The sequence below is a fragment of the Hevea brasiliensis genome, chromosome 5 (genome assembly GCF_030052815.1).
Source record: "Hevea brasiliensis isolate MT/VB/25A 57/8 chromosome 5, ASM3005281v1, whole genome shotgun sequence".
Taxonomy (NCBI): Eukaryota; Viridiplantae; Streptophyta; class Magnoliopsida; order Malpighiales; family Euphorbiaceae; genus Hevea; species Hevea brasiliensis.
This window is the reverse complement of record NC_079497.1, coordinates 4,286,312-4,430,490: the sequence shown is the minus strand read 5'-3', so window position 1 is coordinate 4,430,490 and position 144,179 is coordinate 4,286,312. Positions and strand designations below refer to the sequence as shown.

Here is a 144,179-nt window from a genome sequence, read left to right as displayed (position 1 = left end):
GTCATTTGACAGCTAGTATTGCCTTTTGACCTTAATTTTCATTAAAAATAAATGATATTACACTTTAGAAATGACATGAAAAATTAAATTATGATACATTATGTAAATTGTGAAAGAAAGGAGGTAAATGTGTAAATAAGGGAAACTTAATATAATTAAACATTAAACAAATCATTAGTGCTCCATTAACTACATTATAAACTACATAAAATAAACCTTAGTGGGCAGAATTGGGTCATCTTCAACCTTGAGAGAAGCTTGCCGAATTGATCCTCTCAAAGTCCTCCATGGCCGCCATGCATGAAGCTTTCTCTCTCCATCATCAAGCCTTCATTTTCACTTGCTTCCTTCATTAAAGCTTGCTTATTCACCTTGGGAAAGATATTGGCAACAAGAAAAACCAGATTTGGTGAAGTTTTGATAAGCATCAAAAGTTGTAAGTGTCCAAAACCTCTCCCTTGCTTTAGTAAAGCTTGTGTTTAGGTTGAGGTGAGTGTTTTGGTGAAGAGAAATGAAAGAAATAGTGAGAAATGGACTTGTCCATTTTCGGCAGCCATGAACCCTTGTTGAGCTTGAGTTATTTTTACTTCTAATTAATGAAAATGAAGGTTGATTAATTCAAATGAAAGTTGTAGTAAGTTTGTGCATAAGTATGTGCATGTAGTGTTTAGATTAAAGGTGTGAAATGGAACCTTGATGTCTTGAGCAAACTGCCATGTTTGGCAGCCCCTAATAGCATGAATTTGTGTGTGAACATGTGTTTATTAATGATATATGTTAATGTTAAATTGTGGGTAGCAAGTGTAAGTGATATTGAAGTATGAATATATTGAAGTATATGTGTAATATTAACATTGAAGTATGTTGAATTTTGGTGGAAGTGAATGTAGAACTTAATAATGAATTGTGTGCATTGAGCACTTGAACATTCTACCCAGAATTGTTGCTGAAATTGTGTACAATATATGTATGGAAGTGTTGTTGATTGAATATTGTAGTAATGAGGAGGAGAAGAAATATCTAATTGGGAGTGTATGTGCTTTGTGCAGGTTGTGTATTGAAGGCAGCACCTAAATTAGGCCATAAGTGCCAAACCGTGAACCCAATTGGTATGAGGCCAATATGGGGTGAAACTAGACACCAAATAGGCCAACTTTCATGTTAGAAATGTTGCCAAAATTCTGCCTAGAAACTGACCTTAAAAAGTGACCAAATCCAGATTAGTGCATTTAAGGCCTGAAAACTGACCATTTGGGCAGCAGTTAGTGTTTAGGCCATAACTCACTCAAAACAGGTCCAATTGACCTGAAATTTTGACCATGAATAGTTAAGACCTATATCTACAAGTCTTATGAAGACACCAAAGCCCATAAATGACCAGAAACAAGTCAAATGGCTTGCACAAGTTCGGGCACAAAAACTGCCGAACCAAAAGTGACATAAAAATTGACCAAATTGTGCACTAAAAGTGCAATAGGTCCAGCTTTAGCAAATTGACCATATCTTGGTCTACACAACTCGGAATGACCTGAAATTTTGCCTCGCGTGCAATAAGACATAGAGCTACAATTTTTCTTCTTTGACCAGAAGCTAAAAACCAAGGAAAATAGGACTTTAAGCTAGACCAATCTAGCACACAAAAATTGAGAATTTGACATTTTGCATACAGTGATGCTTGAAGCATTTTGGCAATGAATGCCAACTTGTAAAAATGGTAAATTGCACTATATTGGCAGCATATTGAGATATAAATTTTGATATATTGATGCTAGAAACAACTTATCCATATTACCTAAAAAGGTCAACATATGCATTGACTTGTGAATTATATAATAGTTAGTAAACTCCAAAGATTGAAGAATTAAATAATTAATTTATAATGTGCCCTAGTTTGCCTAGTTGACTAGTATGGATAGGTTGGCATGCCAATAGGATTCTGACAGCTATTTTGTAAATGGCTTTATGCTATACTGTGTTTTTACGGCTTATTATGCCGCACTGTGACTTTAATAGCCTACGGCTATACATATTGTGTATTTATTTTTGGCTTATCGCTAGATTGACTATATGGCTTTTTAGCCATGCTATTTGCACATCGAGAGACACTTTGTTACTGATGGTGTGACGGCCTGAGGTACTAGGTACCCAGTGCCAGTATATCCATTTATCTAGTCTGGTCAGTATATAGGCTACACGGGCAGTAATTCAAGTACTATTAAATTTAAATAACTAAATTCAGTCTTCTGACATACAACACTACCAAAATTAGCAGATATTAAAATGTTAGCAAATAAAGGTAGAATCAACAATTGTGAAGAACACCGATGCCATAAATTTATTTACTTGATTATATTTCTTTATATTTGGCACCACTAAGCAAAATTGCTTAGCGCGTTGCTTTTGTAACGCGTAGGTATTGGAGACACAGCTCGGGAGCCCAGCAGGCCTACCACCGGGTGAGACATCAGATCTGCACAGGAGTCCAGAGTCATCTGCACTGCATTGCATACATGGTAGGACTTAGGATATCTTGTATTTTGTACTTTTGTTGTATATTTGAAATTTGGCCCTGTATTTAGTAATGTTATAAAAGCTTTAAAGTTTGTAATATTTTGTACATATTAAATAACATGGAGATTTTCTGTATATATTTAAATTATTATAGACTGTATTATGGAACTGTTTAATGACTGTAAAAGTCTATAGACTTTATTGAGAAATAGAGACTGTGAAATATTTGAGAATTTGATATTATCATATTAAACTGTTTTCAACAGGTTTGGAAGGACAGTTTGTCCGAAATACAGATGGCACCTTGCCAAATTTTTATTACCATTTTAAAACACTGATTTTATTAAAGTGTGAAAATAGAACCAGTATGCTATGAATAGCACATAAAGACTTCTTAAAATCAAATTGAGTTTAGAAAATGTGATAATCACAGACTAAGTACTCCGGCACGCCGTGTAGCACGCCTTGCTCGGCTATTCTGTAGACGGGTAAGGGGTGTTACATTTAGTGGTATTAGAGCACGATTTAGGCATTTCTGGACCTAGATAGATTGCATATCATGCATTGCATTGTAAGTGTTAATATGACTCTAATGCAGATCTTTTGATTTGTTTTGTTATTTTAATCAGAATATGGTCTCCACATCGCAGAGAGTGGTCGATAAGGAAGTGGAAAGTCATGCTCCATCTATGACTGAACCAGGAGACAAGAGGGAACCTGCTCCACCAGTACCAAATGCATCAGCCACATTTCAGCAAATGGCTGAGTTCTTTAGACAGATGGCAGGAGTTATGCCACCACCACCACCTCCACATCAAAAATCTCATATGGAGAGACTCAGGAAGTTTGGAGCAGTGGACTTTACGGGAAAAAGGAAGATGATTACATCATAGCTGAAAGCGGTTTGTGAAGCTGGAAGAGTCTTGAAACAACTTCATTTTACTACAGAGCAGAATTTTGAAGCTGCCATATCAATACTACAAGATGATGCATACCAGTGGTGGGATACAGTAAATAGTGATGTGCCATCAGAACAGATAACTTGGGATTTCTTTCTCACGAGTTCGAAAGAAGTATGTGGGCGATGTATTCTTGAAAGAGAAGAGAAGGGAGTTTATTACCCTACGCGAGACGGTGACAGTGGCTGAATATGAAAGAGAATTTGTCGGTGAGCCGCTATGGGCGAAATAGTCCCTAATGAGGCGAGAGATGCAAGAGATTTGAGGAAGGACTCAATGATAACATTAAAGTAATGATTACTGACTTTGGGGATTATAGAGTTTGCCAAGTTAGTGGAAAATTGCTGAAGGTTGAAAAAGTTAGAATGAATGAGCGAGCAGAAGGAATGACGCAGTAGAAAAGAGGTCGAGGAGTCGACCGATACATCTTACGCCCCTAGCAAGAAATTGAGAGGTTCACCTACTCGAGTTTGATAGAGCACCAAGTCGAAGTCGATCACAAGGCCCAAATCTCAATTTGCACCAAGGAGAAGTCGATCGACCACTTCAATGGCTAGCTCTCCGGGGGCAGTGCAGGACCAGCCCCAACGATATCATTGCTTGCCCACATTGCCAAAAATGGCATAAGGGTGAATGTTGGAGGATGATAGGTGCTTGTTTACGGTGTGGATCTACATACCACCTAGTCCGAGATTGTCCACGCAGAACTGCTACATCCACTTCGGTATCAACTGATAGGCCTGCCCCTCCAGCTCCAAGGGGTAGAAGGCCGGGTAAGGCTGAGGCAGCCGGTACTTCACAGAAACACATGTCGAGTGCATGGAGAGAGCGGAAGCGAGAAAACCAGCCAAAGCCTATGCTATAAGGGCACGGGAGGAGCAGGATGCTCGGATGTTATCAAGTGCGTTCCTCCTTTATAATACTTCTGTGCATGTATTAGTGGATCCTGGATCTACTCATTCATATATTTGTATTAAGCTGCCCGTAGAAAAGGGAATACTAGTGGAGGAAAGTGACCAAGACATCATGGTCACAAATCCGCTAGGCCACAGTGTGGTAGTAAACAAGGTGTATAAGGGCTGTCCATTGAAGATTCAAGGGAAAGAGTTCTTAGCAGACTTAATCGAACTACCTATCCATGAGTTTGATGTGATTTTGGGAATGGGTGGTTATCCCATCATCAAGCAATAGTAGATTGTAAATTGAAGAGAATCTCTCTGAAGCTATGAAACGAAGAAATAATAGTTGTGGGTGAAAGGGAAGATTTCTTGTCCAATGTCATCTCATTCTGATTTGCAAGGAGATGGTGAGAAAAGGGTGTAAAGCCTATCGGCACACGTGGTTGACACTAGGCGGAGTAAACTTAACTGCGACATACCCACAGTAAAGGATTTCTCGAGGTATTTCTGAGGAATTGCACAGTTTACCACGAGAAAGGAAGTTGAATTTGCTATTGAGATTATGCAGTGCAGCTCAATTTCAATTGCTCAGTATAGGATGCTTTCTTGAATTGAAAGAGTTAAAAATCCAGCTACAAGAATTACTAGACAAGGAGTTCATACGCCCCAGTGTGTCACCATGGGGAGCTCCGGTACTGTTTGTAAAGAAGAAAGATGGGACATTGAGGTTATGTGTTGACTATCGGCGATTAAGCGAGTATGATGAAGAACAAGTATCCGTTGCCTAGAATTGATGATACATTCGATCGGTTGAAGGGAGCCGTGTGTTTTCTAAGATTGATCTCGGATCGAGGTATCATCGGCTAAGGGTTAAGGATGCGGATGTGCCTAAGGCGCATTTAGAACCGGTATGGGCATTATGAATTCTGGTGATGCCATTTGGGTTAACAAGCGCTCAAGGCATTCATGGACCTTATGAACCGTATCTTCCATCCATACTTAGATCAGTTCATAGTGGTCTTCATTGATGACATCCTGGTGTATTCCAAGGATAAAGCAGAACATGATGAGCATTTGAGAATTGTTCTGCATACTCTAAAAGAGAAAAAATTGTATGCTAAATTGTCCAAGTGTGAGTTCTGGTTGAATGAGATTGCATTCCTTGAACATGTAGTATCAGCTGAAGGGATTAGAGTGGATCCTAAGAAGATTGAAGCAGTGATGGAATGGAAGCCTCCCAGAAATACAACTGAGATCAGAAGTTTCTTGGGGTTAGCTGGATATTATAGAAGATTTGCTAAGGGATTTTCCCTGATAGCTACTCCAATGACCAAATTACTACACAAGAATATGAAATTTGACTGGAATGACAAGTGTCAAGCCAGTTTTGAGAGGCTGAAGGCTATGTTGACAGAGGCACCAGTGTTAACATAGCAATGTTTGGAAAAGACTTTGTATTCTACAATGATGCCTCACACAATAGTTTAGGATGTGTATTCATACAAGAAGGGAAAGTGGTCGCATATGCTTCCAGGCAGTTAAGGCCACATGAAAAGAATTACCCTACTCATGATTTAGAATTAGCAGCAATTATCTTTGCATTGAAGATATGGAGGCATTACCTGTATGGAGAAAAATGCTACATATACATAGACTATAAGAGTCTGAAGTATCTGCCAACCCAGAAGGAACTTAATTTGAGACAGAGGCGATGGATTGAATTCCTGAAAGATTATGATTGTGTGATTGACTACCACCCTGGGAAGGCAAATGTAGTCGCTGATGCTTTAAGCAGAAAATCTATTATAGCATTAAGATCTCTGAATGCCCAACTGTCCTTAACTCATGATGGAGTTATTTTGGCTGAGTTGCAAGTGAAGCCGAATCTATTCTGACAGAGATCTGAGGATGGGCGGAAGGCGGATGGGAAATTAATGGTTGTTTTGGGCAAAATCACTGAGGGGAAGGAAACTGAATATGAAGTGAAAGAAAATGGGTGCCTATACTATAAAGATAGAGTATGTGTACAGATGATAAAGAGTTGAAAACTAGTATTCTGAAAGAAGCACATAACATTGTGTATGCTATGCACCCAGGAAGCACAAAAATGTACCATGACCTGAAACTCCGATACTAGTGGCCAGGTATGAAGAAGGACATAGTTGACTATGTAACTAGATGCTTGACATGTCAACAAGTCAAAGCAGAACATCAAGTTCCATCAGGTTTGTTGCAGCCCATAAACATACATGAATGGAAATGGGACCGAGTCATTATGGACTTTGTCAGTGGTCTACCTCTCTCTCAGAAGAAGCATGATGCAGTATGGGTGATTGTGGATAGGTTAACCAAATCAGCACATTTTACGCTGATCGAGCCGACTACTCCTTTGGAAAAGCTAGCGAGTGTACATCAGTGAGATAGTTAGACTACATGGAATTCCACTTTCCATTATATCTGATAGAGACCCGAGGTTTACATCTAGATTTTGGAAGAAATTATAAGAATCCTTGGGCACACAACTCCATTTTAGTACAGCTTTTCATCCTAAGACGGATGGACAATCAGAAAGAATAATCCAGGTCCTCGAGGATATGCTGAGAAGTTGTGTTATTGAGTTAAGGGAAGTTGGAACAGATACCTTCCACTGGTAGAATTTGCATATAATAATAGCTATCAAGCTAGCATACAAATGGCACCCTATGAAGCACTGTATGGGAGAAAATGCAGAACACCTGTATGTTGGACTGAATTGGGTGAAGATAAGCTAGTGGGGCCAGACCTGATAAAACAGACAGAGGAAAAGGTGAAACTGATAAAGGCCAATTTGAAAGTTGCCTCAGACCGACAGAAATCTTATGCTGACTTGAGGAGAAAAGACATTGAGTATGAAGTTGGCGAGAAGGTATTTCTCAAAGTATCACCGTGGAAGAAAGTGTTGAGATTCAGGAAAAAGGGAAAATTAAGCCCTAGGTTTATTGGCCCATATGAAGTTATTAAACGTGTGAGACCAATAGCCTACCGATTAGCCTTACCACCTGAGCTGGACAAGATACATAATGTGTTCCATGTCTCGATGCTCAGAAGATACATATCAGATCCTTCACATGTCATCTCAGTAGAAGAAATTGTAGTACAACCTGACCTGACATATGAAGAAGAACAAATTAAAATCTTAGCACGAGAGGTAAAAGAGCTCAGAAATAAGACAATTCCACTAGTGAAAATCCTATGGAGACACCACAACACGGAAGAGGCAACATGGGAGAGCGAGGAGACAATGAGACAATAGTTCCCTCAGCTCTTCACATCAGGTAAATTTCGAGGATGAAATTTTTATTTAGAGGGGAAGAGTTGTAACATCCCCGCTGTACGTGTTCTGTACTTTCAATTGCTCCAGTAGTCAAATAACAGACCAGGCAAGTCAGTATGTCTGGAACTACACTTCGGTGATAGTGAACAGACATATAATGATGAAATAAATAAAAAGAAAATACAAGAAAAATCAAACAAAAATGAAAGAGAGAAAATGATGCTAAGTTAAGCAGTAAGCACATAGCGATGGGTGACCCTTGCAGGAAAGGCCGTTGTCGACCCCACGACCACAGGGAACCCTCAAAATTTAATTTTGAGACATAAATAAAGGTTTATTGAAATGTAATTGACACTAGATATATTAAAGAAAAATTAATAAATTAGTACAAAGAAAAATGAAAAATCGAGAAACAGACAAAAATTAGTGTTACTGAAAAATCGGGAATATAACCCAAAGTGGGGTATTTTGGTCATTTGACAGCTAGTATTGCCTTTTGACCTCAATGTCCATTAAAAATAAATGATATTACACTTTAGAAATGACATGAAAAATTAAATTATGATACATTCTGTAAATTGTGAAAGAAAGGAGGTAAATGTGTAAATAAGGGAAACTTAATATAATTAAACATTAAACAAATCATTAGTGCTCCATTAACTATATTATAAACTACATAAAATAAACCTTAGTGGGCAGAATTGGGTCATCTTCAACCTTGAGAGAAGCTTGCCGAATTGATCCTCTCAAAGTCCTCCATGGCCGCCATGCATGAAGCTTTCTCTCTCCATCATCAAGCCCTCATTTTCACTTGCTTCCTTCATTAAAGCTTGCCCATTCAACTTGGGGAAGATATTAGCAACAAGAAAAACCAGATTTGGTGAAGTTTTGATAAGCATCAAAAGTTGTAAGTGTCCAAAACCTCTCCCTTGCTTTAGTAAAGCTTGTGTTTAGGTTGAGGTGAGTGTTTTGGTGAAGAGAAATGAAAGAAATAGTGAGAAATGGACTTGTCCATTTTCGGCAGCCATGAACCCTTGTTGAGCTTGAGTTATTTTTACTTCTAATGAATGAAAATGAAGGTTGATTAATTCAAATGAAAGTTGTAGTAAGTTTGTGCATAAGTATGTTCATGTAGTGTTTAGATTAAAGGTGTGAAATGGAACCTTGATGTCTTGAGCAAACTGCCATGTTTGGCAGCCCCTAATAGCATGAATTTATGTGTAAACATGTGGTTATTAATGATATATGTTAATGTTAAATTGTGGGCAACAAGTGTAAGTGATATTGAAGTATGAATATATTGAAGTATATGTGTAATATTAACATTGAAGTATGTTGAATTTTGGTGGAAGTGAATGTTGAACTTAATGATGAATTGTGTGCATTGAGCACTTGAACATTCTGCCCAGAATTGTTGCTGAAATTGTGTACAATATATGTATGGAAGAGTTGTTGATTGAATATTGTAGTAATGAGGAGGAGAAGGAACATCAAATTGAGAGTGTATGTGCTTTGTGCAGGTTGTGTATTGAAGGCAGCACCTAAATTAGGCCATAAGTGCCAAACTGTGAACCCAATTGGTATGAGGCTAATATGGGGTGAAATTAGACACCAAATAGGCCAACTTTCATGTAGAAATGTTGCCAAAATTCTGCCTAGAAACTGACCTTAAAAAGTGACCAAATCCGGATTAGTGCATTTAAGGCCTGAAAATTGACCATTTGGGCAGCAGTTAGTGTTTAGGCCATAACTCACTCAAAACAGGTCCAATTGACCTGAAATTTTGACCATGAATAGTTAAGACCTATATCTACAAGTCTTATCAAGACACCAAAGCCCAGAAATGACCAGAACCAAGTCAAATGGCTTGGACAAGTTCGGGCGCAAAAACTGCCGAACCAAAAGTGACCTAAAAATTGACCAAATTTTGCACTAAAAGTGTAATCTGTCCAGCTTTAGCAAAATGACCATATCTTGGTCTACACAACTCAGAATGACCTGAAATTTTGCCCCGCGTGCAATAAGACATAGAGCTACAATTTTTCTTCTTTGACCAGAAGCTAAAAACCAAGGGAAATAGGACTTTAAGCTAGACCAATCTAGCACACAAAAATTGAGAATTTGACATTTTGCATACAGTGATGCTTGAAGCATTTTGGCAATGAATGCCAACTTGTAAAAATGGTAAATTGCACTATATTTGCAGCATATTGAGATATAAATTTTGACATATTGATGCTAGAAACAACTTATCCATATTACCTAAAAAGGTCAACATATGCATTGACTTGTGAGTTATATAATAGTTAGTAAACTCCAAAGATTGAAGAATTAAATAATTAATTTATAATGTGCCCTAGTTTGCCTATGTGACGCCCCTTACTCGTCTATTGTATAGCCGAGCAAGAAGTGCCACATTCGATGCCGGAGCACGCTATCTTGTCTTGTCATGTCTATTGTAAATTTTAATGTCCTTTAAAGCAGGTAATTTAAGTGTAGAAATTTTTTTTTTATATCTTATTTTTGTGGCGAGCCGAACAGATCCTCTTCTATTTTATTAGCATCTGGCGGGTTCCACTATCACCTGTTAACATATTCATAGTCATCTCACATATTTCCATATCATATTTTCTTTTATCATATCATTCACAACTATTTATGAGATCTCAAAATGAAGTGTCATCTATTGCATTCATATTGAAATTCATAGATAATAAATTATAAGTTTTCATTTCAAGTCCAAAATAAAATACATCATAAACTAGTCATGACTAGACATAATGAACTAAAATACTAGTCTACACATGGGCCCTACCAAAATACAAAAGACTGGTAAGGTGACTCTGATCAGTGGCAGATCTAGTCGGAACTTTGTCCAAATACTACTGTGGCGATTGCTGATCTTCAGTACCTACGCGATGGAAAACCAACGCGCTAAGCATAACGCTTAGTGGTGCATAATTTATAATAACAATAATTAAACAATTGAATTAATATTTACAAATCATAAATTCTGGGTCTTTTACATTTTTTTTATTACACTTTGGAAACAATTAAAATTATTGGGATCTTTCCTATTTACTTATTGTATATTCAGTATTAATTAATTATTATCAATCCCAAGAAACCTATAACAAATTATAAAAGCTGGATACACGGGAGTATATGGGCTAGACAGCCATATGTCTACCCTGTAAACATCTGTCAGGCACGAGGCCAACTGTCGGGCACGAGACCCGCTGTCAGGCTTGTAAAGCCAGAAATAAAGTAGGCACAATGGCCAGTAAGTAGGCATATAGCCTGTAGAATAATCATACCAGACATATATTGTCAGTTCATGATTTTCTCGGTGGCGATCTTGTTATCTATAGTCCCTAATTGGTATACCAATTTATCCAAACTAAATAAATAAGTCTAGGTATACTATGGGCAATTAAACATTTTTAATTAATTTAGCACTATTCACTGTTACTATTTTCTAGTACTGTTCATTAGTACCATTAATTTCATATTAGTAGGACATTAGTCCCAATTTACATATTCATATCATTTTTAATATTTAATTTTACTTATGAGTATTTTAATTATCATATATAGCATTTTTCCCATGAACCTTTCTTTAGGTTCATGTTGATGTATTATCTTTATCTAGGAATTCGACTAGGTTAGGATGCCTATTTAGTCACACTTTCTTCATAACAATTGCTCCTCTATGTTTAAACTTGAATTTCAGTTTTTGAATCACTGAATTTGGAGTTATAGAAGTCAAGTTATGGTCAAAATACCATAACTGGTCCCTTTGCCTCTAAGCTATCCAGAATTTACAATTCTTGGTCAATAAACTTTGACCAGTCATTTGATCATTTTATGGTCATTTTTAGACTTAGGTTCCTTCACAAGATATGTTCCTCTATGTCTTAGGGACTCTGAGGTACAATTTCATAATTTTTCAAGCTTGGTATAGTGAGTTATAGTCAGTGTATTAACCTGGACTCTTAGTCCTATAAGGGCAATAACCAAGTTTAGGGCAGTATGTTTGACCCTCTTTTTAGGGTCTTTACACTTAGAATTTGGCAAAGGTGTCTAAATCAATATTGTAGCCCTAAGTATCATGTTTCCAGATCATATTGGACATCTCAAATGGAATTTCCTAGTGGGAGTTATGGCCAAATGAACACACGGTATCAAATGGCATTATGGGTTCAACTTAACATTTTCTAGATTTCAATTCCTAACTTTGGCTAATAATTTCCCTAGGATGCAATGGTTTCTAGAGCTTGGTCAAAACATAAAAATTGTTGTGCTATGTCTTATAAAACTTTTGGCACTAGTTTCACTCAATTTGCAGCTTTGGAGACCAAGTTATGGCATTTTTGCCAAAACTGGTCAAGCATACCAAAGGAATAGTATTTTGGACAATTTCCGGGTTGGCAGTTTTAGTGACTCAACTTGTGCTAACAATTTGAATTGGTTAAAGGCAAAACCGGGTTAAGTGGTCTTCATGAAAAGTGTAGCCCTATGTCTAAACTTTCCATGGGTAAAAGTTTAGGTCATTTGGACTAGTATAGAGAGAGTTATGACCAAATGAACATGTACTGTTCATTTGGTCATTTTCTGGGTTGGCAGTTTCAGTGACCCAAATTGTGCTAACAATTTGAATTTGTTAAATGTAAAACTGGGTTTAGTGGTCTACATGAAAAGTGTAGCCCTATGTCTAAACTTTCCATGGGTAAACGTTTAGGTCATTTGGACTAGTATAGAGAGAGTTATGACCAAATGAACACGTACAATTCATTTGGTCATTTTCTGGGTTGGGTTGCAGGGAAATCCGAATTTGGGCAGTATTTAGGTCAAGTTTTGGACAGAATTTGGGAATGGTTTCTTCATGGAAAATGGGCTATTTTGGGTCTAGTTTCACCTCCAATTGGCTTCATACCAATTGGGGTCACACAATTTTATTTATGGCCTAAAATGTACACTGCCCTCAACAAACACAACCTGCAGAGAATTTGACACTTTCAAAACTCAATCTCCTCCAACTTTCTTACTTCAATTTGCATGCAATACACTTCTATAAGCAACAATCTCATCCCAATAGAACAATTTCAACATTTTACACAAAGTCCTCAATATTTACACAAACCCTAGTTTTCAAAGTTTCAAATTTACACAAACACTACACAATCAAACACCCAAACATTTCTACTAATTACACATTCTCATGGAACCATTTTTCATCACTCAAAAGCAATAAACTTCAAGTTCCATGGCTGCTAAAAATTCAAGGGTTCTTTCCTCTAGATTTTCTTTTTGTTTTAATGGTATTTATGCTTAACTAAACATGTTTTTCATGTTTAATAAAGAGAAGAAGAGGGATTAGTGCACTAACCTTACTTGAGCTTCCCAAACCTCAACTTTCTTGCTTCTTATGGGTATCTATGGCTTCCTTATGGAGTGGGGAGTATTTTTTGTGAAGGGTGCTAAAGGTTTTGATGGGTAGAAGCTTGGGAAATCAAGCTTGGAAGCTTGATAACAATGGTGGGGAGGGAGAGACCAAGGGAGACGGCAAGGAGAGAGAGGGAAGAGGAAGAAGAAGATGGTTGGTGGGGTTTTGTCTCTTGTGGTTATTTATACATATACATTTATGTGTACTTTATTATTTTTAAATTTCATAAATCTATTTCCTTTCTTTTCTTTTCTTTTCTTCTTCTTTCTCTTCTCATTTTTCAAATTCAAATTCATAAAATTAATTTATGTTAATTATTCTATTTCCAAATTTTAATTTGACATTTAAGTCAAAATTCACCTCTAGAGGTGAAATGACCAAAGTGCCTTTCATGGTGCTCATCAGATTATTTTTATTTTTTATACCAACTAATAAATTCTCTAAATTTTATTTTATTTCTCAAAAATTTTTCGATATTTTTTTAATATTTATTTCATTAATTTATGCCTCCTCACTATAGTTTAAGTGTAGTTCCAAACATCCTGACTGTCCGAATAGATATTAGTCATCGGAACAGTAAAATGTACGGACTACCTACGGTGAGGGCGTTACAATTCTTCCCCTCTAAATAAAATTCCGTCCTCAAAATTTACACACTGTAATTAATCGAGGGACCGCTATCTCCTTGTCTTTTCACCTTTTTGTGTTATAATACTTTACTTTTTTTTTTAGTCTGTCTTATTAATCCTTATTCTATAATCTTATCCTTATCTCGATTTACTATTGAAAATACGTAGCTCTACACAATAGTCTCATGTCGGTACTGTAATCTACAGCTTACAGCACAAACATCAAGAGCATTGCATAGTTACTACGGTATATCCCAATAAACTAACTCTTTTTTTTTTTTTCAACCAGTTCTGTACTCATCTTCTTTCATCTCATATACAGCCTCCTTCTCATTTCCATCTATTATCTTCAACACGATCCTTTTCGGTTGATAATCTACAATCACCTGGTGACCTAAAGGGTTGGTGACAAGTATGTCATCTTCTGACCCATCTATCGGTATCCTCTTTCAACAGGAGGTACAATGCATATATAGGGGTGAACATAGTTAGGGTCTATCAACACATACTTAAAGGTATTATAATTAGGAAATTTACCTCTGATAACATCTACCGGATTTGGCTCCTCTCGAGCCAAAGCGTACACGCGGGATGCTACTTCAGCCTCGAGGTGTTCTATAGTATTAGAAGCTCTCTATGATGTACCAGCTACCTCTGGTCTCATCGGTCTTCTACCACTCTATACTGTCGGTGCAGACTTCTGAGTCTGTGGTGGAGCTGTGGGAGCACTCCTCCATGGGCAATCTCTCAAAAAAAAAAAAAAGCTTTATGTACCCACATCTGAAACATCCACCCATTAGTAATCTACACTTTCCTCTGTGGTTCTTCCTATAATGTGTACAAACTGGCATCGGGATTGATCTTCGTGCTATAGGACCCACAGAATTGTCAATTGATACACTCATCTGACCTCCTCTCCTCGGGGCAAATCGGAACCTCTGCCTCTGTTCTCTACTCTGAATTTAACCCTGAGACCCCCTGGGTCTCTTGCTCTCTATGTGACTATCTTTGGTGGCAGTCAGACCCTCTCTTGCACTGCCTGTCTCTCCTAAACTGCTCATCATTTCTAACTCTCTCTACTGGGGTCCTATATACTAGCTGGGGAGGTGGTGGCATAGCTCCAGTGACCTGACGGAGCAATTGAGTCATTTGCTCTAGGAAGGCCTGTTGTGTCCTTACTAAAGTACCCAATGATGGTTTTGCTCTACTGCTACTGCGCCCCTGATTAAACGTAGGTGCAGGTGCGTGAATCTCTACTTCCTCCTCTATCGGTCTTGGAGGTCCGTGCTCTGAAGGATCAGATGTCATCGATCCTATAAAACAGACAAAGAACAGATCTGCAATAGTGCCACCTCGACTCTATCTAAAGGCCCATGCATGTGATGCAACTATTTCTTTCTATCTATCTAGGTCTAGGACCGCCTAAACCTCTGCTCTGATACCACTAAATGTGACGCCCCTTACCCGTCTATTGTATAGCCGAGCAAGAAGTGCCACATTCGGTGCCGGAGCACCCTATCTTGTCTTGTCATGTCTATTGTAAATTTTAATGTCCTTTAAATCAGGTAATTTAAGTGTAGAAAATTTTTTTTATATCTTTTTTTGTGGAGACCCGAACAGATCCTCTTCTGTTTTATTAGCATCTGGCGGGTTCCACTATCACCTGTTAACATATTCATAGTCATCTCACATATTTCCATATCATATTCGCTTTTATCATATCATTCACAACTATTTATGAGATCTCAAAATGAAGTGTCATCTATTGCATTCATATTGAAATTCATAGATAATAAATTATAAGTTTTCATTTCAAGTCCAAAACAAAATACATCATAAACTAGTAATTACATCATGACTAGACATAATGAACCAAAATACTAGTCTACACATGGGCCCTACCAAAATACAAAAGACTAGTGAGGTGACTCTGATCGGTAGCAGATCTGGTCGGAACTCTGTCCAAATACTACTGTGGCGACTGCTGATCTTCAGTACCTACGCGATGGAAAACCAACGCGCTAAGCATAACGCATAGTGGTGCATAATTTATAATAACAATAATTAAACAATTGAATTAATATTTATAAATCATAAATTCTGGGTCTTTTACATTTTTTTTATTAAACTTTGAAAACAATTAAAATTATTGGGATCTTTCCTATTTACTTGTTGTATATTCAGTATTAATTAATTATTATCAATGCCCAAGAAACCTATAACAAATTATTAAAGCTGGATACACGGGAGTATACGAGTTAGAAAGCCATATGTCTACCCTGTATACATCTGTCAGGCATGAGGCCAGCTGTCGGGCACGAGACCCGCAGTTAGGCTTGTAAAGCCAGAAATAAAGTAGGTACAATGGCCAGTAAGTAGGCATATAGCCTGTAGAACAATCATACCAGACATATATTATAAGTTCATGATTTTCTCGGTAGGCAGTACTGCTATCTATAGTCCCTAATCGGTATACCAATTTATCCAAACTAAATAAATAAGTCTAGGTATACTATGGGCAATTAAATATTTTTAATTAATTTAGCACTATTCACTATTACTATTTTCAAGTACTGTTCATTAGTGCCATTAATTTCATATTAATAGGACATTAGTCCCAATTTACATATTCATATCATTTTTAATTCCTTATGAGTATTTTAATTATCATATATAGCATTTTTCCCATGAACCTTTCTTTAGGTTCATGTTGATGTGTTATCTTTATCTAGGAATTTGACTAGGTTAGGATGTCTATTTAGTCACACTTTCTTCATAACAATTGCTCCTCTATGTTTAAACTTGAATTTCAGTTTTTGAATCACTGAATTTGGAGTTATAGAACTCAAATTCTGGTCAAAATACCATAACTGGTCCATTTGCCTCTAAGCTGTCCAGAATTTACAATTCCTGATCAATAAATTTTGACCAGTCATTTGATCATTTTATGGTCATTTTTAGACTTAGGTTCCTTCACAAGATATATTCTTCTATGTCTTAGGGACTCCGAGGTACAATTTCATAATTTTTCAAGCTTGGTATAGTGAGTTATAGTCAGTGTATTAACCTGGACTCTCAGTCCTATAAGGGCAATAACCAACTTCAGGGCAGTATGTTTGACCCTCTTTTTAGGGTCTTTACACTTAGAATTTGGCAAAGGTGTCTAAATCAATATTGTAGCCCTAAGTATCATGTTTCCAGATCATATTGGACATCTCAAATGGAATTTCCTAGTGGGAGTTATGGCCAAATGAACACACTGTATCAAATGGCATTATGGGTTCAACTTAACATTTTCTAGATTTCAATTCCTAACTTTGGCTAATATTTTCCCTAGGATGAAATGGTTTCTAGAGCTTGGTCAAAACATAAAAATTGTTGTGCTATGTCTTATAAAACTTTTGGCACTAGTTTCACTCAATTAGCAGCTTTGGAGACCAAGTTATGGTATTTTTGCCAAAACTGGTCAAGCATACCAAAGGAACAGTATTTTGGACAATTTCCGGGTTTGCAGTTTTAGTGACTCAAAGGCAAAACCGGGTTAAGTGGTCTTCATGAAAAGTGTATCCCTATGTCTAAACTTTCCATGGGTAAAAGTTTAGGTTATTTGGACCAGTATAGAGAGAGTTATGACCAAATGAACACGTACTGTTCATTTGGTCATTTTCTGGGTTGGCAGTTTCAGTGACCCAATTTGTGCTAATAATTTGAATTTGTTAAAGGTAAAACTGGGTTTAGTGGTCTCATGAAAAGTGTAGCCCTATGTCTAAACTTTCCATGGGTAAAATTTTAGGTCATTTGGACCAGTATAGAGAGAGTTATGACCAAATGAACACGTACTGTTCATTTGGTCATTTTCTGGGTTGGGTTGCAGGGAAATCCGAATTTGGGCAGTATTTAGATCGAGTTTTAGACAGAATTTGGGCATAGTTTCTTCATGGAAAATGGGCTATTTTGGGTCTAGTTTCACCTCCAATTGGCCTCATATCAATTGAGGTCACACAATTTTATTTATGGCCTAAAATGTACACTGCCCTCAACAAACACAACCTGCAGAAAATTTGACACTTCCAAAACTCAGTCTCCTCCAACTTCCTTACTTCAATTTGCATGCAATACACTTCTATAAGCAACAATCTCATCCCAATAGATCAATTTCAACATTTTACACAAAGTCCTCAATATTTACACAAACCCTAGTTTTCAAAGTTTCAAATTTACACAAACACTACACAATCAAACACCCAAACATTTCCACTAATTACACATTCTCATGGAACCATTTTTCATCACTTAAAAGCAATAAACTTCAAGTTCCATGGCTACCAAAAAGTCAAGGGTTCTTTCCTCTAGATTTTCTTTTTGTTTTAATGGTATTTATGCTTAACTAAACATGTTTTTCATGTTTAATAAAGAGAAGAAGAGGGATTAGTGCACTAACCTTACTTGAGCTTCCCAAACCTCAACTTTCTTGCTTCTTATGGGTATCTATGGCTTCCTTATGGAGTGGGGAGTATTTTTTGTGAAGGGTGCTAAAGGTTTTGATGGGTAGAAGCTTGGGAAATCAAGCTTGAAGCTTGATAACAATGGTGGGGAGAGAGAGGCCAAGGGAGACATTTATGGTTATTGGTGGGGTTATTGCAAGGAGAGAGAGGGAAGAGGAAGAAGAAGATGGTTGGTGGGGTTTTGTCTCTTGTGGTTATTTATATATACACATTTATGTGTGCTTTATTATTTTTAAATTTCATAAATCTATTTCCTTTCTTTTCTTTTCTTTCCTTTTCTTTCATTTTCTCTTCTCATTTTTCAAATTCAAATTCATAAAATTAATTTATGTTAATTATTCTATTTCCAAATTTTAATTTGACATTTAAGTCAAAATTCACCTCTAGAGGTGAAATGACCAAAATGCCTTTCATGGTGCTCATCAGATTATTTTTATTTTTTATACCAACTAATAAATTTTCTAAATTTTATTTTATTTCTCAAAAATTTTCCTATATTTTTTTAATATTTATTTCATTAACTTATGCTTCCTCACTATAGTTTAAGTGTAGTTCCAAACATCCTGACTGTCCGAATAGATATTAGTCATCAGAACAGTAAAATGTACGGACTACCTACGGTGAGGGCGTTACAATTCTTCCCCTCTAAATAAAATTTCGTCCTCGAAATTTACACACTGTAATTAATCGAGGGACCGCTATCTCCTTGTCTTTTCACCTTTTTGTGTTATAATACTTTACTTTCTTTTTTTAGTCTGTCTTATTAATCCTTATTCTACAATCTTATCCTTATCTCGATTTACTATTGAAAATACGTAGCTCTACACAATAGTCTCATATCGGTACTGTAATCTGCAGCTTATAGCATAAACACCAAGAGTATTGCATAGTTACTACGGTATATCCTAATAAACTAACTCTTTTTTTTTTTTTAACCAATTCTGTACTCATCTTCTTTCATCTCATATACAGCCTCCTTCTCATTTCCATCTATTATCTTTAACACGATCCTTTTCGGCTGATAATCTACAATCACCTGGTGACCGAAAGGGTTGGTGACAAGTATGTCATCTTCTGACCCATCTATCGGTATCCTCTTTCAACAGGAGGTACAATGCATATATAGGGGTGAACATAGTTAGGGTCTATCAATACATACTTAAAGGTATTATAATTAGGAAATGTACCTCTGATAACATCTACCGGATTTGGCTCCTCTCGAGCCATAGTGTACATGCAGGATGCTACTTCAGCCTCGGGGTGTTCTATAGTCTTAGAAGCTCTCTGTGATGTACCAACTACCTCTGGTCCCATCAGTCTTCTACCACTCTGTACTGTTGGGGCAGACTTCTGAGTCTGTGGTGGAGCTGTGGGAGCACTCCTCCGTGGGCAATCTCTCAAAAAAAAAAAATGCTTTATGTACCCACATCTAAAACATCCACCCGTTAGTAATCTATACTTTCCTCTGTGATTCTTCCTATAATGTGTACAAACTGGCATCGAGATTGATCTCCGTGCTATAGGACCCACAGAATTGTCAATTGATACACTCATCTGACCTCCTCTCCTCGGGGCAAATCAGAACTTCTGCCTCTATTCTCTACTCTGAATCTAACCCTGAGACCCCCTGGGTCTCTTGCTCTCTATGCGACTCTGTTGGGTGGCAGTCAGACCCTCTCTTGCACTGCCTGTCTCTCCTAAACTGCTCATCATTTCTAACTCTCTCTACTGGGGTCCTATATACTAGCTGGGGAGGTGGTGGCATAGCTCTAGTGACCTGACAGAGCAATTGAGTCATTTGCTCTAGGAAGGCCTGTTGTGTCCTTACTAAAGTACCCAACGATGGTTCTGCTCTACTACTACTGTGCCCCTAATTAAACGTAGGTGCAGGTGCCTGAATCTCTACTTCCTCCTCTATCGGTCTTGGAGGTCCGTGCTCTGAAGGATCAGATGTCATCGATCCTATAAAACAGACAAAGAACAGATCTGCAATAGTGTCACCTCGACTCTATCTAAAGGCCCATGCATGTGATGCAACTATTTCTTTCTATCTATCTAGGTCTAGGACGGCCTAAACCTCTGCTCTGATACCACAAAATGCAATGCCCCTTACCCGTCTATTGTATAGCCGAGCAAGAAGTGCCACATTCAGTGCCGGAGCACCCTATCTTGTCTTGTCATGTCTATTGTAAATTTTAATGTCCTTTAAATCAGGTAATTTAAGTATAGAAAATTTTTTTTATATCTTATTTTTGTGGAGACCCAAACATATCCTCTTATGTTTTATTAGCATCTGGCGAGTTCCACTATCACTTATTAACATATTCATAGTCATCTCACATATTTCCATATCATATTCTCTTTTATCATATCATTCACAACTATTTATGAGATCTCAAAATGAATTGTCATCTATTGCATTCATATTGAAATTCATAGATAATAAATTATAAGTTTTCATTTCAAGTCCAAAATAAAATACATCATAAACTAGTAATTACATCATGACTAGACATAATGAACCAAAATACTAGTCTACACATGGGCCCTACCAAAATAAAAAAGACTGGTGAGGTGACTCTGATCGGTGGCAGATCTGGTCGGAACTCTGTCCAAATACTACTGTGGTGACTGTTGATCTTCAGTACCTATGTCTAAACTTTCCATGGGTAAAAGTTTAGGTCATTTGGACCAGTATAGAGAGAGTTATGACCAAATGAACACGTACTGTTCATTTGGTCATTTTCTGGGTTGGCAGTTTTAGTGACCCAACTTGTGCTAAAAATTTGAACTTGTTAAAGGTAAAACTGGGTTTAGTGGTCTTCATGAAAAGTGTAGCCCTATGTCTAAACTTTCTATGGATAAAATTTTAGGTCATTTGGACCAGTATAGAGAGAGTTATGACCAAATGAACACATACTGTTCATTTGGTCATTTTCTGGGTTGGGTTCCAGGGAAATCCGAATTTGGGTAGTATTTAGGTCAAGTTTTGGACAGAATTTGGGCATGGTTTCTTCATGGAAAATGGGCTATTTTGGGTCTAGTTTCACCTCCAATTGGCCTCATACCAATTAGGGTCACACAATTTTATTTATGGCCTAAAATGTACACTGCCCTCAACAAACACAACTTGCAGAAAATTTGACACTTCCAAAACTCAGTCTCCTCCAACTTCCTTACTTCAATTTGCATGCAATACACTTCTATAAGCAACAATCTCATCCCAATAGATCAATTTCAACATTTTACACAAAGTCCTCAACATTTACACAAACCCTAGTTTTCAAAGTTTCAAATTTACACAAACACTACACAATCAAACACCTAAATATTTCCACTAATTACACATTCTCATGGAACCATTTTTCATCACTTAAAAGAAATAAACTTCAAGTTCCATGGCTGCCAAAAATTCAAGGGTTCTTTCCTCTAGATTTTCTTTTTGTTTTAATGGTATTTATGCTTAACTAAACATGCTTTTCATGTTTAATAAAGAGAAGAAGAGGGATTAGTGCACTAACCTTACTTGAGCTTCCCAAACCTCAACTTTCTTGCTTCTTATGGGTATCTATGGCTTTCTTATGGACTGGGGAGTATTTTTTGTCAAGGGTGCTAAAGGTTTTGATGGGTAGAAGCTTGGGAAATCAAGCTTGGAAGCTTGATAACAATGGTGGGGAGGGAGAGACCAAGGGAGAGGGCAAGGAGAGAGAGGGAAGAGGAAGAAGAAGATGGTTGGTGGGGTTTTGTCTCTTATGGTTATTTATATATATATACATTTATGTGTACTTTATTATTTTTAAATTTCATAAATCTATTTCCTTTCTTTTCTTTTCTTTCCTTTTCTTTCATTTTCTCTTCTCATTTTTCAAATTCAAATTCATAAAATTAATTTATGTTAATTATTCTATTTCCAAATTTTAATTTGACATTTAAGTCAAAATTCACCTCTAGATGTGAAATGACCAAAATGCCTTTCATGGTGCTCATCGGATTATTTTTATTTTTTATACCAACTAATAAATTCTCTAAATTTTATTTTATTTCTCAAAATTTTTCCCATATTTTTTTAATATTTATTTCATTAATTTATGTCTCCTCACTATAGTTTAAGTGTAGTTCCAAACATCCTGACTGTCCGAATAGATATTAGTCATCGGAACAGTAAAATGTACGGACTACCTACAGTGAGGGCATTACAGCCTAGTTGACTAATATGGATAGGTTGGCATGCCAATAGGATTCTGACAGCTGTTCTGTAAATGGCTTTATGCCATACTGTATTTTTACGGCTTATTATGCCGCACTGTGACTTTAATAGCCTACGGCTATACATATTGTGTATTTATTTTTGGCTTATTGCCAGATTGACTATATGGCTTTTTAGCCACTCTATTTGCACACCGAGAGACACTTTGTGACCGATGGTGTGACAGCCCGAGGTACTAGGTACCCAGTGCCAGTATATCCGTTTATCTGATGCGAGTCGTATATAGGCTACACGGGCAGTAATTCAAGTACTATTAAATTTAAATAACTAAATTCAGTCTTCTGACATACAACACTACCAAAATTAGCAGATATTAAAATGTTAGCAAATAAAGGTAGAATCAACAATTATGAAGAACACCGATGCCATAAATTTATTTACTTTATTTTAGTGTATATTTCTTTATATTGAGCACCACTAAGCAAAATTGCTTAACGCGTTGCTTTTGTAACGCGTGGGTATTAGAGACACAATGGGAGCCCAAAGAGCCTCTGACAGGGTGAGACATCAGATCTGCACAGGAGTCCAGAGTCATCTGCACTGCATTGCATACATGGTAGGACTTAGGATATCTTGTATTTTGTACTTTTATTGTATATTTGAAATTTGGTCATGTATTTAGTAATGTTATGAAAGCTCTAAAGTTTGTAATATTTTGTACATATTAAATAACATGGAGATTTTCTGTATATATTTAAATTATTATGGATTGTATTATGGAACTGTTTAATGACTGTAAAAGTCTATAGACTTTATTGAGAAATAGAGACTGTGAAATATTTGAGAATTTGATATTATCATATTAAACTGTTTTCAACAGGTTTGGAAGGACAGTTTGTCCGAAATACAGATGGCACCTTGCCAAATTTTTATTACCATTTTAAAACACTGATTTTATTAAAGTGTAAAAATAGAACCAGTATGCTATGAATAGCAAATAAAGACTTCTTAAAATCAAATTGAGTTTAGAAAATTTGATAATCACAGACTAACTGCTCCGGCACGCTGTGTAGCACGCCTTGCTCGGCTATTCTGTGGAAGGGTAAGGGGTGTTACAGTATTCGTAGTAGATAAATTCAGGTCCTATCTTGTGGGGACTAAGGTAATAGTGTACACAGACCATGCAGCTATCAAGTATCTCCTTCAGAAAAAAGAGGCCAAACCTAGGTTAATAAGGTGGGTACTGCTCCTTCAAGAGTTTGACTTGGAAATTAAGGACAAGAAAGGAGTAGAAAATGTAGTAGCAGATCATTTGTCTGGATTGAGGCAAGAACAAGGAGATCAATTTGGGGAGAGAGCTTCCAATAGATGATTATTTTCCTAATGAGCAGTTGTTGGTAATCATGAGTGCAAAAATCCCTTGGTATGCAGATTTCATGAACTATTTGGTTTGTGGAATCCTTCCACCTGATCTAACATGGTAGCAAAATAAGAAATTTCTTTTTGATGTGAGGGATTACGATTGGGAAGAACCATTTTTGTTCAAGAGATGTGGAGATGGGTTAATTAGAAGATGTTTATCTGATGTGGAGATAGGGAATGTTATTAAAGATTACCATTCTTCACTTTATGGGAGTCATATGAGTGTTACAAAGATTACAGAAAAAGTTCTTCAAGCAGGGTTCTTTTGGCCACATATATTTAGAGATGTGAGAAAGTTTGTAAATACATGTGATAGGTGTCAAAGGATGGGAAATATCTCAAAAAAAGATGAAATGCCCCTCCAAAACATATTGGAAGTAGAACTATTTGATGTGTGGGGCATTGATTTTATGGGACCCTTTCCATCATCCTTTGGACACAAGTACATTTTAGTTGAGGTAGATTATGTGAGCAAATGGGTTGAAGCTATACCATCTCCAACTAATGATGTTAGAGTTTTGATCAAATTCCTTAAGAAGTTCATTTTTACAAGATTTGGAACTCTACATGCCATTATAAGTGATGAAGGTTCTCATTTTTGCAACCATCAATTTGAGAGATTATTACAAAAATATGGAGTAAAGCATAAGGTTGCAACACCCTACCATCCACAAACTAGCATTCAAGTGGAAATCTCAAATAGAGAGTTGAAAAGAATTCTTGAGAAAACAATGAATAGTTCAAGGAAAGATTGGTCACTAAAGTTAGATAATGCTCTTTGGGCCTATAGGACAGCTTTTAAAACTCCCATTGGCACCACCGCTTTTAGATTGGTTTATGGGAAAGCTTGTCATTTACCTTTAGAATTGGAGCATAGAGCATATTGGGCCATAAGGACACTAAATTTTGACTTAAAGACTGCATGAGAAAAAAGAATGTTACAATTAAATGAACTTGAGGAACTTAGATTGGATGCTTATGAAAATACCAAGCTTTACAAGGAAAGAACTAAGAGATAGCATGATAAGCATATTAGGAGGAAAGAATTTCAAGAAGGGGATGTTGTTCTCTTATATAATTCTAGGTTAAGGTTATTTCCCAGAAAATTGAAGTCAAGATGGTCAGGGCCTTACACTGTTACAAAGGTATATCCATATGGAGCTATGGAGATAGGGAATGAAACGTTAGGTACTTTCAAAGTTAATGGGCAGAGATTAAAGCATTATATTATTAGAGAGCCCACACAAAAGGTTATAGAGGTTTTATGGCTTAGTTCCCCAACTGGGGATATTTAGGTGATTTGGAGTGGAAGGTCAAGCTTAAGACCTTAAACAAGCGCTTCTTGGGAGGCAACCCAAGTGTATCCTTTTATAGTTTATTAATTTTCCGTTTCATTTCATTTTTAGTTTTTGCCCTCATAAAACTCAAAAGTGACATTTGTTTATCTTTTATAGGTCATTCATGAAGATTGGGCAAATTGACACTTATAGCAAAAAGAAAGAATTGAAAGGGAGCAAGTATAGAGCAAATTTCTGCACTTTATCCATTCCCTATGAATAGTAACACTTTTAAACTTGTGCTAAACTATTGATATTGAAATCTACTTGATAACACATGTCTGACTTTGTGTCTTTTGTACATTTTTGTGAAATGCAACTTAAGGGAGGATCAATTTTGATGTTTAGGACTGATGTGAGCTTTATTGGAATGCAAAATTAGTATTTGTTGAGTTTTACCTTTTAGTGTATATATAGTTTTTGTGGTCTATTAGAATTTGCATGTTTTTGTTTGAGTTACTATTTACGTTACTGTTCATGCTACTGTTCATGCTACTTAAGAGGTCAATTTTTATATCTTTTCTGCAATTTTTGAATGCTTGGAATCTATCTCAAATGTTATGGAAAATGTGCTTTGGGTATAAGCTTAGGAATAAGACCATTTCATTAGGTTTGCAAAGGGTAATCACAATCCATGCCTAATTTGAGCTATTTGCCTTTCAATTCCCTTATGGTTGTATTATGTTTGATAAGTTTATGAGAGATGATGAGCTAAAATTCTTGAATTTTATGGTGTTTATGTGTATTTGATATTTGCTGAGGGTCATGATAGTATTCCATAGCATTTAGACTGTTTTTGATAAGTGAAGTCACAAATTTTCCCAATGTAACACCCCTCACCCGTCTATAGTGTAGCCAAGCAAAGTGTGCTACACGGCGTGCCGGAGCACCTAGTCTGTGATTATCTCATTTTCTGAAATCAATTTGATTTAAGAAGTCTTTTATGTAAAATTCATATCATACTGGTTCTATTTTCATACTTTAATAAAATCAGTGTTTTAAAAAAAATAGTAATAAAAATCCGGTAAGGTGTTGTCTGTATTTCAAATAAACTGTCCTTCTAAACCTGTTAAAAATAGTTCAATATGATAATCTCAACCTTCCAACTAATTTTTTAGTATCAAAATTTCATAATTTCAAAATACAATCCATCATAATTTACATTCATCCAAATACTCTCCATGGGAGTTTAATATGTACAAATTATTACAAACCTTAAAGTTTTATGATATACATATTACATAACAAAATGTCAAAATACAACTGATAGTCATTACACAAGATCCTAAGTCCTACCATGTATGCAGTGTAGTGCAAATGACTTTGGACTCCTGTACAAATCTGATGTCTCACTCGGTCGTAGGTCTGCTGGGCTCTCCAGCTGTGTCTCCAATACCTATGCGTAGCAAAAGCAACGCGCTAAGCAATTATGCTTAGTGGTGTCAAATATAAAGAAATATACACTAAAATAAAATAAATGAATTGTTTATGAATTTATGACATCGATATTCTTTGCAGTTACTATTTCTACTTTTATTTGCTAACCTTTCATTTTTGCTAATTTTGGTGGTGCTGTATGTCAATAAACTGAATTTAGCTATTTGAATTTAATAATGTTTAAATTAACTGCCCGTGTAGCCTATACACTGACTAGACTGGATAAATGATATACTGGCACTGGGTACCTAGTACCTCGGGCTGTCACACCATCGGTCACAAAGTGTCTCCCAGTGTGCAAACAGTGTGGCTAAAAAGCTATATGGTCAATCTGGTGATAAGCCAAGTATAATAACACAATCCGTATAGCCGTAGGCTATTAAAGTCACAGTGCGGCTTAATAAGCCATAAAAACACAGTATGGCGTAAAGCTATTTACAGAACAGTTGTCAGAATCCTATTGGCATGCCAACCTATCCAAACTAGTCAACTAGGCAAACTAGGGCACATTACAAATTAATTGTTTAATTCTTCATTTTTTTGAGTTTACTAGTTATCATGTAATTCACAAGTCAATGTAAATATTGACCTTTTTAGGTAATATGGATAAGTTGATTCTAGCATCAACATGTCACAATTTGTAATTCAATATGCTACCAATATAGTGCAATTTACCCTTTTCACAAGTTGGCATTCATTGCCAAATTACTTTAAGCTTCATTGTATGTAAATGTCAAATTTTCAATTTTAGTGTGCTAGATTGGTCTAGCTTAATGTCCTATTTCTCTTAGTTTTTAGCTTCTGGTCAAAGAAGCAAAATTGTAGCTCTATGTCTTATTGAACTTTTGGCACAAATTTTAGGTCATTCTGAATTATATAGACCAAGATATGGTTAATTTACTAAAGCTAGATAGATTGCATCTTTAGTGCAAAATTTGGTCAATTTTAGGTCAAATTCAGTTCTGGCAGTTTTGGTACCCAAATTTGGGCAAGTAATTTGACTTGTTTATGGCCATTTCAGGGCTTTAGTGTCTTCATAAGAATTGTAGCTCTATGTCTAAGCTTTTCATGGTAAAAATTTCAGGTCATTTGGACTTGTTTTGAGTGAGTTATGGTCATCTTAGTGACTACTGTTCATATGGTCAAAAATCTGAGCTCGCACTTACCAATTCCGGATTAAGTCATTTTTAAGGTCAGTTTTTAGATAGAATTTTGGCAACATTTCTACATGAAAGTTGGCCTATTTTGTGTCTAGTTTCACCTCCCATTGGCTTCATACCAATTGGGATCACCAATTGTCACTTATGATTCAATTTACCTACTGCCTTCACAACACAAAATCTGCACACAAAGAACACTTACAAATGACACTTCTCCTCCTCCCAAAACTACAAATATACATTCATAACACTTCTATACCATTCATCATATCTCAATCATGTCCATTTGGACAGAATATACAAGTGCTCCATGTACATTATACAACCCTAATTTGCAAAGTTAAATTCAACATAATATATACATGAAAACACTTGATTATAACATATACCTCCCAACCATTACTTCACATACACTACCCTCAATTCATCTTCACCATAATTCATCAAGAAAATTCATGAAACCAAACACTAATTCATGAATTTAAAGGCTGCCAAAATTGACAGTTTACTAAGATATACAAATTGCTTTCCAAACCTTCAAATTCAAGTACTCAATGTACATATACATAGAAACTAAATTGCTACAACTTTAAAATGACTAAATCAACATTATTTTCCATCCATTAGAGGAAAGAAAAACTCAAGTTACATAGGTTCTCATGGCTGCCAAAACTAAACAATACCATAACTCAATAAATTCTTCCATTCTCTTTACCATTCAACTCACCTCAAACTAAACATGAAGTTTACTAAAGCAAGGGAGGGGATTTGGTCACTTACTTCTTTTGGAGCTTGCTAAAAACTCACTAAACTTCCTTCTTTTTGCTCCAAGTATGCTGCCCAAGGTGTGTAGACAAGGTTTAGTGAAGAGAAGTGTGAGAACCATGGCTTGATGATCAGTTGATGAAGCTTGCAATGTGTGCGGCCATGGAGGTTTTGGTTGAGAGCTCTATTTCAGCAAGAAGAAGATTGTAGAAGAAGAAGATGAAATGAGTGGGATCTGCTGTCCCAATGTCCCATATGTGTCCCAAATTAGGAGTTAGTAGAGCACTTAGGTTAGTTTTATTGTTTAATTATTCAAAGTTTCATTATTTGCACATTTACCTCATTTCTTTCACTATTTATATAATGTATCACAATTTAATTTTTCATGACATTTTCAAAGTGTAATATCATTTACTTTTAATGGACATTTAGGTCAAAAGGCAACTCTAGGTGTCAAATGACCAAAATGCCCCGTTTCGGGTTGTATTCCCAATTTTTTGGTAACACCGATTTTTGTCTGTTTCTCGATTTTTTATTTTTTTATACTAATTTATTAATTTTTTTTTGATATTTATAGTGTAAATTACATTTCAATAAACCTTTAATTATGTTTCAAAATTTAATTCCGAGGGTTCCCCGCAGTCCTAGGGTCAGCAATTGCCTTCGCCGTAACTTTCCAGTGCGGTCACCCATCGCTACGGTGCCGGCTCGTTTAACCTAGTTTCATTTTCTCTCTTTCATTTTTCTTTAATTTTTCTTATATTTTCTTTTTATTTATTTCATCATTATATGTCTGTTCACTATCACCGAAGTGTAGTTCTAGACATCCTGATTTGCCCGGACTGACATTAGGTCACCGGAGCAACAGAACGTACAGAACACGTACAGGGAGGATGTTACACCCAGAACCTGCCGAAATTTGCTGAAGGTATTGGTTACCCTAAGCTGTACCCTATGCAACTCCTGCTTAACCCTAAGCAAATTTCTACTTAACCCTAAGCAACACCAGAATCTTTAGTAGATTAATAGATTTCTACTTAACCCTAAGCAAATTTCTACTTAACCCTAAGCAAACTTAGATCTAGAGATAGACTAAGGATTAAGAGGATTAATAGATTTATTAAGAAACCTAATGAGTTTTAGTTAATTTCAACTCCACGAAAGTAGGATTGAGTTAATTAAGACACTCCTTGTCTCACTCGAAAGAGTATTCAAAAGATTTAAGAATTAATCTCTTTGAAACCCATAATTTCCATGTGTTTGGATAACTGATTTAAAATTCCAAAATAGTTTGAATATTAATCCCTAAACTCCGAAATAACTTTATTATTATTGTTGATTGTTAGTTAATTTTAATTGATTAATAATTTAATTCTTGCCTTATTTCATTTGTTGAGTCTATTTCCTACGGTTTTAGTTAAATTTTCCATTTAGGTTATTTCTTAGTTGAATTTGCTATTATACCCCTTAATTCCTAATCTCTTGCTCTAATTACTTTTTAGCTCAAATTTAGCTAAAATTAGTTAATTTTATATCAAAAATTTAATCATTAACACAACTCTTCGAGCGAACGATATCTTATCTACATTACTTATGTGACCCGTGCACTTACGGTTGAGCCACATCATCAACCCATTAGTTAACCTGCAAATTTAAATCTCCTGTCAAAAGATTTGCACTGTACATAATATTCTTATTTGAAAAGACAAAATATTCTAATAACAAAAACACAATAATTTTATTGAATGAGAGAAAACACCACAAAAACTTAAAATCTACCAAGATAGATTTGAGGTTTATTCACTCAAAAGCTATTAATAATTATAAATATTAGTAAATATGTCTAAAATTTTCGAGCGGTCACATATCTGAAAGTTATTAGAAAAAATAAAATAAAATAAAGGGAGAAATTGCCATCGGTGAAAACACTCACTAGTAGCTATCCAAAAAAGAGATTAAAGGAAGGAAGGATGGAAGAAAGAAGGTAAGATAGGAAAAAATGAGATTTCTAGAAAGAGGGCAGAATCCCTCTCTCTGGAAGCTTAATTTCAACTTCATTTATTTTGTTTACTACATCTGATTATTTTCTTAATCAAATTGATTTTTTAAATAAATAAATATGTTATATTTGATCAATTGAAAAACAATTATTTAAAAATTTATAAACTTAAATGGAATATTTTATTATATCAGTTCTGTTAATTTCGACTTGAGAAAAACAAATTACAAACACGGCCTATTATCAAGGTTAGCTTAATATTTAGAGGTGGGCTCGGTTTAGGGTTTGAAAAATTCCGAAATTCAATTCAAACTCTTTTTTTTTCTATAAATTTGTGCAATTACTATTTTTCTAATTTTTTAAATTTCTAATTTTAAGAGAATTTTAATTTAAGTTAAATTTTTAAATAATATGTGGTTTAAAGTTATCAAATTGAATCAAAATAAAATGTCTATAAAATTTAAATTTTAAATGTTTAATAATGTTAATTATAAATTGGGAGGAAAATAAGAAAGGGATATACGACCATTCATCGTGTAAATAGACTAACTGATGTTACAGTAATGGGAGGGTGGGAAATCAACAGACAACAGTGACGTTGAGGCTGCCGGAGGAAGTCCATCACAAACAAATCGATTTTGTTTTTTGTACCGGATGTGCATGCTTCCATAAACCCAACATTGTGAAATATATCTAACATTATTTTTTGGTTTTTTATAACATAAAATATAAATTTATAAGAATTTTCTATCAATTCAAAAAATAATAATTTTTAAAATAAATATATAAATATTATAATTTAATCATATTTTTTAAGAAGAATATTATATAATTATGATTTTGATTATTATATAATTTTAGAATAATATAAATTCTATTATTTAAAAAATCACAATATCAATGTATTATACTAACTTCACGGACATAAAAGTAAAAAATAAATATAAACTATATAAAAAAAATTAGTTTAGATAACATGATAATACAAGAAATAAAAAATTATTATTGAACTAATAATTGGCCATTTATCTTATGGCGTAAGAAGTATCAAAAGAAATAATAAAATTTATTAGGCTTAGCTTGATGATGGTTGATGTGTCCCAACCGCAAGTGCACGGGTCGTTCAAGTAGTATAGAAAAAGATATCGTTTCCACGGAGAGTTGTTTTCAATTGAATTTTTGATATAAAATAAAATATGTTAAAATTGTATTTTAATCAAATAAATAAAAGAAATTGGAGAATTTGAAGCATAAGGTATGAAAATGCAAAACTAAATTCAAACAATGACTAATTTAATAATTCGCAAAATAAAAAAATTGATAATATTAATAATGAAAATTAATAAAATGATATTATACTAAACACTCAAAAGTAACAATAATTGATAAAAGATGATTCTAGAGTTAAGGGTTCATATTTAAGTCATTTTGGGATTTTCCCTAGTTAGCCCAATCCATGAAATTTATGGGTTTAAAGGAGATTAATTTTAAAATCTTTTGAAAACTCTTTCGAATGAGACAAAGAATGCCTTAATTAACTTAATCCTACTTTCGTTGAGTTAAAATTAACCAAGACGCATTAGGTTCTTTAATCAATCTATTAAAACCCTCTTAACCCTTAGTCTATTTCTAGATCAATTAAGTCCAATTTCTTGATTAACTATCACTTGGTTTTCTCATTCAGTGCTTCAACCAAGGATTAAGAACATAACTTAATGGGGCCCTTCATTAAGCATGTGAATAAGCACACAAGAAATGGATTAAATCTCATAAATTTCATTAAATTGGGACTAACCTAGTTTAAATCCACAAAAATAACTAAAATATTACATCCCTTACTCCAGAATCAAATAAAACTACTCACAATCCATGTTTAACACAAGAAATTCTAAGTAAAAGAGGAAATAAATCATGAAAATAAACTAAAACTAAAGAAACCCGGTTGAAGAAATGTAGAAAATGGTGAAGAAGAGAAGAAGAAGCTGGATTCTGCTCTCCAAGAATGAAAGTCGACTGTTCCTCTGTTTTTCTGCCCCTTTTTTTTTTGTCTTCCTCTCTTTCTTCTTATCGCCAAAAATAAGGTAAGGGCACTATTTATACTTTTTGACAAATAACCCTAAAAATGGTGTGTTTGAGAAAGGGATTCATATGTAAAAATTCTTCTGCCAGCTCATTATGAAGACTTGCACAAGTTGTGCAAGCTTCCTATGCAGATTCTGAGCAAATTTGATAATTCCAGGTGCTTCCCGTGAAGCTGCATAAGCAGGGCGTGAACCTGCATAAGTTATGCAGGTAAGTCATGCAAATTTCGGTAGGTTTAAGAATTTGCCTCTTATCTCTGTGCAGAACTGCATAACTTATGCAGCAGGTTATGCACATTTCGGTCACTTTGCATTTTTCAACTTTCAAGCTTTGTTTTTGATATCTTTAGCTATAGGAATCACTCTTCACTGGCACAATTACTTTTTAGTCCCTCAGAAACACCATTTTCACTTATAAAACAAAAGAAATTACAATTTAACCCATAAATTGACAATTATGAAAAATCATCTAAATAACTAATAAAATTAGCTAAAAGTGACTAACAAATAAATGAAATGGCCATGAAATTAAACCTAAATGACTATTCAAAATGCATGTAACAATGGTGTAATATTTGATTTGGAAAAATTAATTTGAGTTCATTCCCTTCCTTTCTAGTACAGCAAAGCCCAAATTGGTGTCCCCAATCTTCTTTATTACTAAACAAAAAGAAGCCATCTAAATGTCATAATTTATTGGTGAAACATAATGAGGGTCCTTGGATTGAAAAGTGAAGTTGATGTGTTATCGTGTATTTGATTAACTGGATTGGATGAGTCAGACTAATTAATAATTAATTAATTAATTGATTACAATTAAAATGTAATAGTGATGTATCCATTTCAAGTGTGACGCAAGCTTCTTTTTACCTTTTTTACTATCAAATTTGGATTACCTCACTTTTAAACATCACTTTGATTGAATCATATTTCGATTTATCATTTATATGGGTCAAAACACAAATGTATTTAAATTTTATTTTAAAAAATTTCTGGGTGAGGCCCATTACCATGGGATAATGTTACCTTACATTGGTTTGAGATAAATAATTTGTGATAAATATAAGACTCAATAAACTTCATTCCCTTTAGTTAGTTTTTGGAATAGAGTTAGGTCCGATCCATTTTTTTTATATGGTATCAAAACCTCATAGATGTTCATGCTTGCAAATGTTCATACTTGGATGTGAGACATGCATTGTCCATTTATGCTAAATATAAGAGTTAACTTTTGACGTGAAATTAGGCCCGATCTATTTCTCTAATAATCAGAATTGACAATTTAATTATCAGCCAACTTTCAATAGATATTGAAATTCTGGTCCACTGAGCTGCTGAAAAATAGCAGGAAAGCTTATATGACAAAATTCCAATATTTCACACTGCATCCAAAATGAACATACACAACAGCACGTGATAGGAAACCATTCCTTCGTTTTATTCTATTCATGGCATTACAACAAGGTATATTGAACAACATTATCAAGCAATTAATGTTACTGTTCTTTTTTTATTATTATTATTATTTTTTGCATGTCACCCTACTTGTCACCAAACTTCACCCGAAGATTTTTGACAACTTTCTTATCTAGCTGGAAGGCCTTAGCCAGAACATCAGTGTGACATCCCTAATTTTTAAATTACTTATTTTATGGGTAAATATAATATTTTATTTTATTAAAATTTTGAGAAATTATTTGAAATTATTTGAATTTTAGTAATCGGGTTTGATTTTTTCAAAATCAATAAACTTTGTTAATTTTTACAAATTAATTTCAAAACCACGTAGCAAAACTAAAAATATATTTTGACTTTACAAATTTTTCTGAGTTTTCTGAAATTTTTAGGCCTCATTTTTTGTCTCATGGTAGAGCAAAAATTTAATTTCCGTTATCCTGAATCAAACTGACTAAATCGAATTGAATCGAATCGAACCAGTCCCCTTCCTTCTTTTCTTCTCCTTTCTTCTCTCTCCCTGATGCCCCAATTCTCCCTCCCGTTTCTATCTCCTCCCTCTCCCTCCGCGCCGGCTGCCACCTCCCCTCTCCTCCCCTCCCCTCATCGCCGGTGACCTTCCCCACCCCTCCCCCACTGCCGGCTGGCCTTCAGGTCTCCGGAAAACTATGCCAAAAACCTCCCCGGCGTGAGCACGCCGGTTCAACTTCCCAAGCCGGTTTTGGCCGATCCGGCCACCAATTGGACTGGGTCTTATCCCAAAGCCCATTTACACCTCAAGAGCTTTCCATAGACACCAAGAACACAAAAATCCATCTAACAGTTTGTCCAATTTTTATTCGGAAAGTTTTAGCCCATTTCGACTTTTGGGCTAGATTTCTCGCAAACCGTGAACCCCATGAAAAATTCGAGAGTACTGGAGTGCTCCCCTAGATGAAAGTTTCACAGCAATATATATTTCAAAATTTTATGACATCATTTTTCGGTGGGTCCCATGAAACTTCACAGTGTTTTTTTTAGGCATTAAATGAGCTTAATAAATTTCGTAAAAATTATGTATTAACCCCCATGTTATGAGCTTCGCGTTGGTATGCTCATTTTCCGAAAATTCGACAGTTGCTCGGGTCTGCAATTTTAGGCCAAGCAAGCAAGCTACCAGAAAAGATTCAGAATTGGGTCAAGATTATAGGCTACCCCATCATTTTCACACGTCTCGGACGCGTCCTAAGGGTCGCAATTGGTATAGGTAAACCCAAACCCTCATTTTTCTTAATTATCTAGGCTTGATTTTGATTAAAAATCTATGAAATATTCGTAGTAGGTTAGAAAATTATAATTCCTTTTATATTAGCTTAATAATATTGCTAAGGACAGCGGGGCAAAATTTTAAAAGTTTTAGAGCTCATTTGGGTAGTTTTTACAAAAGGGTTAGTTGTAGGGACTAAATGGTAATTTTCTAAATTGTGGTTGTTGACTATTTAGATGGGCCCAGGAGGGGCCATGTGATATGATTGAGTTGTGGTTGTGAGACTTGTGGATATAAAAGTGTATTTTGAGCCCTTTTGCAGGTTGGGTAGGTCTTAGGTATAGTGAGAACTCTACGAGATTTTCAGCACGACTTAAGGTGTCTTTGATTTTTTTTAAGCTTGTATTGAGTCAATTATATTAAATAATTATAATGAAATTATCAGGAGAGCCGGAATAGCCTTCCTCCTCCGCCCAGCCATCACAGTGACCTCGGTTCAAGTCTGTGAATAAAATATTGATTTTAATTATAATTTCAATATTATTATATGTTCAAATATGCTCATGCATCACTTATGAATATATATTTATGTAGTTAAATACTAGGCATGTTTTATATTGTATCTTTATTTGATGAAATGCTATAAATGTTGTTTTATAGTAATTTAGAGCAGTGTGCATGTATTGGCGTGCACGTGGTGTGTGGTATTGGATATGGACAGGACGGGTAGATGCGGCTAAAGCTTGACTCGCTGGGACCCAATCCTTTTATGGATAAGTCGGGGTAGGCATGACTCGAGATGATCTCGTTGGCCCCCGCATTTGGTCTATTAAGCGAAAGTTCGACTTGAGATGTACTCGCTGGCAGAGGTTGGATTAAGAGAGCTGTATAGGGGATTAGCTCCCATATATGTACTGTTTGAATATTATATGGGTGTGTGAGTGCTCCAAATTACCCTTTTTATTGTTTATGATGTGATTTGTATGAAAACTATGAAGGTGTTGCATTCCACTCTTTAGGATGCATTAGCTTTAGATAGCTATAGAAATTGTACTTAAAATAGGTATTTTACTCTCTGAGTCAAACACTCACTCCTGTTCACCTTATTTTTCCATGATACAAGAGATTTGTTATTGAGTTCTAACCTACCTCTCTCCTTCGCAGGCAATCTATTAATACCTGTTATGTTTTGTATAATTTTACTAACTTTCAGAACTTCTCATGTGTTAGAAGTATTTTATTTAAATTGGGTCTGTACTATAATGTCGTGTTGGATTTGTAAATTTATTAGATGCATGTATGATTGGATTGGATGAGGGAGCTGAGCCCCCATTTGATTTTATGACATTATGAGTATGTGGAGGGTGAGCTGAGCTTCCCAAATTGTTATATATTGTGCTTACAGGTCGGGCGAGTCAAAAACTCTCCATTGTATGGTCCATGTTATGACCGGACTTTGTCCGGTTGAATTATTGAAAATGGGCTTAAAATGGGCCTTAGGATTGGGTTAAAGAATAATTAGGCTTTCTACGGGCCTCGGGGGCTGTAGGTCCGGCTCAGGTCCTAGTGTCGGTCCGGCTCATAGGTTGGGTCATGACAATCAGGATTAATAGGTGGATTATAAGATCCAAAGGCTACATTTGCTATAGTGATAAATCTAGGATTTTAGCTGTTTAAACTAGCAATGGCAACTCCATTGGTCTTTGCAATATTGAATTGAAAGTGAATCAGGCCGATTCGGAACACAAAAACATCTCCTGGGTTTAAGACTTCACTAATAAGGCGATTGGGTTTGGATGTGACAAAGCCAATGTAAAGAGTGCCCTCAAGGACTAAAAGGAAATATTTCTGTAGCACGAGGACGAATGTGGGGAGGATTTAAACCATCATTCTATACGAGCGAGGGACATACCAAGAGTGTTAACTTTTGGTATGTGCTCAACGTTTAAGATGGTTACATTTGATCCAACTTGATTTCCTGTAGTTCTAGGAATATTGAGTCCCGAAAAATTAAGAGAAATCATTGGCTACAGCGAGGTTGGGATTTTTGCAAAATTTTCCATTCACGAACTGCATGACATAAATGTTAACTATTACCATTCCATGTAAATCAAAATAAAGGACTGTTAAAAAAAACGTACGTATATGTAGGACAAAATTATGACACACAGAAGTCCTGGAGAGAGCTGGGGTCATAGGCAGGGGCATATGAGAAAGCCAAAATCCAAGAATGCGAAGGCTAGAAGGAAATGACACTCTTCATTTGATCAAACAGTCTCTAGCTTGATATAGCTTTAATTTTGATGAGAGAAATCTTGCGTGATTACATTTCTATTTGCAGATGAAGGTCTGGATAAACCATGTCTAAATTGTTTACTGGGAATTTTAATTGATAAACAACTTCAAAATTTTAAGTAACAGCTCGATTAATTTATAGTCTTGCAACAGAACTTTTTTTTTTTCTTTTGGATAAAATCTTGCAACTGAACTAGAAGACCATGCAAATTTTGGTGGCATAATTATAAGTTTGATGGCTGCTAAATCATTTTTTAATCTCTAATAATGATATGGTGTTAATATTAATTATGTACATATACAACAACGAAAAATAACGATTTTTCAAGGAGTGGTTTTGGTTGGCCATCTTCTTCAAGCTAGCTATGATCCAATCCAAGACGAGTTAAGCAGTACTCATTCAGCAGGACCATGGAGACAAAGGGAACAAATGACCTTATTCTGGTAATTCTATAACTAATTGGAAATCCTAGGTTGGGTATTTTGTGAAGGGCTTGTCCTGGGTTTAGCTGATTTTTTATAAGCATAAGATCCATTAAATATAAAAAAAAAACGAGGAGAAAAACTAATTAATTTGTCAATATATAGTTGTAGGTGTATAACGGAAAACAAACTTATTTTAAAATGCAACTTTCTATACATTTTCCAAGAAGTGGTTTGGGTTGGGTATCTGCTTCAAAGCAATCTCAGTTAAATTATAGTTCAACGCTCAATGATTGTGACCATGGAGACACAGTAGATAATGGTTGTCTAAGTGTGTCAAATATAAGACTTAGATAAATATTCTTGTTAAAGTTAACTTTTTGAATGAAATTAGGTTTGATCTATTCTCTCAATGTTAGACTACTCGTAGATGTGTTTACTTGCCAACTTTACATTTCAGATATTCAGGCTTGAACTTAAGGAGTGTATTGTCTCATATTAATCTGTATAAAGTATTTATATTAAATATAAGATATAGGCAAAATTCCTCCTTTATAATAAATTTTGGGGTGAAAATAATGCCCGTACATTTTCTTTGCAATAACTTTCTGTGCTTGTATCTAATTGAAAGCCCCATATAGTAAAATCACATCTAAAATTGTAAGTTTTTGGAGTTTGAATCTTAATTAAAAAACAGAATCTTGTCTGCTGTCTAATTTCATTTGGCAAGGAACATGCTACATGCGGGTGGTTGAGCAGTCATCGATTACCGAAAAATGGGTACATCATTTGTGAGCTAATAGCTGCTGAAAAATATTGTCTTATAATATTTATCCAAAAAATTTAATCGGAAGCTTTTTTTTTTTTTTTTTCTTTTCCGCAGATGTTGCTTTGGCGTACCTGTAAATATTTTTATATTTTGGGAAGTCAAGTCATCGAATTACGTTTCATATATTAGTGGTATTAATTAAACATTGAATTCTAACTAATTAAGAGCATATTCCAACAACTTTGAGCATCTATCTAAAACTTTATGTTATGTTAAACCAAAAAACAACAACAACAACAACTACTTGATGTTGAACACAGCGTTATCTCTTGGGACTGAACAAGAACACATCTCTTTATTTAATTAGAATAGGCACACCAAGAAATTACATCATTTTATTTGATTAGGATACGCTTGCTCAATTATTGGAGACACTGCATCGAACATAAGTAAACTTTATTCTTAAACAGTGAGCAGCACTGACTTAATTTAAATGGTTGTTTTATGCATTGGCAAACAGTTTCTGAAGTTTTACCACTTCATCGTTGTCCAATTGGAAGGCCTTAGCGAGAACATCAGGATTAATGGGTGGATTAGGCCCGAAGATTGCATTTGCTATCGTGATGACACCTGGGTTTTGGCTGCTTAGACCAGCGAAGGCAACTGCATTGGTCTTTGCAATATTAAACTGGAAGTGAATGAGACCAATTGGAAACACAAAAACATCTCCCGGGTATAAGACTTTAGTGAAAAGGCGATTAGGGTTGGATGTCACAAAGCCAACATAAAGGGTGCCTTCCACGACTACAAGGATCTCTGTGGCACGAGGATGGGTGTGAGGAGGAATTAAGCCACCATAGGGTGCAAAGTCTAACCGAGCGAGAGAAATACCAAGAGTATTAAGTCCAAATAGTTTATCAACATTCACGAGGGTGACATTGGATCCAACTCGATTTCCTGTATTTCCAGGAACATTCAGTCCCGGAAAAAAGAAATCTTCAGCTACAGTAAGGTTTGGGTTCTTGCAGAACTTCCCATTGACAAACACTGCATTAATATATCAAAGTTATTGTCAGTAACCATTGAACATGCATATAACAAAATGAGAAAAAGATTTCTATACAGGAAATACATATCTTTATAAGATAATGCTATGACAGAAACATGAAAGAAAGCCGAAAAACTGAAAGAGCCGAAAAACTGAAAGCAAGCTTATATATACCAGCATTCTTAGGTTCAGGTATGGCAACACAGAAGTCCTGGAGAGGGCTAGGGTCAAAGGCAGAGGCAAAAGAGAAAGCCAATGCCAGAGACAATAAGCCAAGGAAATGAAAGCTCTTCATTATATGTCTACTTTCTTTAGCCTTTAGTCGTTGAGGGGAAGATGTGAAAAATCTTGCATGAATAGATGAGTATCTATAGATGAAAGTTTCTCAAAATTCTCTGACGTGAAAGGTTGCCAGGTAGTCGTTAATGGTTGCCTTTTTTTTATTTCACCAATTACCAATTCTTCTACAATTGTATATGCATACATTTAATCATTAAATCATCCCTCCTTTTGAATTAATTTCCAATATCAACTTGGACTGATTCAACTCTTTCAAGCTTCTGTGAGTTGTGATGAAATTCTTCATTTTCACCTCCTAGAGTTAATTAATTTTCTTCTTTCACCCCTCTGTTTTTGCTTCAAGGGAGAGAGAGGGTATAAGGATTTGTACAACTTTTTCCATTATAAGATAAACACACGCGCGCGCGCGCGCACACACACACACACATATATATATATATATATATATTTTTTTTTTTTTTTTTTTTTTCTTTTTTGAACTGCACACACACACACATTTTCATATTTAAAAGATCAAAATTGTCCACATTATCCTTAATTACTATGCGTGAAAAATTAGTTAATAAAATGGGCAACTTAAATTCAATAAAACCTTGGTTAAAAAAATTGATATTATATTATACAACCACTCGATTAAAGTAAAGTAATTTAATTTTGGCACAAAAAATTAATCGTTGTAGCTTATGTATAGAAACGTATTTGGATTAAGGGTCCTTGAATTAATTAAAAAGAAAATTTCATATGCTATCGTGGATTTAATTAATTGGATTGGATGAGTCAAAGTAATTTACTATTAATTAATTGTGATACTTGGATTAAGATATCCTTAAGATTATAATCAAGCACATAAGTCGAATGGCAAGGACTTTGAAAGTCGATAAAAAATAAATTACTTAAAGTGATGTCCCTTGAATAATCAATGCCTTATTTCCAGGATTTGAATTGGTTTTTGTTGTCTTTGTATGTTGGTTTTCATCTTGAAAGCTATGGCCTCCAAACTGCACTTTCTATCTTCAGATAATTAGGAAACCCACCAACAGCGGGCATCGAGTCCCTGAGATTTTAAAAGTTTGCAGGAGTGTAGTGGTCATTTTTCAAAAATTATTTTTTTTTTCTAAAATAATCTATAATTTCATCTTTGATATTTGGTGAAATATATAATTTAGTTTCTATATTTTTAAAATCAAACAAGTTAATCCTATTTTTAATCCTTCAAGATAGTAGTCCTTGTTGTTAATATACTGTTAACCCAAATTTCAATTGAAACAATTTAGTTATTGTCATTTTGATGAAACCAATAATTTAATCCTTATATTTTTAAGATCAAACAAATTAATTCATTACTTTTAAAATTTTATATTTACATAGTTAATATATTTTATGTTTAAATAATTTTATATATATATATATATATATATATATATATATATGTATATATATATTTAAATATAAATATAATATATACATATATTATTTCGCAAATGTAATAAATATAATTTTTTATTAAAATATCATGTATGCATCGTATCCTAAATTATTACAATTAAATGTGCTAAAATATATGTATTCGTGTTTATAATTTATAGATAAATCCATTAGATATATGTAAGTGTAATAAAACACATTTACAATTAGGATGGTTATAATAATTTTTTAATATTTTTTTTGAAAAAAAAAAGTAGATTTTAAATAAATTGGACAAGGTTTTTTTTTAATTGTAAGTCATTAATATATATTTAAGTTCAATAATTTATAATATAAAATATTCATTTTATTTTTGAATTAATAACAAATCTATTTAATTTTTAACAAATTAATTTTGTTAAAAAAATTAAGATGTTTATTTTTATCACTATAATTTATTTATAACAGATTATTAACTTTTTCTGTGTTAACTTATATTTATTTTATTTATATTATTTTTACAAATTATAATTTAATTAGATTTTCCTAAATCAAATTTCTGTCTGTCACTACCTACCTAACACATATACATTTCATAGTCCAGCAATTCGAGCAATCTTAAAATATATATAATATTTTAATTAAATTTATCATTAATTAAATTTTATTTAATTATTTTAATTATATAATTGAAAAGGAGAATATACTCCTGCTTAGAATGTCCATTATCGATGTCAAATACATAAATGCTTATTTAAGGACTTGAAGAGCAGTTGGATTCCTGAAATGGATAGGATAACTTGAGCTGACTATTTTAACAAATATTAGTATTGAACTCACCCGCCCATTGCTTTCTATTTACATTACATGAATGATTAGGTACTCTTACTTTTATAAGATAATAATTTAATGATAATTATTCATAACTGAGATTTTCAAAATCAAGAGATCCTTCATATTTATATTAGCAGATTTCATTTTCTCTAATATCTGAATAATTTTTCACCAATAAGATATTTTTTTCGGGTGAAGTTTATTTTATCAAAAACAAATTTTGTTGGGTCTCTTAAGTTTATTTTATCACCCATTGTGACGCCCCTCACTCGTATACAGTGTAGCCGAGCGATGAGTGCCACATTCGGTGCCGGAGTACCCTATCTTGTCTTGTCATGTCTGTTGTAAATTTTAATGTCATTTAAATTAGGTAATTTATGTGTAGAATTTTTTTTTTTATATCTTATTTCTGTGGAGACCCGGACAGATCCTCCTCTGTTTTATTAGCATCTAGCGGGTTCCACTATCACCTGTTAACATATTCATAGTCATCTCACATATTTCCATATCATATTCTCTTTTATCATATCATTCACAACTATTTATGAGATCTCAAAATGAAGTATCATCTATTGCATTCATATAGAAATTCATAAATAATAAATTACAAGTTTTCATTTCAATCTCAAGTTTAATTTCAAGTCCAAAATGAAATACATCATAAACTAGTAATTACATCATGACTAAACATAATGAACCAAAATACTAGTCTATACATGGGCCCTACCAAAATACAAAAGACTGGTGAAGTGACCCTGGACAATGGCAGATCTGGTCAGAGCTCTGTCAGTGCACTACTGGTGCTGCTACTGCGGCTGTTGGGACTGATCTCCAGTACCTACGCGATGGAAAACCAACGTGCTAAGCATAACGCTTAGTGTTGCATAATTTATAATAACAATAATTTAACAATTGAAATAATATCTGCAAATCATAATTTCTTGGTCTTTTACATTTTTATTGCTCTTTGGAAGCAATTAACATTATCGGGATCTTTTATGATTACTTATTGTATTTTAAGTCTTAATTAATTTTTATCAGTACCCAAAAAACTTATAATAAATTATAAAAGCTGGATGCACGGGTGTATACTGGTTAGACAACCATGTGTCTATCTAGTATACGTCTGTCAGGCACGAGGCCAGCTATCGGGCACGAGACCCGCTGTCAGGCTTGTAAAGCCAGAAATAAAGTAAGCACAATGGCCAGTAAGTAGGCATATAGCCTGTAGAATAATCATACCAGACATATATTGTCAGTTCATGATTTTCTCGGTAGGCAGTACTGCTATCTGTAGTCCCTAATTGGTATACCAATTTATCCAAACTAAATAAATAAGTCTAGGTATACTATGAGCAATTAAACATTTTTAATTATTTTAGCAAAACTGTTACTATTTTCTGGTACTGTTTATTGGTACCATTAATTTCATATTAATAGGACATTAGTCCCAATTTACATATTCATATCATTTTTAATATTTAATTATCCTTATGAGTATTTTAATTATCATATATAGTATTTTTTCCCATGAACCTTTCTTTATGTTCATTTTGATGTGTTATATTTATCTAGGAATTTGACTAGGTTAGGATGTCTATTTGGTCACACTTCCTACATAACAAATACTCCTCTATGTTTAAACTTGAATTTCAGTTTTTGAATCACTGAATTTGGGATTATAGAACTCAAGTTATGGTTAAAATACCATAACTGGTCCCTTTGCCTCTAAGCTGTCCAGAATTTATAATTTCTGGTCAATAAATATTGACCAGTCATTTGATCATTTTATTGTCATTTTTAAACTTAGGTTCCTTCACAAGATATGTTCCTCTATGACTTAAGGACTCCCAGGTACAATTTCATAATTTTCCAAGCTTGGTGTAGGGAGTTATAGTCAATTTACTAACCTGGACTCTCAGTCCTATAAGTGCAATAACCAACTTCAGGGCAGTATGTTTGACCCTCTTTTTAGGGTCTTTACACTTAGAATTTGGCAAAGGGGTCTAAATCAATGTTGTAGCCCTAAGTATCATGTTTCCAGATCATATTGGCAGATCTCAAATGGAATTTCCTAGTGGGAGTTATGGCCAAATGAACACATGGGTATCAAATGGCATTCTGAGTTCAACTTAACATTTTCCAGATTTCAATTCCTAACTTTGGCTAATATTTTCCCTAGGATGCAATGGTTTCTAGAGCTTGGTCAAAACATAAAAATTGTTGTGCTATGTCTTATAAAACTTTTGGCACTAGTTTCACTCAATTTTCAGCTTTGGAGACCAAGTTATGGCATTTTTGCCAAAACTGGTCAAGCATACCAAAGGAACAGTATTTTGGACAATTTCTGGGTTGGCAGTTTTAGTGACTCAACTTGTGATAACAATTTGATTTGGTTAAAAGGAAAACTGGGTCAAGTGGTCTTCATGAAAAGTGTAGCCCTATGTCTAAGCTTTCCATTGATGTAATTTAGGTCATTTGGACTAGTATAAAGAGAGCTATGACCAAATAAACACGTACTGTTCATTTGGTCATTTTCTGAGTTGGCAGTTTTAGTGACCCAATTTATGCTAACAATTTGAATTGGTTAAAGGCAAAACTGGTTCAAGTGGTCTTCATAAAAAGTGTAGCCCTATGTCTAACCTTTCCATTGATGTAATTTTAGGTCCTTTGGACCAGTATAGAGAGAGTTATTACCAAATGAACACGTACTGTTCATTTGGTCATTTTTTGGGTTGGCAGTTTTAGTGACCCAATTTGTGCTAACAATTTGAATTGGTTAAAGGCAAAACTAGGTCAAGTGGCACTCATGAAAAGTGTAGCCCTATATCTAAGCTTTCCATTAATGTAATTTTAGGTCCTTTGGACTAATATAGAGAGAGTTATGACTAAATGAACACGTACTGTTCATTTGGTCATTTTCTGAGTTTCAATGTTTGGTCATCCAGGTTTGGGCAGAGAATTGGTCATGATTTTGGCAAAATTTGGGCATGGTGTCTACATGAAAAATGGGCTATTTTGAGTTTATTTTCACCTCCAATTGGCCTCATACCAATTGGAGTCACACATTTTCAGTTATGGATCAATAAACCCATTGGACTCATTGAGTCCAAACCTGCAAAAAATTGAACACTCCCAATATCTCAATTCCTTCAACTTCCTTACTTCAATTTGCATATAATACACTTCTATAAGCAACAATTTCAATTCAATAGGTCAATTTCAACATTTATACCAAGTCCTCAAGCATTTACACAAACCCTAATTTTCAAAGTTTAAATTTTCATAAATACTACACAATCAAACACCCAAACATTTCAACTCATTACACATTCTCATGAAACCATTTTTCATCACTTAAAAGCAATAAACTTCAAGTTCCATGGCTGCCAAAAATTCAAGGGTTCTTTCCTCTAAATTTTCTTTTTGTTTTAATGATATTTATGCTTGGCTAAATAAGCTTTTCATGTTTAATAAAGAGAAGAAGAGGGATTAGTGCACTAACCTTACTTGAGCTTCCCTAACTTCAAATTTCTTGCTTCCAATGGGTGTCTATAGCTTCCTTAGGTTGTGGGGAGTATTTTTTGTGAAGTGGGCTATGGGTTTTGGTATGTAGAAGCTTGGGAAATCAAGCTTGGAAGCTTGACAACAATGGAGGAAATGAGGGAAAGAGAGAGAGAAGAAATGGAGGAAGAAGATGGAAGTAGGTGGAAGTTTGTCCTCTAGTGCCTATTTATAATTTTTTTTTTGAATTTTCCTAAGCTTTTTCTTTTCTTTTCTTTTCTTTTCTTTTCCTTTCTTTTTCTTTTCTTTTCTCTTCTCATTTTCCTAATCTATTTCATAAATTTTAATTAATGTTAATTATTTTCTTCTCTTTTTTTTTTTGACATTTAGGTTAAAATTCACCTTTGGGGTGAAATGACAAAAATGCCCTTAGTAGTACATATTGGGTTATTTTTATTATTTTTGTATCAATATATAAATTCTCTAAACTTTAATTTATTTTTTTCTCTATATTTTTCCTATATTTTCTTAATATTTATTTCTTCAATTTATGCCTCCTCATTATGGTCTAGGTGTAGTTCCAGATATTTTAACTGTCCGAACAGACATTAGTCGTCAGAACAGTAAAATGTACGGACTACCTATGGTGAGGGAGTTACACCCATTGTTGCATTTTATTTTTGGTGATTTTTGTCTTATCAATAATTCAAGGTCCCTGAATTATATTGAAAACTGATCACAATGTTGACAGTTCAACAGAAGATTAAAAAAATGTTTGCATATTTGTAACAAAACACATATAATTGCACCTAATCCAGAAGAACCTGGGACATATTATATATAGTCTTACTTGGTCCTCTTTACTTATTCAATCCATGATAACAGGTATGTCTCTTTACTTATTTAAACCATAAAGAACATACAGAATTATATATACAGAAGAACCTTCGACATATTATATATAGTCTTACTTGGTCCTCTTTGCTTATTCAATCCATGATAACAGGTATGTCTCTTTACTTAATCCATAAAGCATATGACATTAGGTAGCTACCTTAATTAGTCTTTGGTAATTTCCTCCTTAATTAAAGTTCACCACATTTTTTTTCATGGAAATAAAAAATATTTTATTAATTAGACATAAAGTTAATATATATATATATATATATATATATATATATATATATATATATATATATATAATATTCAATATATTATTATTTTGCATAAATGAAATTAATCATTTATATAAAAAATAATATAAAGAATTTGAAAAATCTGATAGTGTTGATAGAGCATATAGATTGGCCAATAAGCGGACTGTGTACTCCGCTCTTCGACTTTATAATCTTGTTATAACCTGTTAGAAAACCTCCAAATTTAAATCTCTTTTCAAATGAAGCCTTTGCACCTTATATGGTACTCTTATCTAAAAAAACAGAATATTCTTATTACAAAAACACATAATAGCTTTATTGAATGAGAGAAAACACCACAATGATAGATTTAAGGTTTATTCACTCAAAAGTTATTAATAATGATAAATATGAGTAAATATGCCTAAAATTTTTAAACGGGCACTTATCTGGATTTATTAAAAAAAAAAAAAAGAAAATAAAGGGAGAAGTTGCCAGAGGTGAAAACGCCATATCCTCCCAAAGAGGAGATTAAAGGGAGGAAGGAGAGAAGAAAGAAAGAAAAAATATAAAGAAATTGAGGAGAAAAAGAGATTTCTAAAAAAAAAAAAAGAGACAAAGTCCCTCTCTCTAGAAGCTTAATTTCAACTTCATTTTTTTTTTTACTACGTCTGCTTATTTTCTTAATCAAATTGATTTTTTAAATAAATAAATATGTCATATTTGATCAACTGAAAAACAATTATTTAAAAAATTATAAAATTAAATGGAATATTTTATTATATCAGTTCTGTTAATTTCGACTTCAGAAAAACAAATTACAAACATGACCTATTATCAAGGTTAGCTTAATCTTTGGAGGTGGGCTCGGTTTGGGGTTTGAAAAACTCCGAAATTGAATTCAAACTCCTTGTTTTTTTCTATAAATTTGTGCAATTACTATTTTTCTAGTCTTTTTAAATTTCTAATTTTAAGAGAATTTTAATTTAATCTAAATTTTTAAATAATATGTTGATTAAAGTTATCAAATTAAATCAAAATAAAAAGTCTATAAAATTTAAATTTAAAATGTTTAATAATGTTAAATATAAATTGAGTGGAAAATAAGAAAGGGATATACGACCATTAATGATGTAAATAGACTAACTAATGTTAATAATTATATGGCATCATTTTGATTAAAAAAAAATCACATCCTTTGAATAAACTTTTTTTTTTATATGAAATCTTTTCTGATATGAAATCTTTTCTGTATTATAATTTAATAGATAATTTAAATCCATTCACAAAAAAAAAAAAAAAAAAAAAAAAAAAACCCAATTCAAATTTGAATAAATAAATAACTTGCAAGTTAAACAATCTAAATCTTTTAATCTGAATCATTTTACATCCCTAATTATTATTTGTGAATAAGTTAATGAGAATATTATTACAATAATTTTCAATTTAAATCTTAATGTATGAAAAAATGATAATTTAATCCATCTATTTTAATGGAAAATTAAGTAATTATTGAGATATATCTATGTTAATATAGTCATTAATTATAGTAAAAAAAATTATTATTCAATCACAAATGATAGTTAATCTAAATATAAAAATTAAATTGTTATAAATATTAGGAATATAGGATTAAATTATTGTAAATATTACAAATAAAAAGTAAATATTAAAGTTATATACATTAAACTGTGATAAAAAAAAAAAAAAATTGTAGTTTTCAATCCTAAAGCCGCAAGGAAACGACTACAAATTGTCACATATTTAATTATCACTGTTTGTCAATTGAAGTTTCAATTCCATTTTATTAGACTGGTTCAAGTTTTAACATGTAGTTGGTATATAACGGAAAATATTTTATTTTCTGGTTCTTATAAATTTGAAAGAAGTGATTTTAGTGGTTTACCTGCTTCAAGACGATCCAAATCAAACCTAATATGAATTTGGTAGTTCAACCCTTCAATGTGGTGTTGGACCAGACAATGACAATTTTTTGTGATTAATTAATATTGTAGATTATATATAAAATAAATTATATATACCTTTGAATATTTCCATTTTTAGTTTATCTTAATGTTTTTAATTAAGCTGGATGCACGGATAAACACCAAACATGTATATTTTTTTTTTATTAAATTTAAACTGCGAATACATCATTTCACCTTAATTTTTATTAAAAAAGAATTATTTAACATTTCACCTTTAGTTACAACCCATTTAATAACTAAACTTTATAAAAATGTAAATAATTTAACCCTTAATATTTACACAATTAAGTCATTTGACATTTGATTTTATAAAATATTAGTTATTTAATCTTTATAATTGGTAACTTACATGCATTTTGTCGTAGATAGTAATGATGACTTTACTAAGTTCATTGAAAAACATGGACAAATTAGGCTTAGTTAAATAATTAAAAAAAATTAAAAATTAAAAAAAAAAAAAAAACGAACCTGGACACAAGTGTCTAGGTTCATCCCCTTGCACCTTTTGTTTTTAGCTTGCGAGAATTTCTTCACAAGAGATTATTTAGTGCATCTGGTGTACATGCATTCTTTCTCTAAATATATAGGTTTCACTTCTCTAAAATAAAAAAAAAATATATATATATTTTTTTCTCCAAAGGAGTACTATCTTTTAGTACTCTAAGTGTATATAATAATTCTCGCTTCCTTTACACCTTGATTCCATTTCTTTTTTATCTTTTTTTCTCTTCCTCTGGTAGCACCCACTAGCGCCTGTCACTCTAAAAACTAACCCCCTTTCCTTTGGGAAGCCGATGATGGTAGAGAAATGCTCAAACGGCATAAGCAATGACACAATGGACATTTTTCCTTCTCAGTGATGTGCAATGGACAGGATCTTCAGGTAGCTATATCAGTTGTTTTCGGTGATCAGCACAGGTGAAATATGCACCAATTAACTCCCCTCAACCCTAACTTCTTTTCCAATCAACTGTACTTAATTTGGTGGAGTTTTCCAACAATAAGAAGAGAGGATAAAGAATTAGAGTAGCTATTATAATTTAATTAGTTTCATAATTAAAGCACATTTGTAATTTATTTATTTTTATTAGTTAATTAGATATTATTTTAATTCAGTAGTCTAAATAACAATATAATCACATAGGCTTTTGGTACTTAATATCCAATCTTTGTTGGATCGATAATTCTCTTATCAATGTATTATTTAAGACGACACCATGCACTTGTGGATTTGGTCTATTACAGTTATAACACCCTTATCCACACTGAAAGTCATTCTTCCCTTGCTTTACAGGACCATGGAGTCTAGCCAGTCGAAGCATCTAAAACCATTAAACTGATACTCAACATCCATCTTATATCACCTGCAAAACTGGTGAGTTGGGAGGGGTGAGCTTCTAGGGAAAGACTTAGTGAGTTAGCATTTACAATACACATCATGCAATAGAAAGAACTAGGGAATAAGAAGCCAAACGAATAAGTTTGATAATAAAATTTTTGGAACAAGTTGAATAAAATAGATAATAAATTTCAACATTATGTTATGCAAGTTCTAAGATCTCCATATTAATCTCAAAATAAATTCTTCCTAGTCTCCAATCATTCCTCACATATGTAAAAATATCAATAATTTGGCTCTTGACATCCAAGGATATGCTAAGGTATCAAAATAGATATCAAAATCATATCCATACTGTGTTAATCTCGCAGTGGTGGCTCCACCTCTTTATGGATAGCCCTTTCCTAGTGCAATAATTAAACTAGAGACATCTCTCTATCAAGAGCAAATATGCTAAATATAATTCAGTATCTCATAGTGATACTAAGGCATATCATAGTTGTTAAAACTATAGACCATTAAACTCATAACCTCAATAACATAATTATGCTAAATAAAAATGCATTGCTAACCAAAGTAGCTAAATAATCAATCAATCATCATGCTAATCTACAATCTCATAATATTTCTTATAATTCTAAAATATTAAATCATATTTGCTAAATTTTGTTGCTATCGCTCCATAATGTACTACTAATCTCATTACCACCTCCATTCTCATAATCTCTTAACTCTCTTTCTAGACTTGCTAATATGTATGAAATAAGATTTGAATAATAATGAAGAATTATATAATAGAGTCAAATTGAATCAAAATAAGAAATCAATTTATGAGAATATAGTAAATGATATCAGAAGCAAATAACAACTTTTGAAGGAACAAGAATCAATCAAGAAGCAAATTCATGCTATATATTGTAAAATATCACTCACCTGTATTGCAAGATACCAACTCACATATGTCACTTTTTCATCCATATAAATCATAATCCTAAAGCTCCTCCTAAACCATAACAATTTAACAATCAAAATCAACTATAAGCTTCACTTTCCATATTAAATACCTAATGAAAATTCGATAGCATTTCCTCTTAAAATTAAACTAAACTCCATGTCACAAACTCAAATCCACAATTCAAAAATTATATCAACACATCCATATTCCAAAATCATATCTCCATATCAATATTTTTCCCAACACTTCCTACTCAAATCTCAATAAAAAATGTTCTATAATGTATCCATAACACCAAAAATCTATCTAAACATATATAATTCTTTCTCAAAAATATTCCACAATCACATAAAAATTCACAACTTCATATTCTATCTCAAAATAGTTTTAGTTCCATCAAAATCACTTATTCAATTTAACCCAACCATTAATACCTGATCTAGCAGCTTGTACATTCAAATTTATATATAATGATCCATTAGTTAGATAAATCCCAAATTTTAACCATATATTCAAGACATCTATATACAACATCAATAAAAATTTTATCATCAAATTAGCTCTATATCGTGAGATATCAACATATTCATCCAACCCTTCAAAATCTGAATTTTTCAGAAATTATTCTTAATCAGACAACTCATACAAAATAATTTATATCTCATAAACCACATATCTAAAATTCACAAAATTTTAACACAACAGGCTCAACATCCTAAAGATCATCTGTACTAAATTTCATAATTTTCTAAGAATTTTAACTATTTATTTTCCTCAAATTTCAGTGGCTAAAATTCAGAATTCCAATTGCAGACAGCCTGTGTTGAACAATTTATTTCTCTAAATCCAACTGTTGAAAAATTACCAAATTTTAACCATAACTTCTACACATATAGAGCTTAAACATATCCGAAAATAAATGGTAAAAGTTAAATGAAACTTACCTAAACGGAAGATAAAGCTACTGCCCTTGCTCAACTCTTGTTTCTGCTACTATTCACCTTCTTTCACCCTTTTCTCTTTTTAATTTTTGGTATCCTAGACCAAAATCCTTCTTTTTTCCTTGTTGGTGTTCTTTCTTTCTAGAGAACCTCAAAAAAAAAATCCGGCACCATCTCCCTCTTCCCTTCTCTTCTTCTCCTTCTTCCTTTCTTTATTTCTTTTCCTTTCTTCCCCCTTTTTTCTTCCTCTTTCCCGATTCTTCTTCTTTATCCTTTTTTTTTTTTGTTTCCCACTGGAGAGTTGCGCCAGCTGTTCCCTTTTTAAACAAATTTCATTTTAGTCCTTCAACTTTTCAAAAATCCTATTTTCACCCCAAAACTTCTAAAACTTTTTTTTCAAGTCCAAGTTCAAATTAAATTTTTCTCCCCAAAACTTTATAAATTATATTACCATTCAAATAATAACCATATTTAATATTTCTTCAAAAATTAGGGTGTTACAATTCTCTCCTGCTAAAAATGAATTTTGTCCTCAAAATTTCACAGTTTAAGGAACTAGAAATTCCAATCCAAAACCACCATACTTCTGCTGAAATTAAATTCTTTTTCTCCATATGATCAAAGTAACTATCATACACCCATCACTTCAGAACTCAGTAAAACAAGACAAAACCTAATGCTCTGATTACTAGAGTCCACTTTAGAACCTATGCTCCCATTTCAGTTCTAGATACTTCTTTTATAATATCTCTCTTTATATTATTATATTGTGCATAGTTAGTCCTTAAACCCATAATCAAATATTTATTCTTGATCTTAGTAGAGCTAGCTACAACTTATCTTATAAACTTGACTATTTATACCTAATAGAATTGTGTTCTCCATAACCTTTATAAATTAAAAACACACCTACCTTAATCTTCAAATAATTAACCACCGATTTATCTAAAACTCTTAAACTGTAGTCTACTTTATGCTATGAAAACAACTAACTAATTATTATCCCTTTATAACATCTATTACTATTTCACCATAAGTATAAGATATTTATAGCATGCTATTTTTATAATCTTATGCTCTTCACTTTATACAACTACCACAATTGAGTCATTCCGATAACTGATTGTACATCGTTGTCATCAAACATCAAAATTCATTATTCAAGTCAACATTTGCTATACAAAGCTATACAATAGTCCCATAATCCCCAAAGGATGCAAATTCCTCTTTAATACAGATACCATTATCTCCATAATACTTGTCAAACTATGATTGATACCCCATTTGAAAATTCTATCCATATCATTATTTCTCTGTAACACCCTAGGCAAATCCCACATCGACAAAACACGGGAGAGATGCTGGGTTTATAAGTTGGTGGTTTGTAACTCCTAGCGACGCGTTTTAAAACCGTGAGGGCTTCGGCCCAGAGCGGACAATTTCACTAGTGGGCCGGGCCATTACATTTGTGGTATCAGAGCCGCTCCGCGTGCAACCTTGAACGATGGTGGGGCAAACCTCGGCAGACGCCGAGTCCCATATGGGGTGTTGACTGTAACACCCTAGGCAAATCCCACATCGACAAAACACGGGAGAGATGCTGGGTTTATAAGTTGGTGGTTCGTAACTCCTAGCGACGCGTTTTAAAACCGTGAGGGCTTCGGCCCAGAGCGGACAATTTCACTAGTGGGCCGGGCCGTTACATTTGCACGCGGAGCGGCTCTGATACCACAAATGTAATGGCCCGGCCCACTAGTGATATTGTCCGCTCTAGGCTGAAACCCTCACGGTTTTAAAACGCGTCACTATGAGTTACGAACTGTCAACTTATGAACCTAGCATCTCTCCCGTGTTTTGTCAATGTGGGATTTGCCTAGGGTGTTACAATCCACCCCCCTTATGGGACTCAACGTCCTCGCTGAGGTTTGCCCCACCATCTTTCAAGGTTGCACGCGGAGTGGCTCTGATACCACAAATGTAACGGCCCGGCCCACTAGTGAAATTGTCCGTTCTGGGCCGAAGCCCTCACGGTTTTAAAACGCGTCAATAGGGGTTATAAACTATCAACTTATGAACCCAGCATCTCTCCCGTGTTTTGTCGATGTGGGATTTGCCTAGGGTGTTACAATATCAAATGTAATGGCCCGACCCACTAGTGATATTGTCCGCTCTGAGCCGAAGCCCTCACGATTTTAAAACGCGTCAATAGGGGTTAGGAACTATCAACTTATGAATCCAACATCTCTCCCGTGTTTTGCCAATGTGGGATTTGCCTAGGGTGTTATAATCCACCCCCCTTATGGGACTCAGCGTCCTCGCTGAGGTTTGCCCCACCATCGTTCAAGGTTGCACGCGGAGCGGCTCTGATACCACAAATGTAACGGCCCGGCCCACTAGTGATATTGTCCGCTCTGGGCCGAAGCCCTCACGGTTTTAAAACGCGTCACTATGAGTTACGAACTGTCAACTTATGAACCCAGCATCTCTCCCGTGTTTTGTCGATGTGGGATTTGCCTAGGGTGTTACAATCCACCCCCCTTATGGGACTCAGCGTCCTCGCTGAGGTTTGCCCCACCATCGTTCAAGGTTGCACGCGGAGCGGCTCTGATACCACAAATGTAATGGCCCGGCCCACTAGTGATATTGTCCGCTCTAGGCTGAAGCCCTCACGGTTTTAAAACGCGTCACTATGAGTTACGAACTGTCAACTTATGAACCCAGCATCTCTCCCGTGTTTTGTCGATGTGGGATTTGCCTAGGGTGTTACAATCCACCCCCCTTATGGGACTCAGCGTCCTCGCTGAGGTTTGCCCCACCATCGTTCAAGGTTGCACGCGGAGCGGCTCTGATACCACAAATGTAATGGCCCGACCCACTAGTGATATTGTCCGCTCTGAGCTGAAGCCCTCACGGTTTTAAAACGCGTCAATAGGGGTTAGGAACTATCAACTTATGAATCCAACATCTCTCCCGTGTTTTGCCAATGTGGGATTTGCCTAGGGTGTTACATTCTCACTCTAAAATTTATTACTGATTAAGACTCCAAATTAATTTCCAAGGCATAGATCCCATTACACTCAGATATGTATCCTGCTAGATCTGCTAGCATCTCAGCTGTATATAACAAACTTTGACAGCCTGAGAGCAATGCTGACATCTTGGGCTCTATGATGACACTGTTGAAGGCCCAAAAGCAATAAAAATACTAGTCATACATAATGGGCAAAGCGGTCCCCAAAGGGCAAATAAGCTGGCATCCACCTAGAAGAGCAAATGCTGACTCCATGAAAATAACTATCCAGTGATGTTGATGCTGATGCTGATGCTAATGCAGAGACAAATGCAAATGCTGCTGGCATCACTCTAGGGAAGCAATTAAAAATAAACTGGTCATACGCATGTGCAGAGCTAACCCCAAAGGGAGAACCACTTTATATATGCCCCAAAGGCTATGTGTATATCAAGCGCTATCCCAAAGATAGTATAATGCTAAAATATAAACCCCATCATCAAAGGGCGATCTAACAAGTACATATAAGAATGTAACAAGGCTCTTAATTCACCTTAATCATTCATAATCCTCATTAGAACCAACAATTCTTTCTCATCGTGTAAGCGTAGGACTCCCAATAAAATTCAATGATCACACATTATAACCTCTTCTTATTGCTAACACTCTTATATTCACATATCATATTTGATACCTTCAGAAGACTCGTAGTTCTCTTATAGCACTCCATCAAGATATATGTTCTATAATATAATATTTAAATAAAAATTTCCAGTTACTGATATATCTCATTCTCCTTAATATTTTGAATTTACTAGCATCAACAACCACCATAATTGTCATTTACAATCATAATAACAACATAGTCACGTTGAGCCAATTCCTTCAATAAAATCATTGCCATCAAGTATATCATGATCACATAACTTATATAACTATATCTTAAAAATAAATCATCACCAGACTAATTTAATTTTTCCAACTCGTATTTACTTTCTAGTTCACTCTATCACATATTCACATTTTTACTGTCCATATTATACTTGCCAAGTTTCCACTTTCAAATTTTCTTTCCTTATAATATCCTTCACAAATATATTTTAAAGTCTAATCCTCTCAACTAGGATTCCAAACTCATTCCTTAATTAAAAACAATTTCATAACTAACACACTTCTAATTCAATATAGAGCTTCTAGCTCATAATATCACCTTACTAGACAAAATTCTAGCTCTTTAACTATTATCAAAAATTAAAATCCCAATGCTCTGTTCATCAACAAGTTCAAAACTAATCTTTTACTTATATCCATATTAACCTAAACATTCTAGCACTTGCCACTCTAAAAACTGATCCCTTTTCCTTTGGGAAGCCAATGATGGTAGAGAAATGCTCAAATAGCATAAGCAATGACACAAAGGACATTTTTCCTTCTCAGTGATGTGTGATAGACAGGATCTTCAGGTAGCTATATCAGTTGTTTCCGGCGATCAGCACAGGTGAAGTATGCACCAATTAACTCCCCTCAACCTAGCTTCTTTCCAATCGATGGTACTTAATTTGGTGGAGTTTTCCAACAATAAGAAGAGAGGATAAAGAATTAGAGTAGCTATTATAATTTAATTAGTTTCATAATTAGAGCACACTTGTAATTTATTTTTTTTGTCATTAGTTAATTTGATATTATTTTAATTCAATAGTCTAAATAACAATATAAACATAGGTTTTTGGTACTTAATATCCAATCTTCGTTGGATAGACAATTCTCTTATCAATGTATTATTTGAGACAACACCGTGCACTTGGGAACTCAGTCTATTAAAGTCTTCAATATAAAGGTTCAAACAATCCTCCCCTTAAGATAACTTTTAGAATTGAATTAGTCGAATCTATTTTCTCTGCAGTCATATATTTCAAATAGAAAATAAATATTTGCATTATACCTTATTAATTAAGCTAAGTCTCATAAATAATAATCCATATCTTGAAACCGAAAGGTAATTTAGAATATAAATATAGTGATTGACTAATTATATTGATATTCAGGTCTTGAAAAAACATAAAATTTTTATTTGCTATCAATTAATTTTAATCTAAACGTTTTATATTTATACCATTTTTAACAATTATTATTTATATTATCCTTTCGTACTATTCATTACCGGAATTATATTGGATTATTTGAGATATGAAGGTTGGAAAAGAAGGGGGAGAGACGAGGTATTAGAACTCTGAGAAGGAAAAATAGAAAGATTAAAATTAAAATATATTTAATTAATTAATAATAAAATACTATTTTATTAATTTAAGTCGATTGTTAAAATTTATGCAAATATAAAATTTTAAAAAGTACATAGATAGAATTTGAAAAACTGTTAAAATTAATAATAATATTAGAAAAAAAAAATGTCTCCCCAATTTAAGTAGAAGCTATTTTAGCTTTGCCACGTTGGAAGCGAGGTGAATGTAGTAATTTTATAACTTTATACATTGAATTCAAGCAAGTAATAGCATGCCCCATTCTCCACAATTTTTTAGCATCTAACTTAAAAGTTATTATAAATTAAGATTTAATTTGTTTTGTAGAAAATAATTTTTATATAAAAAATATTTTTTGTTATTTATTTACAATATCAGACTAATAATTGTATATATCATGTATATATAAATATTTTCACATTTTAATAAAATTATCAAAGTTTAAAAAATAAAAAATAATTTAGTTTTCTTTATTAAGAAAATATTCTTTTATCAATCTATTCTTTTAAGAAAACGTTAGAAAATATATAAAATATTTTTCGTGAAACAAATGAAACCTAATTTATTAACGCTAGTTCACCGAACAACAATTATAACGAAGAAAGACTTTATCCCATTAAAATATATTTCTCTCACTGTTCACATCGATTATAATTTATTATGAGATAAAACTATACTTGATGAAATAATATATTATTTATAAATTTTATTTTTATGAAACCTGGGAGTATTTTCAAATTGACCGTTGTAAAAGAAATATGGATATTGAAATTGAAATATTGGTGCATACAAAATGTGCAATGCAGGAAAGGGGTCGGGCTAATTGACAAACTGCGGCCACTATATTTCATATAAATCATATATACCGTCTTCAAAAACATATGCATATAAAAATTAATTAAAAGCATCTCCTTATTTAATTAATACTTGCTTGTGGCAATACAGAGAATGTTGAACACCATTATAATTAAATGGTTTTATGGTTGTTTTATGCATGTATGTCTCTCTGATTAATTGCTTTCCCAGGATAACTTCTGAAGATAGTTGACAACACTCTTGTCTAATTGGAAAGCCTTAACTAGAACATCAGGATTAATGGGTGGATTTGACGCAAACAATGCGTTTGCAGTAGTGATAACACCAAGGTTTTGGCTTCTTAGATCTGCAAGGGCAACTGCAAGGAATGTTGAGTCCCCAAAATGAGAAATTATTAGCTACAGTGAGGTTTGGGTTCTTGCAGAACTTCCCGTTGACAAACACTGCATAAAAGAAACGTTATGCATATATCAAAACGGGAAATTAAGGATTTCAGAATAATGGCCTTTATATATAGGAAATACTAAAGCAGAAATTATAACTAAAAACAAGGTTATATGTACCAGTGGTTCATGGGCTTACGGAAACTATATGGGATATACGTATAACTTAGACCTTATTCCTAGATAGCTTGGGTTATTCATTTTGAATCATATGGTTTAAGGGCCTAAAACTTATTTGAGTTAATTGGGCTTAAGTTGTTACATATAAATAACCATGTTCGAACAGCCCAAGATAGGCATTCATTGTTTAATTAAAGTTTAATTCGCCCATCCTATTTAATTGAGTTGATTATATCAGCCAAGGCATTATAGAATGAGATAAGCTGATTATATATATCGGTTACTTGCCCATTACAAACCTATATGTACAGAAGAAATTAACACTATGTCAAGAAGTGGTATTCTGCCTATGTAATTAATCAGAGTTGTTATAAAAATTGGTAGGTGCTGTGTATGAAAATGTGATAAATTTGATGAAAAAAATAGGGAAAAAAAGAAAAAGACTTAAAATGATATGAAAGAAAGTAATTTAAAAAAGATTTTTAATTTTTAAATATTAATATAGAATTTATCTCAAATGAAGTATATATATGTATCTCAAATGAAGTATATATATGTATTAATATAGAATGGGCTGCTTGTTTCTGATTTCCATGTGGCATAATTGTATTCATGCTAGGTCATTACATTATTTATAGCTAGAACCAACATTTAGTAATCTCATGCCTCATAATGTAAAGATTAAGAGATATTAGTTAAATCTTTACGACTTAACAAATAAATATTGACTTAATCTTGGGAAAAAGTCCAAGTTATAAATTAAAATTCGCTTGCTTTTACTTAATCATCAGAACAGGGAACAGGTTATAGTTAAAACTTGGGAAGTTGTTGAAATTAGAAGGATGCACCTAAGCCATCCGATTAAGCCATGCAAGTGCAGAAATTTCTTACATATATATATGTATGTGAAATTAATGAAGCGATCATGAACAATTTACGCTACGCGAAATGTCCTCTTTTTTATTACTAGAATCATCCACAATCCCACTTTTATTTTTTTAATTATAAGTAAAATTTTTTATTAAAGATATGAAAATTAGGAAAAACTTAATATGATTATCGCCAATTAAACCAAGTTAATAGGCCTCTTTAATATACTCAATTTAAACAAAAGTATTCTAAGTATAAAAAAAAAAAAAGAAAAAAGAATCTAAAGGATACGGTATAAAACTAAGCCAAACAAGATAAACTAAGCTAATTGGCACAAATCTACAAAGCCCGCTTGCCCATGAACTCGCAAAACATAACGTGTGTGATAAATATATGTACAGAGAATTCTGTCCCTTTGTATGTAGAGAAAGTCATTCAAATTTATTTATTTTTATTCTATATATGTATATATAAAACAGACTCCATATCACTAATAAAGTATAATATTTAGTTTATTCCAGACATATCATTCACTTAATAAATAATTTAAGTTCTTACTCTCCTAATGTAATGACTCAAGTTAGGAGCCGTTACTTGCGCTAGGGATCGTGTCAGTTTAAGGCTGCCGAAACCAGTAACAAGTCTAAAACCTATAAATGTACCGTTAACACTTGTACTATTATTACTTGAAAGTATAACAAACCATCACACTTTAGTCTCCTCATCTATACATAAACATCTTTAACATAAAAGTAGTTTACAATTTGAACCTCAGCATATATAAAACTCTAAAGCATAATGGTCTAACATGTATTGTGACGCCCCTTACCCGTCTACTGTATAGCCGAGCAAGAAGTACAACATTCGATGCCGGAGCACCCTATCTTGTTTTATCATATTTATTGTAAACTTTTGATGTCATTTAAAGGTAGTAATCCATGTGTAGAATTTTTTTTTTTTTTTTTTTTTTTATAACTTAATTCTGTGGAGACCCGAACAGAGCCTCCTTTATTTTATTAACATCTTGTGGGTTCCACTAATCACCTGTTAACATGTTCATATTCATTTCACACATTTTCATATCATATTTTCTTTTATCATTTCATTCACAATTATTTATAAGATCTTAAAAATATTATCTATTGCATTCATATAGAAATTCATAGATAATAAATTACAAGTTTACATTACAATCTCAAAATTTAATTATAAGTCCAAAATGAAATATATTATGACTAGACATAATGAACCAAAATACTAGTCTATACATGAGCCCTACCAAAATACAAAAGACTGGTGAGGTAACTCTGGTCGGTGGCAGATCTGGTCAGAGCTCTGTCAGAGCACTACTAGTGCTGCTGCTGCTGCGGCTGCTGGGACTGATCTCCAGTACCTACGCGATGGAAAACCAACGTGCTAAGTATAACACTTAGTGGTGCATAATTTATAATAACAATAATTTAACAATTGAAATAATAATTGCAATTTGTAATTTTTGGGTCTTTTATATTTTTATTACACTTTGGAAATAATTAAAATTATTAGGATCTTTTCTGTTTACTTATTGTATATTCAGTATTAATTAATCATTATTAATGCCCAAGAAACTTATAACAAATTATAAAAGCTGGATGCATGGATGTATACTAGTTAGACAGCCATATGCCTATCCAGTATACGTCTATCAGACACGAGGCCAGCTGTCGGGCACGAGACCCGCTGTCAGGCTTGTAAAGCCAAAAATAAAGTAGGCACAATGGCCAGTAAGTAGGTATATAGCTTGTAGAACAATCATACCAGACATATATTATCAGTTCATGATTTTCTCGGTAGGCAGTACTGCTATCTGTAGTCCCTAATTGGTATATCAATTTATCTAAACTAAATAAATAAGTCTAGGTATACTATGGGTAATTAAACATTTTTAATTATTTTAGTACTATTCACTATTACTATTTTCTGGTACTGTTCAGTGGTACCATTAATTTCATATTAATAGGACATTAGTCCCAATTTACATATTCATATCATTTTTAATATTTAATTAGCCTTATGAGTATTTTAATTACCATGTATAGTATTTTTCCCATGAACCTTTCTTTAGGTTCTTTTGATGTATTATCTTTATCTAAGAATTTGGTTAGGTTAGGATGTCTATTTGATCACACTTCCTTCATAACACTTGCTCCTCTATATTTAAACTTAAATTTCAGTTTTTGAATCACTCAATTTGGGGTTATAGAACTCAAGTTATGATTAAAATACCATAACTGGTCCATTTGCCTCTAAGCTGTCCAAAATTGGCAATTCCTGGTCAATAAACTTTGACTAATCATTTGATCATTTTATGTTCATTTTTAGACTTAGGTTCCTTCACAAGATATGTTCCTCTATGTCTCAGAGACTTCCAGGTACAATTTCATAATTTTTCAAGTTTGGTATAGAGAGTTATGGTCAATGTATTGACCTAGACTCTTAATCCTATAAAGGCAATAGTCAAACCTCAAGGCAGTATATTTGACCCTCTTTTTAGGGTCTTTACACTTAAAATTTGGCAAAGGTGTCTAAATCAATGTTGTAGCCCTAAGTATCATGTTTTCATATCATATTGACACATCTTAAATGGAATTTCCTAGTGGGAGTTATGGCGAAACGAACACATAGATATCAAATGGCATTATGGGTTTAATTTAACATTTCCATATTTCAATTCCTAACTTTGGCTAATATTTAGGATCCAATGGTTTCTGGAGCTTGGTCAAAACATAAAAATTGTTGAGCTACGCCTTATAAAACTTTTAGCACTAGTTTCACTCAATTTGCAACTTTGGAGACCAAGCATATTTTTATGTTTTGGCATTTTTTCCAAAACTGGTCAAGCATACCAAAGGAACAGTGTTTTGGTCAATTTCTGGGTTGGCAGTTTTAGTGACCCAACTTGTGCTAACAATTTGACCTGGTTAAAGGCAAAACTGGGTCAAGTGGTCTTCATGAAAAGTGTAGCCCTATGTTTAAGCTTTCCATTGATGTAAATTTTAAGTCATTTGGACCAGTATAGAGAGAGTTATGACCAAATGAACACGTGCTGTTCATTTGGTCATTTTCTGGGTTTCAGTGTTTGGTCATCCGGGTTTGGGCAGAGAATTGGTCATGATTTTGATAAAATTTGGGCAGGGTTCCTTCTTGAAAAATGAAGGTTTGGATGCCCCAAAACACCTACAATTGGCCTCATACCAATTGGGTCAACCCAATGGGAGATATGGCAATAAAAAGCTACTGGATTCAATAACAACACAACCTGCAGAAAATTCACACGCCCAATTTCAATCTCCTCCTTCTTCCAAACTCCAAATAAGCATATATGGCACTTCTATAAGCATCAATCTCAACTCAATTAGTCAAATTCATGCATTTACACAAGATTCTCAATCATTTACACAAACCCTAGTTTATAAAGTTTCAAATTTACACAAACCCTACACAATCAACTCCCAACATTCAACTCATCACACATTCTCATGAAACCATTTTTTCATTACTTAAAGGCAGCAAACTTCAAGTTCCATGGCTGCCAAAAATCAAGGGTTCTTTCTTTCAAATTTTCTTTTCAATTTCATACAAATTTTCACTTGATTTAGCATGATATTCATGCTTTAAGAGGAGATTAAAAGTTTAAAGCACTAAACTTTTTGGGTGTCTTGTTAAACTTCAATTTTCTTATTTCTTTTTGGTATCTATAGCTTCCTTAGGGTGTGGGGAGTATTTTTTGTAAAGTGGGCTATGAGTTTTGGGTAGATTAAGCTTAAGAAATCAAGCTTGGAAGCTTGATAACAATGGAGGAAAATGGGAGCAAAGGTGCCAGCCAAGAAAGAGAAGAGGGAGGGAGGAAGAAGATGGAAGTGGTTGGGTTTTGTCTTGTAATGTCTTATATATTTTTATTTTTGTACTTTAATTAATTTTTTTTTTAAATTTCCATAAGCTTTTCTTTTCTTTTCTTTTCTTTTCTCATTTTTCCTAATTTATATTCATAAATTTAATTTATGTTAATTATTTTATTATCTAAATTTTAATTTTGACATTTAGGTCAAAATTCACCTCTGGGAGTGAAAGGACCAAAATGCCATTCATAATACATATCTTGTCATTTTTATTATTTTTTTACTAATTTATAATTTCTCTAAATTTTAAATTTATTTTTCTCTAATTTTTTCCTATATTTTCTTAACATTAATTTATTTCTTCAATTTATGCCTTCTCACTATAGTTTAGGTGTAGTTTCAGGCATTCTGACTATCCGAACAGAAATTAGTTATCGGAATAGTAAAATATATAGACTATCTATGGTGAGGGCATTACATTTCTTCCCCTCTAATAGAAATTTCGTCCTTGAAATTTACCTGATGTGAAGAGCTGAGGGAACTACTGCCTCATCATCTCCTCGCTCTCCCATATCTCTTCTTCTGTGTTGTGGTGTCTCCACAAGACTTTTGTTACACTCATTTCATATAGGCATTTTATGGTAGTTTTGCATCCATTTTGCCCTTATATTTTAGTATATTTTATATTTTTAGCTTTATTTTAGCTTATTTGTTAACTTTAGATACTTTATATTTGATTTTTATAATTTTGTTGTTTTTGATAGGTTTTTGTGGCAAATTAAAGATCAATGAGTGCATTAGGAAGTAATTTAAAGAAATTTAGAGTTCTTTAAGCATGGAGGAAAGTTGAAGAAATCAAGCCTTGAAAGAGCAAGTTAGCCGAAATTTGCTTGAGACTTTGCTTATGATGTTGCTTAGGGTATGTCATATAAGCTTAACCTTAAGCCTGCTCAAGCTGAAAGTCAAGCATGGCTTAAATCCTACATATTCAAGCTTTTACTCCAAAACCTACTGAGAATTGCTTAAGATCCTGCATAGGGTAAGCGGCAGTGCCTAAGGTCAAGCTGAAAGTCAAGGTAAAAGTCAAACATGAGCAGAAAAGTCCATTTTACTCCAAGTCTGCCGAGATTTGCTGAGGTTCTGCTTAACCCTAAGTAGACAATGCAACCACAGGCTGAAATTTGCTGAAGAAGCTGCTTATGGTAAGCAGTACCCTAAGCAAACTGCCCAAAACGTGAATAACTTTGCTGACTTGGATATTTCTACACCAAATTTCCTATCCACTCCTTAGCTCTTATTCACTGTTAGGGCAACTTTTTGGGACCATATAAAATCATCATTTTCTAGTTTTTGCCACAAGAGGAAACAGGAAGAAACAAAGAAAAGAAAAAAAATTATAAATAGAGAGAGGAGGAGGATTCCATTTTTCTGAGGGAGGAGCTACTGCAACTATCTTTGGGAGCTTTAGAAATTAGAGTTTTGGGTTCTTCTGCCTGAGTTTTTTTATTTTTAGTTCTCTTATCATGTTTTTCTTTACTTTTCCATCAATCTTTCTTGTAAATACCAATATGAGTGAGTAAACTCTTTGGATTTCAGAGTTGGGGAAATATGTTTTAGATTAATTTGTGGATTTGTACTGGTTATTTCCATATTTTATATAAATATAAGTTTTGATTCCTTCCTTGTGTGCTTGATTTACTTGCCTAATGTTGGTACCCATTGGGTATTGTGTTAATCTTTGATTGAAGGACCGAAAGGTGAAAGTCATTGATAGATAATCAAGAATTGGAACTTAAAATTACCTAGATTTAGAAATAAACTAGGATTTTAAGAGGAATTAATGATTGCTTACAAAACTTAATGGGTTATAAAGTAATCAAATAACATACGAAAGTAGGTTTGGTTATTTTAGAACACACTTTGATTTGCTTGAAAAAGATATCAAAGGAATTTAGAATCAATCACCTTCAAACTCTATTTTTCCCTAAAAATTTTATTGAGAAAATGCCACCCCCGACATCTGTGAAAGGAGTGAGGAGTTTCCTGGGCCATGTTGTATTTTACAGGAGATTCATCAAGGATTTTTCTAAGATTTCTAAACCTCTTACCAATTTATTGAGTAAAGATGTGGAATTTCATTTTGATACTGATTGTATGAATGCTTTTTGCAGGATAAAGGAAGCTTTGATATATGCTCCTATTATGCAGCCACCTGATTGGTCATTACCTTTTGAGTTGATGTGCGATGCTAGCGATTATGCCATTGGGGCTGTTTTGGGACAAAGGAAAGATAAGAAGGTTTATACAATATATTATGCAAGTAGGACCTTAGATGATGCTCAAATAAATTACTCTACTACAGAGAAAGAGTTTTTGGCAGTGGTATTTATAGTAGATAAATTCAGGTCCTATCTTGTGGGGTCTAAGGTAATAGTGTACACAGACCATGTAGCTATCAAGTATCTCCTTCAGAAAAAAGAGGCCAAACCTAGGTTGATAAGGTGGGTACTGCTCCTTCAAGAGTTTGACTTGGAAATTAAGGACAAGAAAGGAGTAGAAAATGTAGTAGCAAATCATATGTCTAGATTGAGGCAAGAACAAGGAGATAATTTGGGGAGAGAGCTTCCAATAGATGACTATTTTCCTAATGAGCAGCTGTTGGTAATCATGAGTGCAAAAATCCCTTGGTATGCAGATTTCATGAACTATTTGGTGTGTGGAATCCTTCCACCTGATCTAACATGGCAGCAAAATAAGAAATTTCTTTTTGATGTGAGGGATTACGATTGGGAAGAACCATATTTGTTTAAGAGATGTGGAGATGGGTTGATTAGAAGATGTTTAGCTGATGTGGAGATAAGGAATGTCATTAAAGATTGCCATTCTTCACTTTATGGGAATCATATGAGTGTTACAAAGACTACAAAAAAAGTTTTTCAAGCAGGGTTCTTTTGGCCACATATGTTTAGAGATGTGAGAAAGTTTGTAAATGCATGTGATAGGTGTCAAAGGATGGGAAATATCTCAAAAAGAGATGAAATGCCCCTCCAAAACATATTGGAAGTGGAACTATTTGATGTGTGGGGCATTGATTTTATGGGACCCTTTCCATCATCCTTTGGACACAATTACATTTTAGTTGGGGTAGATTATGTGAGCAAATGGGTTGAAGCTATACCATCTCCAACTAATGATGTTAGAGTTATGATCAAATTCCTTGAGAAGTTCAATTTTACAAGATTTGGAACTCTACATGCCATTATAAGTGATGGAGGTTCTCATTTTTGTAACCATCAATTTGAGAGATTATTACAAAAATATGGAGTAAAGCATAAGGTTGCAACACCCTACCATCCACAAACTAGCGGTCAAGTGGAAATCTCAAATAGAGAGTTGAAAAGAATTCTTGAGAAAACAATGAATAGTTCAAGGAAAGATTGGTCACTAAAGTTAGATGATGCTCTTTGGGCCTATAGGACAACTTTTAAAATTCCCATTGGCACCACCCCTTTTAGATTGGTTTATGGGAAAGCTTGTCATTTACCTTTAGAGTTGGAGCATAGAGCATATTGGGCCATAAGGACACTGAATTTTGACTTAAAGATTGCAGGAGAAAAAAGAATGTTGCAATAAAATGAACTTGAGGAACTTAGATTGGATGCTTATGAAAATACCAAGCTTTACAAGGAAAGAACTAAGAGATGGCATGATAAGCATATTAGGAGGAAAGAATTTCAAGAAGGGGATGTTGTTCTCTTATATAATTCTAGGTTAAAGTTATTTCCCAAAAAATTGAAGTCAAGATGGTCAGGGCCTTACACTGTTACAAAGGTATATCCATATGGAGCTATGGAGATAGGGAATGAAACCTCAGGTACTTTCAAAGTTAATGGGCAGAGATTAAAACATTATATTGTTGGAGAGCCCACACAAAAGGTTGTAAAGGTTTCATGGCTTAGTTCCCCAACTGGGGATATTTAGGTGATTTGGAGTGGAAGGTCAAGCTTAAGACCTTAAACAAGCGCTTCTTGGGAGGCAACCCAAGCGTATCCTTTTATAGTTTACTAATTTTTCATTTCATTTCATTTTTAGTTTTTACCCTCATAAAACTCAAAAGCGACATTTGTTTATCTTTTGTAGGTCATTCATGAAGATTGGGCAAATTGACACTTGTAGCAAAAAGAAAGAATTGAAAGGGAGCAAGTATAAAGCAATTTCTGCACTTTATCCAGTCCCTAAAAATAGTAACACTTTTAAACTTGTGCTAAACTACTGATATTGAAATCTACTTGATAACACATGTCTGACTTTGTGTCTTTTGTATATTTTTGTGAAATGCAACTTAAGGGAGGATCAATTTTGATTTTTAGGACTGATGTGAGCTTTATTGGAATGCAAAATTAGTATTTGTTGAGTTTTACCTTTTAGTGTATACATAGTTTTTGTAGAATATTAGAATTTGCATGTTTTTGTTTGAGTTACTGTTCACGCTACTGTTCATGCTACTTAAGAGGTCAATTTTTATATCTTTTCTGCAACTTTTGAATGCTTGGAATTTGTCTCAAATGTTATGGAGAATGTGCTTTGGGTATAAGCTTAGGAATAAGACCATTTCATTAGGTTTGCAAAAGGTAATCACAATCCATGCCTAATTTGAGCTATTTGCCTTTCAATTCCCTTATGGTTGTATTATGTTTGATAAGTTTATGAGAGATGATGAGCTAAAATTCTTCAATTTTATGGTGTTTGTGTATTTGAGATTTGCTGAGGGTCATGATAGTATTCCATAGCATTTAGACTATTTTTGATAATTGAAGTCACAAATTTTTCCAGTGTAACACCCCTCACCCGTTTACAATGTAGCCGAGCAAGGCGTGCTACACGGCGTGCCGAAGCACCTAGTCTGTGATTATCTCATTTTCTGAACTCAAATTGATTTAAGAAGTCTTTTATGTAAAATTCATATCATAATAGTTTTATTTTCATAGTTTAATAAAATCAGTGTTTTAAAAAAAATGATAATAAAAATCCAGCAAGGTGCCGTCTGTATTTCAGACAAACTGCCCTTCTAAACCTGTTAAAAATAGTTCAATATGATAATCTCAACCTTCCAACTAATTTTTCAGTCTCAAAATTTCATAATTTCAAAATACAATCCATCATAATTTACATTCATCCAAATACTCCCCATAGGGGTTTAATATGTACAAATTATTACAAACCTTAAAGTTTTATGATATACATATTACATAACAAAATGTCAAAATACAACTGATAGTCATTATATAAGATCCTAAGTCCTACCATGTATGCAGTGTAGTGCAGATGACTCTGGACTCCTGTGCAGATCTGATGTCTCACCCGGTCATAGGTCTGCTGGGCTCCCCAACTGTGTCTCCAATACCTACGCGTAGCAAAAGCAACGCGCTAAGCAATTCTGCTTAATGGTGCAAATATAAAGAAATATACACTAAAATAAAATAATTGAATTGTTTATGAATTTATGACATCGATATTCTTTGCAGTTGCTGTTTCTACTTTTATTTGTTAACCTTTCATTTTTGCTAATTTTGGTGGTGCTGTATGTCAATAAATTGAAATTAGCTATTTGAATTTAATAATGTTTAAATTAACTGCCCGTGTAGCCTATACACTGACTAGACTGGATAAATGGATATACTGACACTGGGTAACTAGTACCTCGAGCCGTCACACCATCGATCACAAAGTGTCTCCTGGTGTGCAAACAGTGTGGCTAAAAAGCCATATAGTCAATCCAGCGATAAGCCAAGTATAATAACACAATCCGTATAGCCGTAGGCTATTAAAGTCACAGTGCTGCTTAATAAACCATAAAAACACAGTATGGCGTAAAGCCATTTACAGAACAGTTGTTAGAATCCTATTGGCATGCCAACCTATCCAAACTAGTCAGCTAGGCAAACTAGGGTAAATTACAAATTAATTGTTTAATTCTTCATTTTTTTAAGTTTACTAGTTATCATGTAATTCACAAGTTAATGTAAATGTTGACCTTTTTTGGTAAAATGGATAACTTGATTCTAGCATCAACATGTCACAATTTGTAATTCAATATGCTATCAATATAATGCAATTTACCCTTTTCACAAGTTGGCATTCATTGCCAAATTACTTCAAGCTTCATTGTATGTAAATGTCAAATTTTCAGTTTTAGTGTGCTAGATTGGTCTAGCTTAATGTCCTATTTCTCTTGATTTTTAGCTTCTAGTCAAAGAAGCAAAATTGTAGCACTATGTCTTATTGAATTTTTGGCACAAATTTCAGAACATTCTGAATTGTATAGACCAAGATATGGTCAATTTACTAAAGCTGGATAGAATGCATCTTTAATGCAAAATTTGGTCAATTTTAGGTCAAATTTAGTTCTGGCAGTTTTGGTACCTAAATTTGGGCAAGTAATTTGACTTGGTTCTGGCCATTTCTGGGCTTTAGTGTCTTCATAAGAATTGTAGCTCTATGTCTAAGATTCCCATGGTAAAAATTTCAGGTCATGTGGACCTGTTTTGAGTGAGTTATGGTTATCTTAGTGACTACTGTTCATATGGTCAAAAATCTGAGCATGCACTTACCAATTCCAGATTAAGTCATTTTTAAGGTCAGTTTCTAGGCAGAATTTTAGCAACATTTCTACATGAAAGTTGGCCTATTTTATGTCTAGTTTCACCTCCCATTGGCCTCATACCAATTGGGATCACCAATTGTCACTTATGGTTCAATTTACCTACTGCCTTCACAACACAAAATCTACACACAAAGAACACTTCCAAATGACACTTCTCCTCCTCCCAAAACTACAAATATACATTCATAACACTTATATACCATTCATCATATCTCAATCATGTCCATTTGGACAGAATATACAAGTGCTCCATGTACATTATACAACCCTAATTTGCAAAGTTAAATTCAACATAATATATACATGAAAACACTTGATTATAACATATACCTCCCAACCATTACTTCACATACACTGCCCTCAATTCATCTTCACCATAATTTATCAAGAAAATTCATGAAACTAAACACTAATTCATAAATTTAAAGGCTGCCAAAAGTGACAGTTTACCAAGATATACAAATTGTTTTCCAAACCTTCAAATTTAAGTACTCAATGTACATATACATGGAAACTAAATTGCTACAACTTTAAAATGACTAAATCAACATTATTTTCCATCCATTAGAGGTAAGAAAAACTCAAGCAACATAGGTTCTCATGGCTGCCAAAATTGAACAATACACCATTAGAATTATATAAAATGCACCAGGTAATGCCCAGGAAAGATGGTGGAGTCACAATGGTCTCACTTAAATACCACCTCCTTAGACAACATTTCCTAGACATGCACTTCATACAATCCTAATAGAATCAAACCATTGGTAAGTACCGTCTTCCCATAACACTACCACGGTACTAAGGATTTATGCCAAGAAGGCATAGATAGACAAGAGTCACCACCCGGGTAATAACTGGGACATATTCAGTGTTTCTTCCGAGGGTCATGGATGGCAACTTACTCCTTGCAGAGTTTCCACAACCATCATTACCATAGCCCAATGTCTAGGTTCGGATAGTGGGTACGTAAGGGGAAGGTGTTAGGCACCCCTTACGCCTGGTCTAACCTCATTAATTCGAGTGTCAGTCCTCTACTAATGTTTCTAGAAGTCTTGTTTATTATTCCTTTATTAAACTTTATCCTAAAAAAAATACAATTCTAATCCTACACACGCAAGTAATTCACAAAAGGGTTATTGTTTACACACAATTTTCATGCACAAGTAATTCCTATCTATGGGGTTGCTAATTATTTAAATGATATTTACCATATGACTAAAATTAATTTATTATTGAGAATTTAATTTACAAATAAATTCAATTTCAAATAACCCTATGTTTCTATTTAATCTAATTAATTAATTTTCACCAAGTTACCCTAAGGATAATTGAACTAAGTTAATTATGTACATGTGTAATTTATTCTAATATCACATAAGGCCCAAACAATCACAACCTAATAAAGATTTCTAACATGCAAATTTATTTTACAATTACAAAATATTAAATAAAATTTATTTACATGCCAATGTTAGTTTAATTTACAAATAAGATTAATTTTAATTTACAAAATATTTATTTAAATTAATTACATGCAAAAGTCAGTTAAATTAAAAACAAGGTTAATTTTAATTTACCAAATAAAAGTTCTATTATTACTACAATTTCATGCCAATGGTTATTCGATAAGTTTAGAGTTACTTACCTGTTGGTAAATGCAGTTGCCATTGGGGCAAGCTACCCTTAAAAAAGGGTCTTCTCTTCTAGTATGGCAATGATATCCCTGGCTTACTCCCGTTTAGCTCCATATAAGCTCCGCGCAAATGCCCTCTTTGGTACTTACCTTAGGGCTACTTACCAATTTTGTTTGTAAATAAAAAATAAAGAAAATAAAGAAAAATAATAAAAGTACGAGAGACAGAAACTAAACATGTGCAGGGTTGTGTATCTCCTCAAATTAAATATGATTACATGATCTATATGAACATATAAAATAAATTGAAGACAAAGAGCATAGAATTAAAATATTGTATGGCATAGATCTTGAAAAGAAAACAATAAAAACTGACATTCCAGAAATCTTGTATGAAAATCTTCTTGAAGAAAAGAAAAAAAAAAGGAAGAACTCAAAGAGTCTTGAATATCTCTAAATTTCTTATAGCTCTGAATTTTCTCTTCCCCTTTCCTCCCATCATCCCCTTCTTCCCTTCTCTAGTAGGGTATTTATAGGGTTTTGGGAGAGAGATGTGATAGGGTTTGGAGTCTTAGGATGATAAAGTTTAGATGACTTAAACAACTACAATTGCAGAATTCGAATAAGACTGGGATATGGGTGAGGTGTTTCAACCAATAGGAAGACAGAAAAAAATGGAAGGCACCAATAGGGAATGAGGAAGAGGTGTGGTAGGATTTGGAGTCTTAGGGTGATAAAGTTTAGATGACTTAAACAATTACGATTGCAGAATTCAAATAAGACTGGGATATGGGTGAGGTGTTTCAACCAATAGGAAGACAGGAAAAAATGGAAGGCACCAATAGGGAGTGAGGAAGAGAGTGGGGCCAAGGAGGAGAGAGATATTTTGTTATTTTAATTTTTAGAAAATAATTAAATGGGTCCTATTTAAAATTCATAATTAGGCTTTCTTAGGCCCATAGAGCCCAATTAAACTTAATTAGATCCATTTAAGAACTACCCATATTAAATTTAAACAAAATAAAATTTTATTTAAATTTAATTAAATTAATTTCCCCAAAACTTTATTATTATTTTTATTTTTTCAAGATCATGCCACGGAATTAATAATTCAGCTCCATGCCTCCAATTACATCTTACAGTCATATAATTTTTCATCATCGGGTTTCCCACAACCTCAATGCACATGTTCATCATAAAATAAGGGTCTACAGTTTGCCCCCCACTTTGGCAAAAGTTGAAATCAATGCGAAAGCATTGCTCAAGTTTCGTCAAAGTGAAACTCAAATTTCTAATAACTATGAAACATTGGCTATGAGGATCAAGTATATCTTGCTCGGTCGACATACTCTATGTTATGAGACTAGCTACGGTCTCATAACAGTAATAACTGTGTCATGTGAAAAATGAGTGTATCTTGCTCTGTCGATACACTCTGCGTCATGAGACTAGCTACGGTCTCATAACAGTGATAACTGTGTCATGTGAAAATTGAGTGCATCTTGCTCTGTCGATACACTCTGTGTCATGAGACTAGCTACGGTCTCATGACAATGGCAACTGTGTGATTTGAAATGTTGTGGATTCGTATTTAGGACCGCAGTCCTAAACTACCTACGTATCCCCCTCATTATCCTGAGGAAGAATCAGACCCACTCGTAGTTCGACACTTGAAACTGTGGTGATGCATGTTCTTCTACGCCTTACACACCTACAGGTGACATGTTGATGCGTGTTCTTCTACGCCTTACACAACTATGCCATATGCCCTAAACAACGTCTAAGGACTTACCAAAAAATATCTATCATGAAATGTTGTGGGTTCGTATTTAGGACCACGATCCTAAACTACCTACGTATCCCCATCGCTATCCTGAGGAAGAATCAGACCCCCTCGTAGTTCGACAATTGAAACTGTGGTGATGCATATTATTCTACGCCTTACACACCCACAGGTGACATGTTGATGCATGTTCTTCTATGCCTTACACAACTATGTCATGCGCCCTAAACAACATCTAAGGACTTATCAAAAAATATCTAATTCATGATTTGAAAAAAAAAAATTAGGATGACTGGGTCTCAAAATTCTCTCTGATTTTTATGCTTCCTGTATGCTACTTCCTATCATGGGCATGCTGATTTTGCTAGAGATTCTAAAAAAACTTAGTCCTTTGGGGGACCTATTTTTGCAAAAACTTTCTTATAACCTCAAAATTTTTAAGAAGAACTGTTCACCAAAAAAGACTTCCTCAAGGTCACAATACAATTTCCCTCTAATTTTTCTTTTTCTTCTCTCCCCCATGCTTCATTATTCTACAGCTATTTCAAAACTTTTTCTACCTTGGCTCCTTTATCTTCCATGAACTCAATTCTTTGTGCTCTAACTTTTGCCTGAAATGCTCTTTCGAGTTTTCATTTCAGCGAGCTTGCTCTAACTTTTGCCTAAGCGGCCCTTTCAGGTTTTCCACTTAGCGAGCTCTTTTTTTTCTTTTCAAGTTCTTTTTCATTTTCCCTCTCTTTTTTTTTTTTATTAGACAATCACCAGGATATTCATATCAAGCACCTATTCTAACATGCTCATAAGGCAATAGGTTAAATCAAAATAATGTAGTTCACTTACTTAATCTTTTGATGTATCCCTCAAGACACAAACATTCACAATCATAATTAAATAAAACCTATTCCTGATTAATGCAATAAAAACTTCTTTATTTATTCAGGTACACCATTACTCCCTCTTACATTTAGTTTTGCCAAATTTCTAACCTTTCAAAGTTATAAATAAGCTTTATAACCTGCCGAATGGCCTTTTCAGGTTTTCCATCCAGATCTTCTCTCATCTTTCCTTTTGCCTAGACTGCCTTTTGTAGCTTTTCAATCTAGCATTTTTCTTTTCTTTTCTTTTCTTTTTTTCTTTGACTCTTACTTTTGCCTAGACCGCCTTTTATAGGATTTCAGCCTAGCGGGCCTGTCTCACACAAAGTACCATTTAAGCCTGTCTAAATTGACTGGTTCTTGAAATTCATTCCCATCCAGGTCTGATATTCTTACAGTAGCAAGATCTTTTTAACTATGTGTGGACCATCCTAGTTTGGCTTAAACTTTCCTCTTGGATAAAAAAGGACGGGCCGAGCTTGTTTCAAAACCATGTCTCCCTCTTTGATCTTTCTTGGCTTCACCTTCCTCTGATAAGCCTACATATGATACAAGGCTCACATCCTCTTTTCATCAATCAAAACTAGTTCTTCATATCTCTTCTAGGCCCACTCATTTGCTAAGATCATAGCTTTTAGCATCACTCTTAAGGACCTGACTTCTTACTTAATGAATAGCATTGCTTTAGTTCCATACACTAAAGAGAATAGAGTTGGCCTCGTGGATGTCCTTGCAGTACTACGATAACCTTAAAGAACATAAAGGAGTTTTTTAGGCCAATCCTTCTATGTTTCGAACATTTTTTTTTTCAACTAGAACCTTTCCATTTATATGGAGACCACACATTCCTGCATGTACTTCTTTCATTATTTGCTCAGCCTATTTTTCTATCACACATAAGAGTTTGTAGAATTGCCCCCCAACTAAAGTAAATTGAGTGGCTAATCTATGAATTATTGCTCTATCTCTTTTATAGGCTTATTGAGAGTATTCTCTCACTTCCAGAGACCTCCTTATGTCTTCATATCATTTTCCTTCTCTCTCTAGGTCCACATGTGCTACTATTAATCCTTCATAGCATGAAATTTTACTCCTCATTAGGATAACTAGCTAAGTCAACTTTTGATCACTCTTTTCCTATAGGGACACCAGCGTGGCTTGGGAATCGGCCATCTGATTTTAAGCTCGAGGCATATGCTTCTTGGTACTTTGTTAACAAGGCTATAAATTTATCTCTTTCTTCTTGGGTTAAATCTTTAGCTAACTTAATGTCTTTAGGATTATTTGGTGTACCCAAATTAATAGAGATTGATTTTGATGCATTAATAGAAATAAATTCTAAGTGATTATGAATGCCATGCATATGCCTATTAGAATAAATATCAAACAAGTAAGCAAAAGGACTGGTCATGTTATTGATCTTTGCCTCAAAATCTTTATCAAGTACATCAGAATTGGAAACATCAGTATCACTACTGTGAGCATTACAAAAGACAGACTCAAACTTAGGGGTGTAGCTTTAGGTGGTTGGCTTTCCATGCAGTCCTTAGATTAATGGTGCTGATTTTCTACTTTAGCTCTTTCACATGTGGTAACCCTTAATTATATGTTCAGGTAATTGCCCCCTCTTTCAGGGACTTAAGAGGCTTTGGTTCTTCTTTCTCTTCAGTTGGCTCATAGCCCAAACCATAACTCGTCATCTGCCCCTTCATCTCAAGAAAAGTCACCAGGCCATCTATACTTTTTCCTAGGCCCATGCTAGAAAAAAACTTCATCCCTTTCTTCATAGTAGCCACTTTTAGATCCATCTAATTTTCATAGATCCTAATAACTTGAAAATCAGACACTAGTGGAACTGAACCATCTAGTTGTAATGCAACTATCTCCTCATCAGAATCAGTCCAGACATTCAAAGGACCCTCATCATAGCTAGAATTATCACAAATGCCAACAACCATTATAGACTGAGGTTCATTGGGCTTTTGGATGGGTTGGACAAAGTCAATAATTCTGTTAGGGTTATTTGGGATGATGGAGATCATGTAGAGACCTGGTGTAGGTGGAAATTTTAGCTAGGCATGGGGCTTTTAGGTTAATTTTCTAGGTCAATTATCCTTTTGGCATCAATTAGGTCTTAGATATCATACTTAAGTTGAAAGCATCAGTCGGTGTCATGACTGTGGGCTTGGTAGAACCAGAAACATTGGTTGATATCATAGCTAGGTGAGAGTGGATTTGGTAGTGGTCTGGGTGCTAAGAGCTATAGGAGGTCTTGAACTTTGGGACACTCCAAAACTTCCGATAAGGGTTGGTTGAATTGGAAAAAATCTCCTTGGGGTGTGAGACACAGTTTGAACCTCAATAATTTTAATGCCACTTAATTGGCCTACCTCGAGGCATCTTTCTAAAGTTGACCACAATTGTCTCTTCTAGCTCAAACATCTTGGTGTTCAATATTTCATCAAGCACGGCCATAGTTTCTTTTATCTTAAGTAGTGCAGGTGAAATCCTTACTAGTCTCTTCCCTTTCCTAACCCAAGTGACCTAATTGGAAGTCTCTTTAGTGTGTTTTGAGGCTATGTTTGCTAAAAAAAAAAAAAAAAGGATTTAAGGGTTAACCTAAGCATGCTATGTACATGAATGCAATGCATGAATGAACTATTTTTTTTCTTTTTTTTTTCTTTTTTTTTTTTGCCTTTACTTTTACAAAACCAAAACCAAACCATATCAATAGAACCAAAAATGAACCAAAACCATACCATATAAACTGAACTAAAATCAGACCAAAGACTGACTCAAAACCGAAAAAAAATCTCCAGAACTGAATCTTCGCCCACTTATACCTTCAACTCTCACGTGCAAGGTAATAAAAAAATTCTATCCTAGGCTATGGTACACTGGACACACCAATAGGGGGTGGTCCAGGACGATCCTTCCCTCACAAACAAAGGATTTATATCCTTAAAGTGTAACCATAAGTAAGCATCCTCTTGCTTAACACGGGTTTTGAAATGGACTTGGGCCTATACACACATTGGGTTTATGCATAGGCCTAGGTTCATCTCAACTATCACTAGAACTTATGGTTTAACAGTAAGGATACGAATCCAGCACAACAAAAATCTACAGGGTACCTAGGGTTGAAATCTATGGCTCATGGGCTTTATTGGGTAGGAAAAGGGTCACCCATGCGAGAGCTTGTCCATTAAGCACAATGGCCGGAGCTGTGGCTCTTTTATATACTCGAAGGAACGAGCATGGGGTGCTAACATTCACCAATTCGTCATAGCTCGAGTAGAACCATGGTCTCCTTGGCAAGTACTAATGAGGCTAAAAGGGTAAGGGTGATCCGTGTGATAGTGTAGTGCAATGCAAAAAGTTTAACAAAGGAATAATATTAGACTAATAGAAACATGTTGGAGTAACTATCCATTTAGTCCCCAGTGGAGTTGCCAAATTGTAGGGGTGGGGGGCCGTGAGGTGAAATATCATCCATTAGAATTATATAAAATGCACTAGGTAATGCCCAGGAAAGATGGTGGAGTCACAATGGTCTCACTTAAGTACCACTTCCTTAGACAACATTTCTTAGACATGCACTTCATACAATCCTAATAGAATCAAACCACTGGTAAGTACCGTCTTCCCATAACACTACCACGGTACTAAGGATTTATGCCACGAAGGCATAGATAGACAGGAGTCGCCACCCGGGTAATAACTGGGACATATTCAGTGTTTCTTCCGAGGGTCATGGATGGCAACTTACTCCTTGCAGAGTTTCCACAACCATCATTACCATAGCCCAATTGATGCATACATTTTGCATAGTCATTTAGGTCTAATTTTATAGCCATTTTATTCTATTATTAGTTATTTTTAGCTAATTTCATTAGTAAATTAGTTAGTTTTTCATAATTGTCGATTTTGGATTAATTTGTAATTTTTACTTTGTTTTGTAGGAAAAATGGTGTTTTTGAAGGACTGAAGAGAATTTTGCCATTGAGGAGTGTCTTCTACAGCCAAAGATGTCAAAAACAAGTTTTCAAGCTGAAATATGCATTGACCAAACTGTGCATAACTTGCCGCATAAGCTATGTAGATCTGCATAAGGAGAAAGATCACTGTTCCAGAACCAACCAAAATGTGCATAAGGAGACTGCATAGCTTATGCACATTCTCGCCTCCCTTATGCACCTTCACGGAATTGTGCATAACCTATCCACCAAGTCATGCAATTTCACATAAGTGACTCAGAACTGAAATCAGCGCATAAGGGACTGCATAACTTATGCAGTCCACTTATGCAGTCCCATAAAGAGTTCATTAATGAGCTGGCAGGAGATTCCCTCAAATAATTCCTCCTAGAACATACCATTTTAGGGCTCCATGTCAGAAAAATGCTATAAATAGTCTCATTATCCCATTTTAGAGGGGAGACAAGGAGCAGAAAAGGAAAGGAGAAGAGAGGCAGAATTTGAGGAGTCACTTTCACCTTCCACACCATTTTCAACCAAGATTTGCAGATTTCTTTCTTCCCTTACATTTTTCTACATTTGTAGTGTTTAATTTCTTACTTCTTATCTTAGATTAAAGCTTTATTTCCATTTAAACTCATCATATCTTGTAAGCATTATGGATAGTGAGTAGTTTACTTTTGATTCTGGAGTAAGGGTTGTAATATTTGAGATATTTTGTGGATTTTGATTGGGTAATCCATATTTTGTGGTCTTAATGAGTTTTATTCATTTCTTGTATGCTTAATGACATGCTTAGTGTAGGATCCCATTAAGTGATGTTCTTAATCCATGGTTGAAGCACCGAAAGGAGAAGACCTTGTGATAGATAATCAAGAAATTGGACTTAATTAACTTAGACCTAGAAATAGGCTAAGGATTAAGAGGATTCACAGATTAATTAAAGAACTTAATGGGTCTTAATTAATTCTAACTCCACGAAAGTAGGATTAGTTTGATTAAGGCACTCTTTGTCTCACTCGAAAGGGAATTCAAAGGATTTAAGAATTAATCTCCTTAAAACCCATAAGTTTCATAAAATTGGATAACCGATTTAAATCCCAAAATAGCTCGAATATGAAATCCCGAACTCCGGAATCGCCTTTTTACCATTGTTAATTTTCAATTGAATTTAATTGATTGCCATTTTCAATATTGCCATATTTGAACTTGCCTATTTCAATTTGATGCAATTTTAGTTTAATGCAATACATTGTTAAATAGAATATTGATTTTGCACATATAGATTTTACGCTCCATTACTCATCAATTCACTTCTTTAATTTCATAGATACTTCGATTTAGTCAACTTTTATATCAAAAATTCAATCATTAACACGACTCCTCGTGGGATCGATATTTTTCTATACTACTTGTACGACCCGTGCACTTGCGGTAGGGACGCATCAAGTTTTTGGCGCCGTTGCCGGGGAGTTGTTTGTTTAATATTGAATTTTTGATTATTTTAGTTGTTTATAGTTTTATCTTTGTTATCTTTTCATTTTGTGTTTGTTTGTTCTTTTTTAGGTACTTTTAATCTTTTATGAGAAGAGCTAGAAGCTCAAGTAACACATCCTTATTGTTCAATCCTGAAATTGAAAAGTTTTGTAAAGCCAACAAGAAAGAAACCAGAAAAAGGAAGGAAGCTTTGAGAGAGATTGAAATTGAAGCAGACATGGCTGATGAAAGAATTAGAATTGGTGTTGGTAATGCTGGAAATGGTCAAAACAATGAAAATGAAGCCCACGGAGAAGAAGTTGTTAATGCAAACGTGCCTAGGGGAAGTATGATGGATCATGCTTTTCCACGTTTTGATGACTTGAGAGAGAGCATAGCAAGACTAAGGATTGATGCAAATAGTTACAAGATGGATTTTGGAGTTCTTCAAATGATTTAAAATTCTCAATTTGGAGGTCATCCTTCTGAAAATCCACACACACACTTGAAGAAGTTTGCTATGATTTGCGACATGCAAAAACAACCTGGAGTGTCTGATGATGCAGCAAGATTGAAGCTATTCCCATTCTCTTTGAAAGATAGAGCATTGGATTGGCTTGATTCTTTACCTCACAACTCCATTACAAATTGGGAGCAACTCACTGATGCATTTCTTGCACAATATTTTCCACCTGGAAAAACTCAAGAGCTGAGGAATCAAATGACAGCTTTCAGACCAAGAGAAGATGAAACTCTCTATGAGTCATGGATGAGATGGAAGGAATTAGAGAGATTATGCCCACATCATGCCATTCCGAAATGGATGATAAACCAGAATTTTTACACAAATGTCACTCCTGTAATTAGAGGGATTATTGATGCTCAAACAGGAGGAGAATTTATTATAAAGCATGAAGATGAAGCTTATGAGCTATTGGAGAAAATTGCAAAGAATACTCATCTTTGGAGTAGTCCAAGAGGACCAGCTCCAACTCAAAAGAGGCAAGCTGCTGGAATGTATGATCTTGACCCATTCAACATGATTAATGCAAAGTTTGATGCACTTACAAATGTCCTTGCTAAGAAGATGGAAGACTTGAGTATGTTGGTTAGTTCAACATCATCAGCTGGAAGTTCACAACAAGTGGCCTATGCAGAAGAAACTACCAGCTGTGGAGTAGATTATGGAGAACAAGCAGCATATGTTGGTAATTATGGAAACAAGCAAATGGGGAATCCTTACTCTCAAACTTACAATCCAAATTGGAGGAATCATCCCAACTTTTCATGGGGAAATCAGCAAAGTCAAGTTCAAAATCAGAATTTTCAACCACAACAGCAAAGTCAAGTTCCATATCAGCAAAATAGGCAACCATTGCCTAATTTTCAGCAGAAAAACATGAACCCTCCACCAAAACAGCAAGAACGAAATTCCACCACTGAAGCTTTATTGCAACAGATTCTTGCCAACCAAAACAAGCATGATGAGGAGATGAGAGAGATGAAAGCAAGGCTGGAACAGATGCAGACACATAACAGAATGCTGGAAAACCAGATTGCACAACAAGCATCCTCCTCAAGTGCCAAATCTTTTGGAAAGCTTCCAAGTCAACCAGAAAATCCAAGAGAGCAGTGTCAAGCTATTACTTTAAGAAGTGGAAAAGTTATAAATGATGAGAAGAGTGAAAATGATGAGAAGAGAGAAAATGAGAAAAATACTGATGAGAGTGAAAAACAAGAGAGTGCAGAAAAATGTAAAGAGGAAATTGAAGAGAAGGAAGAGAAATATATACCTCCTGAACCCTACAAGCCACAACTTCCCTTTCCACAAAGATTTCACAAAGCCAAGCTTGATAGGCAATTTGGGAAGTTCTTAGAGGTTTTGAAGAAACTTTACATAAATGTGCCTTTTGTTGATGCTCTTTCACAAATGCCCTCTTATGCAAAATTCTTGAAAGAAATTCTCTCAAACAAGAGGAAACTTGAAGATGATGAAACTGTAGCTTTGACTGAAGAATGTAGTGCTATCCTCCAAAGGAAACTTCCTCCAAAGCTCAAGGATCCAGGGAGTTTTTCAATTCCATGCCACATTGGGGAATCATGTTCTACAAAAGCTTTATGTGATTTAGGGGCTAGTGTTAGCCTTATGCCCCTTTCCATTTATGAGAAGCTCAACATGGGAGATCTTAAACCAACCCACATTTCTCTTCAGTTAGCTGACAGGTCAATTAAGTATCCTGAAGGGATTTTGGAGAATGTGCCTCTGAAGGTTGGGAAGTTCTACATACCTATTGACTTTGTCATCTTGGACATGGAGGAAGATTTTAATATTCCAATTATCTTGGGAAGGCCTTTTCAGCTACAGGAGCATTGATTGATGTCAAGGGAGAAAAATTAACTCTTAGGGTTGGTGAAGAGCAATTGGTTTTCAATATTAATAACACTATGAAAAAGCATCATTCTGAAGCTGATACTTGCTTGAGAGTTGATATCATTGATGAGCTGGTTGAAGAACACTTCAGAAAGAAATATCCAGAAGATCCACTTGAAAATTGTTTGGTTCATGGAGGAGGCATAGACTATGACAACCCTCATGTAGCTGCAAATGCTCAACACTTAGAGGGTAGTCCACCATTCATTTCTGCTCCAGTTTTTCAACTTACACAAAAGGAAAAAGTTGAATTTAAGCAACCATCATTCAAGGAAGAAGATGCACCTAAGGTAGAACTTAAGCAACTTCCTTCTCAGCTCAGGTATGAATTTCTTGGCACTAATAACACTTATCCAGTAATTGTAAATGCAAACTTGAGTACCTTAGAGGCTGATAAGTTGTTAAGAGTGTTGAGACAATTTAGGAAAGTCTTAGGATACACCATAGATGACATTAAGGGAATAAGCCCACACTTTTGCATGCATAGAATCATCTTGGAAGAAAATTGTAACCCATCTATCGAATATCAGAGGAGGTTGAACCCAAATATGAAAGAAGTTGTCAAAAAGGAAATTTTGAAGTTGCTTGATGCAGGGATCATATATCCCATCTCAGACAGTACTTGGGTGAGCCCAGTACATGTTGTCCCAAAAAAGGGTGGAATGACAGTGGTCAAAAATGAAAATAATGAATTAATTCCCATTAGAACGGTGACTAGTTGGCGAATGTGCATAGATTACAGAAAATTAAATGTTGCCACTAGAAAAGATCATTTTCCACTTCCCTTCATTGATCAGATGTTGGAAAGACTAGCTAGGCATTCTTACTTTTGCTATTTAGATGGATATTCAGGTTTTTTTCAAATCCCTATCCATCCAAATGATCAAGAGAAAACCACTTTTACTTGTCCATATGGAACCTTTGCTTATAGGAGGATGCCATTTGGGTTGTGTAATGCACCGGCCACTTTTCAAAGGTGCATGATGGCAATCTTCTCAGATTTCATCGAAGACATAATGGAGGTTTTTATGGACGATTTTTCTGTTTATGGATCTTCATTTGATATATGCTTGGCTAACCTTTCTAAAGTTTTGCAATGATGTGCGAATCTCGACCTTGTGTTAAACTGGGAAAAGTGTCATTTCATGGTTCAGGAAGGGATAGTGCTTGGACATTTGATGTCTAACAGAGGAATAGAGGTTGATAAAGCCAAAGTCGAAGTGATAGAGAAGATGGCTCCTCCTACCAATGTCAAGGGAATTCGAAGTTTCCTAGGACACGTCGGGTTCTACAGATGCTTTATCAAGGATTTTTCTAAAATAACTAAACCTTTATCTAATTTGTTAAGTAATGACACACCATTTGTATTTGACCAAGAGTGTTTGGATGCCTTTTGCAGGTTGAAGCAAGCTCTTATCACTGCACCTATCATGCAACCACCTGATTGGAGCCTACCTTTTGAAATTATGTGTGATGCTAGCAACTATGCAATTGGGGTTGTTTTTGGTCAAAGAAAGGACAAAAAGGCTTATGCTATTTATTATGCTAGTAGAACACTGGATGAGGCTCAAACAAATTATGCAACAACTGAAAAAAAAATTTTGGCAATTGTCTTTGCATTGGAAAAGTTCAGACCTTACATTATTGACTCAAAGGTGGTTATATTTTCAGATCATGCAGCCATCAGGTATTTGCTCCGTAAAAAGGAGGCCAAACCTAGGCTCATTAGGTGGATTCTGATGTTAAAAGAATTTGATTTGGAGATTAGAGATAAGAAGGGAGCTGAAAATGTAGTTGCTGATAACCTTAGTAGGCTGAAATTGGATGATGAAGAATTGGATGAAATCCCTATTGATGAGTTTTTCTTGGATGAACAACTTTTCTCTCTTGTTGCTAAACTACCTTGGTATGCAGACTTTGTGAATTATCTATCTTGTGGAGTTTTACCTCTAGGTATGACATGGCAACAAAAGAAAAAGTTTTTGCATGAGGTAAAATTTTATAGGTGGGATGACCCTTTACTCTTTAGGAGATGTTGTGATGGTCTAATTAGAAGATGTATTCCTGAAGAGGAGGTACAGAGTATTATGCATCATTGCCATGCTTCTGATTATGGAGGACATTTTGGAATCTCTAAAACAGCTAGTAAAATTTTGCAAGCTAATTTCTTTTGGCCAAATCTTTTTAAGGATGTGAGGAAATTTGTGTTGGATTGTGATAAATGTCAAAGGAGTGAAAATTTGTCAAAAAGAGATCAAATGCCCCTAAATAATATTCTTGAAGTGGAATTATTTGATGTTTGGGGAATAGATTTTATGGGGCCATTCCCTCCTTCATATGGTAATAGATACATCTTAGTTGGGGTTGACTATGTGTCAAAGTGGGTGGAAGCTATTGCAACTCCAACTAATGATGCTAGAGTGGTAGTGAAATTTTTGAAGAAATTTGTCTTGAGCAGATTTGGAGCTCCTAGAGCTATAATTAGTGATGGGGGTTCCCATTTTTGTAATAAGCAATTTGAGAGCCTAATGAGGAAGTATGGTGTAGTGCACAAGATAGCTACCCCATACCACCCTCAAACTTCAGGACAATTTGAAATTTCTAACAGAGAGCTCAAGCATATTTTGGAGAAAACAGTGAACAATTCTTGGAAAGATTGGTCTATCAAATTAGATGATGCTTTATGGGCATATAGGACTGCCTACAAAACCCCTATAGGAACTACTCCCTTTAGGTTGGTGTATGGTAAGTCTTGTCATTTACCTGTGGAGCTAGAACATAGAGCATATTGGGCCATTCAAACCTTGAATTTTGATCTTAAGCAAGCTGGTGAGAAAAGGTTGTTACAACTTAATGAGCTTGAGGAATTGAGGATGGATGCTTATGAAAGTGCCCGTATTTACAAAGAAAGAACTAAAGTTTGGCATGATAAACATCTGAGGAAAAAAGAATTCAAAGAAGGTGATTTAGTTTTGTTGTTCAACTCAAGATTGAAATTGTTCCCTGGAAAACTTAAGTCAAGGTGGACTGGTCCATATAGAGTTTCTAAGGTTTTCCCTTATGGAGCAATTGAAATTTGGAGTGAAAAATCTAGGAATTTTAAGGTCAATGGGCATAGATTGAAACATTACATAACTGGAGACCCAATAAAGGGAGCAAGCTGTTACAAGCTCTCCAATCCCTCACCTCTTTTCAGTGAAATTCATGAAGAGTCCAGCTAAGGACTATAAATTAGCCCTCTTGGGAGGCATCCCAAGTCCTTTTATTTTGCTTTTGCTAATTTACTTTCATTTTCATTGATTTTGTTTTATCTTAAATCTCCCCAAATTCAATTTTTGACATTGTTAAATATCGTCCCTTGTAGATGTAATTCAATGAAGAAAGGCTGGTGAACTGTTGGGGAAGTAATTCTTAACTTGAAAATTTTGTCCTTCAAATTTTCCCAAAAAGTGATTGGTTTTTGCTGCATAACCTGTGCAGGAGCTGCAATCTGGTTTATGCAGAGGAAATGTACATTCTGCAGCAAAAAGGGTGTCTGCAGCAAATGGCTCATGTTTTTGATGAGGTTGGATGTATTTAAATAGAGGAAGGTTGGTGAACTGCTGAAGCTGCTATCTGGTTCATGCAGAGCAAAAAAAATGGAATCTGCAGCAAAAAGGATGTCTGCAGCAAATGACTTGTGTTTTGATGAGGTTGGGTGTGTAACTTTTTAATACTTGTGCTTATAATGTTAATATGGTGGTAAGTGAGTTATTTTTGCAGTTTTGTGCTTCTTTGGGTTGTAGAATTCAAAGTAGAAATGCTGCATTTTCTTGGCAAAACTTGGAGAGTTCATTTCTCATTTTTGGTTAGATGCAACTTTATGCAGATTTTATGGAGTTTTATGTGCTAAATGTTGATTTGCAGAATTTGAGTTAAAATGGCATAGTTCTCAAAAGTCTTTTATGTAGGATCAATGTCTACATGCTTGTGTGATGCCTTTTTGATACACTTTGTATATATTGATGTGTTTTTAGTGAAAATTTCTCATGGTTTATGCTTCATGGAATTATATTTCTTCATTTTAGGGTATTTTTCACACTTGCAAATCATGTTCCATTGCAATCTTAATTTTGTTGAATTGTGCATAAGCAACTGCATAGCTTATGCAATCCTGCATAACCACAATTCTTGCCATTTTCCACCATTATTGCAAGTGCATAAGGAGAGTGCATAGCTTATGCAACTCTGCATAATCTCATTTTGTCAAATTTCATATCTGTCAAAACTTGCATAAGGTGAGTGCATGACCTATGCACATTTGCATAACTTCAAATTCTTCATTTTCTCTCTCTGCCGAAGTTTGCATAAAGGGAGTGCATAACTTATGCACTCCCGCATGACCAAAAACCCAAAAATTCCAAAGTTGCTGAGGGGTGCATAAGCGGAGTGCATAACTTATGCACTCCCGCATGACCAAAAACCCAAAAATTCCAAACTTGCTGAGGGGTGCATAAGCAGAGTGCATAACTTATGCACTTCTGCATAACCTCATTCTCTGAAACTCAAAACCCACCGAAGAGTGCATAAGCAGAGTGCATGACTTATGCACTTCTGCATGACCAGAAACCCAAAAATTCCAAACTTGCCGAGGGGTGCATAAGCAGAGTGCATAACTTATGCACTTCTGCATGACCTCATTCTCTGAAACTCAAAACCCACCGAAGAGTGCATAAGTAGAGTGCATGACTTATGCACTTCTGCATGACCAGAAACCCAGAAAAACCAAAGTTGCCGAGACCTGCATAAGCAGAGTGCATAGCTTATGCACTTCTGCATGACCTCATACTCTGAATCTCAAAACCCACCGAAGAGTGCATAAGCAGAGTGCATAGCTTATGCACATCTGCATGACCACCAACCCAAGTTCCAAAAATTGCCGAAGAGTGCATAAGCAACATGCATGACTTATGCACTCTCGCATGACTTCACTTCCCAATTTTCAAAAGTTGCCGAGACCTGCATAAGCAACGTGCATGGCTTATGCACTCCCGCATGACTTCACTTCCCAATTTTCAAAAGTTGCCGAGACCTGTATAAGCAACGTGCATGGCCTATGCACTTCTGCATGACATATTTTTCTGCACTTCAAAACAAGGCAACACTTGCATAAGCTGGTGCATAAGCTATGCACATGCATTTTCCCCTTATGCAGTCTTTCACAAAACCCATTTAAATCAAATTTTTTTCCTTTTTCTTTCCCACCTTCACCCCGATAAACCTATTCACTGCCCTTCTTCTCTCACAATCCTCATTCCGGCATAACTCCTCCTCACGCCTTCTTCTCCATTTCGATTCTCACTACATTTGCCCTAATTGTCATTCCTCTTCGATTTTCTTCTTTCACCCTTATCTCTTCCATCTTCTCCATCGGCAATGGAGTCCCCTCCAAATTCCCGCCCCGCTTCCCCTCTCCAAGTTTCACCATTGTCATCGATACCCCCCACTCCTAATTCCCCTCCACAAGCGACGCCCCCACCACCTCCCCCAACCACATACAAACGCAAAATCCGGTCAAAATCCGTGCGACCCATGTCCTCGTCCCCTCCTCTGTCCAAATGCAAAGACCCACCCACCCCATTGTCGGAACCGCCACCCAAAAAGCCAAAAGCTCCAGCCTCTACACCCTCTTCCAGTAAAAAGACAATTTCGGCAACCTCATTTGTATCAAAGCTACCCTGGCCTCTCCCTGATACGATTCAAAAAGCAGCTTTTAAGCGACTTAAGGATAGGAAGGTACAACCCACTAGGTATATATCTGCTGATGCTTTACAATCTCTTGGTTTATTTGACAATGTAGTTGCATATCTTGATGGTATGGGTTGGACAGAATTTGTGCATAAGCAAGAGATAGTTTATCCAATTCTAGTTTTGGAGTTTATTTCTTCATTCTCTGCTACCCTCAACTTGCATGATGTAGACCATAAGCCAATTATGAAATTTAGATGCTTGGGGCAAAATAGAGAGTTGTCATTAGACCAATTTCATAGCATTTTCGGTTTTGCAATTGATGGGTTATTTAGAGTACCACATACTGGAGTAGAGGTAGCCAACAAGGGCATTTGGAATGCTGCCCAATTTTGGAGAATCATCACAAATCAACCTCAAACTTTCTCTGCTGGAAGATCAAAAACATCCCAAATACTTGACCCTGCACTTAGGTTTATTCATAGGCTGATGGCTAGCACCATATTGGGCAGAGGGACTAGTTCTCGTGTGGGAAAATCTGAACTTTTTATGTTATGGTGTGCATTTCACAAAGTTAAAGTTTCTCCTGGTTATTTCTTTTGTGAGCATGTGCTGCATATTGCCACCAAATCCATAGGTGACATTGTTTTGGGTGGGCTTATCACTGTCATAGCCAAGCATTTTGGTTTTAATCCTGCAGAGCACTCAATACCAGCACTTGAGGACACTTCATATTTTGATACTGCACACTTAACCAAAACAGGGTTTAATTTGTCATGTTTTGATACTGTCCACCCTGCAGCAGAAACTGAGCCTATTGCACAACCAAAAACCCAACCTTTCACATCAGTCCCACAGCACCCTACTACACGTACCCCACCCCCTCAGCCTGCTCAGGACATTCCAGCTACCTCTGCTCAGCCCATACCTCCTACAGCTGAACCTTCCTCATGCACAGCACCTCCTGCATTCAACACTAAAGCCTTATTCACCTATCTTGAAAGGCTTAGTGATGACATATACTTTGTGGATAGGAAGCTTGACACTGGTCTTGATACACTCAAGGATCGTCATGATCAACTATTTGACCTTGTCATGGAAACCAGGGACAAACAGAAAGAACTGAAGGAGATGGTGAAGCAACTCATGATCTTTTTGGGCATGCCACCCCACCTCCATCACCTCCTCCAGACCATCATTTCGACAATGCAGCTACCACCATTTCTTAGCAACATCCTTGGACAAAGGCAAAACAATAGACATAGATTAGCTTCTGTTTTACTTTTGTTCAATCTTGTAGGACCTTTTCTTTGTAAATATGTTCAAACATTTATAGTTTGTTTTGGATTATGTTTGTTTATTCTGAATTAGTTTGTTTTAAATTGCTTTTTCTTGAAGTTTTATTAGATAGCTATTACATTAGTCTTCTTTGATTTTCATTGCACTTATTGCCCTTTTGTACATATTTGCCCATACTGTATATATTTCAATACTTCTACTGGTTGTACATTCCCTTGCCAATTCCCATGCAGCAGCTTTTGTATACACTGCACAGGTTGTATTCCCCTTATGCAACTGTGTTGCATAGCCTGTGCAACCCTTTTCGCTACTTATGCAAAGATCGCATGTGTTGTATTCCCCTTATGCAACTGTCCTGCATAGCCTATGCAACATATATTGCCTCTTATGCAGAACCGCATGGCTTATGCACCTTACTTATGCACATATTCTGGACAGCACTTAACTCTGCATAACCTGTGCAGTTTCTTATGCATCCCTTTATCTTGAATTCTCATCTGCTCCATACCAGGTAACTCTTTCTTTTTACTCTTACTCTTTATAATTCCTGGTAATTACTATTTGCTTTAACCTTTGATAATACATTGAATGAGACATTGAGGACAATGTCCAATTTTGAGTTTGGGGGTGCACATTCTAATTTTTGCTTTATTTTTGCTTCATTTTTCACATTTTGAGTATAGGAACATCTCATCCCATTTCATTTTCATATATTGTAAATATTTTACATATACATCCATACATACATATACATAACACATTTACACACACATTATACATCACTTAGAAATTGTACACATTGCATACAAATAGACTTCCTCCATTTAGTTAATGCATTACTCATTTTTAGGAATCATGCATCATGCATTAAACTCTTTTGCCAAATCCCTTGAGTATTGAAAAGTTGCCTATGAGAGTGATTTGACTTACCTTTAGTTGGGTTTGTGGATTGAAAGTTTCCTAAAAGGTGCAAGGTTTTGAAGTGTCTATCCCTTGCCTATATCTTCTTAGCCAAAAAGCCACCCAACTAGTCATTTGGAGAAGGAAGTGTTTAGAGGGAGTTATTGGATATAAGATAGTCAAATGATGTCTCACCAATCCTAGAACAAATTTTCTAAACCTTTCAAGGCGAAATACCAGCTTGTACTTGAAGAGAGAGATGATTAGGCATTCTTTGATTTAAAACCTTCTCATTTTAAACCTTTGGCCCTTTTTCACAATTAAAATTTACCCTTGCAAACCCCTTTGAACCTTTTTATCCCTAATTTTTCTTGAAATCCTTATTACTACCTAGCCAATGAACCAAACACTCCAACCCTTTTCATGAGAATAATTATTCATAATATTAGGTACATAAAAAAAATAAATAAAAAAAATATACAATAAAAGGGAGAAGAAATACTTGTCACCTTGTAAAAGTGCTAGTATATGTGATTTTCACCATTGTCATTCAAAATGAAAGAAATCCACCCAAAGTATTAAAAGAAATGAGTTTGGGGGTGGCATTTTTAGGGACAATCATCAAAAGAAAATGCAAAATACAAGTCTAAAGTATCAAAATGTCCCTCCATTTTATGTGTCTTGTAAAATATGCTAGCACTTGACAATCCTCATTATGTATTTCTCTCTCCTATATATATATATAAAGAAAAGAGAAAAAGATATAATAAAGTGTACCTTATGTTTCAAAATTGCAACATATTCTCATGCTTTGAATACTTTTTACCCATTTTTCTTCTTAGCCTCTTTTTGAATCCCATGGCCCCATTACATCCCTAAAAAGACCTTTGATCTCTTGATAGTACTTGCTACATTAGTGGAGATAGGAGTAGGGAATTTGCCTATGGGATTGGAAAACTATTCATCTATTCATTCAATTCCATCATTCCATATAGAGACACTTTGACTATTGATTGTTCTAGAATTCCTTTTGAGCATGACCCTCTCTTTTGATTGGTTGGTTTGGAGATTTTGAATGATAATTGACTTGATGGCTAAGCGGTGAAAACTTGGATAAGCATTAAATTCTTTGCATTTTGAAGGATGGGTATATGGATTGCTGGTATGGCTGAAGGTGTGTTAAGTTACTTCAATTGGTAATTTTCATAACTCTTTGGATAAGGCACCCCTAAAAACTTTGCACCACATTTTAAAGTTTGCTTGAGGACATGCAAAAGCTTGAGTTTAGGGGTATTTGATGCATACATTTTGCATAGTCATTTAGGTCTAATTTTATAGCCATTTTATTCTATTATTAGTTATTTTTAGCTAATTTCATTAGTAAATTAGTTAGTTTTTCATAATTGTCGATTTTGGATTAATTTGTAATTTTTACTTTGTTTTGTAGGAAAAATGGTGTTTTTGAAGGACTGAAGAGAATTTTTCCATTGAGGAGTGTCTTCTACAGCCAAAGATGTCAAAAACAAGTTTTCAAGCTGAAATATGCATTGACCAAAATGTGCATAACTTGCCGCATAAGCTATGCAGATCTGCATAAGGAGAAAGATCACTGTTCCAGAACCAACCGAAATGTGCATAAGGAGACTGCATAGCTTATGCACATTCTCGCCTCCCTTATGCACCTTCACGGAATTGTGCATAACCTATGCACCAAGTCATGCAGTTTCGCATAAGTGACTCGAGAATCAGCATAAGGGACTGCATAACTTATGCAGTCCACTTATGCAGTCCCATAAAGAGTTCATTAATGAGCTGGCAGGAGATTCCCTCAAATAATTCCTCCTAGAACATACCATTTTAGGGCTCCATGTCAGAAAAATGCTATAAATAGTCTCATTATCCCATTTTAGAGGGGAGACAAGGAGCAGAAAAGGAAAGGAGAAGAGAGGCAGAATTTGAGGAGTCACTTTCACCTTCCACACCATTTTCAACCAAGATTTGCAGATTTCTTTCTTCCCTTACATTTTTCTACATTTGTAGTATTTAATTTCTTACTTCTTATCTTAGATTAAAGCTTTATTTCCATTTAAACTCATCATATCTTGTAAGCATTATGGATAGTGAGTAGTTTACTTTTGATTCTGGAGTAAGGGTTGTAATATTTGAGATATTTTGTGGATTTTGATTGGGTAATCCATATTTTGTGGTCTTAATGAGTTTTATTCATTTCTTGTATGCTTAATGACATGCTTAGTGTAGGATCCCATTAAGTGATGTTCTTAATCCATGGTTGAAGCACCGAAAGGAGAAGACCTTGTGATAGATAATCAAGAAATTGGACTTAATTAACTTAGACCTAGAAATAGGCTAAGGATTAAGAGGATTCACAGATTAATTAAAGAACTTAATGGGTCTTAATTAATTCTAACTCCACGAAAGTAGGATTAGTTTGATTAAGGCACTCTTTGTCTCACTCGAAAGGGAATTCAAAGGATTTAAGAATTAATCTCCTTAAAACCCATAAGTTTCATAAAATTGGATAACCGATTTAAATCCCAAAATAGCTCGAATATGAAATCCCGAACTCCGGAATCGCCTTTTTACCATTGTTAATTTTCAATTGAATTTAATTGATTGCCATTTTCAATATTGCCATATTTGAACTTGCCTATTTCAATTTGATGCAATTTTAGTTTAATGCAATACATTGTTAAATAGAATATTGATTTTGCACATATAGATTTTACGCTCCATTACTCATCAATTCACTTCTTTAATTTCATAGATACTTCGATTTAGTCAACTTTTATATCAAAAATTCAATCATTAACACGACTCCTCGTGGGATTGATATTTTTCTATACTACTTGTACGACCCGTGCACTTGCGGTAGGGACGCATCACCAATGTCTAGGTTCAGGATAGTGGGTACGTAAGGGGAAGGTGTTAGGCACCCCTTACGCCTAGTCTAACCTCGTTAATTCGAGTGCCAGTCCTCTACTAATGTTTCTAGAAGTCTTGTTTATTATTCCTTTATTAGACTTTATCCTAAAAAAAATGCAATTCTAATCCTACACACGCAAGTAATTCACAAAAGGGTTATTATTTACACACAATTTTCATGCACAAGTAATTCCTATCTATGGGGTTGCTAATTATTTAAATGATATTTACCAGATGACTAAAATTAATTTATTATTGAGAATTTAATTTACAAATAAATTCAATTTCAAATAACCCTATGTTTCTATTTAATCTAATTAATTAATTTTCACCAAGTTACCCTAAGGATAATTGAACTAAGTTAATTATGTACATGTGTAATTTATTCTAATATCACATAAGGCCCAAACAATCACAACCTAATAAAGATTTCTAACATGCAAATTTATTTTACAATTACCAAATATTAAATAAAATTTATTTACATGCCAATGTTAGTTTAATTTATAAACAAGATTAATTTTAATTTACAAAGTATTTATTTAAATTAATTACATGCAAAAGTCAGTTAAATTAAAAACAAGGTTAATTTTAATTTACCAAATAAAAGTTCTATTATTACTACAATTTCATGCCAATGGTTATTCGATAAGTTTAGAGTTACTTACCTGTTGGTAAATGCAGTTGCCATTGGGGCAAGCTACCCTTAAAAAAGGGTCTTCGCTTCTAGTATGGCAATGATATCCCTGGCTTACTCCCGTTTAGCTCCATATAAGCTCACAAGAATGCCCTCTTTGGTACTTACCTTAGGGCTACTTACCAATTTTGTTTGTAAATAAAAAATAAAGAAAATAAAGAAAAATAATAAAAGTACGAGAGACAGAAACTAAACATGTGCAGAGTTGTGTATCCCCTCAAATTAAATATAATTACATGATCTATATGAACATATAAAATAAATTGAAGACAAAGAGCATAGAATTAAAATATTGTATGGCATAGATCTTGAAAAGAAAACAATAAAAACTGACCTTCCAGAAATCTTGTATGAAAATCTTCTTGAAGAAAAGAAAAAAATAAGGAAGAACTCAAAGAGTCTTGAATATCTCTAAATTTCTTATAGCTCTGAATTTTCTCTTCCTCTTTCCTCCCATCATCCCCTTCTTCCCTTCTCTAGTAGGGTATTTATAGGGTTTTGGGAGAGAGGTGTGATAGGGTTTGGAGTTTTAGGATGATAAAGTTTAGATGACTTAAACAATTACAATTGCAGAATTCGAATAAGACTGGGATATGGGTGAGGTGTTTCAACCAATAGGAAGACAGAAAAAAATGGAAGGCACCAATAGGGAATGAGGAAGATGTGTGGTAGGATTTGGAGTCTTAGGGTGATAAAGTTTAGATGACTTAAACAACTACGATTGCAGAATTCGAATAAGACTGGGATATGGGTGAGGTGTTTCAACCAATAGGAAGACAGGAAAAAATGGAAGGCACCAATAGGGAGTGAGGAAGAGAGTGGGGCCAAGGAGGAGAGAGATATTTTGTTATTTTAATTTTTAGAAAATAATTAAATGGGTCCTATTTAAAATTCCTAACTAGGCTTTCTTAGGCCCATAGAGCCCATTTAAACTTAATTAGATCCATTTAAGAACCACCCATATTAAATTTAAACAAAATAAAATTTTATTTAAATTTAATTAAATTAATTTTCCCAAAACTTTATTATTATTTTTATTTTTTCAAGATCATGCCACGGAATTAATAATTCAGCTCCATGCCTCCAATTACATCTTACAGTCATATAATTTTTCATCATCGGGTTTCCCACAGCCTCAATGCACATGTTCATCATAAAATAAGGGTCTACACATAACTCAATAAATTCTTCCATTCTCTTCACCATTCAACTCACTGCAACCTAAGCATGAAGTTTACTAAAGCAAGGAAGGAGATTTGGACACTTACTTCTTTTGGAGCTTGCTAAAAACTCACTAAACTTCCTTCTTTTTGCTCCAAGTATGCTGCCCAAGGTGTGTAGACAAGGTTTAGTGAAGAGAAGTGTGAGAACCATGGCTTGATGATGGGTTGATGAAGCTTGCAATGTGTGCGGCCATGGAGGTTTTGGTTGAGAGCTCCATTTCAGCAAGAAGAAGATTGCAGAAGAAGATGATGAAATGAGTGGGATCTGCTGTCCCAAAGTCCCATATGTGTCCCAAATTAGGAGTTAGTGGAGCACTTAGGTTAGTTTTATTGTTTAATTATTCAAAGTTTCATTATTTGCACATTTACCTCATTTCTTTCATTATTTATATAATGTATCACAATTTAATTTTTCATGATATTTTCAAAGTGTAATACCATTTATTTTTAAGGGACATTGAGGTCAAAAGGAAACTCTAGGTGTCAAATGGCTCAAATGTCCTGCTTCGGGTTGTATTTTCCATTTTTCGGTAACACCGATTTTTGTCCATTTCTCAATTTTTCGTTTTTCTTTATACTACTTTATTAATTTTTCTTTGATATTTCTAGTGTTAATTACATTTTAATAAACCTTTAATTATGTCTCAAAAATTAATTCTGAGGGTTCTCCGTAGTCCTGGGGTAGGCAATTGCCTTCGCCGTAACTTCCCGGTGCGGTCACCCATTGCTACGGTGTCGGCTCGTTTAACCTAGTTTCATTTCTCTCTTTCATTTTTCTTTAATTTTTCTTGTATTTTTTATTTATTTATTTCATCATTATATGTCTGTTCATTATCACTGAAGTGTAGTTCTAGACATCCTGACTTGCCCAGACTGACATTAGGTCACCGGAGCAAATGCATCGCATGCAACATGTACAGGGAGGATGTTACAGCTCTTCCCTTCTAAATAAAAATTTCATCCTCGAAATTTACCTAATGTGAAGAGCTGAGGAAACTGTTGCCTCATTGTTTCCTCGCTCTCCCATGTTGCCTCTTCCATGCTATGGTGCCTCCATAGGATTTTCACTAGTGGAATTGTCTTGTTTCTGAGCTCTTTTACCTCTCATGCCAAGATTTTAATCGGTTCTTCTTCATATGTCAGGTCAGGTTGTACAATAATTTCTTCTGCTGAGATGACATGTGAATGATCTGATCTGTATCTTCTGAGCATCGAGACATGGAACACATTATGTATCTTGTCCAGCTCAGGTGGTAAGGCTAATCTGTAGGCTACTAGTCCCACACATTTAATAACTTCATATGGGCCAATAATCCTAGGGCTTAATTTTTCCTTTTTCCCGAATCTCAACACTTTCTTCCACGGTGATACTTTGAGAAATACCTTCTCGCCAACTTCATACTCAATGTCCTTTCTTTTCAAGTCAGCATAAGATTTCTGTCGGTCTGAGGCAACTTTCAAATTGGCCTTTATCAGTTTTACCTTTTCCTCTGTCTGTTTTATCAGGTCTGGCCCCACTAGCTTATCTTCACCCAATTCAGTCCAATATACAAGTGTTCTGCATTTTCTCCTGTACAGTGCTTCATAGGTGCCATTTGTATGCTAGCTTGATAGCTATTATTGTATGCAAATTCTGCCAGTGGAAGGTATCTGTCCCAACTTCCCTCAAACTCAATAACACAACTCCCCAGCATATCCTCGAGGACCTATCACATATGTTCGGTTATTATTATCATTATCAGTTCAATTTATTGTTTACAATAACTCAATGAGTTTCAAAATTTACCTGGATTATTCTTTCTAACTGTCCATCCGTCTGAGGATGAAAAGTCGTACTAAAATGGAGTTGTGTGCCCAAGGATTCTTGTAATTTCTTCCAAAATATAGATGTAAACCTCAGGTCTCTATCAGATATAATGGAAAGCAGAATTCCATGTAGTCTAACTATCTCACTAATATACAATTCTGCTAGCTTTTCCATTGAGTAGTCAGTTTTGACTGGCAGAAAATGTGCTGATTTGGTCAACCTATCCACAATCACCCATACTGCATCATGCTTCTTCTGAGTGAGAGGTAGACCACTGATAAAGTCCATAGTGACTCGGTCCCATTTCCATTCAGGTATATTTATAGGCTATAACAAACATTATGAAACTTTATGTTCTGCTTTGACTTGCTAACATGTCAAGCATCTAGTTACATAGTCAGCTATGTCCTTCTTCATACCCAGCCACCAGTATCGAAGTTTCAGGTCATGGTACATTTTTGTGCTTCCTGGGTGCATAGCATACACACTGTTATGTGCTTCTCTCAGAACACTAGTTTTCAACTCTTTATCATCTGGTACACACACTCTTTTTATAATACAGGCAACCATTTTCTTTTACTTCATATTCAGTTTCCTTTCCCTTAGTGATTTTGCCTATAACAGCCATTAATTTCTCATCTGTCTTCTGCCCATCCTATATCTGTTGTAACAGATTCGGCTTCACTTGCAACTCAGCCAAAATAACTTCGTCATGAGTTAAGGATAGTTGGGCATTCAGAGATCTTAATGCTACAATAGATTTTCTGCTTAAGGCATAAGCGACTACGTTTGCCTTCCTAGGGTGGTAGTCAATCACACAATCATAATTTTTCAGGAATTCAACCCATCGCCTCTGTCTCAAATTAAGTTCCTTCTGGGTTGGCAGATACTTCAGACTCTTTTGGTCTATGTATATATAGCATTTTTCTCCATACAAGTAATGCCTCCATATCTTCAATGCGAAGATAATTGCTCTTAACTCCAAATCATGAGTAGGGTAATTCTTTTCATGTGGCCTTAACTGCTTGGAAGCATATGCGACCACTTTTCTCTTCTTGCATGAGTACACACCCTAACCCATTATGTAAGACATCAGTATAGACTACAAAGTCTTTTCCTGACACTGGCTGTGTTAACACTGGTGCCTCTGTCAACATAGCCTTTAGCCTCTCAAAACTGACTTGACACTTGTCATTCCAATCAAATTTCATATTCTTGTGTAGTAATTTAGTCATTGGAGCAGCTATCAGGGAAAATCCCTTTACAAATCTTCTATAATATCCAGCTAACCCTAAGAAACTTCTGATCTTAGTTGTATTTTTGGGAGGCTTCCATACCATCACTGCTTCAATCTTCTTGGGATTCGCTCTAATCCCTTCAGCTGATACTACATGTTTAAGGAATGCAATCTCATTCAACCAGAACTCACACTTGGACAATTTAGCATACAATTTCTTCTCTTTTAGAGTCTGCAGAACAATTCTCAAATGCTCATCATGTTCTACTTTATCCTTGGAATACACCAGGAAGTCATCAATGAAGACCACTGCGAACCGATCTAAGTATGGATGGAAGATACGGTTCATAAGGTCCATGAATGCTGCTGGAGCATTTGTTAACCCAAATGGCATCACCGGGAATTCATAATGCCCATACCGGGTTCTGAATGCAGTCTTAGGCACATCTGCATCTTAACCCTTAGCTGATGATACCCTGATGTGAGATCAATCTTGGAAAACACACCGGCTTCCTTCAACTGATCAAACAGATCGTCAATTCTAGGCAACGGATACTTGTTCTTCACTGTTACTTTGTTTAACTGCCGGTAGTCAACACATAACCTCAGTGTCCCATCTTTCTTTTTTACAAACAGTACCGAAGCTCCCCACGATAACACACTGGGGAGTATGAACCCTTTGTCTAACAATTATTGCAGCTGGATTTTTAACTCTTTCAATTCAGTAGGTGCCATCCTATACGGAGCAATTGAAATAGGAGTTGTACCTGGCATAATCTCAATAGCAAATTTAACTTCCCTTGCTGGTGGCAATCTAGGAAATTCCTCAGGAAATACCTCAGAGAAATCCCTTACTGTGGGTATGTCAGACAAGTCAAATTTACCCTGTTTTGTGTCAACCACGTGTGCCAGATAGGCTTCACACCCTTTTCTCATCCATCTCTTTGCAATTGTAGCTGAGAAGACATTGGACAAGAAATCTGTCCTTTCACCCACAACTATTATTTCTTCATTCTCAATAGTTTTCAGAGAGATTCTCTTCAATTTACAATCTACCATTGCATGATGATGGGATAACCAGTCCATTCCTAAAATCACATCAAACTCATGGAAAGGCAGTTCGATTAAGTCTGCCAAGAACTCTTTCTCTTGAATCTTTAATGGACAGCCCTTATATATCTTGTTTACTATCACACTGTGGCCTAGTGGATTTGTGACCAGGATGTCTTGGTCACTTTCCTCTACTGGTATTCCCTTTTCTACAGGCAGCTTGATACAAATATATGAATGAGTTGATCCAGGATCCACTAATGCATGCACAAAAGTATTATAGAGGAGGAACGTACCCTTAATGATACCTGGAGCATCCTGTTCCTCCTGTGCCCTTATAGCATAGGCTCTGGCTGGTTTTCTACCTTCTGGTCTCTCCACAGACTCTGATACAGGTTTCTGTGAAGTACTGGCTGCCTCAGCCTTACCCGGCTTTCTACCCCTTAGAGCTAGAGGGGCAGGCCTATCAGTTGATACCGGAGTAGATGTAGCAGTTATGCACAGACAATCTCGGATTAGGTGGTCTGTAGACCCACACCGTAAACAAGCACCTATCATCCTCCAAAATTCCCCCTTATGCCATTTTTGGCAATGTGGGCAAGCAACAGATACTGTTGGGGCTGGTCCCCTGAACCCTGTCCCTGGAGAGCTAGCCACTGAAGGGGTGGACTGGCCTCTCCTCTGTGCAAACTGAGATTTGGGCCTCTGTGACTGACCCTGACTTGGTGCTCTATTGAAACTCTGAGTAGGCGAAACTCTGAATTTCTTACTAGGGGCAGAAGATGCACTGGTCTGACCCTGACCTCTTTTCTGCTGTCTATCCCTTCTGTTCTGTTCATTTATTCTAACTTTTCAACCTTCAGTGCGACTTCCACTAACTTGGCAAACTCTGTAATCCCCAAGGCTATAATCATTACTTTAATGTTATCATTGAGTCTTTTCTCAAATCTCTTGCATCTCTCGACCTCATTAGGGACTATTTCCTGCCCATAGCAGCTCAGTTTGATAAATTCTCTTTCATATTCAGCTACTGTTAGCTGTCTTTAGCGTAGGGTAATAAATTCCCTTCTCTTCTCTTCCAGGTATACACTGCCCACATACTTATTTCTGAACTCAGTGAGAAAGAAATCCCTAGTTATTTGTTTTGATGACACCTCACTAGTTACTGTATCCCACCATTGGTATGCATCATCTTGCAGTAGTGATACAGCAGCTTCCAAATTCTGCTCTGGAGTACAATGAAGTTGTTTTAAAACCCTTCCGTTTCTGTCCAACTAGTTTTCAACTGTGACAGAATCATCTTCCCTTTTGCCCAGAAAATCCACTGCCCCGAACTTTCTAAGTTTCTCCTTGTGAAATTTTTAATGTGGAGGTGGTGGTGGTGGCATAACTCCTGCCATCTATCTAAAGAACTCAGCCATTTGCTGAAATGTGGTTATTGCATCTGGTACTGCTGGAGCAGGTTCCCTCCTGTCTCTTGGCTCAGTCATAGATGGAGCATGACTCTCCACCTCCTCATCGACCATACCCTGCATTGTGGAGTCCATATTCTGATCAAAATAACAAATCAAAAGATCTGCATTAGAGTCATCTTAACACTTACAATGCAATGCATGATATGCAAACTATCTAGGACCAGAAACGCCTAAACCATGCTCTGATACCACTAAACGTAACACCCCTCACCCGTCTATAGTGTAGCCGAACAAGGCGTGCTACACGGCGTGTTGGAGCACCTAGTCTGTGATTATCTCATTTTCTGAACTCAATTTGATTTAAGAAGTCTTTTATGTAAAATTTATATCATACTGGTTCTATTTTCATACTTTAATAAAATCAGTGTTTTAACAAAATTGGTAATAAAAATCCGGCAAGGTGCCATCTGTATTTCGGACAAACTACCCTTCTAAACCTGTTAAAAATAGTTCAATATGATAATCTCAACCTTCCAACTAATTTTTCAGTCTCAAAATTTTATAATTTCAAAATACAATCCATCATAATTTACATTCATCCAAACACTCTCCATAGGAGTTTAATATGTGCAAATTATTACAAACCTTAAAGTTTTATGATATACATATTACATAACAAAATGTCAAAATATAACTGATAGTCATTCCATAAGATCCTAAGTCCTACCATGTATGTAGTGTAGTGCAGATGACTCTGGAATCCTGTGCAGATCTGATGTCTCATCCTGTCATAGGTCTGCTAGGCTCCCCAGCTGTGTCTCCAATACTTACATGTAGCAAAAGCAAGGCGCTAAGCAATTCTGCTTAATGGTGCCAAATATAAAGAAATATACACTAAAATAAAATAAATGAATTGTTTATGAATTTATGACATCGTTATTCTTTGCAGTTGCTGTTTCTACTTTTATTTGCTAACCTTTCATTTTTGCTAATTTTGGTGGTGCTGTATGTCAATAAACTGAATTTAGCTATTTGAATTTAATAATATTTAAATTAACTGCCCGTGTAGCCTATACACTGACCAGACTGGATAAATAGATATACTGGCATTGGGTACCTAGTACCTCAGGCCGTCACACCATCGGTCACAAAGTGTCTCCCGGTGTGCAAACAGTGTGGCTAAAAAGCCATATAGTCAATCCAGTGATAAGCCAAGTATAATAACACAATCTGTATAGCCGTAGGCTATTAAAGTCACAGTGCGGCTTAATAAGTCGTAAAAACACAGTATGGCCTAAAGCCATTTCCAGAATAGCTGTCAGAATCCTATTGGTATGCCAACCTATCCAAACTAGTCAACTAGGCAAACTAGGGCACATTACAAATTAATTATTTAATTCTTCATTTTTTTTAGTTTACTAGTTATCATGTAATTCACAAGTCAATGTAAATGTTGACTTTTTTTGGTAATATGGATAAGTTGATTCTAGCATCAACATGTCACAATTTGTAATTCAATATGCTGCCAATATAATGCAATTTACCCTTTCACAAGTTGGCATTCATTACCAAATTATTTCAAGCTTCATTGTATGTAAATGTCAAATTTTCAGTTTTAGTGTGCTAGATTGGTCTAGCTTAATGTCCTATTTCTCTTGGTTTTTAGCTTCTGGTCAAAGAAACAAAATTGTAGCTCTATGTCTTATTGAACTTTTGGCATAAATTTCAGGTCATTCTGAGTTGTATAGACCAAGGTATGGTAATTTACTAAAGCTGGACAGATTGCATCTTTAGTGCAAAATTTGGTCAATTTTAGGTCAAATTCAGTTCTGGCAGTTTTGGTACGCAAACTTGGGCAAGCAATTTGACTTGGTTCTGGCCATTTCTGGGCTTTGGTGTCTTCATAAGAATTGTAGCTCTATGTCTAAGATTCCCATGGTAAAAATTTCAGGTCATTTGGACCTGTTTTGAGTGAGTTATGGTCATCTTAGTGACTACTGTTCATATGGTTAAAAATCTGGGCTTACACTTACCAATTTCGGATTAAGTCATTTTTAAGGTCAGTTTCTAGGTAGAATTTTGGCAACATTTCTACATGAAAGTTGGCCTATTTTGTGTCTAGTTTCACCTCCCATTGGCCTCATACCAATTGGGTCACCAATTGTCACTTATGGTTCAATTTACCTATTGCCTTCACAACACAAAATTTGAACACAAAGAACACTTCCAAATGACACTTCTCCTCCTCCCAAAACTACAAATATACATTCATAACACTTCTATACCATTCATCATATCTCAATCATATCCATTTGGATAGAATATACAAGTGCTCCATGTACATTATACAATCATAATTTACAAAGTTAAATTCAACATAATATATACATGAAAACACTTGTTTATAACATATACCTCTCAACCATTACTTTACATACACTGCCCTCAATTCATCTTCACCATAATTCATCAAGAAAATTCATGAAACCAAACACTAATTCATGAATTTAAAGGCTACCAAAAGTGACAGTTTACTAAGATATACAAATTGCTTTCCAAACCTTCAAATTCAAGTACTCAATGTACATATACATGGAAACTAAATTACTAGAACTTTAAAATGACTAAATTAACATTATTTTCCATCCATTAGAGGTAAGAAAAACTCAAGTTACATAGGTTCTCATGGCTGCTGAAATTGAACAATACCATAACGCAATAAATTCTTCCATTCTCTTCACCATTCAATTCACCTCAACCTAAACATGAAGTTTACTAAAGCAAGGGAGGGGATTTGGACACTTACTTCTTTTGGAGCTTGCTAAAAACTCACTAACTTCCTTCTTTTTGCTCCAAGTATGTTGCCCAAGGCGTGTAGACAAGGTTTAGTGAAGAGAAGTGTGAGAACTATGGCTTGATGATGGGTTGATGAAGCTTGCAATGTGTGCAGCCATGGAGGTTTTGGTTGAGAGCTCTATTTCAGCAAGAAGAAGATTGTAGAAGAAGAAGATAAAATGAGTGGGATCTACTGTCCCAAAGTCCCATATGTATGCCAAATTAGGAGTTAGTAGAGCACTTAGGTTAGTTTTATTGTTTAATTATTCAAAGTTTCATTATTTGCACATTTATCTCATTTCTTTCACTATTTATATAATGTATCACAATTTAATTTTTCATGACATTTTCAAAGTGTAATACTATTTATTTTTAATGGACATTGAGGTCAAAAGGCAACTCTAGGTGTCAAATGACCAAAATGTCCCGCTTCGGGTTGTATTCCCGATTTTTCGGTAACACCGATTTTTATCCATTTTTTGATTTTTCATTTTTCTTTATACTAATTTATTAATTTTTTTTTAAATATTTCTAGTGTCAATTACAATTCAATAAACCTTTAATTATGTCTCAAAATTTAATTCCAAGGGTTCCTCACAGTCCTAAGGTCAGCAATTGCCTTCACCGTAACTTCCCGGTGCAGTCACCCATTGCTACAGTACCGGCTCGTTTAACCTAGTTTCATTTTCTCTCTTTCATTTTTCTTTAATTTTTCTTGTATTTTTTTATTTATTTATTTCATTATTATATGTCTGTTCACTATCACCGAAGTGTAATTCTAGACATCCTGATTTGCCCGGACTGACATTAGGTCACCAGAGCAACAGAACGTACAGAACACGTACAGGGAGGATGTTATACCCCGAACCTGCCGAAATTTGCTAAAGGTATTGGTTACCCTAAGCTATACCCTATGCAACTCCTGCTTAACCCTAAACAAATTTCTACTTAACCCTAAGCAACACCAGAATCTTTAGTAGATTAATAGATTTCTACTTAACCCTAAGCAAAGTTCTACTTAACCCTAAGCAAACTTAGATCTAGAGATAGACTAAGGATTAAGAGGATTAATAGATTTATTAAGGAACCTAATGGGTTTTAGTTAATTTCAACTCCACGAAAATAGAATTGAGTTAATTAAGACACTCCTTGTCTCACTCGAAAGAGTATTCAAAAGATTTAAGAATTAATCTCTTTGAAACCCATAATTTCCATGTGTTTGGATAACTGATTTAAAATTCCAAAATAGTTTTGAATATTAACCCCTAAACTCCGAAATAACTTTATTATTATTGTTGATTGTTAGTTAATTTTAATTGATTAATAATTTAATTCTTGCCTTATTTCATTTGTTGAGTCTATTTCCTACGATTTTAGTTAAATTTTCCATTTAGGTTATTTCTTAGTTGAATTTGCTATTATACCCCTTAATTCCTAATCTCTTCCTCTAATTACTTTTTAGCTCAAATTTAGCTTAAATTAATTAATTTTATATAAAAAATTCAATCATTAACACAACTCTTCGAGGGAACGATATCTTATCTATATTACTTATGTGACCCGTGCACTTGCGGTTGGGCCACATCATGAACCCATTAGTTAACTTACAAATTTAAATCTCCTATCAAAAGATTTGCACTTTACATAATACTCTTCTTTGAAAAACAAAATATTCTAATAACAAAAACACAACAATTTTATTGAATGAGAGAAAACACCACAAAAACTTAAAATCTACTAAGATAGATTTGAGTTTTATTCACTCAAAAGCTATTAATAATTATAAATATTAGTAAATATGCCTAAAATTTTTGAACGATCACATATCTGAAAGTTATTAGAAAAAAATAAAATAAAATAAAGGGAGAAATTGCCATCGGTGAAAACACTCACCGGTAGCTATCCAAAAAAGAGATTAAACGAAGGAAGGATGGAAGAAAGAAGGTAAGATAGGAAAAAATGAGATTTCTAGAAAGAGGGCAGAATCCCTCTCTCTAGAAGCTTAATTTCAACTTCATTTCTTTCGTTTACTACATCTGATTATTTTCTTAATCAAATTGATTTTTTAAATAAATAAATATGTTATATTTGATCAATTGAAAAACAATTATTTAAAAATTTATAAACTTAAATGGAATATTTTATTATATCAATTCTGTTAATTTCGACTTGAGAAAAACAAATTACAAACACGGCCTATTATCAAGGTTAGCTTAATATTTAGAGGTGGGCTCGGTTTAGGGTTTGAAAAATTCCGAAATTCAATTCAAACTCTTTTTTTTTCTATAAATTTGTGCAATTACTATTTTTCTAATTTTAAGAGAATTTTAATTTAAGTTAAATTTTTAAATAATATGTGGTTTAAAGTTATCAAATTGAATCAAAATAAAAAGTCTATAAAATTTAAATTTTAAATGTTTAATAATGTTAAATATAAATTGAGAGGAAAATAAGAAAGAGATATACGACCATTCATGGTGTAAATAGACTGTGTTACAGTAATGGGAGGGTGGGAAATCAACAGACAACAGTGACGTTGAGGCTGCCGGAGGAAGTCCATCACAAACAAATCGATTTTGTTTTTCGTACCAGATGTGCATGCTTCCATAAACCCAACATTGTGAAATATATCTAACATTATTTTTTGGTTTTTTTATAACATAAAATATCAATTTATATGAATTTTCTATCAATTCAAAAAATAATAATTTTTTAAAATAAATATATAAATATTATAATTTAATCATATTTTTTAAGAAGAATATTATATAATTATGATTTTGATTATTATATAATTTTATAATAATATAAATTCTATTATTTAAAAAATCACAATATCAATGTATTATACTAACTTCACTGACATAAAAGTAAAAAAAAAAATATAAACTATATAAAAAAAATTAGTTTACATAACATGATAATACAAGAAATAAAAAATTATTATTGAACTAATAATTGGCCATTTATCTTATGGCGCAAGAAGTATCAAAAGAAATAATAAAATTTATTAGGCTTAGCTTGATGATGGTTGATGTGTCCCAACCGCAAGTGCACGGGTCATTCAAGTAGTATAGAAAAATATATCGTTCCCACGGAAAAAATAAAATATGTTAAAATTATATTTTAATCAAATAAATAAAAGAAATTTGGGAATTTGAAGCATAAGGTATGAAAATGCAAAACTAAATTCAAACAATAACTAATTTAATAATTCGCAAAATAAAGAAATTGATAGTATTAATAATGAAAATTAATAAAATGAGATTAAACTAAACACTCAAAAGTAAAATTCCAAGCAATAATTGATGAAAGACGATTCTGGAGTTAAGGGTTCATATTTATGTCATTTTGAGATTTTCCCTAGCTAGCCCAATCTATGAAATTTATAGGTTTAAAGAAGATTAATTCTAAAATCCTTTGAAAACTCTTTCAAGTGAGACAAAAAGATTAATTCTAAAATGCTAATATTTTTAAGCAAAAATGAGTGAAAATCTTACACCCTCAAGCTCAAAATTGGACATTGTCCTCAATGTCTAAGGTAGTACATAGTGAAATTCAAGACAAAAATGAATAACCAAGTATTAGTGAAATGAAAAGCAAAGGTGAAAGGTTACCTGGCACAGGATTGTGATTTAGCAACTTAAAGTGCATAATGCATGTTGCATAAGTAGATTGCATAAGTTATGCAGTAGGAGTGCTTTGTAAAATAAGTGCATAAGTAGGCTGCACAAGTTATGCGAGTTCTTATGCGAGTTTTGACAAAAATGAAATAACAGGAAGTTGAGTAATGCAAAACTGCATAAGTTATACACTAAGTTGTGCAGGTTTCAGCAGAAATTAGAAATAGGGCAAAAATGAAGTATAAAAACTGCACAAGTTCTGCAGTTTGCCTATGCACAATTCAGCAAAAACAAAAGTTAACAAAATCACTTTGCAATTTTGGAAATTGCGCGGGAAAATGACTTTTAATGTTTAAACTTCATTAAAAATGAGAATTTTTAGCCAAAAAATTGCGTGAATCATTAAAAGTTAACATAAAAATTCATCAACATATGCAAATCCAAATTAATTGCACACTCAAGTTCATGATAGCAAAAATTTCTGCACAAAAACTTGTGAGCAATATCATTTCAACTCAAAACCTGCAGCTTGAAATTAATCACATCTTAAGCTTAGCAAGAACCAATACCACTGCACTACAATAAGAAAGTTGCATTTATCTACAAAAGCAAATCATGCATGCTCAATTTTTCCAATCAAATGCAGCATCATAAAATTGAATGACACAACTCAATTGAGCCCACAATCACAAAAATGAACCACTCACCATAATACTAACATTAAAGACACAGAAAATAATACACCTAGCCTAAGCTAATAAGAATAAACAGATAGTTGACAGCATATATTGCAGAATTAGCACACAGAAATTTCTTTGCACAAGCCCAAAAGGATCCGCAACAAAGGCAATTAAAACAAATCAATTTTGGGGAAGTAGAGAATCAAAATATCAAGTAAGAATAACTTCCCAACAGTGCAATAGACTCTAGTTCTTCAAAATGCATCTATAAAAGGAAAAATTCAACAATGTCAAAATTAAATTTGAGGGATATTTAAAACAAAACAAAAATAATGCAAATAGAATAAACTTAATAAAAATAGAATAAAGAAACTTGGGGTGCCTCCCAAGAGTGCTAATTTATAGTCCTTAGCTTGACCCTTGTCATGTTTCATGGTGGCTGGAATTGGAATTTATTGCCTCTATTTTCAATGGGTGCTTTAATGAATCTATACTTCATTTTCTTTCCATCACATGAGAAGATCCTTGTTGCTTTGTCTAAAAATCCAACCATTTCTTTCTTGACAACCTTTGGTGCATCTTTTTCTTTGAGAGATGGTTGTTTGACCTAACTTTTCTCCACTTGCTCAAGTTGAAAGATTGGTGCCATATGAAAAGGTGGATTATTCTTCAAATGTTATGCAAATGCAGCCTCTTTTGGATTTTCATCACTGATAGTCCCTTTATAGACAAGACAACTTTCAAGAGAAGCCTTTGGATAGCTCTTTCTAAAGTGCTCTTTTGCTAACTCATCAACTATATCAATTCTCAACAAGAGTCTACATCTTCATATTACTTCTTCTTGTCATTGCCAATGTTGAAGACTAACTGATCCTCTCCGGCTTTAAGAGTAAGCTTTTTACCTTTCACGCCAATCAAAGCACCAGCTGTAGCCAGAAAAGGCCTCCCCAAAATGATTGGCATACGAGAATCCTCTTCCATGTCCAAAATGACAAAGTCAACTAGGATGTAAAATTTTCCAACCTTCAGTGATATATTTTCCAAGATCCCTTCTGGATACTTAATTGATCTATCTGCCAACTAAAGAGAAATGTGGGTTGGCTTAAGATCTCCCATGTTGAGCTTCTCATAGATGGAGAGGGGCATAAGGCTTACACTAGCCCTTAAATCACATAACGCTTTTATAGAACATGATTCCCCAATGTGGCATGAATTGAAAAACTCCCTGGATCCTTGAGCTTTGGAGGAAGTTTCCTTTGGAGGATAGCACTGCATTCCTCAGTTAAGGCTACAGTCTCATAATCTTCAAGTCTTCTTTTGTTTGAGAGAATTTCTTTCAAAAACTTAGCATAAGAAGGCATTTGGGAAAGAGCATCAATAAAGGCACATTTACATATAGCTTCTTCAAAACCTCTAAGAACTTCCCAAATTGCTTATCAAGCTTGCCTTTTTGAAATCTCTGTGGAAAGGGAAGCTGTGGCTTGTAAGGCTCTGGAGGTATATATTTCTCTTCTTTCTCTTCAACCTCCTCTTTACCTTTTCTTGCACTCTCTTTTTCACTCTCTTGTTTTTCATCTCCCTCAACATCTTTCTCATTTTCTCTCTTCTCAACTTTTTCACTCTTCTCATTATGCACTATTTTACCACTCCTTAGTGTCATGGCATGACACTGCTCCCTTGGATTTTCTACCTGACTAGGAAGTCTTCCCATTGATTTGGTACCTGAGGAGCTTGCTTGTTGTGCAATTTGATTTTCTAGGATCCTATTGTGTGTTTACATCTGTTCAAGCCTTGCTTTCATCTCTCTCATCTCCTCATCATGCTTAATTTGATTGGTAAGAATTTATTTTAACAAAGCTTTAGTTGTGGACCCTTGTTCTTGCTGTTTTGGTAGAGGTGCAGGATTTGCATTCCTTTGTTGAAAACCAAGTGGTGGTTGCCTAGGTTGTTGGTATTGATGCCTTTGTTGTTGTGGTGGAAAGTTCTGAGTTGAAGATTGATTTTGCTGATTCCCCAATGAAAAATTGGGATGATTCCTCCAAGCATATGAAGGATAGTCTACTCCACAACTCATTATTCCTTCTACACAAGCAACTTGTTGAGAACTTCCAGAACATGATGATGAACTGACTAGCATACTTAAATCCTCCATTTTCTTAGCAAGGACATTAGTGAGTGCATCAAATTTGGCATTGATCATGTTTAATGGATCAAGCTCATACATTCCAGCAACTTGCCTTTTTTGAGTTGGAGTTGACCCTCTTGGACTACTCCATAGATAACTGTTCTTTGCTATTTTCTCTAACAACTCATAAGCTTCATCTTAATGCTTAATGATGAATTCCCCTTCAGTTTGAGCATCAATGATTCCTCTGATAGCAGGAGTGACATTTGTGTAAAAATTATGGTTTATCATCCATTTAGGAATTGCATGATGTGGACATTGTCTCTCCAACTCTTTCCATCTCATCCATGACTCATAAAAAGTATCATCTTCTCTTGGTCTAAAAGCAATCATTTGATTCCTCAACTCTTGAGTTTTTCCAAGTGGAAAGTATTGGGCAAGAAATGCATCAGTGAGCTGCTTCCAATTTGTAATTGAGTTGTGAGGTAAAGAATCAAGCCAATCCAATGATCTATCTTTCAAGGAGAATGGAAGCAATTTTAGCCTTGCTGCATCATCAGACACTCTTGACTGCTTTTGCATGTCACAGATCATAACAAACTTCTTAAGATGAGTATGAGGATTTTCTGAAGGATGTCCCCCAAATTGGAAATTTTGAATAATTTGTAGTACCCCAAAATCCATCTTGTAGCTATTTGCATCAATTCTTGGTCTTGCTATACTCTCTCTCAAATCATCAAAATGAGGAAATGCATGATCCATCATACTTCCCCTAGGCACATTAGCATTTACAACCTCTTCACCTTAGGTTGCATTTTCATTGTTTCGATCATTTCTAGCATTACCACCACCAATTCTAATTCTTTCATCAGCCATTTCTGCTTCGATTTCAGTTGCTCTCAAGGCTTCTTTTCTTTTTCTGGTTTCTTTCTTGTTGGCTCTACAAAATTTCTCAATTTCAGGATTAAATAATAAGGATGTGTCACTTGTGCTTCTAGCTCTTCTAATAAAAGATTAAGAGTACCTAAAAAGAACAAACAAACACAAAAAATGAAAAGATAACAAAAGTAAAAAAAAAAATATAAACAACTAAAATAATTAAGAATTCAATCTTAAACAAACAACTCCCCGGCAACGGCGCCAAAATCTTAATGTGTCCGAACCGCAAGTGCACGGGTCATTCAAATAGTATAGAAAAAGATATCATTCCCACGGAGAGTTGTGTTTTCAATTGAATTTTTTATGTAAAATAAAATATGTTAAAATTGTATTTTAATCAAATAAATAAAAGAAATTTGGGAATTTGAAGCATAAGGTATGAAAATGCAAAACTAAATTCAAATAATGACTAATTTAATAATTCGCAAAATAAAGAAATTGATAATATTAATAATGAAAATTAATAAAATGAGATTAAACTAAACACTCAAAAGTAAAATTCCAAGCAATAATTGATAAAAGACGATTCTGGAGTTAAGGGTTCATATTTAAGTCGTTTTGGGAATTTCCCTAGTTAGCCCAATCCATGAAATTTATGGGTTTAAAGGAGATTAATTCTAAAAGCCTTTGAAAACTCTTTCGAGTGAGACAAGGAATGCCTTAACTTAATCCTACTTTCGTAGAGTTAAAATTAACCAAGACCCATTAGGTTCTTTAATCAATCTATTAAAACCCTCTTAACCCTTAGTCTATTTCTATATCTAAGTTAATTAAGTTCAATTTCTTGATTAACTATCACTTGGTTTTCTCCTTTCGGTGCGTCAACCAAGGATTAAGAACATAACTTAATGGGGCCCTTCATTAAGCATGTGAATAAGCACACAAGCAATGGATTAAATCTTATAAATTTCATTAAATAGGGACTAACCCAGTTCAAATCAACAAAAATAACTAACATATTACATCCCTTACTCCAGAATCAAAGAAAACTACTCACAATCCATGTTTAACACAAGAAACTCTAAGTAAAAGAGGAAATAAATCATGAAAATAAACTAAAACTAAAGAAACCCGGTTGGAGAAATGTAGAAAATGGTGAAGAAGAGTAGAAAAATCTGGATTCTGCTCCCTAAGAATGAAAGTCGACTGCTCCTCTATTTTTCTGCCCCTTCTTTTTTTCTTCCTCTCTTTCTTCTTATCACCAAAAATGAGGTAAGGGCACTATTTATACTTTCTGACAAATAACCCTAAAAATGGTGTGTTTAAGGAAGGGATTCACGTGTAAAAATTCTTCTGCCAGCTCATTATGAAGACTTGCACAAGTTGTGCAAGCTTCCTATGTAGATTCTGAGCAAATTTGGTAATTCCAAGTGCTTCCCATGATGTTACATAAGTGAGGCGTAAGACTGCATAAGTTATGCAGCTGGTTGTGCAGATTTCTGCAAGTTTGGGTGCTCTTCCGTGAAGCTGCATAAGTAGAGTGTGAGACTGCATCAGTTATGTAGTTTTCTGTGAAGCTACATAAGCAGAGCATGAACCTACATAAGTTATGCAGGTAAGTCATGCAGATTTCGGTAGGTTTAAGAATTTACTTCTTCTCCTTGTGCAGAACTGCACAACTTATGCAGCAGGTTATGCACATTTTGGTCACTTTGCATTTTTCAACTTTCAAGCTTTGTTTTTAACTTTCAAGCTTCATTTTTAACATCTTTGGCTATAGGAATCACTCCTCACTGGCAAAATTGCTTTTTAGTCCCTCAGAAACACCATTTTCACCTATAAAATAAAAGAAATTACAATTTAACCCATAAATTGATAATTATGAAAAACCATCTAAATAACTAATAAAATTAGCTAAAAGTGACTATGTAACACCCTAGACAAATCCCACATCGGTAAAACATGGGAGAGATGATGCTGGGTTTATAAGTTGGTGGTTCGTAACCCCTAGTGAGGCGTTTTAAAACCGTGAGGGCTTCGGCCAAGAGCGAACAATTTCACTAGTGGGCCGGGCCATTACACTCTTCCGTGTTTTGTCGATGTGGGATTTGCCTAGGGTGTTACAATCCACCCCCCTTATGGGACTCAGCGTCCTCACTGAGGTTTGCCCCACCATCGTTCAAGGTCGCACGCGGAGCGGCTCTGATACCACAAATGTAATGGCCTGGCCCACTAGTGAAATTGTCCGCTCTTGGCCGAAGCCCTTACGGTTTTAAAACGCGTCACTAGGGGTTACGAACCACCAACTTATAAACCCAGCATCATCTCTCCCGTGTTTTGCCGATGTGGGATTTGCCTAGGGTGTTACAGACTAACAAATAAATGAAATGGCCATGAAATTAAACCTAAATGACTATGCAAAATGCATGTATCAATGGTGTAATATTTGATTTGGAAAAATTAATTTGAGTTCATTCCCTTCCTTTCTAGTACAGCAAAGCCCAAATTGGTGTCCCCAATCTTCTTTGTTACTAAACAAAAAGAAGCAATCTAAATGTCATAATTTATTGGTTAAACATAATGAGGGTCCTTGGATTGAAAAGTGAAGTTGATGTGTTATCATGTATTTGATTAACTGGATTGGATGAGTCAGACTAATTAATAATGAATTAATTATTTGATTACAATTAAAATGTAATAGTGATGTATCCATTTCAAGTGTGACGTAAGCTTCTTTTTACCTTTTTTACTATCAAATTTGGATTACCTTAATTTTAAACATCACTTTGATTGAATCATATTTCGATTTATCATTTATATGGGTCAAAACACAAATGTATTTAAATTTTATTTTAAAAAATTTCTGGGTGAGGCCCATAACTATGGGATAATGTTACCTTACATTGGTTTGAGATAAATAATTTGTGATAAATAAAAGACTCAATAAACTTCATTCCCTTTAGTTAGTTTTTGGAATAGAGTTAGGTCTGATCCATTTTTTTTATATGGTATCAAAGCCTCGCAGATGTTCATGCTTGCAATTGTTCATACTTGGATGTGAGACGTGCATTGTCAATTTATGCTAAATATAAGAGTTGACTTAACTTTTGACGTGAAATTAGGCCCGATCTATTTCTCTGGTAATCAGAATTGACAATTTAATTGTCAGCCAATTTTCAATAGATATTGAAATTCTGGTCCATCGAATTTCTTGAAAAATAGCAGAAAAGCTTATATGACAAAATTCCAATATTTCATACTACATCCAAAATGAACATAGAAAACAGCACGTGATAGGAAACCATTCCTTCGTTTTATTCTATTCATGGAATTACAACAAGGAATATTGAACAACATTATCAAGCAATTAAGGTTACTGTTCTTTTATTATTATTATTATTATTATTATTATTATTATTATTATTATTGCATGTCACCCTACTTGTCACCAAACTTCACCCGAAGATTTTTGACAACTTTCTTATCCAGCTAGAAGGCATTAGCTAGAACATCAGTGTAACATCTCTAATTTTTAAATTACTTATTTTATGGGTAAATATAATATTTTATTTTATTAAAATTTTGAGAAATTATTTGAAATTATTTGAATTTTAGTAATCGAGTTTGATTTTTTCAAAATCAATAAACTTTGTTAATTTTTACAAATTAATTTAAAGACCACGTGATGTGGCTCAACCGCAAGTGCATGGGTCGTACAAGTAATATAGAAAAAGATATCGTTCCCTGTTAATGATTGAATTTTTGATATGAAAATTGACTAATTTGAACTATTTTTTAAATTAAAGCAATAAATTGATAGATATTGAAGTGTGAAATCTATATGTGTAAAATTAATAATCTATTCAACAATATAATGATTTAACTAAATTTGCATCAAATTAAAATAAGCAAATTGAAATATGGCAAGATTTAAAATGGCAAGTAATTAAATTCAATTAGAAATTGACGATGATAAAAAGGGGGATTCCGGAGTTCGGGAGTTCATATTCAAGCTATTTTGGGATTTTTAAATTGGTTATCCAATCTTATGGAACTTACAGGTTTTAAGGAGATTAATTCTTAAATCCTTTGAATAACCTTTCGAGTGGGACAAAGAGTGCCTTAATCAATTTAATCCTACTTTCGTGGAGTTCAAATTAGTTACGACCCATTAAGTTCCTTAATTAATCTGTAAATTCTCTTAATCCTTAGTCTATTTCTATATCTAAGTTAATTAAGTCCAATTTTTTGATTATCTATCATAAGGTTTTCTCCTTTCGGTGCTTCTACCATGGATTAAGAACAACACTTAATGGGATCCTACACTAAGCATGTTATTAAGCACACAAGAAATGAATAAAACTCATTAAAATCACAAAATATGGATTACCCAATCAAAATCCACAAAATATCTCAAATATTACATCCCAACTCCAGAATCTAATGAAAACTACTCACTATCCATAATATTTACAAGAAACTCTGAGTTAATATGGAAATAAATCTTTAATCTAAGCTAAGAACTAAGAAACCCAATACAATAAAGGTAGGAAATATGCAAGAAAGGAAATAAAACTCCAAATTTGGTCCAGAAATGGAGATGTGACATTTTGCTCCCTCTTTTTGACTCTTCCCCTGCTGCTGCTTCCTTTTATGTTTCCTCCTCCTTTCTAAAATGAGATAAGGGTCTATTTATATCATTTTCTAACAAGTAGCCCTAAAATGGTGTGTTTGAGGTGTGTTTTAATGTGGGAATCTTCTACCAGCTCATTATGAAGACTCTATAAAACTGCATAAGTTATGCAGTCCCTTATGCAGTTTTCGGCAGGTTTCTGGGCTCTCTGTGTGAAGCTGCATAAGCAAGGAGTAAGTCTTCATGCAGTGACTTATGCAGATTTCAGCAAGAATGGAAAAATTGCTTCTTCTCCCTATGCAGAACTACACAACTTATGCGGCAAGTTATGCGCAATTTGGCCACTGCATAATTCAACTTTCAAACTTGTTTTTGATATCTTTAGCTGTAAAAATCACTCCTCACTGGCATAATTTCTTTTTAGTCCCTCAAAAACACCATTTTTCCTATAAAACAAAGTAAAATTACAAATTAATCCAAAAATTGGCAATCATGAAAAACTATCTAAATAACCAATAAAATTAGCTAAAAGTGACTAACAATTAAATAAAATGGCCATGAAATTAAACCTAAATGACTATGCAAAATGCATGTATCAAATACCCCGAAACTCAAGTCTTTGCTTGTCCTCAAGCAAACTTTAAAACATAATGTAATTTTTAGGGGTGCCTTGTCCAAAGAGCTATGAAAATCACTTATTAAAGTAACTTAACATACCTTTAGCCACACCAACAATCCATATACCCATCCTTCAAGATGCAAAAGAATTTAATGCTTATCCAAGCTTTCACCGCTTAGCCATCAAGTCAATTATCATCCAAAATTCCCAAACCAACCAATCAAAAGAGAGAGTCATGCTCAAAAGGAATTCTAGAACAATCAATAGCTAAAGTGTCTCTATATAGATTGATGGAATTTAATGAGTGAATAGATAATTTTCCAATCCCATAGGCAAATTTCCTACTCCTATCTCCACTAATGTAGTAAGTACTATCAAGAGATCAAAAGTCTTTTTAGGGATATAATAGGGCTATGGGGTGCAAAATGAGATTAAGAAGAATAAGGGTAAAAAGGATTCAAAGCATGAGAATATTCTCAATCTTGAGAACATAAGGTACACTTCTTATTATTTTTTTTCTCTTTTTTATTTTTTTTATTATATATATATATATATATATATATATATATATATATATATATATGTATATATAAAGAGGAGAGAAATATACAATGAGAATTTTCAAGTGCTAGCATATTTTATAAAATACATAAAATGGAGGGATACCTTGATACTTTAAACTTGTATCTTGTATTTTCTCTTGATGATTATCCCTAAAAATGCCACCCCCAAACTCATTTCTTTTAATTGCTTTGGGTGGATTTCTTTCAATTTGAATAACAATAGTGAAAAGCATGTATACTAGCACTTTTATAAGATGACAAGCATTTCTTCTCCCTTTCATTATTATATATATTTTTCTTTTTTTTCTTTTTTTTTAATGAGTATAAAGTGTACCTAATATTATAAATAATTATTCTCATGAAAAGAATTGGAGTGTTTGGTTCATTGGCTAGGTAACATAAGGGTTTCAAGAAAAATTAGGAATATAAAGGCTCAAAGGGGTTTGCAAGGGTTAATTTTAATTAGGAAAAAGGCCAAAGGTTTAAAATGAGAATATTTAAATCAAAGAATGCCTAATCATCTCTCTTTTCAAGTACAAGCTAGTATTTCGCCTTGAAAGGTTTAGAAAATTTGTTCTAGGATTGGTGAGACATCATTTGACTACCTTATATCCAATAACTCCCTCTAAACACTCCAATCTCTAAAGGACTAGTTGGGTGGCTTTTTGGCTAAGAAGATATAGGCAAGGGATAAACACTTCAAAACTTTGCACCTTTTAGGAAACTTTCAATCCACAAACCCAACTTAAGGTAAGTCAAATCACTCTCATAGGCAACTTTTCAATACTCAAGGGATTTGGCAAAAGATTTTATTTCATGATGCATGATTTTTAAAAATGAGCAATGCATTAACTAAATGGAGGAAATCTATTTGTGTGTAATGTGTACAACTTCTAAGTGATGTATAATGTGTATGTGAATGTGTTATGTATATGTATGTATGGATGTGTATGTAAAATATTTACAATATATATATAAATGGAATGGGATGAGATGTTCCTACACTCAAAATGATAAAAATGTAGCAAAAATCAAAATGCACACCCCTAAACTCAAAATTGGACATTGTCCTCAATGTCTAAGGCAGTGCAACATGAAAACTCAAATCAAAGAGGAATAACCAGGAATAGTTAAATTTAAGAGCAAAAAGAAAGAGTTACCTGGTATAAAGCAGTGTTTTAGCATTTAAAATGTGAATTCAAGAGATGATGGTGATGCATAAGAAAGTTGCACAAGTTATGCAGAATAAATGCTTTGCAGAACAAGTGCATAAGGAGAGTGCATAAGCTGTGCAGTATAGCATGAGTTGCATAAGGGATTGCACAGGCTATGCAGAACATTTGCATAAGTAGTTTCATAGCCTGTGCAGTATATTGAAAAGCTGCAGCATAATGATATATCATGAAAAACTTGAAAACACCAGCAGAGGTATGTAAATATGTATAATGTATTGACAAGTATGCACAAAAGGCCAATAAAGGCAATGAGAAGCAATGAAAAACTAATGGAATAGCCATCCAATTGAACTTCAAGAAAATAGAATTCAAGACAAACTAAAATTGTTTCAACACATCTAAAAAGAAAAACTCCTAGAAGTTGAACAAAAGCAAGATAAAAATTAATCTATTTCTATGGTTTTGCCCTTGTCCAAAGGTGCTGCTAGAGGACTGGATGGAGCTGGCTGCTGCTGAAGATTGCTTCTTGCTAGAGGAGGGAGATTTGGCTTGTGGGGTTGAGGTAGAATCACCGACCCCTTGTCGTGTGGAAGCCGAAGTTCTGGGATTTTTGGGTGTAGGCTCTGAAAGTGGAGTAGCAGGTGGGTCTTTTTGTTTTGCGAGAGGTGGTGTAGAGGCCATGGGTCGGGTTGATTTCGAACGGATTCCCCTCTTATAAGTGGATGCAGGAGGAGGTGGAGAGGTTTGTTATGGAGGAGAATCGGGATTGGGGGCTTGAATTGCTAGGGGCATAACTTGGAGAGGAGGGCCTTGACGGGAAGGGGGAGATGTTTCCATGGCGGTGGTTGATGATGGTGGGAATCGAGGAGGGAAGAAGAAAGTAAAAGAGAAAGGGATATTAGGGTTTCGGTCAGCGAAAAAGGGGGTGTGGGGAGAAGGATTAATGCTGAGAAAAATGAACAGGAGGGAGGTTGTGAGCGAAGCAGCGGGAAGTGGGAGGTGGGAAAATGGGGTGCCAAAAATTTTGATTTGCACAGGACGTGCGATTTTCTGCATAAGGGGAGAATGAGTGTGCATAAGTTATGCACTCTCTTATGCAAGTTTCGGCTGAAAATGGGAGTGTGAAAAGTTGGTTATGCAATAGTGCATGACTTATGCACTCTCTTAGGCAAGTTTCGATAGAAAATGGGAAGTCTGAAAAATTGGTTATGCAAAAGTGCATAACTTATGCACTCTCTTATGCAAGTTTCGGCAGAAAATGGGAGTGTGAAAAGTTGGTCGTGTAAAAGTGCATAACTTATGCACTCTCTTATGCAAGTTTTGGCAGAAAATGGGAAGTTTGAAAAATTGGTAATGCAAAAGTGCATAAGCTGTGCACTTGGTCATGCAGATTTTGGCAGAAATGAAAATGCAAGATTTGAAGTTATGCAAGAGTGCATAAGTTATGCACACACTTATGCAAGTTTTGGCAGAAATTGAAAATTGGCAAAAATTTGGCAGTGCATAATTGCATAAGTTATGCACACCCTTATGTAGATTTCGGTAAGAAATGAAATGGCAAAAATTTGGTTATACAGGATTGCATAAGTTATGCAAGAGCTTATCAGTTTTGTGAGAAAGAAAAATGGCAAAAAAATGAGACCTGAAAGCTGCATAAGTTATGCAGTTACTTATGCACATTTCAACAAGATTCAGATTACAATAAAAATGCTTTGCAAGTTTGAAAAATACACAAGAATGAAGAAATGCAACCCTGTGAAGTATAAATCATGAGAAATTATCATAAAAAACACATTAATGTATCCAGAGTCCATAACAATTGCACCATACAAGCTTGTAGAAGAAAGTTCTGCACAATAGACATATATGAGTTATGCCATTTCAACTCAAACCCTGCAAATTAACATTCTAGCACATTAAAGCTCAATAAAATCTGCACAAAATTACACTTATCCATAAAAGAAAATAGACTCTCCAAGCAATGCTAAGAAAATGCAGCATGTGCACATTGAATCACACAACCCAATTAAGTTCAGAACTACTAAAATGACCCACTTACCATCATATTAACATGATAAGCACAATTACATAAAAGTTACACACCCAACCTCAACAAAGAAGCAAATACCATATGCTGCAGACCCTTTTTGTTGAAAATTTTCTGCATAAGTCAAGAAGGGGTCCTACACAGGTTATGCAATGAAAATAAACCAATCTTGGGAGAGTTAATGGATAAAATATCTGATTAAGAGTTACTCCTTAGCAGTGCAACAACCTTCATCCATTGAAATATATCTACAAAAGACAAAATTCAACAATGTTTAAAATTGAATTTGGGGAGATTTAAGACAAAAACAAAAGTAATGCAAATAAAAGTAAATCAACAAAAGCAAAATAAAAGAACTTGGGGTGCCTCCCAAGAGTCCTAATTTATAGTCCTTAGCTGGACTCTTCATGCATCTCACTAAAAAAGAGGTGAGGGATCAGAAAGCTTATAACAGCTTGCTCCCTTTATTGGGTCTCCATTTATGTAATGTTTCAATCTATGCCCATTGACCTTAAAATTCCCAGATTTTTCACTCCAAATTTCAATTGCTCCATAAGGAAAAACTTTAGAAACTCTATATGGACCAGTCCACTTTGATTTAAGTTTTCCTGGGAACAATTTCAATCTTGAGTTGAACAACAAAACTGAATCATCTTCTTTAAATTCCTTTTTCCTAAGATGCTTATCATGCCAAACTTTAGTTCTTTCTTTATAAATACAGGCACTTTCATAGGCATCCATCCTCAATTCTTCAAGCTCATTAAGTTGCAATAGCCTCTTCTCACCAGCTTGCTTGATATCAAAATTCAAGGTCTGAATGGCCCAATATGCTCTATGTTCTAGCTCCACAGGTAAATGACAAGACTTACCATACACCAACCTAAAGGGAGTAGTTCCTATAGGGGTTTTGTAAGCAGTCCTATATGCCCATAAAGCATCATCTAGTTTGACAGACCAATCTTTTTGAGAATTACTCACTGTTTTCTCTAAGATATGTTTGAGTTCCCTATTAGAAATTTCAATTTGTCCTGAAGTTTGAGGATGGTATGGGGCAGCTATCTTGTGCACTACACCATACTTCCTCATTAAGCTCTCAAATTGCTTATTACAAAAATGTGAACCCCCATCACTAATTACAACCCTTGAAGCTCTAAATCTACTCAAGACAAATTTCCTCAAGAATTTCAGTACCACTTTAGCATCATTAGTTAGAGTTGTAATAGCTTATACACACTTTGACATATAGTCAACTCCAATTAGAATGTATTTATTGCTATATGAAGGAGGAAATGGGCCTATAAAATCTATTACCCATACATCGAATAATTCCACCTCAAGAATATTATTTAGGGGCATTTCATCTCTTTTTGACAGATTTCCACTCCTTTGACATTTATCGCATTCTAACACAAATTTTCTCACATCCTTAAAAAGGTTTGGCCAAAAGAAATCAGCCTGCAGAATTTTACTAGCTATTTTAGAGATTCCAAAGCGTCCTCCATAATCAGAAGCATGGCAATGATGCATAACACTCTATATCTCCTCATCAGGAATACATCTTCTTATTAAACCGTCACAACATCTCCTAAAAAGTAAAGGATCATCCCATCTATAAAATTTTGCCTCATGCAAAAACTTTTTCTTTTGTTGCCATGTCATTCCTAGAGGTAAAACTCCACAAGATAGATAATTCACCAAGTCTGCATACCAAGGTAGTTTAGCAACAAGAGAGAAAAGTTGTTCATCCAAGAAAAACTCATCAATAAGGACTTCATCCATTTCTTCATCATCCAATTTCAACCTACTAAGATTATCCGCAACTACATTTTGACTTCCTTCTTATCTCTAATTTTCAAATCAAACTCTTGTAGCATCAAAATCCACCTAATGAGCCTAGGTTTAGCCTCCTTTTTATGAAGTAAATACCTAATAGCAGCATGATCTGAAAATATAATCACCTTTGAGTCAATAATATAAGGTCTGAACTTTTCCAATGCAAAGACAATTGCTAAGAATTCCTTTTCAGTTGTTGCATAATTTGTTTGAGCCTCATCCAGTTTTCTACTAGCATAATAAATAGCATAAGCCCTTTTGTCCTTTTTTTGACCAAGAACAGCTCCAATTGCATAGTTGCTAGCATCACACATAATTTCAAAAGGTAGGCTCCAATCAGGCGGTTGCATGATTGGTGCAATGATAAGAGCTTGCTTCAACCTACAAAAGGCATCCAAACACTCTTGGTCAAATACAAATGGTATGTCATGACTTAACAAAATAGACAAAGGTTTGGCTATTTTAGAAAAATCCTTGATAAAGCGTCTGTAGAACCCGGCATGTCCTAAAAAACTTCGAATTCCTTTGACATTGGTAGGAGGAGCCATCTTCTCTATCACTTCAACTTTGGCTTTATCAACCTCTATTCCTCTGTTAGACACCAAACGTCCAAGTACTATCCCTTCCTGAACCATGAAATGACACTTTTCCCAGTTTAACACAAGGTTAGTATCTACAAATCGCTGCAAAACTTTAGAAAGGTTAGCCAAGCATATGTCAAATGAAGATCCATAAACAGAAAAATCATCCATAAAAACCTCTATTATATCTTCAATGAAATCTGAGAAGATTGTCGTCATGCACCTTTGAAAAGTGGCTGGTGCATTACACAACCCAAATGGCATCCTCCTATAAGCAAAGGTTCCATATGGACAAGTAAAAGTGGTTTACTCTTGATCATTTGGATGGATAGGGATTTGGAAAAATCCTGAATACCCATCTAAATAGCAAAAATAAGAATGCCTAGCCAGTCTTTCTAACATTTGATCAATGAAGGGAAGTGGAAATTGATATTTTCTAGTGGCAATATTTAATTTTCTGTAATCTATGCACATTCGCTAACTAGTCACTATTTTAGTGGGAATTAATTCGTTATTTTCATTTTTGACCACTGTCATTCCACCTTTTTTAGGGACAACATGTACTGGACTCACCCAAGTACTGTCTGAGATAGGATATATGATCCGTAAATCAAGTAACTTCAAAATTTCCTTTTTAACAACTTCTTTCATATTTGGGTTCAACCTCCTTTGATGTTCAATAGATGGCTTACAATTTTCTTTCAAAATAATTATGTGTATGCAAAAGTGTGGACTTATTCCCTTAGTGTCATCTATGGTGTATCCTAAAACTTTCCTAAATTGCCTCAACACTCTTAACAACTTATCAACCTCTAAAGTGCTCAAGTTTGCATTTACAATTATTGGATAAGTGTTATTGGGGCCAGGAAATTCATACCTGAGCTGAGAAGGAAGTTGCTTAAGTTCTACCTTAGGTGCATCTTCTTCCTTGAATGATGGTTGCTTAGATTCGACTTTTTCCTCTTATGTGAGTTGAAAAATTGGAGCAAAAATGAATGGTGGACTACCCTCTAAATGTTGAGCATATGAAGCCACATGAGGGTTATCATAGTCTATGCTTCCTCCATGAACCAAGCAATTTTCAAGTGGATCTTCTGGATATCTCTTTCTGAAGTGTTCTTCAACCAGCTCATCAATGATATCAATTCTCAAACAAGTATCAGCTTCAGAATGATGCTTCTTCATAGTGTTATAAATATTGAAGACCAATTGATCTTCACCAACTCTAAGAGTCAAATTTTCTCCCTTAACATCAATCAATGCTCCTGCTGTAGCTAGAAAGGGCCTTCCCAAGATAATTGGAATATTAGAATCCTCTTCCATGTCCAAGATGACAAAGTCAATAGGTATATAGAACTTCCCAACCTTCAGAGGCACATTCTCCAAGATCCCTTCTGGATACTTAATTGATCTGTCTGCCAACTAAAGAGAATTGTGGGTTGGTTTAAGATCTCCCATATTGAGCTTCTCATAAATGGAGAGGGGCATAAGGCTAACACTAGCCCCTAAATCACATAAAGCTTTTGTAGAACGTGATTCTCCAATATGACATGGAATTGAAAAACTTCTGGGGTCTTTAAGCTTAGGAGGAAGTTTCTTCTGGAGTATGGCACTACATTCTTCTATCAAAGCCATAGTTTCATGGTCTTTAAGTTTCCTCTTGTTTGAGAGAATTTCTTTTAAAAATTTTGCATAAGAGGGCATTTGTGAAAGAGCATCAATAAAAGGCACATTTATGTATAGCTTCTTCAAAACCTCTAAGAACTTTCCAAATCGTTTATCAAGCTTGGCTTTTTGAAATCTTTGTGGAAAGGGAAGTTATGGTTTGTAAGGCTCTGGAGGTATATACTTCTCTTCTTTCTCTTTAATTTTCTCTTTACCTTTTTCTGCACTTTCTTTCTCACTTTCTTGTTTTTCACTCTTCTCAGTTTTTTTCACTCTTCTCATTATTTACAACCTTCCCACTTCTTAAAGTAATAGCTTGACACTGCTCTCTTGGGTTTTCCGGTTGACTTGGAAGTTTTTCAAAAGACTTGGTACCTGAGGAAGATGCTTGTTGTGCAATCTGATTTTCTAACATTCTGTTATATGTTTGCATCTGTTCTAGCCTTGCTTTCATCTCTCTCATCTCTTCATCATGCTTAGTTTGGTTAACAAGAATCTGTTGTAATAAAGCTTATGTGGTGAAACTTTGCTCTTGCTGTTTTGGTGGAGGTGCAGGATTCATGTTTCTCTATTGAAAATTAGGCAATGGTTGCCTATTTTGCTGATGTGAAATTCCTTGTTGTTGTTGTGTTTGAAGGTTCTGATTTGGGACTTGACTTTGTTGATTTCCCCATGAAAAGTTGGGATGATTCCTCCAAGTTGGATTATAAGTTTTTAAGTAAGGATTCCCCATTTGTTTGTTTCCATAATTACCAACATATGCAGCTTGCTCTCCACAGTCTACTCCACAGCTAGTAGTTCCTTCTGCATAAGCAACTTGTTGTGAACTTCCAGATGATGATGATGAACTAACCAACATACTTAAATCTTCCATCTTCTTAGCCAAAACATTTGTAAGAGCATAAAACTTTGCATTAATCATGTTGAATGGATCAAGGTCATACATTCCAACAGCTTGCCTCTTTTGAGTTGGAGCTTGTCCTCTTGGACTACTCCAAAGATGAGTATTCTTTACAATTTTCTCCAATAGCTCATAAGCTTCATCTTTATGCTTCATAATAAATTCTCTTCCTGTTTGAGCATTAATAATCCTTCTAATTATAGGAGTAACATTGGTGTCAAAATTCTGATTTATCATCCATTTTGGAATGGCATGATGTGAGCATTGTCTCTCTAACTCCTTCCATCTCATCCATGATTCATAGAGAGTTTCATCTTCTCTTGGTCTGAAAGCTGTCATTTGATTCCTCAATTCTTGAGTTTTTCCAGGTGAAAAATATTGTGCAAGAAATGCATCAGTGAGTTGCTCCCAATTTGTAATGTAGTTGTGAGGTAAAGAATCAAGCCAATCTAATGCTCTATCCTTCAAAGAGAATGGGAATAGCTTCAATCTTGCTACATCATCAGATACTCTAGGTTGTTTTTGCATATCACAAATCCTAGCAAACTTCTTTAGATGTGTGTGTGGATTTTCAGAAGGATGTCCCCCAAATTGGTAGTTTTGAATCATTTAAAGAACTCCAAAATCCATCTTGTAGCTATTTGAATCAATTCTTAGTCTTGCTATGCTCTCTCTCAAGTCATAAAAATGAGGAAAAGCATGATCTATCATACTTCCCCTAGGCACATTAGCATTTACAACCTCTTCACCTTGGGCTGCATTTTCATTGTTTAGATAATTTTCAGCATTACCACCACCAATTCTAATTCTTTCATCAGCCATGTCTGCTTCAACTTCAGTTTCTCTCAAGGCTTCTTTCCTTTTTCTAGTTTCTTTCTTGTTGGCTCTACAAAATTTCTCAATTTCAGGATTAAACAATAAGGATGTGTCACTTGTGCTTCTAGCTCTTCTCATAAAAGATTAAGAGTACCTAAAAAGAACAAACAAACACAAAATGAAAAGATAACAAAGATAAAACTATAAACAACTAAAATAATCAAGAATTCAATCTTAAAAAAACAACTCCCCGGCAACGGTGCCAAAAACTTGATGTGGCCCAACTGCAAGTGCACGGGTCGTACAAGTAATATAGAAAAGATATCGTTCCCACGAGGAGTTATGTTAATGATCGAATTTTTGATATGAAAATTGACTAATTTGAACTATTTTTGAAATTAAAGCAATAAATTGATAGATATTGAAGTGTGAAATCTATATGTGTAAAATTAATAATCTATTCAACAATGTAATGATTTAACTAAACTTGCATCAAATTAAAATAAGCAAATTGAAATATCGCAAGATTTAAAATGGCAAGTAATTAAATTCAATTAGGAATTAACAATGATAAAAAGGGGGATTCCGGAGTTCGGGAGTTCATATTCAAGCTATTTTGGGATTTTTAAATTGGTTATCCAATCTTATGGAACTTACGAGTTTTAAGGAGATTAATTCTTAAATCCTTTGAATACCTTTTCGAGTGGGACAAAGAGTGCCTTAATCAATTTAATCCTAGTTTCGTGGAGTTCAAATTAGTCAAGACCCATTAAGTTTCTTAATTAATCTGTAAATCCTCTTAATCCTTAGTCTATTTCTAGATCTAAGTTAATTAAGTCCAATTTCTTGATTATCTATCACAAGATTTTCTCCTTTCGGTGCTTCAACCATGGATTAAGAACAACACTTAATGGGATCCTACACTAAGCATGTCATTGAGCACACAAGAAATGAATAAAACTCATTAAAATCACAAAATATGGATTACCCAATCAAAATCCATAAAATATCTCAAATATTACATCCTAACTCCAGAATCTAATGAAAACTACTCACTATCCATAATATTTACAAGAAACTCTTAGTTAATATGGAAATAAATCTTTAATCTAAGCTAAGAACTAAGAAACCCAATCAAGAAAGGTAGGAAATATGCAAGAAAGGAAAGAAAACTCCAAATCTGGTCTAGAAATGGAGAGGTGACGTTTTGCTCCCTCTTTTTGACTCTTCCCTTATTGCTGCTTCCTTTTATGTTTCCTCCTCCTTTCTAAAATGAGATAAGGGCCTATTTATATCTTTTTCTGACAAGTAGCCCTAAAATGGTGTGTTTGAGGTGTGTTTTCATGTGGAAATCTTCTGCCAGCTCATTATGAAGACTCTATAAAACTGCATAAGTTATGCAATCCCTTATGCAGTTTTGGCAGGTTTCTGGGCCCTCTGTGTGAAGCTACATAAGTAAGGAGTAAGTCTGCATAAGTCATGCAGTGACTTATGCATATTTCGGCAGGAATGGAAAAATTACTTCTTCTCCCTGTGCAGAACTGCACAACTTATACGGCAAGTTATGCGCAATTTGGCCACTGCATAATTCAACTTTCAAACTTGTTTGTGATATCTTTGGCTGTAGAAATCACTCCTCACTGGCATAATTTCTTTTTAGTCCCTCAAAAACACCATTTTTCTGACAAAACAAAGTAAAATTACAAATTAATCTAAAAATTAACAATCATGAAAAACTATCTAAATAACTAATAAAATTAGCTGAAAGTGACTAACAATCAAATAAAATGGCCATGAAATTAAACCTAAATGACTATGCAAAATGCATGTATCACCACATGGCAAAACTAAAAATATATTTAGACTCTATAAATTTTTTTGAGTTTTCTGAAATTTTTGGGCCTCGTTTTTTGTCTCAAGGCAAAGCAAAAATTTAATTTCGGGTATCCTGAATCGAACTAGCCGAATCGAACTGAATCGAATCGAACCAGTCCCCTTCCTTCTTTTCTTCTCTTTTCTTTTCTCTCTCCGATGCCCCAATTCTCCCTCCCATTTCTCTCTCCTCCCTCTCCCTCTGCGCCGGCCATCGCCTCCCCTTTCCTCACCTCCCCCCATCACCGACAACCTTCCCCTCCCCGCCCCTCCCCCACCACCAGCTGGCCTTCAGGTCACTGGAAAATTATGCCAAAAACCTCCCCTGTGCGAACACGCTGGTTCAACTTCCCAGGCAAATTTTGGCCGATTCGGCCACTAATTGGACCGGGTCTTGTCCCAAAACCCATTTACACCTCAAGAGCTTTCCATAGACACCAAGAGCACAAAAATCCATCTAACAGTTTGTCCAATTCTTATTCGAGAAATTTTAGCCCATTTTGACTTTTGGGCTAGATTTCTCGCAAACCGTGAACCCCATGAAAAATTCAAGAGTACCGGAGTGCTCCCCTTTATGAAAGCTTCGCGACAATATCTATTTCAAAATTTTCTGACATCATTTTCCAGTGGATCCTATGAAACTTTGCAGTATTTTTTCCGGCATTAAATGAGCTTAATAAATTCCGTAAAAATTATGTATTAACCCCCGTGTTATGAGCTTCACATTGGTATGCTCATTTTGTGGAAATTCGACAGTTGTTTAGGTCTGCAATTTTAGGCCGGGCAAGCCAACTACCCGAAACGCTTCAGAATTAGGTCAAGATTATAGGCTACCCCATCATTTTCAGACGTCTAGGACGTGTCCTAAGGGTCGAAATTGGCATAGGTAAACTCGAACTCTCATTTTTCTTAATTATCTAGGCATGATTTCGATTAAAAATCTATAAAATATTCGTAGTAGGTTAGAAAATTATAATTCTTTTTATATTAGCTTAATAATATTGCTAAGGACCACAGGGCAAAGTTTTAAAATTTTTAGAGCTCATTCGGGTAGTTTTTACAAAAGGGTTAGTTGTAGGGACTAAATGGTAATTTTTCAAATTATGGTTGTTGACAGTTTGGATGGGCCCAAGAGGGGCCATGTGATATGATTGAGTTCTGGTTGTGAGACTTGTAGATATAGAAGTGTATTTTTGTCACACCTTACCCTTCTGTAAGGCATAACATGATCCCGTAGAATACCTAATGAACTACCGAACTTCACCTACCGATAATTCATTAAGTACACTACAAGGGATTTTAAAACTATTTTCTTGCATTTTGGAAGTGGTAAGCATTTTGGTAGGAATTAAAATCATTTATTCAAAGCTTATAAACTAGTAAAAATTTTGTCCATTTTAATTTTACCACAAATTTTATAAAAATTTTGACAGAGTTTCATTTATATTTGGAGAAAACCGTTCTTCAAAACCTATAAAAAGCACTTCCAATAAATTTTTCCTAACTCCCAACCTCCAAATATTCTCAAGTTAATACATCTCAAAATTCTCAAAACAAACTATTTCATATCATTCCATCAATATTCTATGCACAAATTAACTTTACAGATATAAAATCCAAAAATAATATTATTACAATTTATTATACAACTGCTCACTTTACATTGTATTTATGACATTACAGTATTTACATCAAAATAATTACAAGGGTATAAAACAATACCCGTATAAAAATAATCAAGAAGTTCTTGTCAATCCCGCAACTCACTCTGCTGCTTTCTCCTTGCTCTTATCTGCGACAGTAAATTAAACTATCGCTGAGTATAAAAATACTCAGTGGTGCACAACGAAAATTTAAATTACAATACATAAATCATTCATTGCCAAAACACAATTTAAATATTTCTCAATCACATTTCACAATTATCAAAACTCATAATAACACAATTTAGTCAAATAATTTAAGAACACAGTGTTGCCAATTCATACACAACTTAAGTCATGACATAAAATTTCTGATCAATGCCGTGTTGTACACCACGACAAAGCAATCTACAACCCCACTAATCGAAATCAATGAGGGAGGTGGCTAGCTAGTTAATGAGTACTCATCCGATCTACAACCTCAACTGGTAAACCAGAGAGGGAGAAAAATGAACGATCTTAACCCCATAAATGGAGGAGGAATAATGTGATACTGTCATGCTAAGTGTGAACACAAAATCAGTTCAAAACAATTTATTCAAATAATTTATGAGAAATCTGGTCAATTTTCAAAGTCATATTCACAATCATAAATGGCAACACAATTCATAATTAACTCAAAAAAAAATCAAATTTTCAGGAATCATATATTTAAATAAAAATTACTGTGCACAGACCTGACGTGAGTCACTTCTAGGCCTTGACTCAGTCTCTCAGAGCTTCCAAGTCTATTTCAGCTGAAACACATAGTTTCACAGTGTTTCAGTACCATAACTTAGTATAAATCTAAAAATAAATTTAACTTCACTTTTACCTAGCTCTAATGTGCTAAACCCGACGTTCTTAAAATTTTTGTGTTTCGGGTTACTATTCACTACATTATTCAAGTCAAATTGTTGACTTTCTAAGGCTTAATAGGTATGGGAATTCCAACTTCACCCACATATCACATTTTGGTCACTAAACTTATTGGTTTTAGTCATTTCTCAACACTTAAGTCTTTTAGGCAAAATTGTCAATTTTCAGTTTTTGGTGTCTAAGGTTGCACTATTCTATTGGTCACTTTTCTGTTGGAATTTGGCAAAACTTCCTTCATAGAAAATGTTTCCTATTGTCTTAAGTTTATTCTCCTTTTTGAATCACTCCAATTGGAGTTTTGTAGCTCAAGTTATAGCCAAAATGCAGTTACTGTTCATGCTACAGAATTTAGTTCTGCAGATTTAATGCTCCAACTTCATTCAGCAATTTGATCAAGTTAAGTCCATAATTTGGTCTAATTTTCTTCATATGAAATGTTCTAATATGTCTTAGGTTTCCATCGGTTCAAGAATCACCTAAATCGGAGTTTTCTAGAGAGAGTTATAGCCATTGAAACTTTACTGTTCAAATGGCAAATCTGCAGTTCTGCAGATTCAGTAACTCAACTTTGTTCAGTAATTTGATTGGGTTAATGGCATAATTTGGATTTGTGTTCTTCATGAAAGCTTTAGGTCTATATCTCATCTAACCACTGGTAAAATTTCAGGTCATTTTGACCTGCCTAGCTCGAGTTATGATCAAATGAACAAATACTATTCATTTGGTTAGTTTGTACAGAGGCAGCCTACAATTTTCCAACTTTGGTCAATTTGTTCATTAGGTTTTGGTCACTTTTTGGGCATGCTTCCTAAATGAAAATTGTGTCATTTAGTGCCTATTTTCATTCCCAATTGGTCTCATACCAATTGGACTTGTAAAATTCCATTTTTGGTCCCTCAAAGTTGACTTTTGGTCATGGTGCATACCCAATCTGAATTTGGCTTTGATTTAAACACTTCTAATATACTTAATTAGGTCACAAATGACCATTTCTTCCCTTAAACTATGTCAAAGACATCATTTAGCAATTCTTCACATTTTTGGTCTCTAACCCAAATGTTTAAAACCCTAAGTTTGTCATTTGTTGCATTTAGCTAATTAAACACTTATAAACATGCTCCCTTAACTCAATTAAGCTTCCTAACATGTTTAGCTCAAACAAATTTATACTTTGTCCAACCAAACCCTAGCTGTTCAAAATTCTATATAATCCCTTAGCAAATTTTCTTTCCATTTTAAGTTTATTTACAAGCTCAATAAGTTAGAAATGTAAGAATCAAACTCAAATTATCAAATTTGATTACTAACCTTTTATGTAGAATTTCTTTTTCTTCAAAACTTCTTCCTTTCTTTTTCTTTTTGTTGTCAAGCTCCTTCCCAAGTGACTAGAACAAGTTTTTGTGAAGCAAGTATGAAAGGATTTGAGGTTTAATGGTGTTTTCAAAGCTTGAAGCAAGCTTTAATGGAGATTTGCAATGGTGAGGGAGAGAGAAGGATGGGAGGCGGCAACTTTTGGAGAGAAGACCAATTGATTTTTTTTTCTTTTCCTTTCTTTTTTTATGTCTTATGAAAGACCACAATTCATTTTAATTAATTTATAAATTATGGGATTTATGGCATCATGCATGATGTCATGCATGATGTCATATCCCTACACCTTTTTAACTTTTTCATTTTCTCTTTTTCTTTTTTTTTTAAATTTTTTCTATTAGTTCTTTAATTTAATTTTCGATCCTGAAGTTTTCTTTTCTCCAATTTTATTTGACAATTAGGTAAGGAGTCAGCTCTCGGAGTCAATTGACCAAATTGCCCCTCGCTGGTTCATCCCGGTTTGCAAATAATTTAGTATTTCTTTCGGCTCCCTGACCTAATTATTTGACTGGCTTAAAAGTTCTTTTTCATGATTTTCTTTTTTTTACTGTGTTCGTAATGGTCCTAAGGACCGCAGCGTCACATTTTACGATTCGAAATTTGAGTTTAAAATGGCTTCGCAATCGTTTCCAAGACGGTCACCCATCGCTGTGACTCTCGGCTCGTTTAACTTCTTATGTTCTATTTTTCTTTTTTATACTTAACTAATTGGCAATTACTAATTATTTGTATTTATGGCTTCTCTAGTTGTCTTAAGCGTGGTTCTAATCTCCTTAATTGTCCGGACCGACACCGGTCACCGGAATAGTGAAATATACCAGGCTATGCAAATAGGGGTGTTACAATTTTGTGCCCTTTTGTAGGTTGGGTAAGTCTTAGGTATAGGGAGAACTCTGCTAGATTTTCGGCACGACTTAAGGTGTCTTTAATTTTTTTTAAGCTTGTATTTAGTCAATTATATTAAATAATTATAATGAAATTTTCAGGTGAGCTGGAATAACCTTTCTCCTCCGCCCAGCCGCCACAGTGACCTCAGTTCACGTCTGTGAGTAAAATATTGATTTTAATTATAATTTCAATATTATTATATGTTCAGACATGCCCATGCATCCCTTATAAATATATATTTATGTAGTTAAATACTAGACACGTTTTATATTGCATCTTTATTTGATGAAATGCTATGAATCTTGTTTTATGGTAATTTAGAGCAGTGTGCATATGTTGGCGTGCGCGTGGTGTGTGGTATTGGATATGGACAGGACGGGTAGACGCGGCTGAAGCTTGACTCGCTGGGACCCAATCCTTTTATGGATAAGTTGAGGTAGGCATGACTCGAGATGATCTCGCTGGCCTCCGCATTTGGTCTATTAAGCGAAAGTCTGACTTGAGATGTACTCGCTGGCAGAGGTTGGATTAAGAGAGCTATATAGTGGATCAACTCCCATATATGTACTGTTTGAATATTATATGGGTGTGTGAGTGCTCCAAATTACCCTTTTTATTGTTTATGATGTGATTTGTATGAAAACTATGAAGGTATTGCATTCCACTCTTTAGGATGCATTAGCTTTAGATAGCTATAGAAATTGTACTTAAAATCGATATTTTACTCTCTTAGTCGAACACTCACTCCTGTTCACCTTATTTTTCCAAGATACAGGAGATTTCTTATTGAGTTCTAACCTACCTCTCTCCTTCGCAGGCAATCTATTAATGCCTGTTATGTTTTGTATAATTTTACTAACTTTCAAAACTCCGCATGTGTTAGAAGTATTTTATTTGAATTGGGTCTGTACTATAATGTCGTATTGGATTTGTAAATTTATTAGATGCATGTATGATTGGATTGGATGAGGGAGCTGAGCCCCCATTTGATTTTATGACATTATGAGTATGTGGAGGGTGAGCTGAGATCCCCAAATTGTTATATATTGTGCTTACAGGTCCAGCGAATCAAAAACTCCCCGTTGTATGGTCCATGTTATGTCCGGACTTTGTCTGGTTGAATTCTTGAAAATAGGCTTAAAATGAGCCTTAGGATTGGGTTAAAGAATATTCAGGCTTACTACGGGCCTCGGGGGCTTTAGGCTGGCTCAGGTCCTAGTGTCGGTCTGGCTCATAGGTTGGGTCATGACAATCAGAATTAATAGGTGGATTATAAGATCCAAAGGCTGCATTTGCTATAATGATAAATCTGGGATTTTAGTTGTTTAAACTAGCAATGGCAACTCCATTGGTCTTTGCAATATTGAACTGAAAGTGAATCAGGCCGATTCGGAACACAAAAACATCTCCTGGGTTTAAGACTTCACTGATAAGGCGATTGGGGTTGGATGTGACAAAGCCAATGTAAATAGTGCCCTCAAGGACTAAAAGGATTTCTGTAGCACGAGGACGAATGTGGGGAGGATTTAAACCACCATTCTATACGAGCGAAAGACTTACCAAGAGTGTTAACTTTTGGTATGTGCTCAACGTTTAAGAGGGTTACATTTGATCCAACTTGATTCCCTGTAGTTCTAGGAATATTGAGTCCCCAAAAATTAAGAGAAATCATTGGCTACAGCGAGGTTGGGATTTTTGCAAAATTTTCCATTCACGAACTGCATGACATAAATGTTAACTATTACCATTCCATGTAAATCAAAATAAAGGAATGTTAAAAAAAACATACGTATATGTAGTACAAAATTAAGACACACAGAAGTCCTAGAGAGAGCTGGGGTCATAGGCAGGGGCATATGAGAAAGCCAAAATCCAAGAATGCGAAGGCTAGAAGGAAATGACACTCTTCATTTGATCAAACAGTCTCTAGCTTGCTATAGCTTTAATTTTGGAGAGAGAAATCTTGCATGATTACATTTCTATTTGCAGATGAAGGTCTGGATAAACCATGTCTAAATTGTTTACTGGGAATTTTAATTGATAAACAACTTCAAAATTTTAAGTAATAGCTCGATTAATATATAGTCTTGCAACATAATTTTTTTTTTCTTTTGGATAAATTCTTGCAACAGAACTAGAAGACAATGCAAAATTTTGGTGGCATAATTATAAGTTTGATGGCTGCTCAATCATTTTTTAATCTCTAATAATGATATGGTGTTAATATTAATTATGTATATATACAACAACGAAAAATAACAATTTTTCAAGGAGTGGTTTTGGTTGGCCATCTTCTTCAAGCTAGCTATGATCCAATCCAAGACGAGTTAAGCAGTTGTCATTCAGCAGGACCGTGGAGACAAAGGGAACAAATGACCTTATTCTGGTAATTATTGTGACGCCCCTTACCCGCTTCATTGTATAGCCAGAGCAAGAGTGCCACATTCGGTGCCGGAGCACCCTATCTTGTTTTATCATATCTATTGTAAACTTTTAATGTCATTTAAAACATGTATTCAATGTGTAGAATTTTTTTTTTTATCTTATTTCTGTGGAGACCCGGACAGAGCCTTCCTTATTTTATTAGCATCTGGCAGGTTCCTGTAACACCCCAAAGTTCGGTAGTGCGTTCTACTGCTCCGGTGACCAGTGTTGTCCGGACAGCTAGGATGCCTAGAACTACACTTTGACATGAGGGAGGAGACATAAAATAATGAAATACAAGAAAAGAAAATACAAGAAAAACAAAGGAAAAATAATAGCAAAGAAATGTGATCAAGTTAAGCGAGCCGGGAAACCTAGCGATGGGTGACCTTGCCGGAAGTCACGGCGTGGACCGTTGACTGGCCCTGGACTGCGGAGAACCCTGGAAAACATTTTTAGGACTTAAATAGAACCTTATTGAAGAACAAATATCATTAGAAAGATCAAAGAAAAATTAAATAATTAGTACAAAGAAAAGTGAGAAATCGAAAAACAGACAAAACCCGGTGTTACCGAAAAATCGGGAACGTAACCCAAACAGGGGCATTATGGTCATTTGACGTCCCGAAGTGTCTTTTGACCTAAATGTCCATTAAAAATAAATAATATTACACTTAGAAAATAAAATAAAAAATTAATTTGGTGGTACCTAAAGTAAATAGCTAAAATCAAGGGTTTAATGTGGGATTAAATGAAAGTTTAGCTTAAAATATGATTAAAATTGTGAGTGGACCACTAATGCATAAAATAAACATATAATAGGGCAGCTGTAACTCCACTAAATCAGCTGAACTTCATCTTCCTCAAAGTGATCTCAACATTGCCGTGAATGAAGGTGAGAGGAAAAACCATGGCCATTTCTCATGCAAGCTCTCTTAACTCTCCATTTTCAACTCCAATCTCTTAAGTTCCTTCATGAAACTTTGTCTACTCATCACAAGGAAGAGTTTGATACTAAATTTGAGAAGTTTAAGCAAGGTTTAACAAACTCCAAGCATAAGGTAAGTTCATAATTTTGAAGATAGCTTTGTTAAGTTTTGTGTGCATGTTATGGGTGTTGGTTTTGTGAAGGAAATTTTGAAGTTTAAATAGTTATTGAGATAGCCATTTTTGGACAGCCATGGGGTCACACATTTGATGATTTATTATGCATATAATTGATGAGAAATAATGTTGATCATGGTAAATTAATAACCTAGTGAATTATTTCATGTTTATATGGTGATTTATGCACTTGGATGGGAATTGGTAACTTGGACAGCACTTTGATGTTGAAGGACAAATTTGGGAAGCCTTGGGGACACTTGAATAAATGTGTATATTCATGGGAGTGTTGGCAGAATTGTGGCATTAAGGAATGAAGGATATGTGTATGAAATTATTGTGTAAAGTGTATGTGAGAATTAGTGGTGTTTAGGTGTGTATGTAATGGTATTGAGATATTGTAAATGTGAATTATATTTGGTGTGTTGAGGGTAATGGTAATCTGCCCAAAATAATGTTAATGTAAAGTAGATTATACTGTGGTTAATGTACCAAAACAGATTGGTAGGGAAGTGAACCAAATTGCAAGGTATATGTGTGTTTGAAGTGGGGTGTGAAATGCATATTGAGGGCAGTGTACATTTTAGCCCATAACCTGAAATGGGTAACCTCAATTGGTATGAGACCAATTTGAGGTGAAACTAGGCACAAAATGTGCCAACTTTCATTGAGAAACCATACCAAAATTATGCTTGCAAGTTGATGTGAAAAATGACCAATTCGGATTAGGTACACTTGAGACCTAAAAACTGACCATTTGGGCAGCAGTGAGTATTTAGGCCATAACTCACTCAAAATAGGTCCAATTGACCTGAAATTTTAACCATGAATAGTTAAGACCCATACCTACAATTCTTATGAAGACACCAAAACCCAGAAATGACCAGAAGCAAGTCAAAAAGTTTGCACAAGTTCGGGTCCAAAAACTGGCCGAACCAAAGTTGACCAAATTGACCAAAAAAATGACCTAATTGATGCCATTTGACCAGCAATAGTATAATGACCATAACTTGGTCTACTTAACTCGGATTGACCTGAAATTTTGCCCCGCGTGCAATAAGACCTAGATCTACAAGTTTGTAGTTTCGACCGAGACTCGAAAACCGAGGGAACTAGATCGTCCGGTTAGGTCAAACCAGTGTTCCGGAATCCAGCAATTTGCATTAAAATGCACTAAACAAGGAAATGACTTTGGTAAAACGTACCAAACCTAAAACCCTATCGAATGTGACATATTAACGACACTAAAACCTAATTTACCTAAAACGCAATGAGGGTCGGTATATTAGGTGATTAAGTGAATAATTGAGTTCAGTGCATTATTTACCAAACACCATCGATAGAGCGATTTAATTTAGTCTTGAAACACTTCAAATTGTGTTTCTCGATTAACAAGGACTCAAAGAAAAGGGAAGGAAACACTGAGTCCAGACCAGGGGGACAGTCATCAGAGGTTTGTGCACAACAACTATTTCTCTTGAATTTTTCAATTGAAATAAATATTGACTATTTGTATATTATTGTTTTAAATTATGGAAATGTGTTTGATGAACACTTATTGATTGAAAAACATGGTGAATGATTTGAAACTGTGAAAAATTGTTTGAATGATATTGATGGATACTTATTGATTGAAAAGCACTGTAAATGGTTTTTGTGAAAATTGAAGTGAATTACGAATTGTGTTGCCATTTTGTGAATGAAATTATAACTTTGGAAATTTATTGGATTCTTACGGATCATTTGAATAAAATGTTTGGAATTTTTTTGACTCACAATTGACATGACACTGATACTATGTTCCTCCTCCATTAATGGGGTGAGTGTGATTATTCCTCCCTCTTTGACTTATCAGTCTGGGGTGAGTATGATTATGTTCCTCCCTCTTTAACTTCCCAGTCTGAGGTGAGTATGGATGAGTTCTCATTATATAGCTAGCTTCCTCCCTCATTGATTTCGATTATTGGGGTGAGCATGTCTTGTCGTGGTGTACAACACGGCATATATGGAAAAATTGTGTCATGGCCTAAATTGTGTTATAGATTGGCAACACTGTATTCTTCAGTTATTTGATCGAATTGTGTTATTATGTATTGTGAGATTGTGAAATTGATTTAAACTCTTATTGACATATACTGTCTATTGAATTCAACCATGATCTGACTTATTGAAAATTATTGTGATATTAACAAATGGAGTTTAAATTCTTGTTGACATTTATTGTCTTGAATTTAACTATGGTTTTAAGTATCCACTATTGATATGATTTATGAATTGTGATTTAAAATTTGTATTTGGTAAATGTTGTGCACCACTGAGACATTGTCTCAGCGATAGCTTTATTCTTTATCGCAGTAGAGACAGGCAGCAGTGAGCTGCTAGTATCGCCAAAGATGAGAGATTTTTGGGTATAGTGAGTATACCACATGTGGCATTTTGTCTGTAATGTATATTCACTGTATGTATATTTTGTTCTTGGTTTTGGCGGTTGTAAATTTAAGTTGTACTGATAAAGTTGTAAAATAATTATGAGTTATTTGGCTTGTAAAAATTGTGTTATATCTTTGTATCTTAGTCTTTGAAAATCACTGTGGATTTGACTTGAGAAATGTGTTGTGTTGATAAAAATGTTGGAGTTGAGATTTGAAAATATATTGAAGTGCTTTTTACAGGTTTTCTAAAGAACTGTTTTATCCAAAATACAAATGGCACCTTGCCAAAATTTTTACAGATATTCCAAATAAATCAAATGAGTTAGTTGTTTCACTTCAGTTCACCAAAGTCTTTCACACCTGTAAATAGTGCTCACCACTGTAAAAGAAGTAAGAAAAGTTTTTAAAATCCCTTGTAGTGTATTTAATGGATTATCAGTAGACGGAGTTGGTAATTCATTAGGTATACTACGGGATCATGTTATGCCTTACAGAGGGGTAGGGTGTGACAGTTCCACTAATCACCTGTTAACATGTCCATATTCATTTCACACATTTCCATATCATATTCTCATGTATCATATCATTACAATTATTTATGAGATCTAAAAATGAAGTATTATCTATTGCATTCATATAGAAATTCATAGATAATAAATTACAAGTTTTCATTTCAATCTCAAAGTTTAATTACAAGTCCAAAATGAAATACATCATAAACTAGTAATTACATCATGACTAAACATAATGAACCAAAATACTAGTCTATACATGGGCCCTACCAAAATACAAAAAGGCTGAGGTGACTCTGGACAATGGCAGATCTGATCAGAGCTCTGTCAGTGCACTGCGATCTTTCTTCTTTGCTGCACTTGGGGACTGATGTGGCTGATCTCCAGTACCTACGCGATGGAAAACCAACGCGCTAAGCATAACGCTTAGTGGTGCATAATTTATAATAACAATAATTTAATAATTTGAAACAATATATACAACTCATAATTTTTAGGCCTTTTACATTTTTATTGCTCTTTGAAAATAATTAACATTATCGGGATCTTTTATGATTACTTATTGTATTTTAAGTCTTAATTAATTTTTTTATCAGTGCCCAAGAAAACCTATAACAAATTATAAAACTTGGATGTACGGGTGTATACTGGTTAGACAGCCATATGTCTATCCAAAGATATCGTCATCGTGCATGAAGCCAACTGTCGGGCACGAGACCCGCTGTCAGGCTTGTAAAGCCAGAAATAAAGTAGGCACAATGGCCAGTAAGTAGGCATATAGCCTGTAGAGCAATCATACCAGATATATATTGTCAGTTCATTATTTTCTCAGTAGGCAGTACTGCTATCTGAAGTCCCTAATTGGTATACCAATTTATCCAAACTAAATAAATAAGTCTAGGTATAATATGGGCAATTAAACATTTTTAATTAATTTAGCACTATTCACTATTACTATTTTCTAGTAATGTTCATTGGTACCATTAATTTCATATTAACAGGACATTAGTCACAATTTACATATTCATATCTTTTTTAGTATTTAATTCTCCTTATGAGTGTTTTAATTATCATATATAGCATTTTTCCCATGAACCTTTCTTTAGGTTCATGTTGATGCGTTATCTTTATCTAGGAATTTGATTAGGTTGGGATGTCTATTTAATCACAATTCCTTCATAACAATTGCTCCTCTATGTTTAAACTTGAATATCAGTTTTTGAATCACTGAATTTGGGGTTATAGAACTCAAGTTATGGTCAAAATACCAAAGGAATAGTATTTTGGGACATTTTCTGGGTTGGCAGTTTCAGTAACCCAACTTGTGCTAATAATTTGGATTGGTTAAAGGCAAAACTGGGTTAAGTGGTCTTCATGAAAAGTGTAGCCCTATGTCTAAACTTTCCATGGGTAAAATTTTAGGTCATTTGGACCAGTATAGAGAGAGTTATGACCAAATGAACACATACTATTCATTTGGTCATTTTCAGGGTTAGCAGTTTCAGTGACCCAACTTGTGCTAACAATTTGAATTGGTTAAAGGCAAAACTGGGTTAAGTGTTCTTCATGAAAAGTGTAGCCCTATGTTCTAAACTTTCCATGGGTAAAATTTTAGGTCATTTGGACTAGTATAGAGAGAGTTATGACCAAATGAACACGTACTGTTCATTTGGTCATTTTCTGGGTTGGTAGTTTCAGTGACCCAACTTGTGCTAACAATTTGAATTGGTTAAAGGCAAAACTGGGTTAAGTGGTCTTCATGAAAAGTGTAGCCCTATGTCTAAAATTTCCATGGGTAAAATTTTAGGTCATTTGGACCAGTATAGAGAGAGTTATGACCAAATGAACATGTACTGTTCATTTGGTCATTTTCTGGGTTGGGTGCAGGGAAATCCGAATTTAGGCAGTTTTTAGCTCAAGTTTTGGACATAATTTTGGCATGGTTTCTTCATGGAAAATGGGCTATTTTGGGTCTAGTTTCACCTCCAATTGGGCTCATACCAATTGGGATCACACAATTTTATTTATGGCCTAAAATGTACACTGCCCTCAACAAACACAACCTGCAGAAAATTAACACTTCCAAAACTCAATCTCCTCCAACTTTCTTACTTCAATTTGCATGCAATACACTTCTATAAGCAACAATCTCATCCCAATAGGTCAATTTCAACATTTTACACAAAGTCCTCAACATTTACACAAACCCTAGTTTTCAAAGTTTCAAATTTACACAAACACTACACAATCAAACACCCAAACATTTCAACTAATTACACATTCTCATGGAACCATTTTTCATCACTTAAAAGCAATAAACTTCAAGTTCCATGGCTGCCAAAAATTCAAGGGTTCTTTCCTCTAGATTTTCTTTTTGTTTTAATGGTATTTATGCTTAGCTAAACATGCTTTTCATGTTTAATAAAGAGAAGAAGAGGGATTAGTGCACTAACCTCTTGTAACCCACTTCAAACTTTAATCTTTCTTCTTCTTATGGGTATCTAAAGCTTCCTTATGGTGTGGGCTAAATTTTTTGTGAAAGGGTCTATGGGTTTTGGGGAGGAGAAAGCTTGGAAAATCAAGCTTTAAGAAGAACAAAAATGGAGGGAGAGAGCTCCCATGGTGGATGGTTTCCAAGAGAGGGAGAGAGAGAGAAGAGGGAAGAAGAAGATGGAAGCTTGGGGTTGGTGGGGTTTGTCTTCTTGTGTCTATTTATATACTTTTTTTTTTTTTGAATTTTCCTAAGCCTTTTCTTTTCTTTTCTTTTCTTTTCCTTTCTTTTCTTTTCCTTTCTTTTCTCTTCTCATTTTCCTAATCCATTTCATAAATTTTAATTAATATTAATTATTTGATTCCAATTTTTTTTTTATTTTCACATTTAGGTCAAAATTCACCTTTAAGGGTGAAATGACCAAAATGCCCTTAGTAGTGCATATTGGGTTATTTTTATTATTTTTGTATCAATTTATAAATTCTCTAAACTTTAATTTATTTTTTTCTCTACCTTTTTCCTATATTTTCTTAACATTTATTTCTTCAATTTATGCCTCCTCACTATAGTCTAGGTGTAGTTCCAGACATTTTGACTGTTCGAACAGACATTAGTTGTCGGAATAGTAAAATGTATAGACTACCTACGGTGAGGGTGTTACAATTATATAACTAATTGTAAATCCTAGGTTGGGTATTTTGTGAAGGGCTTGTCCTGGGTTTAGCTGATTTTTTATAAGCATAAGCTCCATTAAATATAAAAAATAAAAAAAAAAAAACGAGGAGAAAAACCAATTAATTTGTCAATATATAGTTGTAGGTGTATAACGGAAAACAAACTTATTAAAAAATGGAACTTTCTATACATTTTCCAAGAAGTGGTTTGGGTTGGGTATCTGCTTCAAAGCAATCTCAGTTAAATTATAGTTCAACGCTCAATGAGTGTGACCATGGAGACACAGTAGATAACGGTTGTCTAAGTGTGTCAAATATAAGACTTAGATAAATATTCTCATTTAAGTTAGCTTTTTGAATGAAATTACGTTTGATCTATTCTCTCAATGTTAGACTACTCGTAAATGTGTTTACTTGCCAACTTTATATTTCAGATATTCAGGCTTAAATTTAAGGAGTGCATTGTCTCATATTGATCTGTATAAAGTATTTATATTAAATATAATATATAGGTAAAATATTACAGTTAATTACAAAATATCTTGATTTTTAAAAATTAAATTTTAAAGAAAATAATAATTTAAATCATAAATATTAAAGTAATATTGTAAATAATAATGATAATTAGAGAAATAAAAAAATTAAATAATAATTAGTATAAAGAAGAGCATTTATGGAAGGAGACACATGGTGAGTTTTTCAAAAAAAAGTGTCACTTGTCATCTCCTTGAGAACACCACTCTACTTTATATATATATATATGGAAGATCAAAATAATTAATAATCCTATTTAAAAATAAAATTATGTAATAATTATATATTACAACTGTTTAAAAAATATAGAAAAATTATTATCAATAAATAAAATTAAAAATTGCTACTTGCTATAAATGTGACAAATTTAAAATCCTATCTCTTCTTGAATTATTTTATAAAATCTAAACAACCTCTTCATCAGAAAGCGAACATTGAATATACATAAATTAGCATATGTGTGATCATTGAGTATAATTAATAAATTAATATAATTAACTCTTAGTTTTTTCTATCTCTAATTAAATTAAGCTTTTCTAGACATTTGTAATAATAATAATAATAATAATAATAATAATAATAATAATAATAATAATAATAACAATAATAATAATAATAATAATAACTCTTTATTATAATATTAAAATGTAATAATTATATAATTTGTAACTTACATATACATAATTAGGAAATTAATAACTTAATCATAGTTTATAGAAATTGTATCATTAATTAATTTTTCTAAATAATAATAAAATAATATTACATAACATGATAAAATAATGCAACATAACATGATTAATATTATCTAAATTAATGATATTAATTATTTATTAATATATGATGCATGCATTTTATATCATCATTTAGATGTAATTTTTGCACATAATTTACCCTTGTTCATAGCCATTATTATAGATATTAGTATATATTTAGTCAATTTTGCAAATTTTCACTTTTCTTAGTTTAATTTTTGGAATTTATTTGTTTTGTAGGGTAAATTTGGAGAAATTTGATGTATTTTGATCAGAGTAGCTATTTGGAGGAGATTAAAGTCGAATTGCAAAAATTTTGAAGTTGAGTAAAAAATGGCCGAGAGCGACACAACCTGCAGCACAACCGAATTAGCTTATGTCGCAAGTTATGTCAATCGTCAGATATTCAGGCCGAGAGCTACACAACCCGCGACACAACCCACAACACAACTGACTCGGCTTATGTCATTTTTACTGGAAATGGTTGACATGGCATTTCCGTTACTCTGGCTTTTTACCTCACTTTCTCTGGAACCTTCCCCCTTTTTACCCATTCTAGGGCAGGCCCCTCACCTATATAAAGTCTCATTTATCATTTTCTTTCCATAGAGAACAAGGGAGGCATTTTTGGAAGGATAGAAAGAGAGAAAGAGAGGAGCTCGTCGCATTTTTCCAAAGAAGAAGAAGGATCACGTTTCTGCACTTTTCTGCAGCAGATCCTTCTGCATTTTTCTGGGTTTTTCTACC

At 34.5% G+C, this 144,179-nt stretch overlaps 1 protein-coding gene, 1 long non-coding RNA gene, 3 other non-coding genes and 2 pseudogenes across 5 annotated transcripts; 2 read left to right on the top strand and 5 right to left on the bottom strand.

Annotated features, from left to right (window-relative positions):
* LOC131180042 (germin-like protein subfamily 1 member 20) overlaps positions 1-37,471 on the bottom strand; it is a 45,426-nt pseudogene extending 7,955 nt beyond the window's left edge.
* A 1,758-nt stretch (positions 37,472-39,229) lies between these two features.
* On the bottom strand, positions 39,230-40,201 carry LOC131180041 (germin-like protein subfamily 1 member 13). The gene is made up of 2 exons (XM_058147631.1): positions 40,081-40,201; positions 39,230-39,905 (listed from the first exon to the last, which is right to left on the bottom strand). The coding sequence occupies exons 1-2, from the start codon at positions 40,199-40,201 to the stop codon at positions 39,361-39,363; spliced, it is 666 nt and encodes a 221-aa protein (XP_058003614.1). The 3' UTR covers positions 39,230-39,360.
* A 10,004-nt stretch (positions 40,202-50,205) lies between these two features.
* Positions 50,206-51,583, bottom strand: LOC131180192 (uncharacterized). Its single transcript, XR_009149013.1, has 2 exons — positions 51,345-51,583; positions 50,206-50,444 (listed from the first exon to the last, which is right to left on the bottom strand). It is a non-coding gene; the product is annotated as an uncharacterized LOC131180192 (long non-coding RNA).
* Positions 51,584-58,585: 7,002 nt separating this feature from the next.
* On the bottom strand, positions 58,586-134,254 carry LOC131180040 (germin-like protein subfamily 1 member 14; annotated as a pseudogene).
* On the bottom strand, positions 80,817-80,923 carry LOC131180395 (small nucleolar RNA R71). The gene has a single exon (XR_009149171.1). It is a non-coding gene; the product is annotated as a small nucleolar RNA R71 (small nucleolar RNA).
* LOC131180510 (small nucleolar RNA R71) lies at positions 110,404-110,511 on the top strand. The gene has a single exon (XR_009149277.1). It is a non-coding gene; the product is annotated as a small nucleolar RNA R71 (small nucleolar RNA).
* Positions 125,246-125,352, top strand: LOC131180387 (small nucleolar RNA R71). The gene has a single exon (XR_009149163.1). It is a non-coding gene; the product is annotated as a small nucleolar RNA R71 (small nucleolar RNA).
* Positions 134,255-144,179: the final 9,925 nt, after the last annotated feature.

Bases quoted from the DNA above. Each gene is read 5' to 3' on its own strand.
- LOC131180041 (XM_058147631.1), bottom strand. From the start codon at position 40,201: ATGAAGAGCTTTCATTTCCTTGGCTTATTGTCTCTGGCATTGGCTTTC. The intron at 39,906-40,080 runs GTATATATAAGC...ATATTAATGCAG, and splicing joins ACCTGAACCTAAGAATGCTG to TGTTTGTCAATGGGAAGTTC.